The 124,881-nt window shown below is 41.5% G+C and overlaps 1 protein-coding gene across 1 annotated transcript; it reads left to right on the forward strand.

Annotated features, from left to right (window-relative positions):
* The first annotated feature begins 9,542 nt into the window (after window positions 1–9,542).
* Window positions 9,543–84,915, forward strand: CYLD (ubiquitin carboxyl-terminal hydrolase CYLD). The gene is made up of 19 exons (XM_080279685.1): window positions 9,543–9,666; window positions 14,505–14,676; window positions 18,105–18,177; window positions 18,382–18,521; window positions 24,151–24,342; window positions 36,380–36,571; window positions 38,284–38,485; window positions 39,636–39,768; window positions 41,139–41,214; window positions 57,397–57,550; window positions 60,082–60,096; window positions 60,602–60,761; window positions 67,059–67,255; window positions 73,904–74,091; window positions 77,281–77,389; window positions 77,771–77,886; window positions 78,389–78,457; window positions 80,324–80,477; window positions 84,656–84,915. The coding sequence occupies exons 3-19, from the start codon at window positions 18,135–18,137 to the stop codon at window positions 84,844–84,846; spliced, it is 2,331 nt and encodes a 776-aa protein (XP_080135811.1). The 5' UTR covers window positions 9,543–9,666; window positions 14,505–14,676; window positions 18,105–18,134; the 3' UTR covers window positions 84,847–84,915.
* Window positions 84,916–124,881: the final 39,966 nt, after the last annotated feature.

Consider the following 124,881-nt stretch of genomic DNA (forward strand, 5'->3'; position numbering starts at 1 on the left):
GAGGCAGTATGCCTATGTTGGCTCTTGGGGTTCCCCTCCAAATTCCTGAGCAATGGATTTATGTGTGCCTTGAAGCTGTCCTCTAATTCCACTGAAACCACCTTCACTGAAAGCTTCAGTAATTCTTCAATTACCGGTACTGTCTGTGAGAAGACTTATTTTCTAATGTTTTGTTGTGATCTCTGCTTATGGATTTCAAATCGGTGTCCTCTTATTGTTCCTTGTTCCTGTTCAGAATGTGAAGAAGTCCCTCAAGGTGATGCGGAATCTTGAAGACTTCAGTCACATTGCATTATAGATACTACAGGTCCAGGGTCATCAGATTAACTAGTCTTTCACAGCCTTTACCTGTATCACATTGTGTGATCCCTAGGCTTGCACATAACGTTCCAGATGTGGATGAACCATTGCTTTATAGATGTAGCTACGGGATCATGTCTGATGTTTTTATCATCAAAGATTCTTCTGATACAGATGATTACCTGGTTACTTTTTTATTTTGTTTTATTTTTAATGGCTTGGATTAAGGGATTCATGGATATTGACCTAAAAGTCCTTTTCATTATTAACTCACATTACATCAACAAGGTTGCATTTGTGTTTTACAGTACTGTATCCTAAATAAATACATTTGGAATTTGTATTTTAAATAAATTGGCCTAGTCATATGACCACAGGTACATTTTGTTCAAGTTTTGGTGCAAAACATTGCCATTGGCAGCCACTGTTGTACATTTCAGGTAGCTGCTTTTTATCTGATAACATCTTGCCATCTGTATAGTATTAGGTATATATATGAGGGAGTGGGGTGTGAGTTAGGGGGAGGGTAGTCAAATGGTGGGTAACAGAGTGACTTGGAGGCGTTTTGTCTGCAGCCATCCTTTGCGGGATTAGGGCGTCGGGCTATTTATATATATATATATATATATATATATGTAGTACCCAGCAGAAAAGTTATTCTGCATCCTTGTGGTGTGATAGAATATAACACATGGACCAGGAGTTCTGAATTATCGTACTTGTTTTTGTACTACCCCAGCCTGTCTGATCATGCAGACCCATCAACTGCAGGTGAGAAACTGCCCATGTAGGGCTGTTCACAGTGAACTGATTTTCCCACGTGGGTGACAGCGCCTCACCACAGCGAGGTGTGGGAATTACTGTGAAAGTTTGGTTCCTGGGTGGATTCCACTTTTGTCTCTTCACCTGGTTAACAGGGGTACCATAGTTGGTTCCACGTTGTTTGCCTGTATGGTTACCACCCAGCATTGTTAATGGTTTCTTGGATTATATACAGGAAACCATTATGTTTGTCACTCAGTGTAGAGCTACCATAAATGGAAAGAAGAGCAATAAACAGTGGGAGAAAGGAAGGCAGAAAATAGGATGAGAGGAGCACAGACACAAAAAGAATGAGACATGTTGGAAGAATTAGGCAACACTACATCAACTGAGTGGATGATGGGCACTGGGCACCCACGCCTTCCACCATTTTGAATTACCAACAAACCAAATGAACATGGTTTCATGTCTGTGATACCCAAGGGTGCAGAATCAATCAATCAACTCTCTCTCTCTCTCTCTCTTTTCCCTGTAGTTGAGTGGGCAATACGGTACTGTAGCAGGTGCTGGCTGTAAATATAGATGTTTAGCAAATCAAGCAGAAGGTTGTGAGTCTGGGGGAAAAATAATAGAAAATTACCTATAACCAGCAAGTAGTATCATAATTACTTATACGATACCCAGTATGTAGATACAGTTTCTTGACCTTGTCTGCATTTTCTTCACCTCAGATTCAGCTTTGGGAGTTTCATCTGTAGTAAGTATAGTGATGCAGCACAGTATGCTGCACTAAATTTAATTGACTTTTGTAATTAACACACTAATATTAGCTACTATTAGATGTGCCTGATATTTTGATGCAGACTACCACGAATGGATTTTCATAGATAACTTGGTGTTGATTCTTACAGAAACCCACTGATACCCACAGAAGATTCCTGGAAGTAGTACATTGCTGTGTATATAGGTAAACTGATTTACTTAGATATTTATACACTGTATTGTACTAGTAGTGCTGTATTTTTTTTTTTTTTTTTTTTTTTCATGCATATGGTACAAGAAATGAGGAAGGGGAAAGGAGAATTGAATTTGGGGAGGCAAAGGGACCACTGTTGCCATAATCATTGTTTGATGGCTTCAGGAAAAATATGTAGAAAAGAAATGGGGACTGTACTTTGTTTTTGTTGATTTGAAAATGGCCTTTGAAAGAGTCCCTAGAAAGTTGGTGAGGTGGGCAATGAGAAAGCTTGGGATCGAGGAGTGACTGGTTAGGGTGGTTTTGGCCATGTATGTGGGTGCTCACATCCAGGTAAGGGTAAATTGAGAATTGAATGATGAGTTTTCCATGAATGTTTGTGTGCACCAGGGGTCAGTTTGGAGCCCCTTGTTGTAGTAGTAGTAGTAGTAGTAGTAGTAGTTGTTCCCTAGGCAGTCTGGCCGAACAGCCTCGAGTCCCTTAGGAAGGCCATGGCCGAGACCGGACTTTCCCACAGAGCTCTCAAAGAGTGTATGTTGTGTTGTTGGCCTAGGTGATTGTGAGCAATGCAGTCTACGATAATGTGCTTAATAGTATGGGGGGCTGTGTTGCATCCTGGACAGGCATCAGCGACAGAGTCATCCAGCCTCTTCTGGTAGCTTAAGAGGGCTGGATGGTGCCCACATCTCAACCTGGCCAGGTGGACCTTGTCCTCACGAGGAAGATAGGATTCAGAAGGGTGGATGTCAGGAGGCCGTGCATGCAGCTGTGTGTTGTCTCTAAGTGACTGAATGGAGCGGCGAGTGATCTGAGTGTGGATATGCTTCTGGAAGCTGGTCTGAGGTGGGTGAGGGGGGAGAGATGATAGTATTTGTGTATGGTATCGTGTGCTGGGTGTTGTTTTGATGTTCCTTGGTGTGGGTGGATGTGCTGCCATGTACTGTAGTGGATGTTGTGGGTTTGTGGAGGCTGCAGCAAGAAACTGGGTGCCTCTCATGTCTAGGTGATCCTTGACCTTGAGGACTTTGGTTTCTTGATGTAGGTGGTCTGTGGGTGTAGTAGCTGTGCAGCCTGTGATTATTTTTAGGGCCTTGTTCTGTATGGTCTGTAGAGTGTTGTAGTGTGTTTTGGTCAGGTTAGAAGCCCAGGTAGGGCTTGCATAATTCATCACTGAACGTATGTAATGTTTGTATACTGTCGTGGTGGTTTCTTTGTTGTGTCCAAATGTTGTATGGGCAAGTGACCTCAAAGCATTGAGTCTTGGTGTTATTTTATTTTTAATGTTTGTGATGTGTTGTTTGAATGACATTGATGTAGTGTATGTTACACCAAGGATTTTGTGTGTGTGTGTGTGTGTGTGTGTGTGTGTGTGGTAGTGGAGTGTTGTTTTTGGTGAGGTGTGGGATGTGACTGTGTTCTGCTGTCCAGTTTGTGAGAAGAGGAACTGTAGATTTGGCTGGGACTATTTTGAGCCTGTTTGTGTTGAACCATTCGTGTAGTGTGTTGAGGTAAGGTTGAATGATGTGTGCAGCTGTGTTTGAGTTTTGGTGTGTACATGTAAGTGTTATATCATCTGCATAGGAAGCTATGTGTATCTGTGGTGTGTGGGTATGTCGTGCATGTATAAATTAAAGAGTGTAGGGGACAAAACAGATCCTTGGGGGACGTGTTTGTGAAGTTTCTGATGTTAGAAGACTAACCGGCAAATGTTACGTGTGCACATCTGCCTGCTAAGTAGTTTGCCAGCCATCTTTTTGTGTTATTGTGCATGTTTGTGTTGAGTATTTTGTTTGTGAGGTTGTGGTGGGGGATGGCATCAAAAGCTTTGCTAATGTCTAGTGTGACTAGTAGTGTTCTGTGTGGTGGCCTAGCTGAATTCATGCCATCGAAAACTCTCTGTGTAAGGTCTGTAAGAAGGGTGTTTGTGGAGTGTAGTGGCCTAAAGCCATGTTGCCATGCTTCCAGATGTTGGGCATTATGTTGTGTGAGTAGCTGTAGTTGGTGAGTGCTTGTATGCCTTGTGGTCCTAGGTGTTTAAGGTGAATGTTGCTTATGTTGTCTGGTCCACTGGCAGATGAGTGCTTGAGGTTGTTAATGATGTGCTTCGTCTGGTTGTAAGTGAAAGGTGTGTAGTCTGGGTCTGTGGGGAACTGTTTCTTACGTCTGATGATACGTCGGTCTTCCGGATGGGGGGTTAGATGGCTGACTTGTGAAAAGTGATTGATGAGAGTGTTTGCTTGTTGTTTGTTTGAGGGTATGGTGTCTGTTGTTGTGATGGCAGCATGTGATTGTGTGGTGTTGCTGTTGGAAAGTGTGATGCTGTTTAGTGTTCTGTAGAGTTTGCTGATGTTTGTTTTGTGGTCAAGTGTTTGGAGATAATTTTTCCAGTTTAGTGTTTGCTGTTCTGATATTTTACTGTTTATTTGAGTGTTGAGTTCTTGTATTTGTTGTATGGTGTCTCGTGTATGGGGTGTTGGGAGTGTCACAGTGTGTCCTGTTGTCTGATGAGGCTTTGAATTTCTGGTGTGAAGTTGGGGTTGTGTCTCTTTCTGTTGCCTCTAGGGATGTGTCTTTTGTCTGCATTTTGTATGATTGTATTGAAAATGTGCACAGCGATGTTGATGTTTGTGATGGGTGTACTGTTTAGTGTTTTGAAATGTTGTTCTGTTTCAGTTACAAAGGCCTCCCAGTTGGCTCTCTTATAATTAGTGTGTGTGTGTTTGTGGCCAGCTGGTGTGATTCTGGTTTTGGTAGTGATGATGATTGGGAGGTGATCAGAACCTAAGGTTTTGACCACTCTCCATGATGTAGTGGGAGCGAGGTTTGGGGAGCAGAAGGTTATGTCTGGAGATGATGGGAGGAAGAGGGCTTGGTGTGGGATATGGGTATGTTGGTCTAGACTGTTTAGTATGAAAAGATGATCTGTCTGGGATTGTAGTACCAGCCCTCTGTCTGTGTCAGGGTTGTTGACATGCCAGGCCGACGACTTGGCGTTGAAATCACTACCCAGGATGATGTTGGGTATGTTAGTGATGTGGTGTGTCTATCTATCTATCTATCTATTGCCAGACGCCTCTATCCCTTTTGGGGTGGCCACAAACAAATCGCCTCCAAGTCGCCCTGTCCCCCGCCATTTCACTGCCCTGCTCCCAACTCACACCCCCCTCTCTCATATACCTCTCCACCCCATCCCTCCATCTCATCCTCGGCCTCCCCCTCCCTCTTCCCCCCTCCACCTCACTCACATACACTCTCTTCGTCAGTCTTTCACCCTCCATCCTCTCCACATGGCCAAACCACCTCAGTGTGTTCCTCATAACGCTTCCTATCACATCCACATCCACACCACAACGCTCCTTTATATCCTCATTCTTCAGCCTGTCTCTCCTCTTAAATAACTCATTTCCACTGCTCTCACTCTTGACTTGTGTCCTTCCAACAACGTCCAAGCCTCACTTCCGTATGTTAGAGTTGGTATCACAACACTGTCATGTAGTAACTTTTTCACTTCCATGCTCACTTCCTTGTTTCTAATCACTGCTTTCAAAGAACCAGCAACCTTTCTTCCCTGCTGTACCCTTTCAAGCACTTCACCCTCCAAACTTCCATCCTTACTCATCACACTACCCAAGTACTTAAACGTACTCACATTTTCCAATTCCTCACCATCCAACCTCGCTGTACATTCACTGACTTCACCTCTCTCAAAGACCATCACTTTACTCTTCCCTACATTCACCTTTAGATTCCATTTCTTACACACTCTCCCAAACTCATCCACCAAGCCTTGCAGCTCTCCTTCGTCTTCACTCAACAACACAGTATATATCATATGCAAACAACAGTACAGGGAGTTTCCAAACACTATCCTCTCTCACCAGGGCCACTCCAACATCCACTACCCTACCTTGTACCTCTTTTATTACCCCATCCATGTACAGATTGAACAACCATGGAGACATGACACATCCCTGTTTCAACCCAACTTTCAAAGAGAAAAATTCACTTAGTTCACCATCCACACGCACTGCAGCCTTCGCACCATCATTCAACAACTTCCCATCTACTCCATATATTCTTAACACTTTCCACAATCCTTGTCTATCCACCCTGTTATATGCTTTCTCCAAATCCATGAAAGCCGCATACAACTTCTTTCCCTTCTCTAGAAACTTTTCCACTAAAGATCTAAGAATGAATATCTGATCTACACAACCTCTTCCCTTCCTAAAGCCTCCCTGTTCTTCTCCAACTACTTTCTCTGTTCTTTCTCTAACTCTGTCAATAAGTATCCTACCATACACTTTTCCTATTATACTAAGAAGACAAATGCCTCTATGATTACCACACACTTCTTTTTCCCCTTTTCCTTTGTACAAGGAAATAATTATACCTGACTTCCAATCCTCCGGGACTCTACCTTCCTCCCAGGCCCATCTGCACATCTTCCACATCCATTCTACTACTATCTCTCCCCCATGCTTCAGCATTTCACCACACACTCCATCAATTCCTGGGGCTTTCCCCGATTTAACTTTCTTCATTGCTTCCACAACTTCTATCCTACTGATTTCTTCCTGTCTTCTTACCTCCCTCCTTCTCCCAGCCATTCCCCAGCCACTTATACTCGCATTACTTCCATCCTCTGTGTATCTGTGGAGAGTAATTGTGTGGTACTGTGGGGGATGACTGGGGGGGAATGTATGTATTAGCGATTGTTATGTGTGATTTGTTACCAGTCCATATTTTAATTGATGGTATTTCTGTTGTGGTGTCATGTGGGAGGAGAAGTGACTTTGTGTGTGCACTGGTATCTGCAAAGTTGATGGATTTGTGTACCAGGGTGATGAGTCCACCGCCACCGCCGTCGGCCCAGTCTTGTCGAATGGTGGTGAAGTTATGAAGTGTCGGTGTTTTCTCTGCTCTGTGTAGTTTTGTTTTTTGTAAGATGGCAATGTGTATGTTCTGTTGTTTGATGAATTGTGTGAGTTCATGTATTTTGGTGTTTATGCCATCTATGTTTAACTGAAGAATGTTTATGTTGTGTGTGCGATGTGTGTTGGCTGCTGCAGCACTGAGGGAAGGTGGTGTGGGTGGAGGGGAAGGGGTAGGAGGTTTTGATGGAGGTAAGGGTTGAGGTGGATTGGGATGGGTTGGAATGGGAGGAGTTGGGGGACTGGATGGTGTGGGAAGGGTCAGTGGGTTTGGCTGTGGAGGTGTGAAGGAAGTAAGAGTAGGAATGGAAGGGGGGTTGATGGGTGGGGGGAAGGAGCATAAGGAGCAGGTCCAGGTGTTTGTGTAATGTTTCCTGGATGCAAGTGTTGTGCAGGTGTAATGGGTCTAGTTCTTGCAGGAGTTGCATTGAACTGAACCCTTTGTCTGTCAGCTCGATGTGATAGGGTTTGAGCATGTTGGACATATGTATTTGTTGGTGGGTCCTGGATTGCTCTCAATGTCCCCGGCTAGAAGAAGTCGTCGAGAATTGACAGCCAGGGAGTCATTTCTCGGTGTAGAAAAAACGGTGTTGTTGTGTGTGTTGTGTTGGGAGATGTGGTACTTGCCCGGGCGACCGAAGCCACTCCCAGGTACTCGATCCCCATGAGGGGCCAGGGGGGGGTTTGCGGTGGTTTGGCTCCCATGCTGTCCTCCTCTTCTCTTCGACAGCGTCTGGGGGGTAGACCTACGGCGAAGACGCCATCGCTCCAGGTCTGCCCCTTGTTGTTGATCATGGTACTTGAAGTCCTCTCACATGACTTCAGAAATGGACTTCCATGGAAGATGTTGTATGCTGATGATTTGGTGTTGATTGCAGAAAATGAAAGGGAGGTGGAGGAAAGAATTAGGAATTGGAGAGATGGTAGGGGGCACAAGGGCTTAAGAGGAAATACAGATAAAACAGAAGTAATGGTATCTAGGGCTGGTGATGGTACTGTCAGAGTAAAGGGAGAGAGAGGCCATGTGCAATTTGTCACAAGGGCATGGGATGTAATTCTATCTTATGCAGTGTTTGTAATAAATGGGTGCATGAGAGATGCAGTGATAGAGGTAGACTACAAGATAATGCTGATTTCATGTGTGCAGTGTGTCAGGGAGAGCAGGTGGAGCTTGTCAGGCGTGAAAGGATTGAACTTGCTGGTGAGTCTCTTGAGTGTGTGGAAGAGCTTGCTGGTGAGTCTCGTGACTATGTGGAAGAGTTTTGTTACTTGGGAGATATGTTATATGTTGGAGGTGGGTCTATGGCTAGAGTGAGGAGTGGTTGGAAGAAGTTCAGGGAACTGTTGGCTCTTCTGATATTGAGAGGGCTCTCCCTCTATTCTGAGGGATCTTTGTATGCAGCATGTGTTAGGAGTGTAATGCTGTCTGGTAGTGAGACCTGGGCAGTAAAGGAAGAGGATATTTACAGGTTCAAACGTACAGAAATAACAGTGATTAAGTGGATGTGCAGTGTGTCCCTGAGTGTGAGGCCTGGGGGGGCTAGGTTTACGATGGAAGGGTTGAGGGGTAGGATGGGACTGGAATGTATTCGTTTTCATTTTTAAAGGCTCCAACATGCTTGCATGTGTCGGCCTTGGTCACCTAATGGCGGCTCTCCATGCTGCACGATCCATTGCAGCCTCCCTGTTCAGTCCCTTACACTTATGGTGTAAAATGGTCTCTTCATTGCCTATGCACTTAAGTGAGGTGGTTAACAACACCATTGCTTCATGAAGAATGTATTGGTGTTGTGATTAGGAGAGGTAGATTGAGATGGTTTGGGCCCGTGCAGACTATGGGGGATGATAATTGTGTGCAGAAAGTAAGAAGTGTTTATGTTGTAAGTAGAGCTGCGAGAGGCTCACCAAGAAAGACATGGGATGAGGTCATTGAGTGTGACTGCTGGGATAAGAGTCTGAATAGGAAAGCTGACAGAAATCTAGCAGCTTGGAGAGCCACCATCAGGTGACCAATGCTGATGAATGCAAGCATGTTGGAGTCTTCAAAAGCAAAATGATTCCTGTAGCTGGTAATATGCAGTTTGATTAAGATGAAGCAATGGTGTTGTTAACCACCTCACTTAAGTGCATAGGCAATGAAGAGACTATTTTACACCATAAGTTAGTCAAGGAGAGAAGTGCTAAAACTTCTGTGCCAATAAAATGTTAATGGAGTAGCCCATAAAGTTTTGTGAATGCTAGAGAAGAGTGAATATGCTGCAGGTGTACCAGTGCCAATGCTGAGACCAGCCATCAACCTTACCCTTGCATATAGTGACCTCTGCATATAGTGAAGGTGGTTCTTATCAATCATCCAGATCTTAAGACCATTCCTATTGTGTACCACTGTTCATTTGGTTCTGGAGGAACCATGGTCAACCTGTATATGGACACAGGTACTGTAAAGGTCATAAAACCAATCCTAGGATGTGCTTTACTCCAGCATCTACATCTGGACATGGAGGAGTCATGGTCAGTCCAGTTTCTGTACCTAACACAACCCATTTTTCATCTCTTAGGAGGCTGTGATGCAACCACCAGAATTAAGCCTGAAGGGGTATATGACCTACTCCTCCATCTCATGGCGCTCCTTTCCAGAGCTTGAATATAGTACAGGTACTCGAAATTGGGAATGGACCTGAACTGTTCCAAGAGGTAAACAAACCTCAGCCTTATCATCCCTGCTGCATTTGCATTCACTTCTCAGTATTTAAGAAAAGAAGAAAAGCATTTTCATTAAAATTTTGCGTACATTTTGGATTTTTTTTTTCTTTGCACCTCAGTTCTTCTTACTGACTGTATTGAAATGGTTTACATATTCCCATCATGAATTTGTGTGATAATTAAAAGCAGCCAAGATGCTCATCCATAGATGTATTCATGGCATACCAAAATGAGCAACAGGGTTTTTGCTAAGGACAAACTTGTTAGCTGTTTTATTTTCATTAGCTGTCATTTTCGCAAGAGATCAGCATTCATTTTTGAAGAACCTTTTAAACTGTTGCTTTCCTGATTATAGGCATCATTTGTCACAGGCTCCTTTATTTTTTTGCAGTGGTTTAGACGGAATGATTTGACTGTTAGAGTCTTTATACATCTGAATAAATTTGTCTAGCAGTAGCCAGAAACCAGAATTTAATATTCAGGTTATACTTAAGTACAGCATCAATGGTTACAGAGTTAATTGAGATAGTTTATAAACCTGTGCCCAATAAATGTATCCATCATGTAAATGAAATTGTGTGTTAGAAAACAGAATATAATACCTACCGTAAAAACAACTTTTAAGAGTTTACTCTTTCTGTATTAAAGTGTCTCATGAGCTGCAGTTTATTTTTTGTTGTACTATATGAATTTATTTCCTTAGGAGAGAATTTAGAAGCTGGAGGGATTTGATATACTATAACTGTCATAGGCACCTACAGTACAATAGACATTCTTGGGAAAAAACAAAAAAATAAAACGGAAAAAAAAATCTTCAGATTTAACAGGTGAAAGAGTTAACAGAGATTATATTTATGGTACAAAGTGGCTTAGAAGCGTGTATCGCTCCATATCAGCCATTAATTTCCCACAGTGGATGGAGGGTGCCCATCATCCACTTACTCAGTGTAGGGTTACCTGAAGTAGCTCTACAGTAATTGACAAGCCAAATGGTTTTCCGCAAATTGCGAGAACATTTACTATGTTGGGTTGAACTGTAATTATATACCAGGCAACCAAACCTATGTATTCTTTGTGTGTCAGGTTGACAATGTGGGTTTGTGGAGGGCTAGTCTTCTCCCCTGTAAAGTAAGTAGCAAGAAATACAAACTCAGAGCCTTGGATCCATATGGACCAACAGTTGACAACCAAGAATTGAACAAGGGACATGCTTAGATTGGCAAAAATGAACTGTGAGAGGTGTGAATGATGTTGTGAAAGAAAAGATTTTGCAGGTGCTTGAGGATGCAAAAGTATATATTGTATATCCTGACTAACTGAGACCAAATGAAGAGGTGAGTGTGTGAGAAAGTGGAACCATGGACTGGGTGTAATTATGTGCGGGAGAGAATGAGAATAGAATGAAAGGGCAGTGAAGAGTGTATTCATTGTTGTGTGCAAGAGGGGGAAGGAGGACATTAGGGAGTATGAATCAGTTGGATCACAGATTGTATGGATAAGAATGAAAGTAGGAATTTAAGTATGGGTGATTGATTGTGTGTATGGATGGATGGATTGTTTGTGTGTGTATGCTCCAACAGAAGACCAAGCAACTAGAGTGAATGGCAAGTCATGAGCAAGTTTGAAAGCATGTATTGAGAAGTTTGATAGAAGTGAGAGTGTTTCTGATTGGAGATATGAATGGAAAAGTGGGAAATGCTAGAGTAGATGGGGTAGTTGGGGAGTGAGATATACTCACTGAAGTGGATGGGAATGGTAGTGCCCTAGGGGATGTATATTTGTGCAACTTAGGGCTTGGTAATAGCTGATGCCATTTTCAAGCATAAGATGAGCCATTGGTTGTTGTACTGCAACACCAATCTGTCTCATCGAGCAAACCCATCAACCGCAGGCAAGCAACTGACCCTGCAGGGCCATCCCATGCTGTGAACCAATGTTGTAGTGCAACTGACAGCACCTTACCACAGTGAGGCATGGGGATTAGAGTGGAGATTTGGTTCCTGGGTGGATGCCATATTTGCATCTCCATCCACGTATCAGGGGCAGCATAATTGGCTCCATATCACCCTTTTTTTTTTTTAACCTGTATATGGTTACCACTTGGTGTTGCAAATGGTATCCTGAGTTACAGGAAACCATTTGGCTTGTCTTTCAAAGTGGAAAGAAGAGTAATAAAGAATGACAGCAAGGATGGGAGAAATAGGAAAAGAGGAGGATGGATACAGAAAAAGAAAAATAGACATGAAGAAGAAATAGGCAGCACCATATCAAGTGAATGAATGATTGGTGTCCCCATGTACCACCATGAACCACAGGTATACTTGGTGAGTGATCAAGGGGATAGAAGGTGAGTTGGATGAATGTATGGCAGTGATTAAAAATGTATGTGTGTGTGTATGATCAAATAAGATCTGTGTTTGACATGAGATTGTATAGAGGTTTGGGGAAGTGGACTGTCTGGCCATTGCATTGTAGTACTGTAGTTAAGACCAGTGCAAAAGTGATAGGTGAACAGAGGTAGAGGAATGCAAGACATAACGGTTCCTGTACAGAGAATTAAAAGACCACAGGAGAAAGAAAAGGCAAAGTAACTACACAAGGGAAGTGGAGGAGCAACTGGGTTGCTTTGACTTGGAGCAGATGGAGAAGTGGAAGATGCATGTAGGGTAGGTGGTAGGTGGTGACAACCATCATCAACTCCTGTGATGTAGTGCTGCCCACTTCTTCCTTCACCTATGTCATTGTTTCTGTGTCTGCCCTCCTCTCTTCCTACCTCTCCTTTTCCTTCCAGTCACTTTTTATTACTTTCCTTTCCACTTCCAGTGGCTCTGCTCTGAGTGACAAGACTAAAGTTTTCTTACAACCCAAGAAACTGTTTACAATGCTGGGAGGTAACCATATAACCAGATAATGGGGTGATGTCGAGCCTGTCATGGTGCCCCTGCTAAGTGGGTGGCGAGATGCAAATGTGGCATCCATCCAGGAACTATACTTCTACACTTTTCCCGTATGCCACACCATCACAGGTCACTGTCAACCAGAAGGAAACATCAGTTCATTGCATGGGACAACTCTACAAAGGAGGTTGCTTGCCTTTGACTGTTGGGTCTACTTAGCCAGACAGACCGGGGTTGAATCATAACAACAATAACATGTAGGGTATTCTCAAAAAATCAGTGCAGCCTGTGAGGTAGTGTTTGGGGTGAAATGAAGACTTGAGGGGGTAAAAGGAACTTCATGGTGGAATGAAGAGTTGAAATGAGCTGTGGAAAGGAAATATAAAGAATGTAGTGATTTGATGGGAAGTAGAGGAATGGAAGATGCGGAGAGACAAAAGAGAGTTGTATGTTGAGAAGAGGAGAGAGGTGAAGAGACCAGTAAGAGAGGGTAAGAAATGTGAATGTAAAATGTAGGGAATGTGAGAAACTGTTTTGGAAGGAGGTCAGGAAAGTAAGACAAGGTGAAAAGGAAAGCAGTAGAGGGATGAGAGAAAGTAAATGGTAGAATGTTGGTAAAGAAAGAAAGTGAGCAGATTGTTATATAAAATTATAGAGGCACAAGTGTTTACTCTTAAACCAAGTACTGATATGTGAATATTATTTTTGTATTGCCCATGATAGTATTTACTACAAAATAATATACAAAATGCTTGTTGAAATTTGAAAATAACAGGTCACTGAAACTATTGCATTTATATCAGGATTACCAGAGTCTGAGAAAGTTCAAAAGAGTAAGTTTGTGGTATGTGTTGATTCAAACCATTCCCCCTACTCAAGCAACAGTACTTGCAATGAACCCCCCTCCCCCATTTTATTTTTAGTGCACCAGACACTACTTTTCCCCCTACTTAAATCTGCATGACTTTTAACCCTGGAGTTCTGAACCCGAGCGCCACGACGTCATGCGCATTACGTGGTGTTACAGTGGAGGCATGCAGCTGGTATCCTTAGTAGCTTCTGTCTGTCCCGAACCCTGACAGATGTAAGTCATGTCACTCTGCTCCACACCCTGGAATTTTCTATAATCATGTGATATACCCTAGTTCAGTGTTGTGGCCACCTCTCTTCCCCACAGATTGTGCATATAATCGTGAAATACCCACGTTCAGTGTTGTGGCCACCTCTCTTCCCTACAGATTGCGCATGGACTGGGTACTGGTGACCCCCTGTGAGCAAAGGCAGCATATCTGGGAAGGGTTTGGGGAAGTTTGGTTAAAATTGATGATGCTCTGTTTTTTTTTTTTTTTCCCCCAAAACCTTCTCAGATGTGTTTGATTTTTTTTATTTTTCAATTTTCTTTTTTCTAAATTCAGTACAGTACATACCTTATCTGTATGAGTTAAGAGTTAATATTAGGCCTAGTAATAGTAAGGTGCATTAACTTTAGTGTGTAATTGTTAATTTGAATAAATATGCTATCTATCTATTGCCAGACGCCATAATCCCATAAGGGGTGGCCATTTGACTTTGAGTTATTTGTTTTACAGGGAGGGGCACTAACCCTCCACCAACCCACTTGTTGACATGTAGGGAGCACGTATGGTTTGGTTATATGGTTACCACCCAGTGTTATAAATGGTTTCTTGGCTTGTAGGAAACCATTTGGCTTGTCACTCAATGTAAAGCCTGTAAAGAAAAGAAAAGCAATAAGAAGTGACAGGAAAGATGGGAGAAATAGGAAGAGAGGAGGGCAGACAGAAAAAGAATGATAAAGGCTTAGGAAGAAGTAGGCAGCACTACATCAAGTGAGTGGATGATGGTTGCCACCACCTACCTTGTTGCATCACTCTCAGTTCCCAAAAATGACACACTCTCCACTGTTTCATCCAGCTCCTGGTCAATAGATTCATCACCAAGCATCTTTGGATAGCCCTTAGGAATGATCTTGATTGGTATGGATGTGGATGGGCCAGATCCTAATGAATCATCGAGGGCCCAGTGGTGGGAGGAGACCGAGCAAGAATGTGACATCTTCACTGCCACAATGCCGGACAAAGACTGAGTGAGTCACGGGGCATGCGAATGTGATATGGTGCAGGGATGGTGGTGGGGGTTTGTTATTGTCATTCAACTCCTCCACAGAACATGGGAAGCATATTTGCTAAAAAAAATTTTTCCTATTTTCCAATGTCAGGTATAATATACTCATGTTTAGTGATTCTGTTACAAAAAAAAAAATGTTTAGTACTCCAGGGTTAATAATGTCTTGTAGTTGAATTCCTTTCATACAAAACTGCCGTCTTTTTAGGTCTAGCATTCTTGTCACTATACAGTATATGGTACAGAGGAGTCAGATGGAGTGCATACCACTTAAGATGGCTTAGTGACCATTGTATGTATAAGGAGAGAGAAATAGTGTACCAGTCATGTTCAAAACTCCTCTAAACTGTATGGTACTATTCAGTGTAGGGGTAGTTTCAGGTTGTTGTTACTTGTTTAACCCTTAAAGCACAGGGCTATAAAAAGCTGAGCCCTTCCCATATGCTGGGATATTTCCAGAAGTTGCTTGTTTTCAACCTATCATAGCTTAGTAACTACAGCACCTAGAACTCACAATTAAAGATCAGAATACTCACCAATCCTTTGGCTCTCCATTGCAAGTGCTCCAAAGTCTCCAGGTGAAGGCATCTGGAGGTAGGAGGTATTGAATGAAGGTCATTTTGGAGGTCATAGCAAGCTGCGTCTGTATGAGCTGATGAGTTGGTGGCAAGGGCGTGTTGGCCTAGTACACAGAGCTACCCCACTCGCACTCATTCACACCCCCTTTCCCTGCTAGACCTTCCTGCTCCTCTCCACCTGCCCCTGTCACTACTACTGCCCCATGAATGAATTTCACACCCTTTATGAGCAGCTCACTCATCTTACTCACTCAATTCTTCTGGCTGTTCTAAAGTGCCACTGTCATATTGTGTGTGGGAGAGGAGAATACCAAGGATTATTCATCATGGCATACAGTACCTGCTGCAAAAGATTCCTTGTACTTTCATTTGTGCACTTTTATTTTTTATATACATGCCATGAAAGATCTCTTATATTCATTTGAGCTTGTTTTTTAAACTTGTAGTTTTCCTTGTCTTCTAGCACCTTACATATAAATGGCACATATTTGGCCATGTTCATACCTCCCTACAGGAATTCCATTAAATTCTGAATAGTTTTTTGTCACAACACTTAATTTTACATAAATTGCAAGGTTGTTATCGTTATCACTCAAGCTCGTTTTGTATATTAAGGTTTATACAGTACAACACAAAACCACTGTACAGTACTTGGTCTGAAAGATCACTTCACTTTTACTCCAAGACTTGTTTCTATACCATACAGTACAAAACCACTGTACAGTACTTACCCCGAAAGACCACTATCATTTTTCTCTCCTAGTAACTACAGTACAGTACTTGTTTTCTATACCAGATGATACAAAACCACTACAGTTTTGGTCATGACGCTTATTTTCAGCACCGTAGTTTTCTTTATCCTTTGTAGCTTAAGTTTATTTTTTTGCTGCAGTCTGACTTCACCAGATGAATATCTGTCCTTACTTTTGTAAATACTTATTCTCTCATTTCATTTTTATTTAATCTATAAAGGCTTCAGTTTGCATGCATGTGTCGCCCTTGGTCGCCTAATGGTGGCTTTCCATGCTGCTCGATCTCTGGCAGCCTCCCTATTCAGTCTGTTAGCCCTGAGGTTATACTCTATGATCACGTCCGAGGTCTTTTTCAGTCTGCCTCTCGCAGCCCTACTCCCAGAGTTCACACTTGTCACTTGCTGCACCCATTTGTCATCTCCCATCCTCTCCACATGCCCAAACCATCTCATTCTATCTCTCCTCATCATAGCACCAATACACTCTAGTCCCATCCTTCCTTTTAACTTCTATTATAAAGTTAGCCCCCCAAGACCTCACACTCAAGGGCACATTGCACATCCATCTAATCATTGTCATTTCTGTATGCTTGATCATGTGAATATCCTGTTCCTCTACTGCCCAGGTCTCACTACCATACAGCATTACACTCCCATTGCATGCAACATACAAAGATCCCCTAGGGTGGAGAGACACCCTTTCAGTGTCAGAAAAGGCTACAGCTCCCTGAACCTCTTCCAACCACTCCTATCTCTAGCCACAGAGCAAGCTCCAGCTCTGTCTCAAGCACATGTCTCCCAGATAACAATATTCTTCCACACACTTGAGAAACTCGCCAGCAAGTTCAATCCTTTCACACCTGACAGTCTCTATGTGCTCTCCCATCACACCTCACACTTGAAATCAGCATTTTCTCGCAGTCTACTTCTGATACCATTACATCTCTTATACACCTACTTGTCGCAAACACTGCACAAGATGGAATTACTTCCTTTGCCTTTGTGGCAAACTGCACATGGTCACTCTCCCTCTTCTTTGACAGGACACTGAAATTTTCCTGTTTTTTATACCATTTATTTTTTCCATTTTTATGTACAAATTTACTCTTATACAGTATATGTTACACTTCCTCACACACCTGAAATAGTGAGGCTTGGGGGATGTGGTGAGAGGATGGTAACGCATCGGCACCACAAAGGCGATGCGAAGGAGGCTGGGGGTGGTAAGGGTGACCAGGGCATGTGACTACACTCTATGTAGTCACATGCCCTCTTACCACTTGAGAATGATGATACTGTCATTGCTAAAACTCTCCCAGTTGCACTATCAATCAACTTCTTCGCTGCATGAGTGGGAGGCTTAGCAGAGGTGAAGGTGGCACTGTCCAGGTGGCTGCCTGTGATGGCAAGCGAATTAGACTATGTAGAAACAGAAATCATCGTTCCTATCCCTCATGTTTCTGAAGGAAGACTGATAATGTAGCTCACCTGTTTCACAGTGAGCATCATAAAAAATGGGTAGGACTTCAAATGGTGGTGGGAAACTCACCCTGAACACCTGTTTTATGATGGCTAGTTCTGTCGTCTGAGCTTTAGTGGTTTAGGAAAATTGTCACACTTGAAGAGGGTCCATGTCAGGTCAAAAGCGTTGTACCTTTTCAGTAACACAGTATTCTTCTGTGGATATAATTCTTTCAGTTGTGATGTGCTGAGACACTCAAAATATACATCCTGTTAAATTTGTTTCAATAATGGTATTGCAGTACTGTACTACAATTATATATTGTATAAACTGCATTTAACTGTGGTAATAAACTTGTGCAGAAATTCTCTTGGCTTGTGCAGATGCAGACTCAGTAGTTGATTCAGTTTGGATTATGTACACTCAATAGTTTTCTCTGTCAGTGATTAAGAATTTAACCCAGAAATGCAGCAGTGAGAGTGCCTGTGATTTATATAATTTTGGTGATGCTGTGTCTGATGAATGACACCTGTTCAGTATTTCAGGGTCCTTTTGGAAAAAAGAGCTTTGATTTTAGAAATATGCTACCCTAATTTCAGACCTATGTAATATCAGTAAATGTGAAGAGGATGGAGGGTGGGCGACGCAAGCTTCATGCCAGCGGAGGGAAGGGTGAGTCAGACTCTATATAGCATAACAGTATGTTGATAATGTGACTATACTGCATACCATGACTATCACTTGATGTACTTTATATTGTACTATAATACTGAATCTTAACACATGCGCTTTTGCAGTGTATCTTGAAGGATGTGAAGGAGCTGGAGTGTAATGATTATCTAATAATATTGTGTGCATTTATGCATGATGGGCCAGGAGGGAGTGAAGATTGTCCAGTAACTGTTGGGGAAAGAGTGGTGTGTCTTGAGGACTACCCAGAGCTGGGTGTCGTACGCTGGACAGACAAGATGCCGGGGCTCAGTGAAGGAGGCGTATGGATGGTTGGAGTGGAATTTGTGAGTGTCTGATACTACACAGTTTCTCAGATTCATTGAACTGATGACAAATATAAGTACTGTAATACTAATGGTGCACTGGATATATGGTTTTCTTCTCTTGCCAGTGTAGGATTTGTTTAGTAATATGTATACTGCACTATACTGCATAGTGGCATAGAGTAGTGATATCTTGAAATTTCACAGGTGTTTTTGCAGTGAACCCATACTGTTGTTACAGTTGCAAAAAATTTTAAAACAAGTTGAGAACTACACTGTAATAGTACAACACTTTTTTCATTATTTTCTTGCTTTCCATTGTTTGAAGTGGCAGACTAAGTGGAACATAAGTCTTTTACAATAGTAGATAATGTCATTGTCAAAATAGATATTAATTAACAAGTTGCACCTGATGGATGCTTTCCAGGCTCCATGTTTTTTGGCAAAATTCCAGTCAGATCCCATAACACTGAGGTCCCTTCACAGGACTTCCTTCCATGTTTTCACAGGTTAGACAATAGGGACCGACTCTTCCACATTCAAGTCTTAACAGTGGTTAATCCAGTTACTCTCACATTCTGTCCATATTTTCTCCCCATCTCTGCCTACACTTACTTACCACCTCACCAGCACTCTTGGTACATAAGCATCCTTTTAAAGCTAAATATGTTGCTCCATGCCTTGCTGTGACACTGCATATCCACTTCACCATGCTCATTTCATAGTCCTTAGATATGTGAACATCTTCCTTTACTGTCCATGTTTCACTACCATTTAGCAGCATGCTACACCCAGTCTATACTATTATACTATTTATCTATTACCAGATGCCTTAATTCTGTAAGGGGTGGCCACAAACAAATCGCCTCCATGTTACCTGGTCATCCACCATTTGACCATCCTGCTCTCAGCTCTTACTTCCCTCTCCCATATACCTCTTCAATCCTTCAATCCATTGCACCCTTGGCCTCCCCCTCCCTCTCCCCCTCTCCACATCACTCACATACACTCCATGTTAGTCTCTCACTCTCCATCCTCTTCACATGGCCAAACCACCTCATCGTATTTCTCCTAATGCTTCCAATCACATCCATATCCTCACCATAATGCTTCTGCACTTTGTCATTTGTCACTGTGTCTCTCCATGTAACTCCACATGCTCCTCTCAAATATGTAACTCATTTCCACTGCTCTCACTCTTGACTTGTGTCTTTCCAACAAGGTCAAAACTTCACCTCCAGACATTAGAGTTGGTATTATCATATTGTCATGCAGCAACTTTATAACTTCCATGCATACTTCCCTGTTTCTTAATCACTGCTTTCAAAGAACCAGCAACCTTTTTCCCGTATTGTACCCTTTCAAACACTTCACCCTCCCAACTTCCATCCTCAATCATCACACCACCCAAGTACATAAATGCAGTCACATTTTCCATTTCCCCATCATCCAACCTCACTGTACATCTAGTGACTTCATTTCTCTCAAAGACCATAACTTTGTTCGTCCTTACATTCACCTTCATATTCCATTTCTTACATACAGTACTCTGTGTAGCACATAAAATTTCCCTTTCACCAGCAGACAGCATGTGAGAGTGCATGAGTAGAGAGGAAGGAGTTTACAGTCAATTTGGGTATGCATCAGGGCTCTGGTGTGACTCCCTTTTTGCTTGTCATGGAGCCTGAAGCACTGTCATGAGATATCATGTTTCAGTTGCTGTGGGAGTTGTTGAATGTGCATGATTTGGTATTGATTGCTGATAAAAAGGAGGGTAGTGTGAAGTTTAGGAAGTGAAAGAAGGTTATTCAATCTAGGGGTTAGAGATTGGGTGTGGAGAACACAATGGTTATACAATAACTTCTCAAATAACTCGAGGGTTATGTTCCTGAAGTAGTCGCGTTATCTAAAACCGCATTATTTAAACATAATTTTCCCACAAGAAACAGTGGTAATATTGGGGGTTACGTTCCTGGACCCTGGGAAAGTCTACCCATTTGGGAAGTTATGCTACTCTAAACTTAAAAGCAACACTATTAATTTGAACAAAAATCCATGTAAACAACAAAAACAGTATATTTAGGGAGAAGTAAACAACATTTGAGCCCTAGTTGTGCCGAAGCGCTGTTTACTTCTCCCAAAATATATACTGTACTGTGTTCGTTTTTTACGTGGAGTTTCTTTCAATTTTGCTTCTTTCACGGCATTGTGAAAGTTCCTCAACATTATTAATGCATTAGTTGGTCATAGAAACAAAACAGTAAAAGCAACATTTTCATTACAGTAAGTAGGTCACAAACAATAACAACACAAAGCATCACATCATCTACGCATCACTCGCCATCTGCCTCTGTCCCTCTTCACCCCACTCCCCAACCTCCAGCCCTCCCCCACCTCCCACCACTCCCCCTCTTCTCTCTGCTGTCCCTACTCACTCTGCTGTCATGATATGTATAGACTTTATTTACCATAATGAAACAGACACTATATATATATACTGTATATATATATATATATATATATATATATACAGTATATGTATATGGAGCCTTTGTGGTACAGTGGTAGAGTGTGCGTTTCGTACACGTGTGGACCAGGGTTCGCGCCCCACCATGGTAATAAACTTTGGGAGTGTTCACCCGGCCACGTACTGCATTGGCGGACACCAGGGGTGCTGTGGTTGAACCAGTGTCGCTTACTGTAAAGTATGCTTGCACCCAGTCGGCTTACGTGGGCCGATTACACTTGGTTCACAGACTACACACACATCCAAAGCCACTCCAACACTACAAATACACTTACAAGCACTTCTCACCCTACATACAATCTCTACTAGACAGCCTAAGCCACTTGGTAGAGATACATTGGCTGTATCGCCCCGACTTCGGTCGGGATAGGCCGGTCCTGCAGTGGATACTCAAACGGCTGATGATGATGATGATGATGATATATATATATATATATATATATATATATATATATATCTATCTATCTATCTATCTATTGGCAGACGCCTCAATCCCGTTTGGGGTGGCCACAAACAAATCACCTCCAAGTCGCCCTGTCCCCCTCCATTTCACTGCCCTGCTCCCAACTCACACCCCTCTCACTTATATACCTCTCCACCCCATCCCTCCATCTCATCCTCGGCCTCCCCCTCCCTCTTCCCCCCTCCACCTCACTCACATACACTCTCTTCGTCAGTCTTTCACCCTCCATCCTCTTCACATGGCCAAACCACCTCAGTGTGTTCCTCATAACGCTTCCTATCACATCCACATCAACACCACAACGCTCCTTTATATCCTCATTCGTCAGCCTGTCTCTCCATGTGACTCCACAGGCTCCTCTTAAATAACTCATTTCCACTGCTTTCACTCTTGACTTGTGTCCTTCCAACAACGTCCAAGCTTCACTTCCGTACGTTAGAGTTGGTATCACAATACTGTCATGTAGTAACTTTTTCACTTCCATGCTCACTTCCCTGTTTCCTATATATATATACAGTAAACCCTCTATAATTCGGATTAATTGGGGGTAACCCCATGTCAAATTATCCAAAAATCCGAATTATTGGAGCTCATGCTTGCCCTATCCCCAAATCATACCCACGCTCGCTAAGACATGGCTTTTACACAAAAACATTGAACAGTACAGTATTACTTTTTACCCCAAGAGTGCACAAGACAATAAATAAAATAGTGTCAAACCTTCTTGCAAAACAGTAGTAGAGTACAGTACACTTAACTGTACAGAAGGTACTGTACAGTTCTAAAAAATTACATTTATCACTACACTTATCACTACAAAAACTGTTCATGTCCACTTATCACTGGAACCCTTTTTGGACTTGTCTTGCTTAATTTGAATTACAGTATATCCAAATTAGAATTATTTGTCTGGTGGTCAAAAAAGATCCAAATTAACCGATTTCCGAATTATTCGGGTTTGAATTAGAGAGGGTTTATTGTATATATATATATATATTTTTTCAACTGAATAAATTAAACCGTCCCCAAGGCTGTCTATCAGCTCGGGACTGTCCAAGGCGCGCGCGGCTAATGTGAAAACATCACATACGTGTAAAGTCACCTTTAATCGAGAAACCCTTGTTAGTTAAACCTATCTCCATAAATATTTGCTCATGTTAAAATGAAAATGCTCTGTTTAAACTCACGTTAGTTGAGAGGTTACTGTAGTTCTATAAGTGGATAAAGGCTCATTGATGGAAAGTTGACATTTGCTTTGTGACATATGCAAGAAAGGGGAGGAAGTACCTCCATCTTGTGTGTTATTTGTTTTGGATGGGTATGTAGGGTTACAAGTAATTATGAGTCAACTTGATATAATGGAGATTATGTGATCCAGTCAATAGTAGAGGCTCTTAAGGGTGTTAATTGTATATAGGGATATGATAACTGCAGAGGTTGTTTAGAAGTTTGCTCAGCAAAGAGTCATGATTAGGTGAAAGAAGTTTAAGGAGTTTTTGCCCTCAGCAACACCCGAGGGAATCTCTGTACAGTATACGTGAATGGAAAACTGCATGCTTTGTATGTGCTTAATGTGAAGGTGTATGGCACCAAAACAATTAGTACAGTATTACAGGAGGAAAATATCATACTTGTAGAATTAAGTGTAAGGAATGGGAATGATTGGTTGATGTGTAGTGTCATCATTGAGGGGTATAGGAATGGGAGTTGTCGTGAGAGGATGTCGTGTTAGTTATTGTGTTATGGAAATGATGCTAACATTTAGGTTGATGTGGCTTGAACAAGTAAAAGAAATACTATATGTCAGAGTAATTGTGTACAAACCTGAACGTGGAAGGGACAGCTCCTAGTAAAGGCTAATCTAAGCTGGGAAAGGGAACACTGCTATAAATAACACCATATACAGGTATGTAAATGTACATATATGGCATGATAACATACCTGTCTGTCAGGATACAGTACTAGAAAACTGCATTATGCAGCCATTTGGATAATATATCTGGTGTTCCTTTAATGTTACAGTGTATCTAGTTCAGTCAAGTTGTATTTCGGTGAATAGCACAGTAAACTCAGTTCAGCCCATATCATCAGTGTTTGTATTATGTTTTAGTGTATGTGGTACTGTACAGTATTTAGATTGTTCAGCAGCCAGTACAGTACAGTAGTTGAGGGTGATTAATAGATACAGTTAGAGCTTTGTATTATATGAAGTGCTCCAAGCCAGATGGGCGACCATGCATTTTGCTTATTTTCGGTAATTAGTTGTTAAACTTTGACATGGCTAATTATACGATGGTAAAATTATATTTATATGCATTTTATTGTTTAGCTTGAAAGTGCTAGCCAAGACGATTAAAATGGTGGTAAACATGACATGTTTAAAGTATATTAGTATTTGGTAATTAGATGTCAAAGCAAATAAGCAAAATGCACGGTCGCCCCTCTGGCTCGGAGCACCTCATATTACATGAATTTTTCTATAATTTTTTACAGTGCCTAAACCAGTCAATTAAATTCTTATATTACAGGAATATGTATTAATCAAAGTAAGCATAGTACAAAACATATTTAAGTACTGCATTATGTACTTTGCTTATTATTTTTATGTTTGTGCCACAACAAAACAAGTAATTAAAATATGTACTTTTTTTTTCTTGTAGGATAATCCTGTTGGTACAGAGAATCACAAAGTTGGTGGACGACCTTTGTTTGATGCCAAGGTGAATCATGCATCATTAATGCCAGCAACCAGCCTTATGAAAGCAGAAGATTATCTTGGCAAGGAAGCACTGAACTTGGATCATAGTGGTCGCACCTCAGGTGGAAAAAGACCTGCTCATATGACCTCCAAGGTACAGTATTTGAAAATGCAGTATGTGTATCTACCATTCTATATATAAAAAATAATAATTTGGTTTTACGCCAGGTATCCCCGAAGGGCTAAGGCGTTGCCTCTGGGTAGAGGACTTTGGACTGGAGCGTGTAGCATTTTATGACTGGATGCCCTTCCTGATGTCTACCAATGACCCTTGGGTAGATTCGATCCTCCGACCCTTCGGTCAGAGCGGAGCGCTCTAACACACTGAGCCACGGCTGCTACAATATATATCTATCTGTCTCAGTCTGTCTATCTGTCTATCTATCTATCTATCTGTCTGTCTGTATATATATGTACTGTGTATATATATGTATGTATATGTATTGATGTATGTATATACAGTATATATTTACCAATATATATCATCATCATCATCATCCAGACCTCCTTTCCCACCCTAGAGCGGGATGAGGAGTAGCAACGTCCAGACAGCACATGTTTGCCCATTCCAATGGGCACTCATCATTCAAGACTCCGGAATCCTGGCTCTATCTGATACGCCAAAAACATTCACCACATCCTGTAGCTTCACATAAACATATCCAATAGAGTCAATCCAGATGCTGTCATGTTAAATAGGGGCACCAGATCCCTGATCATGCACTTCCTCTCACAACATTCATCCAGCCAGCTCTATCTCCTGTCAGTCCCCTAGCCTCACTGACTTCCATACCTCTCTTCCTCACACACTCATCCACCATATCCTTCCACCTTCTCCTTGGCCTACCTCGCCTCCTCCCTCCTTCAAATTCGCTCAGCTATACCTTTTTCACCACACTATTGTTATTCATTCTCTCCACATGCAGCTGCACAAACAAGTACTGGTAGCTCTTCAGTCCCCCAGCCAGCACAAAGAGAGGGATGCTTTCTTTGACTGGGCCAAGTCTGTGGCCCATGACTTGGAGCAGCCAGTTTGGAGACGCTGTCAGATGGAGCTTAACACCATCATGCTGAAGTACCTGGGAGGGAATGACAGTTACCAAACCCAGGCAGAGCAGCAGCAGCAGGCATCACCCCTCAGCAGCCAAGTACATCATTCAAGCATCCTGGCCAGCCATCATAGCCCTGCTCGATGATGTGACAGCCCCAACTATTGCAGTGGGCGCAACTACTGCCTACATCGCAGGTCTCAATGTGGCATTCTCAGGAGCCAACGTGGGTGGCACAGCAGTTCCCCAACCTCATCCAGTACCAACTGCCACAGCAGCAGCAGCATCACCAGCCTCAGCCATCAGCCATCACAGTCCACCTTGCAACGCTGCAGCCTGTCCGCCCATCATCAGCACCGTCGATCAGCTCCTCGATGAGGGACTGGCATGGGATGACCAGCACCCTGCTCCACCGAATACCACACGATCCTGCATCAACAAGACAGATCTCACTCAGAGCAGCACCTCCTCCTTCCACCTTAGCAACTGTGTGGACTCTAATTTCCCCTCTAATCAGGATCAGGATCAAGATCAGGATCAAGATCAGGATCATTGACTTTGAAGTGCTATTGAACTTTTTGTTTTAGACTTTGTGTTCACATGTTACATTTTTTGTAAACTTATGAATGTTTTCATATTATTAACGATTTTGGCATGAAGGGTGATGTTTGAAATATTTGTATTGCTATTAATGGTTATTTTATTGTGGAAGAATGTTTGTGATCATGATTAAAGTTTTGTTTGTGAAAGGATTAATTGTAAAACTTAATAGTTTGCACACGAAAATAAATGATATATTTTATAAAACATTTGTGATTTTTTTTTACTAAATGTAGCATAAAATAAAACTTAAAAGAAAAAATTACTGAAGTAAATTTAAGAACTTGCAAAATTAAGTATATATGAGATAAATAATGCAATTCTAATATATAATAAATATTAAAACTGGTTCTTTGAAAATGACAGCAAATTTTAACAATGAATTTAACACAAGTTACAACTCTTACACTTTTCTTCCCATTAATATATATCAAAGAGGAAACTTTGAAGATGATTAAACACAAGTTAGAACTCTTACACTTTTCTGGCCAGTAATAGATTTCAAAGATGGAACTTCATAAAATTTTTTGTCTGATGCAAATCTTATTGCAACAAATCTTAAAATTTTCTGTATTATAAAATATAAAAAACAAGGATTTAAGGTTGGTGTTTTATCTTGTAGAAATTTGCCGTAAAGACAAATTTCAAGCTTGTAATTTTTGTTTTTTTCAGAGTTGTAATCTTATCATTTTCAGTATCGGTATATTTGTTTTTGGAGTTTGATTTTGTTTCCACTTTATTTGGGTAATATTTAAATACATGAAATTACTGTTGAAAAAATGAATACATAAATACTTCTCTTTTATTAACCCGCCGCATGCCGGTTATTTTTAGCCCTATGGGTCGCCTCCGTGCCGGCCATTTTTTTAGCCCCCCCCCTTTTTTTTTTTTTTTTTTTTTCCCCTAAATTGATAGATTTTGATGTGAAGACAACGAATTTCATCATTAAAATACTCACCAAAGCCCGGAAATGGGTTTTATTGAGTCCTTCATACTCGTATACAGGTATTCCCGCTCTCTCACGCTCATCAAGTGGGTGAGGGAAAGCTGTTTTCTGTGTAAGGTAGACTCGGGTATTTATGCTGGAAAGGTATAGCAATGTTCAGTACACTTTTCTAATTACTTATTACTTCAACATCTGTCACAGTTTGCATGTCTCTCTCACTGTGAATGCAATGTCTTACACATACAGTACGTGAAGATAGGTACAACCTGACTTCACTATGTTCAGTCCTGGCATTTACAGGAAGTTATTTACAACTTGACTTTACTATGTACAGTCCTTACACCTACAAGAAAATATTTACAACTTGATTTCACTACCTTTAGTCCTTAAACTTACATGAAAATATTTACAACATGCCTTCATTTTTTACAGCACTGGGTGAGGCACACAGGCAGAGTGAGGCAGAGCAAGCTTGAGGGGGGGTAGCAAGTGGGTGTATGGCCTTGATCACCTGGGGGATGGTAGAGGAACAGTTACCATACATGCCTGCCAGTTTTTACTCACGAATATTGTGCTCCAGTCGGATTGAGCTGGTGTTTATATCCATGGGGCGGTTGGGGTCTATTGCTCACGTATTGCCACTCAGGGATGAATAAGGTTGGTCACTCGAATCTTAAATGTCAGGACCAACTGCCTAGCCCCGGGCTCCTACGCTCTTTGTGGGACAACTTAGGATTGGATGATGGATGGATGGATGGATCTTGAAAATGCAGTCATAGTGAATTTTTTAGATTTTAAGCCGTTTTAAAATGGCACTGGCACTGATCGCAGATTTTCGTCACACCGTTTTAAAACGGCACTGGCACGCAGCGGATTAATAATCTCACATCGTTACATCAAAGAACAATTTAAGCATAAATATTACAATAATAGCACATATAATGTCAAAGTACAGTCTGAGCACATTAAAAAACCATAAGATGTTCCTGCCATGGTACTAAGCCTGCTTGGCTGTTAAAATACAACTTGAGGTACTCTCTCTGTCTCTTGGCAATGACAGTGTCCCTGTTTGGCCCTGTTACTCTGTTGAGGTCGTGCATATTGGCGGTTTCCCTCCAGAGGCCTGGTATCAGGTTGTGTTGTTCATCCTCCTGGTTGAGCTGTTGGTTCTGGACTGCTGGGAACTGTAGCCTCATCAGGTTTTGAAGACAGATACAAGCTGAGACTGCCACCCTCACAATTTCAGGTCAGGCTGTTTGGTTGTCAGCTTAACTTGCCACCGTTGACCCAGAATCCCAAATGCATTCTCCACCACTCTTCTACCTCTGGAAATTCTGTAGTTAGCGATGGTCTGATCCTTCGTCAAGCCATGCTGGGAGTAGGGTTTCATGAGGTAAGGTCTCAGGCCAAAGGCATTGTCTCCTAGGATGAAGTAGGGGATGTTCCGGGAATCTCTGGGCAAGGGATCTGGGTCTGGGAATCCAATGCTGCCATCTTCTAAACATTCCTTCTGTTCACAATCGTTGAATATTTCAGCATCAGACATGCAGCCATAACCACCAATGTTGATCCACAGGAACTTATATACAGCATCTACCAAGGCCATTAACACCACTGAGCAGAACCCTTTGTAGTTGTGGTATAGGGACCCAGAGTTAGGTGGACATCTGATGGCAACGTGCTTCCAGTCCAGGGGCACCGCAGGCATGTGGCACATTTCATTTCCTGTTGAACTACTCAGCAATCGCACACCATTCTTCTGGGGTTGTTGGGCAGGATAGCACCTCATCTTTGTACTCATTGATGATGTCCTGGCACACTTCGGATGGTGTTACGGGCCACTCTGAAGGCATACTGAAGGGTGGGACACTTGTCGCCAGAAGCCAGGTACCTGATGGTGATGGCCAGCTTCATGCCTGGTTCCAGGGACTTGCAATAGTGGGTACCTTGCTTGTAACATATAGGGCCAACTCGTAGTAGCAGCTGATCGAACATCTCAGGAGGCATCCGCAGGAAGTTGAAGAAGGACTGTTGGTCTTCCATCCTCAGCACTGACAGGAGTCTGTCATAGTGCCCATACTGCAATCTTCTTTCAGCAGAAAGCCATGGTTGCACCCAGCATGAGTGTTTTCTTCTCATTCTTTTCCTTCTCATCAAAATCACGGCAGCTTGGGCATCAAGAATAGCCTGTTGAGTGATCATGTATGTAAGTTGCAGAAGAGCAGCCTGTTGTGCAGCCATCTTGGTTGCAGCATGAATGAAACCTGGTGCACTTTCCATACGTTTATATAGGGTTTCCTGGGGTCGAGATGAGAACTATTTGCCAGCGAGGTAAGGATGGGATGGTTGATTTAAGAGCGAGGTGAAGTCTTCTAGCGCGGGCTATGGTCGACCCACGAGCGTGCCAGATCAAGTTGGGTTGAAATAACAACGGGATAACTGAGTTACACGCGAGCCAGCAGCCAAGTGACAGCTACTTGAAGTCACGGATTCCCCACTTCTCACTCCTACCTGACTGCTACAGCGACTGTCCAGACCCTATCACACTCCGTTTCGTGCCTCTCTTGACCACCTCAATCGCATCTTGACTGTGTCTTGACCCTAATCCCACCACGACCACATCTTGCTTTTTTTGAGCAAGCTAAAAAATTGCCCACGACCTCCTAGAACAAGTAGACCGCAAACCGACCATGTCCAAGTGTGTTTTGCTCCCAAAATGACCATCAAGACCTCGCCACAACCACCCCAGATTTCATAGTCGGGATGCGAGCGGGCTTTGGTGTGATGCTAGCTTAACACTCCTCCATGTAAACCTCGTGCAGCTGCAACACTCAAGCCTCCATTTCTTATCAAGGCCTTCATAGCACCAGCTAGTTTCCTTCCTTGTGTCACTCTACTTTCCACTTCTTTTGCACATTTTCCTCTCTTTTCTGTCACTGTACCCAGTTATTTGAACTCTCATCAATTCCAGTCTCTCTCCATTCACTGTAACATCACACTGGGAGTCACCTTCTGTCTCAATAACCATCACTTTACTCTTTTCTACATTTACTCTCAGGGCATGACACTCACAGACATCAGCAAAACTCTGCACTAGTTTACCAAGTTCCTGTCCAGTACAGTAATTCCTGTACTATCTGGACGCCCACTTTCCAGACACCCCACTTACCGGACGTTGTGGGCCTGGACCTTCAGAACCCAAAAATGGCCAAAAAAAGAAAAAAATCCCCCCAAAATTCTAATTTTTTCCCACCCATAATTTGAAATTGCCGCGAAGCGCTGAACAGCTGTTTACACCACGGCCCCTTCACCCCTTCCTACCTCCCCCTCCCCCCTCCCCTGTCAGGGTTGCCATTTGGTATTTGTCATTACCAAATGTGGGCCAATTTGGTAATGAAAAATTGGTTTGGTAATGAATCAGAATAATGCATTACCAAACGGATTTTTCACATATGAGGATACACAGGATGGAGATGGTGGATTGTTTGCTCTCTCTGATTGATCTGCTAGCCTACATAGTGTGAAAAATAATCAACATGCTGTTAATTATAGAGAGTGATTACTACATAGCGAGAAAAATAATCAACTTGCTGTTAATTATAAGGAGAGTGATTGCTTGTATTTCCACTTGTATATATAATTAGTGAAGAATAAATGCTAGCTATACAAATTTTATGATGAAAATTGAGGAGTTGGTAATGTGGCTGTTGCGATATGGCAACTCTGTTTCCCCCTCACCAACTGTTACTGCTTAACTATGGTCATGAGTAGATGCTGATCGCAATGGATGCCACATGCACTCGTTTTTTGTGAATAAACAGTGAATAAACTGCAATACCTCGCCACTAGAGCACACGGGAATTTACAGTGTTGTGCAGTGTTAAGAAATTAGAATTTAGAGTGCAAAGGATTAACCGTGGAGTACAAATTGGCGGTTGAAACTGGCGTGGTGCAGTTAAGAACAATGTGCAGTGTTAAGCAATTATAACTTACAGTGTAGAGACTTAAGTGCAGCACAACACTGGATTACTGTACGTGCTTCAAGAGCATTTTCACCACTGCCAATGCCTTAGAGAAGGCAGCCACAGACATGCTGTAAGTGCCCTGGCTGAGTTACAGTCACTTCTAATTCCTCATTCTTTGGTCCTTTTTCATTTATTTCATGCATTATGTCAATTGTTGATGTGAATTGGGTCTTAAATAGGTTTAAATAGGTGCTATGCATGTCAGGTAGGGAGTTATTTAGGTGCCTTTCAAAGTTAGGGTCCTTAAGTACAAGTCCAGGAGGCTGGGGCCCACTATCCGGATGGGACCACTTTCCGGACATGCCGTTGACTCTATTATGTCGGATAGTAGAGAGATTACTGTATTGGCAAGTTCTGTAGTACTGCATTATTAGCATACAACAAATTTGAGGTATTCCATCCATCACCATTCATTACCAATGCCATCCCTCTCTCCATTACTCATGTTTTTACTTCTTTCATCACCCCATCCATATAAATATTGAGCAACCATGGGGATGTCACACAGTCTTGTCGCACGCCCACACCGATCGTGAACCTTTCACATAGATTCCCAATTACCCTTACATGTGCTTCACTACCATCATAAAAACTCTTGATGACACCTAGCAGCCTACCTTCTACACCGTACATGTGCAAAACCTTCCACAATCCTTCCCTGTCTACTTTGTCACGTGATTATTTCCAGATCCATGAATGCCATAACCACCTAATAGTCCTCGCAAGCCTTCTCCACTGTCTGTCTCACTGCAAATACTTGATCCACACATCCTCTGCCACTCCTAAAGCCACTCTGTTCATCACTCACCAGGACTTCTGATATCTCTCTTACTCTCTCTCCATAACAATTCTTCCATATACCTTCCCTACCGCACTCAATAAACTTATGCCACACAGTTTCACTCATCCATACCATCTTACATATCTCCAACAAGCTCTTCATTCCACTCTCTCCACTATACTTAATCATCTTTGCATCCATCTCATCAACTACCAGCTGCTGTCCCATTTTTCAGCCATTTCACAGCATTCTTCACCTGAGTGAGTGTCACATTTGCTCTCACTTCATTCCTTCTCTGCACACCCCGGAAACCAATCGTATTTACAGTGGCCGTGCTCTCTCTATTCCCATTCATCAGGCCTTCAAAATATTCTTTCCATCTGGTATATACTTACTTCATCCCCATGGGTTAATAATCTATCTTTAACATTCTTCACACTTTCACGTTTCTTTCTGCTGTCACTTATACATTTCTGCACCTCTTTGCAGAATAACTTCCTATTTTCAGAGTAATTTGCATTCATTTTTCTTTCTAGATCATCATTTACCTCCTTCTTTTTCCTCTTCACTAGTCTCTTTACGTGCTTCTTACTCTCAGTATATTCAGTTCTTGTTTCAGTTAAACCCCTTGCCCTATAACCACTCTAGCCATTTCTTCCTCTTTTCCTCCTCAGCTCTCTTAACCTTTTCATCCCACCATGCCATACCTTTCTTCTTTGTTGTTACTCTTGCCACACCACAGACCACTTTAGCATTCCTAACTAAGCAATCCGTATATGCATTCCACAGGCTGTCCAGATCCATTTCATTCCAATTCACTCATTCTAATTCCTCTCCTTCTTTGATCCTGTATTCATCTGTCATTTCTTTGATCCTCAGCTTCTCGACTTTCAGTCTTTCTCCCTGACTTCTCATCTCTCTCATGGTCCACTTCACTCCTGTCAGCTTGATCTTACATACCACAATCATATGATCAGACAGACCTCCACATCATCCTCTCACAGCCCTTGTATCAGCAACCATTCCCAGTATCGACATCTCTGTGAGCACATAATCAATCACGGTCCTTTCAACATGATCCCTATTCCCTCTGTACCCTGTATATTTATGTGCGTCTTTGTGTTTGAAATACGAGTTGCAAATGCACAACCTCCTTTCCGGACACATATCTTTCAGCTGCTTCCCATTATCATTTTCTCTTGGCACTCCATTGCAACCCATTATGTCATCCTCAGGACCAGAGCCTACTCTTCCATTCATATCGCCCATTACGATCGCTTTATAGATCCTGGGCATTTCTCCCACTGCTTCATCCAGCTCATCCCAAAACCTGTCAATCTCTTTCTCACTTCTGTCATCATATGGTGCATATGCTACAATCACACCCGCATTCACCTTGTCAAACTCAAACTTGACATGCATACATCTCGAGCTGAGACATTTGTAATCTCTCATTTCACCCTGCCGTGTCGGTACTTCATTCATCAACAAAGCAGCTCCTTCATTGCATCTTCCTCAACCATTCATCCCCGACCTCACACACTTTACACCCTCCCACTCCTTCACTTTACACCCTTTCATCTTTGTTTCATACAGTGCCATCGCAGCATTTCTCGCAGTCTTGAACACATTCACCATTTCCACCCTCTTGCCCTCCTCATTCACACCTCTCACATTCCACATGGCCATGTGAATCTGCCTATTTGGTTGGGGCCCTGGGCAGGTACAGTATTGGGCCCTCTGACGCTTTCTAAAACATTTGCCATGATTAAGTGATTTTAGATAGGGGAATCTGGGGGACACTTAAACTGGCCAAAAAAAACAGTTATATGGTTAACACCCAGTGAAGTAAATGATTTCCTGCATACAGGAAACCATTTGGCTTGTCACTTAGTTTAGAGACCATAAGGGATCCCTGCATTGAGTGAGTGGGTGATGGGTGTCCCCCCATCTATATATTTACAGTATTGTATGTATGTATATATATCCATCATCCAATCCTACATTGCTCCACGAGGAGTGTAGGAGCCTTGGGCTAGGCAAGTTGGTCCAGACATTTAAGATGAGAGTGAATGGTTCCATCCTTCTTTCCTTCCATCCTCTTCCGTCTTTCTTTCCTTCAATATCTCCTTGTCCTTCTGCCTACAGGTGACTTTACACTCTCTCTTCTGTCTTTCTTTCCTTCATTCTTTCCTTTTCCTTCTGCCTGTGGGTGACTCTACATTGAGTGACAAGCTAAATGGTTTCCTGTACACCAGGAAACCATTTACTATGCTGGATGGTAATCATATAACCAAATTTTGGCACCTGGTGGTTTACTGGGTAATTATTGCGCTCCAGTCAGATTGAGCCGGTGAAGGTTTGTATCCAAGGGATGGTTGGGGTTGATTGCTCATGTAATGCCACTCAGGGATGAGTGAGGCTGGTCGCTCTCATCTTAAATGTTGAGACCAACTGCCTAGCCCCAGGCCCCTACGCTCCCCATGGGGTAATGTAGGATTGGATGATGGTAATAATAATAATAATAATAGTAATAACAATAATAATAATAATAATAATAATAATAATATTAAAAAAAATAATGATAATAATAATAATAATAATAATAGTCTATCTATCTATCTATAGCCCGACGCCCTAATCCCGCAAAGGGTGGCCGCAGACAAAATGCCTCCAAGTCACTCTGTCACCCACCATTTGACTCCCCTCCCCCCAACTCACCCCCCCCTCCCTCATATACCTCTCAACTCCATCCCTCCACCTCATCCTCGGTCTACCCCTCCCTCTCCCTCCCTCCACCTCACCTACATACACCCTCTTAGTCAGTCTTTCATTCTCCATTCTCTCCACATGTCCAAACCACCTCAGTGAACAGTATTTCTCCTAATCTTTTCAACCACATCCACATCTACCCCACAATGTTCCTTCACTTCTTCATTCGTCAACCTGTCCCTCCACGTCACTCCACATGCTCCTCTCAAGTAACTCATTTCCACTGCTCTCACTCTTGACTTGTTCCCCTCTTGCAAGGTCCACGCCTCACTTCCATATGTCAGGGTAGGGATCACAATAATATAGTAATATTAATAATATAGTAATAATAATAATACAGTAAAAGTCCTGTAATCCGAATGGCAAGGGACCAAGGGTCTTTCAAATTATTGTTTTTTTCAGACTATTGGGAGAGACCTAAAAACATTAGAAATATGTACATGATCTTTGAATAACCACTTAAAATGATATGGGTTATAGTTTTATTCACCAGAAGTGCCTTGAAATGTAGCTGAATAGCAAGTCCAAGCCAGATAAATCCATAGATAAAGCCCAGAGAAAAAAAAAAAAAAATCCACATGATTGGCTCCCAGAATAGTGTAAATTTTCACTCAATTCACCTTCGGAGTATTGGGATTTTCAGATTATTGGTGGTCAGATTATAGGACTTTTACTGTAGTAGTAGTAGTTGTAGTAGTAATAATATGGACTTTTCTCAGAAGTGCCAGTTGTTTATTACTTTTTACCACAAGAGTAAGATTTTTCTTGTTTCCTTAGCTCTTTCACTGCCTGGTGGAGCAGTTGTTGGGTACATAGACATCATTAACCCATTTACTAATGCCAGAAACGCTGTTAAAAGTGTACACAAAAAAGAAAAAGAAATGAATGATGGTGCTGCCCATAAGAGTAATAATATATAATGATATACTGTACAGGTATGTAGTATATGTTCTTTCTGGTGAGTCTTGAGTGTGCTGAAGAGTTTTGTTATTTGGAGGACATGTTATGTGCTGGAGGTGGGGCTGGAGTTAGCTCTGTGGCTAGGGTAAGGAGTGGTTGGAGGAAGTTCAATAAGCTGCTGCCATGCCTAACTTTGAGAGGGCTCTCCATCTGTGCTAAAGGATCAATGTATATGGCATGTGTTAGGAGTGAAATGCTTTATGGTAGTGAGACCTAGGCATGATAGGAGGAGGATGTCTTTAGGCTCAAACATATAGAAATGACAATGATTAGATGGATATGTAATGCATCATTGAATGAGAGGCCTGGGGGGGCCAGGATTGCAATTGAAAAGTTAAGAAGAAAGATGGGACTGGAAGGTTGTGATGAGGAGGGGTAGATTGAGATGATTTGTGCATGTTGAGAGGATTGAGGATGACAGTTGGGTGCGGAAGATTAGAGGTGTGAATATCTGGGGTAGGGTTGTGAGAGGCAAACCGAAGAAGATAAGGTCGTAGAGTGTGACCTCAAGGATAAGGGACTGAATAGGGAAGCTGCTAGAAATTGAGCAGCATGGAGAGCCGTCATTAGGTGACCAAGGCTGACACATACAAGCATGTTGACATCTTTATAAATGATACGACAATACAGTTTGATTTGTAGTAAAAGTACTGTACAGTACACACATTTTGCAGTACAAAGCATATTTTCACTTGCTGCTCAATTTATCATGTACTGCAAGGATATACTATAGTTTCCTTTATTATTCATTTTTTGTACAGTTATCCCTCACCTAAAATGCAGGATTTATGCAAGCAAAATGCTGCTTGTAAATGAAAGAACATCAAGTAAGGTCTTTTGATTTATGATTGAGAGGTTAGTGGTACAAACGAAACAGTAATTTCTATCTTCAAATCTGTGTAATGAATCACTAAGAACTTTAAATGGAGTGTAGATGTTAATTTATGAACAACTTGATAATTTAACAACTTTAAACAAGGACCAACTGTCATTTGCAGGGCGATAATCAACTAGGGAGTGACATGAACAGCATGACTCCATTCCACATGCTGGCCTATGAGCAGTTGTCTACACCTAGCCAGCAACATCCCTCAGCCCCACCACATCCACCATCTTACTCTGAGCAGGAGTGGGAAATATTGCCTCATATGACGTACACCTCACAAAAGAATGCATCAGCCAGTATCAAGGTAATAACTATTATCATTCAAATGGTGGCAGTGTTTGTAGTTCAGTCAAATAACGCGTGATCATATAGCGCAAAATTGACATATCACAGGAGGCAAATTTTACATCCAAATTTAGTCACAACATGAAAATGATAGACATTATGTGGGTGGAGGAAGCTGCCCCTTTTTTTTGAACACCATACTACATGGTTACGATAGACATGACGCAGCCAGAGGCCCCAAATTATGATTCAGATATTCATAAAGCAGCAAACCAGGGTCATAAGGCAGTGGAAACAGACACAATGTGGCCAGTGATAGTCATAGTGGGAGTTGCTTCAGCCTATGTTGTATTGCTATCACATGTCTGCACCGGATATTGTCATGGTTGACTGAGCATTCCTTCCCCGGTTGAGCCTACCCTCTCCCCATGCTCTGGCTGCACACATGCTCTGTGTAATCTTTGCCCTTTTGGGGGGTCACAGAACCCCACTCCACCTCCCCAAGCAAGCCCACAACCTCATTCATTCGAGGTGAGGAATCCTCCAGTGTTTGTATGTGATGAAAAGTCTTTATTAGGTAGGTAAATATACTGGGAAAAAAAAAAAAAAATGAAAACTGCCCAAAAAAGTAACCTTGAGGCTGGCTTGGGTACTATGAAATCCTTTAACATGTAAACATATGGCCCCGTAATGTGGAATTCTCATAAAGCAGGAACTTCTGGGTACAATATTCGTGCTTTATGTGAACATTCACTGTACACTACACCATGCATAAAGAGCATTGATTCTAAGAGCATGGCAGTAAGACAGTTAATTTATATTACTCTTGTGGACCCAGATTCAGCTGCACTTGAGTTCAGTATAATATTGATGCACCAGTAGTAATAATATCAGAAATATCATCATATCCTTTTAGTTACTGTATTTGCACTGCAGTAAGAATATGGCTTATGTATCTTATAGCACTGAAACAAAGTTACCATATAGAAAGACTAAACAGTACTCTCAGTTGGATATCAGAGATGAAGAAGGATATTGTATAGTTTTTATGAATACAGTAAGATCTTGATATAACGCACTACAATTGACCGGAATTTGCTTTTATCGGAATCGAGAAGCTACTGGACTAAATTCCTATACTGCATATCGAAAAAAGTCCAATAAAGCCAGAAGCAGTCTGGACTCCCTGACCACTTCAGTTATGCTCACCACAATAAGGTAAATAAAAGACATGTTTATCAGTGTACGGTACAGTACTGTTATATATATTATACCATTTGATCAATTTAGTGAAGTTATAACACAGTACAGTACCGCAATTGTGGTCAAAACAGTTTAAAAACTGTTCGTACGATCCGGACTGATGTCTGATATATCCGAAAAAGTCCGGGTAATCGGGGAAGTTCGGATGTAGCTTTTATCAGAATTTTGCATTTTTCGGAATGGTTTGGGCCGCTATTAGTTCGTTATTGTGAAGTCTTACTGTACTGGAGGGGGGGAGAGGGAGGGGGAAGTCAAGGATGAGATGGAGGGATGGAGTGGAGAGGTATATGAGAGAGGGGTGTGTGAGCTGGAAGCAGGGTAATGAAATGGCGGGGGGCAGGGTGACATGGAGGCGATCTGTTTGTGTCCACCCTTTATTGGATTAAGGTGTCTGGCAATACATAGGTAGATTACTGTAGTGTTATTTCATTTAAGATGTAAAAAGCTAATCACCATCATATTGAACAGGAGACACTTCACGATCATAAAGCTCGTCAACGAGACAAGAGCAAGATTTTGAACCGGAATGTAGACAAGAAGAATAACAAGTGGAAGGCTCCTGCTGTCCGGCTACCCCACATCAATAATGAACTTGACTCCACACCTCCAGTTACCAGCTTTGGGGATTCTGAACTGCCTATCAACCCACTCTATCATCTTTCCTTGCATGGTAACTTTTCTTTTTGCAGTATAGTAACTGGTGTGGTAAATCTGAGGTGTGCCGTTGCACAGAGCTCGGCCAACTTTTTGCAGTTTATTAGTGGGAAGAGTTACTAAATTAGTAACTAACAATACCCATATTCATAAAAGGTAGGGTAGCCCATCTCCCACCTTCACATGTTGCTTACCTTTAGTACACTTTGTGTTTATGCAAGTGACCCAATGAGGAGGGTACTGCTTACCATCTAGCAGTTTTTTTATCATTATTTTTTTCTTGTTTCTTGGCAGTGGCGTACCTGAGGGGGGAGAAACTGCCTTCTGGGCCCCCAATTGAGGGGGGGCCCCTAAAAGTCCTAAAAATTTATAAGCTAGTTTATTCTTATATATATATATATATATATATATATATATATATATATATATTTATCATCCCAACAATCCCAGCTGAGATGTTAGATAAGTTTTGAGAATGAGGGAGGCTAGGTCCTTTTCGGGGGCCCCCCTCCTGGAGGGGGGGGCCCCCGCAAAGAACCTAGCCCCCCTGGGGCCCCCGCAAAGAACCTAGCCCCCCTGGGGCCCCCGCAAAGAACCTAGCCCCCCTGGGGCCCCCGCAAAGAACTTAGCCCCCCTGGGGGCCCCCGCAAAGAACCTAGCCCCCCTGGGGGCCCCCGCAAAGAACCTAGCCTCCCGGGCCCCCAAATCTCTAGGTACGCCCCTGTTTCATGGTCAGCTGTGTTCTTTCTTTTTGTTGTTTGCTAATGTTAGTATTAGTGATGCCTTAGTTTTCCTAGGCATCTCATTAGCTGAGATATGAAAGGGAAGGAGACTCTGTAGTGAGGGTATGTGTCATTTGTAGTGGTATGAACTGGCATGGTGTACATACTGTACAGGCATTCACATAAATGACTACTGAGGCTGAGTTATTAACCCAGACTCATGGTACACACAGATTGTGAGGCAACTGCATTGCCTTTTTAGCTATAGTACCCAATAAAGCATTACTTTGTATTTCCTGCCAGCAGTTTAGTTAACATGAGAAATGTGGGCATGCATCACTATAATCAAAGATGTATCCCAGAAGGTTTATATGAGTGTTGATATCAGTAATTTTGTAAAAAGTGAGAGTGAAATTGTTCACAGTTAGTGATGTATGTTTGCAGGAATCGACCAGCTGGAAGTGGTGTCAGATGGTGATGGCAGTGTGTATGAAACTCCTGAGGGCAGCGTTGATGGTGCAGATGATGACCTTGACATAGGCTCTATGGTTGAGGTTGTTATCAAGGAAGTTCCAAGGCAGGTTATCCCAAGTACTTTTACCTTTTTCATATGAGGATGTATTTTTCATATTAGTTGCTATTTTCAGACAATATACTATGACTTAGGTGAGATTTTTAAAATCAAAGATTGAACTAGGGTTCTTCTCATGGCAAGGTGCTATATAGTTATTGCTAATAGTGAATAGGAGCAATATAGACTGGTGCAGAGTTTGTGGATGTCTATGAGCACCATGCTTAGAAAGTAAATACTGTATAGATTGAAGTGATAGTTTTTTGTGAGAGAAGGTGACTTTCTGTGTGTCGTGCTGGTGAATAGAGAGACCGAGTGGTGAGCGAATTTAAGTACATAGGTGCAGTAGTAAAAATGATGAAGAGGAAGTGGAATGTAGAGTGGCTTATGGATGCTATGAAGGCCTTCATGTTAAACAGAGGTCTGGTTGTGAAGGCTACAAGAGGATTGTGTGAGGGTGTGTTTGCACTCTGCATTAACATATGGGTGTGAGACTTTGGTGTGGCATGAGAATTTGAAGTCAAGCTAGAGCACAGAAAGTTGAACAATTTAGGAATGTGTGTGGAGTACATAGAGTAGATAGGATAAGAAGTAATGTGACTCCTGAAAGATATGCAGTTAGGAAGTTTCTGGACAACAGGGATGAATGGAGTGTGCTTAGAAGGTATATTCATATGGGAAGACTGGATGAAAATGATAAGGTAAAAAGGATATACTGTATCTGGGTGAGTTTGAAGGTGGGAGGAGACAGGGTTGGCCAAGAAGAAGGTGGGCGGATATGGTAACTGAGTGTAAAAGAAAGGGAGGTATGGTAGTTGATGAAGCTGGGGAATTGACAAGGGATTGAGGTAGCTGAATTTAGTCATTTGGTATTACTAATTTCAAAACATATAATGAAATACCAGTATAGGCCATTAGTACAGTACCTTCACATTTTCACTTTCATGTTGTTTGCATTATTGTCGTGACACCATGATTTTAGCTCCTGTAATTTTCTCATGCCAGGGTTGCCATACTGGTAATGCATTTTCTACCTTTTTTTTTTTTCCCACTATTAAATAGTATTACTTAACATGGAAAATATTGTTTGTGCCAGTGAGGTTAAATGTAGCCATTATTTACTCATCCATTACAAGACGACTCTTTGCAAGCTGAATGATATCAGTTATGGTACAGATAGCTAGAATAAAATTTAAAATGCATCATTGAACTGAAGGGGTAAATTATGCAGGTGTTGCCTCCTCTGACATTACCCTGATAAATATATGTTAAAGAACTGTATTGTTTATGGAACAGTACTGTGGTGGATCATGATGAAGTTTTGTAGATTTTGTTCTGTAAGAGTTGTGAAATAATGTGGCTTTTGCTTTATATAGGTTTGGTGTCATTCGTTGGATTGGGACAGTGCCAGGGGACAAGAAGGAAGGACGCAAGGTGGCTGGAGTGGAGATGGTGAGGAAAGATTTGGGATTGAGAGACTTGACCATACAGATAAGAGTGAAAGGGATGAGCAGAGTGTATATGGAAGATACTGTACTACACTTAGCTGTCATTCCAGGTCACTTTTACTACGTTTCATTTCGTTTCGTTTCGTTTTGAAAGGCTCCAACATGCTTGCATGTGTCGGCCTTGGTCACCTAATGGCGGCTCTCCACGCTGCACGATCCATTGCAGCCTCCCTGTTCAGTCCCTTAACCTTAAGGTCACACTTAATGACCTCGTCCCATGTCTTTCTCGGTCTACCCCTCATAACCCCACCCCCAATATTAACACTTCTCATCTTCCTCACCCAATTATCATCCCCCATCCTCTCCACATGTCCAAACCACCTCAATCTACCTCTCCTCATCACAACACCAATACACTCCAGTCCCTTCCTACCTCTCAACTCTTCCATTGTAAACCCAGCCCCTCCAGGCCTTGGACGCAGGGACGCACTGCACATCCACCTAATCATTGTCATTTCTGTACTTTTGAGCCGGCGAATGTCTTCCTCCTTCACTGCCCAGGTCTCACTGCCATACAGCATTACACTCCTAACACGTGCTGCATACAAAGACCTTAGCACGTAGGGAGAGCCCTCTCAATGTCAGGAGAGGCAAGAGCTCCCTGAACTTCTTCCAACCACTTCTCACCCTAGCCACAGAGCTAGCTCCAGCCCCACCTCCAGCACACAACATGTCTCCCAAATAACAAAACTCTTCCACACACTCAAGAGATTCACCAGCAAGTTCAATCCTTTCACGTCTGACGATCTCCACCTGCTCACCCCGGCACGCCGTACACATAAAATCAGCATTATCTCGCAGTCTACCTCTGATACCACTACATCTCTTATGCACCCATTTATCACACACACCGCACAAGATGGAATTACTTCCCATGCCCTTGTGGCAAACTGCACATGGCCACTCTCCCTCATCTTTGACAGTACCGCCACCAACCCTAGATATCATCACTTTTGTTTTATCTGCATTTACCCTTAAACCCTTTTGCCCCATACCATCTCTCCACTTCCTAAACCTTTCCTCCGCCTCCCTTTCATGCTCTGCAATCAACACCAAATCATCAGCATACAACAACTCCCACGGGAGTCCGTTTCTAAAGTCACGTGAAAGGGCTTCAAGTACCATGATAAACAACATGGGACTCAAGACTGACCCCTGATGCACACCAACATTCACGGAAAACTCATCACTCAAATCTCCATTCACTCTCACCTGGGTGTGAGCACCCACATACATGGCCATAACCACCCTAACCAGCCACTCCTCCAAGCCAAGCTTTCTCATTGCGCACTTCACCACCTGTCTAGGGACTCTGTCAAAGGCCTTTTCCAATTCAACAAAAACAAAATAAAGATCCCTTCTCCTACCAATATATTTTTCCTGAAGCTGTCGAACAGTGAATATGGCATCAGTGGTCCCCCTACCTGGCATAAACCCAAACTGCATCTCATCAATATTCACTCTTTCTCTAATCATACCTTCTAAAACTCTCTCCATTACCTTCATTATCTGATCTAAAAGCTTTATACCTCTATAATTTCCTCTTTCCAGGGCATCACCCTTCCCTTTATATACCCTTCCCTTTATACACATTCCCTTTATACTACATTCTTTTTTATCCATAAAGTCAGTTGTAACTTACAGAAAATTGAATAGTTAAGTTCCATTGACACCTGTAATGATGATTTACCAGTTTCCCACAGTAAAACAATATCAGATGTATGGAAAAAGTTATGATATTTTGTTACACATCATTGGCTGGTATTACATGGACCTTCTGTACATTAATGATGTACCAGCACCACAGTGTTTCAAAGGTCTTAAGTACTGGCACTTATTTAAAGCAAGTACTGTTTTGAACAAAAGAGTTGATACAGTCTTGATGAAGGATGGAAGATCCTTTCCATCCTAACTGGATGACAAATAATTGTCTTATCGTGTAACAGTTGAGCTGTGGTACTTCAATTTTTCATATAAACTGGGAAGTTGTCATTGTTTTCTAAAGTGAATTATCAGACTGTTGACCCAGTCATATTTTACATTATTTAGGAGAGGAGCACAGATCATAAAGAAATATTCATAGTGTTCGTTACATTACTGAGGCCCCGTATGACAAGGCGTATCTTGATGGTCAGGGGTTGTGATGATTTGTTCAGCCTGATAGGGGCACACACCATCCACTCACTCAGTGTAGTGCTGTTCTCGGGTGGTTGCCCTTTCCTCTCTCTCTTCCTTCTTTCCTTCCTTCCTCTTATGTTATTCCCTTCTTTCTTTCCTCTTCTTCTTTTCTTCCTCTTCCTTCTGTCTGTGGGTGACTCTACACTAAGTGACAAGCCAAATGGTATTCTGTACACCAGGAAACCATTTACTCTGCTGGGTGGTAACCATATAACCAAATTGTGGCACCTGGTGGTTTAGTGGGTAATTAAGGCACCCCAGTTGGATTGAGACAGTACAAGTTTATATCAAAGGGCTGGTTGGGGTTTATTGCTCATGTGATGCCTCTCAGGGGTGAGTGAGGCAAGTCACTGTTATCTTAAATGTCAGGACTAGCTTGCCTAGCCCTGGGCTTCTACTCTCCTCATGGGGCAACACTGGATCAGATGATGATGATGATAATGATTCACTCAGATGGTATATTTCCCTACAGTGGTAGGTACGTGATTAAGCATGGATTAATGGAATAATATGGTGTTCAAGATGTCTGTGTAACCTTTCATAGTACTGTAATGTCCTCACAGGGTCTACTGCATGTAACATTAGTTTTTTCTCAACAGTCATGGTGTAGTTAACAGCATGATGGGAGTGAATCTGATACATAAGCTACCAGATTTATTTATAGAGTGGCCACAATGTCCTGTTACATGTTGAGAAATGATTCATTTCATTTGACAAAATCCATCTATCTATCTGTTGCCAGACATCTTAATCCTGTAAGGGGTGGCCACAAACAAATTGTCTCCATGTCGCCCAGTCGCTCGTCATTTCACTGCCCTGCTCCCAGCTTTTTTTTTTTTTTTTTAGATAGAGGGGGGAAATAAGGAGGGGAGGGGTAAGGAAATAGTGAGAAAAACAGAAGGAAAGTCCGAGAATAACAGTTGGTGGGCTGACCACCTTGCTATCTTTTGTGTTTTTGTTCATTGTCTCTATGTTTTGTTTGATTATGAATTTGTGTTTATTTATTTATTTATTTATTTATATTTTTGTGTAATTTGTTTGTTTATTTATTTATTTATTATTATTTTTGTTTTTGTTTGGTTTATTTATTTATTTTTATTCTTTTCATTTTATTTTTATTGATTATTATTATTATTATTTTATTTATTTATTTATTTTATTTCATTTATTTTGTTTTATTTATTTATTTATTATTTTGGTGTGTGTTGTGTTGGAAGCTAGCTAGCTAAGTGTAAATGGGTTGCGGCTCTAGGTGTAGTTGGCTTAGGCTACTGGGAAAGTTTCTGTTAATGTTTATAGTGTTTGCAAGCTGTTGTTGCAGTTTATTAAAAGTTTCTCTGTCTCTGTCCTCTATTTTTCGCCAGATTTTCTTGGCTTGTTTGTGGAGGCGTACGTTTATCGGTTCTATGTTGGTCATTTCATGTAGCTCTTGAGTATTGTGTGTGTAGGGATATCTAGTGTTTGTAGCAAATCTTATGGCTTTATTTTGTACTCTTTGAAGTTGTAGTATTTGTGTTTTACTCAGTGTATGAGTAGGGATTGGAGGGTAGTCTAATACTGGGAGAACAAGCGCTTTTATCAGGTGTATTTTTGTTCTTATTGGTAACTCCCTAAATCTAAAAAGTTTAGATAGGGCGTGGATGGCCTTGCCCTTTCTGTCTTTGATGTTGTCTGTGTATCCATTCTTGGTGATTTTCAGTCCCAACATTTTCCCTGAGTATTTGAATTCTATGGGTTCGTTATTGATGCTGATTGGGATGTTTAGTCTTGAACCTAATGCTATCACCGTGAATTTATTCGTGTTCGTTTTTATTTTCCATTTTTCTTCGAAGTTATTAATTAGTTCTATTTCTCTCTTAGTTTGCCTGCTGATCATATTTTTTGATTTGCCCCTATAGGGGATGATTTGTGTTATATCATCAGCATAGCTTATGTTCAGTCCTTTGTCTGGGGGGGGAATATCATTTGTGTATAAAGTAAAGAGTGTTGGGGATAGGACACTGCCCTGAGGGACTCCACAGCTGAGACTGAATCTGTCACCCAAGAAAGAACCGACCCTCACACTTGCACCCCTGTCATCTAGGATATTGCAGAGCATCTTCTCCAGTACGACAGGGAGCCCCAAGTGCAAGATTCTGTACTTCATTCCCGGGTGCCAGACCTTGTCAAAAGCTTTGGTTATGTCTCTTAGTACTACATGGCATTGTCCTCCGTCTGCTTTGTTGATGGCAATTTGTTCATTCATGATTGCCAGGGCTTGTGTTGTGCTCCTACCGATACGGAAACCGTATTGATAGGGATTGTTTATGTCTTCTGTTTCTATGTGTATTCTTAATCTGTTGTTGATTACTCTCTCTAAGATTTTTCCAGGCACTTCTAGGAGAGATATTGGTCTGTGATTTTGTGGGTGGCGAGGATCTTTATCGGCTTTGGGGATTAATTTCAGTGTAGAGTGTTTAAATTTGGTAGGGAAATATCCTGCTGAAAGTGTTGCATTTAGTATGTGGGTTACCAGGTGAATGGCTGAATCTGGGAGGTTTTTTAAGATAGTTTTATTGAGCCCACTTTCGCCTGGGCATGTCTTCTTCATTTTGCTGATGATGTTTGTGATTTCTGTGTTTGTGATTGGGCGTGTAAGGAATGAGGTTTGATTTAGACGTGTTGGGTCTGCTGTGTTGTATGGTGTGGTTCTGTCCTTGTGTACTGTGAGGTACTGGTTTACTGTATGCTCTGTCTGGGGGAGGGGGCCTCTCCTAGGTTGTTCCTCTGTAAATATCTCTTCCCAGATGTCTTTTAGTAGGGCTTCTTTGCTGGGGTTAGAGTATACTTTTTCATTTTGGGAGTTGAACATGTAAGGGGGTTCGTTGTTGTTATTTCCAGATAGAGACCTAATTTTCCTCCAAAAAATTTCTGGCTTCTTGTATATGTGTGAGAGGTTTTGCATTATGTTTGCCCATGTCTCTGTGTGTTCTGTATGTAATGTCCTGTGTAGTTGGAGCTGCAGTGCTTTGTATGTTGTGTAGTGTTGTCTGGTCCATCCGTTTGTTTGTGCGTGTTGTCTGAGTGCATTGAATTGTGCTATGATGTTTTGTGTTTCTTGGCTAGGTGTGTATCCTGCTAATGGTTTATTTCGTGTTATTGGGATGTGTAGTGTTATGGCTTGCTTGATGACGGTGTACCATGAGTGTATTATGTTGTCCAGCTCAGTGGGTGTAGCGTATTGTAGGTGTGTTATGTCCGGGAGGTGTGTATCTATGTGTCTTTGAAAATTTTCCCAGTCAGCAGCAGTGAAGTTAGGTCTTGGCCTGCAAGGCGAATAGAGTGGATAGGTTGAGATGTCTGCGATTATGGGAATATGATCGCTAGTTGTTAGGGGTCCTTGTTTGATGTGTATGTTGTGGTAGGTGTTATAGTTAGATAATATTATGTCTGGTGTTGTGGCGGAGTTGGGTGAGAGGAATGTGGGGAAGTGTGGTCCTATGTGTTGTATTGTTCTGTCAAGAATTAGTTGGTGTAACTGAGATCCTACTACATTTGTGTCTCTGTATCCAAATGTTCTGTGATGTGCGTTTAGATCCCCAAAGAGATAGACTGGTGTGTTTCTTCTAAAGAGTGTGATATAGTCTGGCGTGGGAATGAAAGGTCTGCTAGGTGGGATGTAATCTGTGGCAAGCAAGATGATTCCTGTTTGCGTTTGTATTTCTACTGCAAGTGTGTTGGTGAGGAAGTCGTCAAGTATTCTGTGTTGTATGTTGTGCTTGACTGCGATTGCTGTCCCATCCGTGATTCTTTCGTGTCTGTTTGATTTGTATACTCTATACCCTGGAATTTTTAGCTGTTCGTCAGATTTAACCCCATGGCTGTTGAGAAGGATTATGTGGGGGTCTATGTGTGTGTAGGTGTTGTTTAGGGTGTGTTTCCTTCCCCTCCAGTTGAGGACATTATGTTGTATTATTCTTAGTGTTTGGGCCGTTTTGTTCAGGGTTGAGAGAGGTGTTTATTTTTGGTTGCTCCCAGCTCGCACCCTCCCTCTCTCATATACCTCTCTACTCCATCTCTCCATCTTATCCTTGGCCTCCCCCTCCCTCTCCTTCCCTTCACCTTCTCAGAATTCTTTACCATTTTGCTGAAAAGCCAGAAAGTGCCAGATGGGAATAAGAGATGAGTTATCTTGAAAAACCCCAAAAGTGCCAGATTGAATACCAATGCTGTATTATCTCAGAAACTAGAGAAAGTCACTAAAGCCAGTCTCATTGTTTGAGCAAGCAAGCAAAAACACTGTACAGTATGTACAGTAGTTGGGTGGTAAAGGACAGCACCAAAATTGAGTTATCTCAGAAGGTAATAAAGCTTCAGCAGATCTGTTTTCATCATCATGAAAAAACATTTGAAAAAATGGTGTTGCTTGAGTGACTTTTCCAAAATATTTACTGTCAGATTGCTCAAGAAAGCCATATACTGACAGATTGAGCTCCAGAGCTGGGTTACCTTGGAAATTGTGAAAGCAATAGGAGACCCACTCACATCAATGGGAGGCATATGAAAAAGTTAGTTGTTACATAGGTGTCTTTGCTCAAAATTAGCTCCATACTGCTGAAAATTAAAAAAGAGAGCTCCAAAACTGGACTATCTCAGAAACTATTAAAGCTATAGCAGACTTGCAAACATTATTGGAAAGATTTTGGAAAAGTACTAGGTGTTACTCAAGTGGCTGTTCTCAGAGTTTACCACCATACTACTGAAAGAAGACAAAAAGTGTAGACATGAGAAACAAAACTGTGTTAGCTCTGATATTATTAAAGCTACAGCTGTGCCATATACATCATTGGAAAGTTTATGGAAAAATAGTAGGTGTTACTGAAATGACATTTCTCAAAGTTTCAAAATGTGAATTAATATCAGGGAAGTGGGAGGACAAAGTTCCCCTTCTGTTAGCTACAGTAGTGACATTAACAAGCTTGCTTGTTCAGACTTATTCTACATATTCAGGATTGGATGCCTGTAACACAATGCAGTATCTGTAACGGTAAACAACTTTCAATCAGCATCTGTTACAAGACATCCTTGTAATCACTTGATTATTATGGTCAGTGATTCTGGTATTTGAGTTAGGCTGATGGTCATGATAATACAGGTTTTTACATGGCCAAAATCCCATTTTGCTGTAGTACCAAGAGTGATTGAGACATGCTCAAAATGAAGCAGTATCCTTTTGACCATTGCTGGCATTTATGAACCAGAAGAGAAAAATCTCAGACTAAGGAGGCTGAGGCAAATGTGTGAACAGCTCCCATGAATACCATAAAAGACAATCTCCATTTTTGTGATTTTTCTTTAGACCCAGTTTGCTCTAGTCGAAGATTTCAGGACCTCCAAGGTGCTCACAAGAATGACATGAGACCAGCAGCATCTTAAATGTTGCTCATATTGGCAGGAACCTTGTTGGCTCTTGAGCAATGAAGTTACATAATTTATGCCAACAGAAGGAAAGGATGGAAGTACAGTATTGGAAGTAATGAAGAAAGTCAAAATGGGGAAAGCCCAAGGAATTCATGGCATGTATGGTGCAATGCTGAAGCACTGGGGAGAAATAGTTGTAAAATAGATATGGAAGATGTACAGATTGGCCTGGGAAGGAGGTAGTCTCAGAGGATTGGAAGTCAGATATAATTCCCCTGTACAAAGGAAAAAGGGAAAATGATGTGTGTGGTGTCCTTAGTGTAATAGAAAAAGTGTGTGGTAGGATACTTATGGACAGAGTTAGGGAAATAACAGAGGAATTAGTTGGCGAAGAACAGGGACATTTTAGGAAGGAAAGAGATTGTGTAGATCAGATATTCATTCTTAGGTCTTTAGTGGATAAGTTTCTAGAGAAGGGAAAGAAGTTGTATGCAGCCTTCAAGGATTTGTTGAAAGCATATGACATGGTGGTTAGACAAGGAATGTGGAAAGTATTAAGAATATATGGAGTACAGTACATGGGAAGGTGATGAGTGCTGTGAAGAGTATGTATGAGGGTGCTTAGGCTGCAGTGCATGTGGATAGTTAACTGAGTGAATTTTTCTATTTGAATGTTGGATTGAAACAGGGATGTGTCATGTCCCCATGGTTGTTCAATCTGTAAATGGATGTGGTTATAAAAGAGGTACAAAGTAGGGCAGTGGATGTTGGAGCGACCCTATTGAGAGTGGCAGTGTTTGGAAACTCCCTGTACTGTTGTGTGCAGATGATACTGTATTGTTAAGTGAAGACAAATGGGAACTACAAGGCATGATGAATAGGTTTTGGGGAGTGTGTAAGAAATGGATTCTAAAGGTGGATGTAGGGAAGAGTAAAGTTATGGTCTTCAAGAGAAATGAAGCCACTGAATGTGCAGTGAGGCTGGATGAAGAGGAAATGGAAACTGTGAGTGCATTTAAATACTTGGGTAGTGTGATGAGTAAGGATGGAAGTTTAGAGGGTGTGTGAGTGCATTTAAATACTTGGGTAGTGTGATGAGTAAGGATGGAAGTTTAGAGGGTGAAATGCTTGAAAAGGTACAACAGGAATAAAAGGTTGCTCTTTCTTTGAAAGCAGTGATAAGGAACAGAGAAGTGAGCATGGAAGCAAAAAAGTCACTAGCATGATAGTATTGTGATACCAACCATAATGTATGGAAGTAAAGCTTGGACCTTGTTGGATGGACACAAGTCAAAAGTGAGAGCAGTGGAAATGAGTTATTTGAGAGGAGCATGTGGAGTTAGGTGGAGAAACAGACTGACAAATGAGGAAGTGAAGGAGCATTGTGGTGTGGATGTGGATGTATTAGCAAGCATTAGGAGAAATTCATTGAGGTGGTTTGGCCTTGTGGATAGGATGGAGAGTGAGAGACTAATGAGGAGAGTGTATGCAAGTGAAGTGGAGGGGGGGAGAGGGAGGGGAAGGCCAAGGATGAGATGGAGAGCTGGAGTGGAGGGGTATATGAGAGACGGTCCTGTGAGCTGGGAGCAGGGCAGTGAAATGACGTGGGACAGGGCAACGTGGAGGCAATTTGTTTTTGGCCACCCCTTATGGGATTGAGACATCTGGCAGTAGATAGACAGATAGAAGGAATGGGATGATAATAATCAATTTAGTGTTAAAATCAGTGTTAATAGTGTATACAGTTGCTGCTTCTTTGTCACAAAAATGAAAATATGTATTAATTTGGCTGTCTGTTCATCATATTCATAAAAATGAGGTTTTCAATATGTCTTTAAATTTAAATAAGTGAGAAGCACACCCTGTTAGTGAAAACAGAAGTACAATTACCAAAGGCAAAGTTTACAGTACTCATCCTGATAGTAGGTGGTGGCAGCCTCATCTGTCCACTTGATGTTGTGCTGCTTACTTCTTCCTTCAGCTTTATTATTTCCTTTCTGTGCCTGTCCTCCTCGCTTCCAATTTCTCCTATCCTTTGTTTGTTCATTTGTTTGTACTGTTTATTAAGGCTCCAACGTGCATGCAAGCGTTGGTCTTGGTCACATGAGACCTCCCCATGCTGCTCGATCTCTGGCACCCTCCCTATTCAGTCGCCTTTCCCTGAGGTCACACTGTGTGATCACATCCTAGGTCTTCTTCGGTTTGCCTCTTGCAGCCCAACCCCCGACATTCACACTTCTCACTCTCTGCACCCAGTTGCCATCTTGCATCCTGTCCACACACACAGACTATCTCAATATGCCCCTCCTCATCACAGCACCAATATATTTCTGTCCCATCCTTCCTCACAACTCCAGTCGTAATCCTAGTCCTCACCCCAGGCCTTGCATTCAAGGACACACTACAAATCCATCTGATTATTGTCATTTCTATCTGTTTGAGCCTATGAATATCCTCTGCCTTTACTCCCCAGGCCACCATCTCTTAACTGTTATTACCAGACTACATGCACATTACACACTACATGTCCTTTTCAATATTTAAACAAAAATATAAATGCCATCTCATTACAAGGCCTTGGAGTCCCCAGGGGTTGGGGGTGGGGGAGACCATCAAAAGCCCCACCATCTGCCCCTCTTCCAATAACAACCAAGCGAGATGCCGGGAACCACTGTCTGACTCGCTTCTTCTTCATTTCTGCAACATTCGTAACCTTTCCTCTAACTTTCTCACTGTTGAACCTCACCTCTCCTCCTCTAAACCTCACCTTCTCTTCCTCACTGAGACGGAACCATCTGAGGCGTCTGATAGCAAACCTTTTCCTGTATCCTTGTGCTCTCTGTATGCTCATTTCAAAGTGAAAGGTGGCTGTAGTGTATATGTACGCAACAGCATATCTTGCTCTTGTGTTCCTGAACTTGAATCATCTGAATTCTCTACTCTCTGGCTTCAGCTCTCCTGTCATTATCTGACTAAATATATCTCTGCTGTTTACTTATCCCCTAGTTTTACTGACTGTGAAAAATTCTTTGACTCTCTTACTTCTACGATGGAACACCTCTTATCAGTTTCTTCTTTCTCTGAAACCTCCATTCTAGGATATTTCAATGTTCATCACCACCTTTGGCTCTCGTCTCCTTTCACTGAGCCACCTAGTGAGCAGGCCTACATCTTTTCTGTCCATAATGACCAAGAGTAGCTTGTACAGCACCCTACCCATATCTCTGACTGCCTTGGAGAAAGTTCCAACATACATGACCTCTTCATTACAACTAATCCTTTTGCTTACACTGTTAATTTTTTCTCTCTCTTGAGTTCCTCTGACCACAGCTTTATCACCTTCACCTGTTCTATCACTCCAGTAAGGCCTGTGGACCCTCCCAAGAAGCGGTGACTAGTACGGTTTGGATCTGCTGATTGGGAGGCCCTCAGGCAGTACTTCTTTGGTTTTCCCTGGAATGATTATTGCTTCCATAGCTGAGAGTCATCTGAGTGTGCCTTTCACGTTACGAAGGTTATTGTCTTGGGCATAGAAGCATACATTCCATTCTCATATCCTGTGACTAATGCAAAAAAAACTTGATTTAATCACTCTTGTTCTAATGCTGTCCACAACAAGGAACCAACCCATCTCTGAATCTGCCCAGACTGGTGCTAAGACTCTTCTTTGCTCTACTAAAAATCATTCATACTAAGTGCTCTGATCTCTCCAACTCAAATTCTTCCTGCTCCTTCTGGCAGCCTGCCAAATAACCTTTCTAAAAATATTACCTTATCATCCTTCCCCCCTTTTTTCCACTCTGATGGCTATTTCTGTTACTGATAAAGCAGAACTCTTCGCACAGACTTTCTCCTCCAGTTCTACCTTAGACGATTATATAGGAAAGAAAAGGGGACTGTACTCTGCTTTTGTTGATTTGGAGAAGGCCTTTGACAGAGTCCCTAGAGAGGTGGTGAAGTAGGCAATGAGAAAACTTGGGATCCAGGAGTGGTTGGTTAGGGTGGTTATGGCCATGGATGTGGGTTTTCACACCCAGGTAAAGGTGAATTAAGATTTGAGTGATGGGTTTTCTGTGAATGTTGGTGTGCACTAAGAGTCAGTTTTGAGCCCCTTGTTGGTTATCATGGTACAGTAAAAGCTCAATAGATCGACCTTGCAGAAGGCGGAATTCCCGGTAAGTCAAACTCTGACAGAGGTGTGACTTAGTGTTTATTCAAAGGGTTAAATTTTAGTTTCTTATATTCCAAGTGCTACATTTTAGTTGATTATATTCGAAGTGTCACATTTTAGTTTAATTTATTGTAAAGTGAAGTATTTAAGTGCAGAACTTCTTGTAATTAAGTGACTGTTACACCACTCCACTTATGCAACCTCCTATCTTAGTCTTGCCTATGACATGCACCAAATTGTTTTTATTGTTTATTTTTATTGCTTTATAAATTCCTCTTTAGTGTTAATAAACAAGTAATCACATATACTTTGCAGCCAATGGGGAGGTAATATAGTTTTTTTTTATTATTATTATTATTACTGATTGGAAAATTCCATAAGTCGAACTACCGTAGAGCCCCATATAGTTCGACTTATGAAGCTTTTACTGTACTTGAAAACCCTCTCACATGACTTCGGAAATGAACTCCCATGGAAGATTTAGTATGCTGATGATTTGGTGTTGATTGCAAGGAATGAAAGGGAGGCAGGGGAAAGATTTAGGGAGTGGAGAGATGATATGGGGCACAAGGGCATTAGAGTAAATGCAGGTAAAACAAAAGTGATGGTATCGAGGGCTGGTAGCAGTATTGTCAGAGAAGAGGGAGAGAGGCCATGTGCGATTTGCAACAAGGGCACGGGAAATAATTCTATCTTGTGCAGTGTCTGTGATAAGTGTGTGCATAAGAGATGTAGTGGTATTAAAGGGAGACTGCGGGATAATGCAGATTTCATGTGTGCGGTGTGTTGGGGAGAGCAGGTGGAGGTTATCAAATGTGAAAGCTTTGAATTTGCTGGTGAGTCTCTTGAGTGAATGGAAGAGTTTTGTTATTTGGGAGACATGTTATGTGCTGGAGGTGGGGCTAGAGTGAGGAGTGATTGGAAGAAATTTGGGGAGCTGTTGCCTCTCCTGACATTGAGAGGGCTCTCCCTCCTTGCTAAGGGATCTTTGTATGTGACATGTGTTAGGAGTGTAAAGCTGTATGGCAGTGAGACTTGAACAGGAAAGGAAGAGGATATTCACAGACTCAGACGTACAGAAATGACAATGGTTAGGCACATGTTAAGTGCATTCCTGCCTGGGGGGGCTAGGTTTACAATGGAAGAGTAGTGGGGTAGTTTGGGACTGGAGTGTATTGGTGTTGTGGTGAGAAGAGGTAGATTGAGATGGTTTGGGCATGTGGAGAGGATGGGGAATGATAATTGGGTGCAGAAAGTGAGAAGTGTTAATGTTAGCGGTAGCATTGCGAGAGGTAGACCGAAAAAGACCTGGGATGAGGTCATTGAGTGTGACCTCAGGGATAAGGGACTGAATAGGGAAGCTACCAGAGATCGAGCAGCATGGATATCCGCCATTAGGGGACCAAGGCCGATGCATACAAGCATGTTGGAGCCTTCAAAAATGGACAAACAAACGATTCCAGTGCTGTTCCTCCAACACTCCCCCCCCACCCCTCGGACTTCCTCATGGGTGACATTAAAATTTTGTCAATTTTTGGATTTTCTGCTATCACTGGCCCCAGTACTAACAAGGCATATGGGCCTGATTGGGTCCTTTTTGTTGTTCTCAAGAACTGTGCTTCCGTTTCTCCACCTTGCCTAAGTAAACTCTTTTGCCATTGTCTGTTAACTTGTACCTTTCCTTCTTGCAGGAAGTTTGCTCTCATTCAGCCTATCCCAGAGAAAGGTGACCATTCCCATCCCTCTAACTGTCGCCCAATAACTTTGATATCCTGTGTTTCAAAAGTTTTTGAGTCTGTTCTTAACAAAAAAAATTTAAAAGCATCTTTCTTATCACAACCTTCTTTCTGATTGTCAGTATGGGTTCTGCCTGGGATGGTCCACGAGTGATCTTCTCACCTACCTTTCAGACACCTGGTCATCCTCCTTTCAGGACTTTGGCAAAAGCTTTGCCATTCCACTTGGCATCTCAAAGGCTTTCTATCGAGTCTGGCAAAAATCTTTAATTTCCAAACTTCCCATCTACCATCCATCCATCATCCAATCCTACATTGCCCCATGAGGAGCGTAGGAGCCCTTGGCTAGGCAGTTGGTCCCGACATTTAAGATGAGAGTAACCGGCCTCACTAATCCATGAGTGGCATTACATGAGCAATCAACCCCAACCATCCCTTGGATATAAACCTTCACCGGCTCAGTCCGATTGGAGCACAATAATTACCCACTAAACCACCAGGCACCAAAATTTGGTTATATGGTTACCACGGCGTAGTAAATGGTTTCCTGGTATACAGGAAACCATTTGGCTTGTCACTCAGTGTTGAGTCACCCACAGGCAGAAGGAAGAGGAAAGAATGAAGGAAAGAAAGTCAGAAGAAAGAGTGTAATGTTACCCGTAGTCAGAAGGACAAGGAAAGAATGAAGGAAAGGAAGACAGAAGAGGATGGAAGGAAAGAAGGATGGAGGAGAGAAAAGGGCAGACACCTAACAGCAATGCTACATCGAGTAAGTGGATGGTGAGCGCTCCCACCTACCACAAAAATCTGTGTCTTCATCTCTGGCTTCCTATCTGATTGTTATATAGCAGCTGTTTTAGATGGCCACCGTTCTTCTCCAAGAGCTATCTATAGTGGTGTTCCTCAGGGCGCTGTCCTATCACCAACTCTCTTCCCTGTATTCATCAGTGACCTTCTAAGCTTTACATCTAACACTATCCACTCATACTCTGATGACTCCACCTTTTACCTTCTTATTCACTTCCTGCAGTGTCCATCTCAGCAGTTACTTCAGCAAACAAGGACAGAGACTATGGCACACCCAGTGTCTGACTTAGCTCATATCTCTGGTTGTGGTAAACGTAATCTTATTGTTTTTAATGCATCAAAATTTCAATTCTTACATCTATCAACCTGACAAAATCTTCCGTAGGAATATCCTCTAATTTTTAACAATATTCGGCTCAATCCTGCATCATCTTTAAATGTACTTGGGGTTTCATGCTCTCAGGATTTATCTTGGAAAGATCATATTACCTGTGTTGTAAAATCTACTTCCAAAAAATTAGGTGTGCCAAGTCGACTCCCTGCCTTCTATACCCCTGCACAGTTGTTGACTTTATACATGAGTTTTATTCGCCCCTGTGTAGAGTACAACTCTCATGTGTGGGGAGGCTCCCCACATACCTCTCTTCTCAACAAGGTCGGGTCAGAGGCTTTTCGTCTCATTAACTTTCCTCCTACTGGCTCCCTTCAACCTCTGTCTCTTTTCCACACTGTTACATCTTCATGTCATTTCAATCACAATTTCAGTGGTCTCTGCTCCTCTGAACTGTCTGCTTGCATCTCTCCACCACCACGACAGTTGTGTACCACCCGTCTAGCAACAAACTCTCATCCCTTTTCTGTCCAGTTCTCCAATGCAAGAGTTAACCAGTACTCCCAGTCCTTCATGTATGCAACAGGTCATTTCTGGAACTGTCTCCCTCTGTCTGTATTTCCTACTCACTGTGATCTCTGGTCTTTCAAACGCAGTGTGTCCGACATCTTGAAGTGAACGGAATTTGGCTCGCTGTTATTTTGTTTTTGTTCTTCCTTCTATGGAACAATTTGTGGGCTCCTGGCCTTTGGTTTGTTCTTCCTTGCATTAAAAAAAAAAAAAAAAAAAAAAAAAAAAAAACACTGTGACAGTGCTAACACATGCCACATACAAAGATCCCTTAGAATGGAGGGCAGTTTCACCACAGAAAGATTTCAGTGCACTATTTACACTCCCTTTTCTGTCTCGCTTTCCTTCATTCTCTCCTCTGTCTGTAGGTGACTCTACACTGAGTGACAAGCCAAATGGGCTCCTGTACGCCAGGAAACCAATTACTACACTGGGTGGTAACCATATAACCAAATTATGGCACCTGGTGGTGTACTGGGTAAGTAAGGTGCTCCAGCTGGATTGAGCCTGTGCAGGTTTATATCCATGGGATTGTTGGGGTTTATTGCTCACTTAATGCCACTCGAGGATGAGTGAGGCTGGGCACTTTCATCTTAAATGTCAGGAGCAACTTGTCTTCCCATGAGTTCCTACGCTTCTCATGGAGCGACATAGGATTGGATGATGGATGGATAGATGTATTGTTCTTCAGCAAGTTATTGATTATAAACTACCTTTTTATGCATTTTTGCCATCAAACCATAATAAATTACATGAATATTGCTTACTAAAGTTCTCTTATTACCTGTAAAGCTGATTTGCCAGCTTTTTCTAATGCTGTACCCATACTTTGTTCCAGTTGTTTGGAGAAAATTGTAATAAGTGGATCACATCCCTGACTTAAAAAAAGCAACTGCTTTATAACTAATGCAGGTTATTGGTATGAATCTACAGGAGGATACAGAAGATGGACTGTCAGATGGCACATTCAGTGGGAAGCGTTACTTCACCTGTGCAGTAGGCAAGGCACTTTTTGTCCCTCTACGCATGTGTCACCGGGACAGCCGATTCCTTGAGTCCATTTCGTCAAACCCAAGAGCAAGCTTAGGTGAGACAAGTTTCTTTTTTTTTTCCCTGAGAGTTTATGCTGTATACTGGACACTGTTTACTGCATAATACCATTGTGAGGGTAACAGAAGAAATAGTAAATGAATAAGATTTCAAGGCAGTCCTGCTGAGAGAATGGGTATTGTACATTGTAGATAATTCACTGTATTGTTGTGTCATCATCATTATCCTAATCCTATTTCTATTATTTCATTATTTCATCCCACTTTCCCACTGATATATGGGATGAGAGGTTTCTGAAAAAGTCATAAGGATTGGGAAAGTAGAAATGGAGAAAAAGTATCAAATGGAACATCTCATAAATCGGCCACAATTCATTTTACTTACAGTTCATGCTTTCAGAGTTCCTGGCCCCACCTCACAGCTCAGGTGATCCCCACAAAATGGTGCTTCATTGCATCTGTGAATAAAGTGGGGTGCTTGATAAGTTCGTGGTGTAAGGTACAAAGACTTAATTTTAGACAAGTTAACACAGTCATTTTTCAACATAGTCTCTTCGTAAATTTACACATGTAGTCTAGCGGTCATGGAGCATATGGATTCCTTCTTTGCAGAAGTTAGTATCTTGGGCCTCCAAATGGTGATCTACAGCATCAGTGACATCATTAACATTTGCAAAATGGCAACTGCTGAGCTCCTTTTTCATCTTGGGGAACAGGTAGTAGTCTGAGGGTGCCAAATTAGGTAAATAGAATGGATGTTCAACAGGTTGGAATCCACATTCACGGGTAGCAGCAATGGCCACTGGGGACTTGTGAGCCAGAGCGTTGTCTTGGTGGAAGATCGCCCCTCTTGTCAGCTTCCCATGCAGATTCTTAATTTTCTCTTGTAGCAGCCTCAAGAGATCAGTGTAGTAGGCCCTGGTGACAGTATGTCCCTTTTCAAGGTAATTCACCAGCAGCACCCCTTTTGCATCCCGAAAAATGGAGGCCATCACCTTCCCTATAGACATAACCGACTTGGCCTACTTGGGAGTCAAAGATCCTGCACTGTTTCAACTGTTCTTTCATCTCTGATTGGAAGTGGTGCATCCAGGTCTCATTCATGGTCACAAATCACCAGGGAACTCTCTCGAGATCTGCGTCAAAAATAGCAAGATTGTCCTCTGACGTGTTATGTCAAATCCACTTCTTATCAGGTCCAAGAAACTTTGGGGCCCAGCAAGCTGAAATCTTGGTGATATGGAGTTCATTGTGAATCACTGCATGGATGCATTCCTGGGAGATACCCAGCTCTAAGGCAATTTCACGCTCTGTTATTCATTGATCTGCCAAGACCATGTCATGGATTTTGTCAATGGCTTCCTGTGTGGTGACAGTGACGGCCTTCCTGAATGAGGGTCATCTTCCAGGCTCTCCCCGCCTCGTTTAAATTCAGCAGCCCACTTCTTAACCATGCTGTAGAAAGGGGCATCCTCCTTTAGTGTCGCCACCATGTTCTTGTGGATGTCCATGGCTGATAAGCCCTTGATACTGAGGTAGCGGATGGCTACCTGATGGGGTGATATTTTCCATTTTCTCCAAAATTGCTGACTCCTGAATTTATTTACCTGGTAAAGAAAAAATACAACAGTTATGAATTTCATACTTCTTGTGTAATCATTCAAAGAGCTGAACAGTATGTAGTTTTAGTAAGGACTGTATAGCTCATCTCCTTTCACCTTAGGCCACAGACTTATCAATCACCCCTCGTAACTTTAGTCTGGTGACTGCTGTGGTAAAAAGGGCTGCCACCCTTGTTATGCATATTTCCATACATACAGATACTTCATCCATTCATCGTTTTCACATTGTAGTTGATTTTTTTCTTAACATATAATTTTATTTTGTAACATTTAAAGCAAAAATATTAGTCATCATCATCATCATATAATCCTGTGTTACCTCATGAGGAGTGTAGGAACCTAGGGCTTGGCAAGTTGGTCCTGACATTTAAGATGAGAGTGACCAGCCTCACACATCCCTGAGTGACATTATGTGAACAGTAAGCCCCAACCACCCCGTGGATATAAACCTGCGCCAGCTTAATCCGATTGGAGCACCTTAATTACCCACTAAACCACCAGGCTTCATCATTTGGTTATATGGTTACCACCCAGCATAGTAAATGGTTTCTTGGTGTACAGGAAACCATTTGGCTTGTTACTCAGTGTAGAGTCACCCATAGACAGACAGAGGAAGAAAGAATGAAGGAAAGAAAGACAGAAGAGGAAGAAGGAAGAGAAGGAAGGAACAGAGGAAAGGGCAGTCACCTGAGAGCATAACTACATCGAGTGAGTGGATGATGGGTGCCCCTACCTGCCACAAAAAAATATTAGTTGAGGCATTTATACAATGACTACTGGTAAAACATTCACTGACTTTAAGTATGTTCTCAAAATATGTAAGCTGATGTTATGATGACCTGAAATTGTGCTAAGAAACTTTACTTTTGTGCCTTAAATGTTCAGAGTGAAAAAAAAAGTTTCATTTGATTTTTTTTTATTATTGTTTATTTATTTTACTTTTCCAGGAAGGCCCTCACAAGGTGTACAGATTCTGCTTCTAATCAGTTACTCCAGTGTTTACGAGTTGGCATGAGTTTGATTGACATTATTGATTTCAAAAGTTTTCTTGGCACATCCTTGCAAACGTGTCTTGTGCATTGGTAAAAGTAAACATATTTTGTTACCAGATAGTATTTACACACGTAAAAAGGTTGTGTTTACTGCTTGTAACCTCTACTGACTACTGCATGTCCATTGCTAACACTAAACTGTACATTACTGTTCTGCAACCTTTCCTTAGAGATTCATTTGTTTGAAAGTCCTAATATTTTGTCTTTTTGTGGGTGGTGATATCTTGTGCATACATGTTCAGACCCTTACAAGAAATCAATGCAATAAGTGTCCAATGCAGATAGCTTTTATCATGTTCCATTAGAGGTTTGTTTCTTTTTAAATGTCCTGTGATTACGCAACATTTTCTGTAACACTAGAAAAAACTTTAAACTGTAACTATTATATTCCTCTGACTTTCATTTCTTTCTGTAGCTTTTGGAAGTATGGACTGTCAACCAGTTGGTGGTAGTGTGGCCCCACTTTCTGCCCCAGATGACGTACGTGCAATGTTTGGCAAGAACCGAGGCATCCAGGGACACCAGAACTCCTGCTACCTAGATGCAACTCTTTTTAGTATGTTTGCTTTCACCAGGTAAGGCATAGGAAATTATAATAATTGAGTCCTCTTGCAAGGGAATTATATATTAGGATGCCTTTGCAATATTTGTGGTATGGGGCACAAGGCCCTGAGAGTAAATGCAGATAAAACAAAAGTGATAGTATGTAGGGTTTGTGATGGTACTCTCAAAGAAGAGGGAATGTGGCTATGGGTGGTTTGCCACAAGGGCATGGAAAGTAATTCCATCATGTACAGTGTTTATGATAGGTGGGTGCATATGAGATGTAGTGGTATTAGAGCTGGACTATGAGATAATGTTGATTTCATGTTGCAGTGTGTCAGTGGGAGCCTGTGGAGATTGTCAAGCATGAAAAGATTGATCTTGCTGGTGAGTCTCTTGAGTATGTGGAAAAGTTTTGTTACTTGGGAGACACGTTATGTGCTGGAGGTGGAGCTGGAGCTAGTTCTGTGGCTTAGAGTGAGGTGTGGTTGGAAGAAGCTTTGGGAGCTGTTGTCTCTCCTGGCATTGAGAGGGGTTCTCCCTCCATGCTAAGGGATCTTTGTGTACAGCATGTGTTAGGAGTGTAATGCTGCATGGAAGTGAGACCTGGGCAGTAAAGGAAGAGGATATTCATAGACTCAGATGTACAGAAATGACAGTTATTAGGTGGATGTGTGGAGTGTCCATGAATGCGAGGCCTGGGGGTGTTAGGCTTAGCTTATGATGGAAGAATTAAGAAGAAGGATGGGATTGGTGTGTATTAGTGTTATGATGAGGAGGGGTAGATTGAGATGGTTTGGGCATGTGGAGGGGAAGGGAGATGACAGCTGGGTGCAGAAAGTGAAAACTGTTAATGTTGGGGGTAGGTTTGCGAGAGGCAGACTGAAAAAGACCTGGAACGAGATCATAGAGTGTGACCTCAGGGAAAAGGGACTGAATAGGGAGGCTGCCAGAGATTGAACAGCATAGAGAGCTGCCATTAGGTGACCAAGGCTGATGCATGCAAGCATGTTAGAGCCTTTATAAACAAAACAAAATGATACACTATTGTAGAGTAGGGGTTCCCAACTTGGGATAAAATATCACCTATGGGATAATGGGAAGACAGCAGGTGCTGATGATGTAAATACTGAGATTAGTAAGATCAGTGAAGAGACTGAAATTAAATGTTTGTTAGAGATAGGTAAGATAGCTTGGATGAAACTCTACCAGTACTGTAGAGTGGAAAAAACTGTGATTGTACCCCTGGATATGAAAAAAAGATGGCCCAAGTGAGTGCAAGAATTATCATGGCATAAGTGTACTGACTGTTGTAGGAAAGGTATATAGTAGAATTATCATAGAAGAAGTTCAAAAAGTATCCAGATTGGTACCACTACATGATTTTTTTTTTTTTTTTTTTTTTTTTTCTCCCCTGAGTGGGGGTTTCCAACCTGGGGCAGTCACTTGTGGTAGGTGGGGGTGTGCATCGTCCACTCACTCGGTGTAGTGTACCATATGATCTCTACACTGAGTGACAAGCCATATGGTTTCCTGTATCCAGGAAATCATTTACTACTCTGGGTGGTAACCATTTAACTGGGGCTGTTGGTCGGGTTAAGTCTCCCCCAGATCCCCTCTCTAAAATCACTAAATCACACCAGACGTTTCATAGAGCCTCGTAGGGCCCAATACCTGCCAAGGGCCCCAGCCAAATGAGCAGGCTCAATGACCATGTTGAATGTGAGAGGTATGAAAGAGGACTCGAGAAGAGCAAGCAAGTGGAAGTAATGAATGTGTTGAAGAGTGTGAGATATACTGTGATGGCACTGTGTGAAACAAAAATGAAAGGATGTGAAGTGGAGAAGTGAGAGAGTATGAAATGTGTAAGGTCGGGCATGAATGGGCAAGGAAGATGCAAAGAAGGAGTTGCTTTGTTGATGAATGAAGTGTGGCAGAGTGGAATGAGAGACTACAAATGTGTCAGCTATGTCAAGTACGAGACGATGAAAGTGGCAGTGATTGTAGTATATACACTGTGAGATGACAGGAGTGAGAGAGAGAAAGACAGGTTTTGGGATGAGCTTGATAACGTAGTAGGAGAAATGCGTAGGGGTTATAAAGTGTTTGTAATGGGTGATATGAATAGGAGAGTAGGCAGTGTTCCTACGAATGATATCCAATAATTGGTAGTAATGGAGTACCAGGAGAAAATGATACAGTAATGGAAGGTGACTGAAGGACATGTGTCAGGAAAGGAGGTTGTTCATTTGTAAGTCTTACTTCAAATATGAAGATGAACATACATACACATGGTACAGTGGGCATGAAGATCGTGTTAAAAGGAGCCTGATGCATCACGTGTTCGTAGAGAAATCGATGCTGGGAAGTGTTGCTGATACGAGAGCAGTTAGAGGACAATGTGGAGGTTTGTCAGATCGTATGATTGTGGTATGCAAGATCAAGCCGAGAGGAATGAGATGCAGAAGTCAAGGTGAGAGACTGAAAGTCAAGAAGATGAGGATTAAAGAAACGGTAGATGAATTCAGGGCTAAAGAAGGCAAGGAGCTGGAATCAGTGAATTGGAATTAAATGGATCTGGACAGCCTGTGGCATGCATACAGGGATTGATTAGTTATGAATGCGTAAGCAGTGTGTCTGGTGTGGCATGACTAACAACGAAGAAGATAGGTATGGCATGGCAGGATGAAGAGGTCAAGAGATCAGTGAAGGAAAAGAGGAAGTGGCTAGAGTGGATGCAGGACAGGGGTTCAGTTGAAATAAGAACTGATTATATATTGAGAGCAAGAAGCACTAATGAATAGGAAAAAGAAGGAGGTAAACGATGATCTGGGAAGAAAAATTAATGCAAATTGCTCAGAAAATAGGAAGTTATTCTGGAAAGAGGCGCAGAAATGTAGAAGTGACAGTCAAAAGAAATGTGAAAGTGTGACGGATGTAAGTGGTAGATTGTTAACCCATGGAGATGAAGTAAGGACCAGATGGAAAGAATATTTTGAAAATTTGATGAATGGGAATGGAGAGAACAGAGCAGCAGTAAACGTGATTGGTTGATAAATGGGAATGGAGAGAGCAGAGTGGCTGTAAACATGATTGGTTTTGGGGGTGTTCAGAGAAGGAATGCAGTGCCAGGAAACAAGACATTCGCAGAAGTGAAGAACGCTGTGAAACAGCTGAAAATGGGAAAGCACCTGGTGTTGATGAGGCTTATACAGAGATGATTAAGTTTAGTGGAGAAAGTGGCATGAAGTGCTTGTTTGAGAAAAGTAAAAAGGCATGGATGAGTGAAACTGTGCCAGTAGAGTGGAAAAAGGCTGTGATTGTACCCCTGCACAAAAATAAAGGTGAGCGAAGGGAGTGCAAGAATTATTGTGGCATAAGTCTATTGAGTATTGTAGGGAAAGTATATGGAAGATATATTATAGAGAAAGTAAGAGAGATCTCAGAAGACCTAGTGAGTGACAAACAGGGTGGCTTTAGGAGTGGCAGATGATGTGTGGATCAAATATTTACAGGGAGACAGGCAGTGAAGTCTTGTGGGACGGACTATAAGGTTTTTATGGCATTTATGGACCTGGAAGAAGCATACAACAAAGTAGACAGAGATGGACTGTGGAAGTTTTTGCACAGTTACGGTGTAGATGGTAAGCTGCTAGGTGCTGTTCAGAGTTTTTCTGATGGTACTGAGGCATGTGTAAGAGTAAATGGGCATCTAAGTGAATGATTCAAGATCAGTGTGGGCATATAACAAGGTTGTGTGATGTCCCCATGGTTGTTCAATATATATATGGATGGGGTGATGAGAGAAGCAAAAACATGAGTAATGTAGTGAGAGATTGCAATGGTAATGACTGGTGATGGATGGAATATCTCAAATTTAATGTGTGCTGATGATGCAGTACTACTTGCAAGTACCAGACAAGAGCATGGTAGAATAGTGCAGTTTTGTAGATGTCTGTGAGCATTGTGTCTTCTGAGTAAATGTAGAAAACAGTGAACTGATGTTTATTGAGAGAGAAGGTGACTCCCATTGTCATGTTACACTGAATGGAGAGAGACTGAAATTGGTGGGAGAGTTCTAATACCTGGGTACAGAGATAGAAAAGAGAGGAATATGTGCAAAAGAAGTGGAAAGTAGAGTGACACAAGGAAGGAAAGTAGCTGGTGCTATGAAGGCCTTGATAAGAAACAGAGGCTTGAGTGTTGCAGCTGCACAAGCTTACATGAAGGTGTGCTAGTGCCAGCTTTAACATACGGGTGTGAGACTATGGTGTGGCATGAAAATGAAAAGTCAAGAATAAGAGCAGTGGAGATGGGACTGTTGAGGAATGTATGGGGAGAACAGAGAGTGGACAGGATACGTAATAATGTGATTCATGAAAGATGCAGAGTGAGGAAGTCTGTGGACACCAGAATTGCAGAGTGTACTGAGATGGTATGGTCATATGGAGAGAATGGATGACAATGAGTGGTGAAAAAGATATATCTGGGTAAATTTGAAGGAGGGAGGAGACAAGGTAGGCCAAGAAGAAGGTGGAGAGATATGGTGGATGAGTGTGTGAAGAAGAGAGGTATGGAAATTGGTGAGGCTAAGGGACTGACAGGAGATCAAGCTGGCTGAATCAGTTTGTCTGGAGAAGCACATGACGGGGATTTGGCATCTCTTTTTAATGTGACAGCATTCGGACTGACTCTGATCGGATAGGTATATGTGAAGCTACAGTACGTGGTGAAACCTTTTGGCGAATCAGATAGAACCAGGATTTCGTGGGCTTGAATGATGAACGAATTGAAACGTTGCCCATTGAACTGGGCAGACTTTGGCTGTCTGGACACTGCTACTTCGAACCATGCCCTAGGGTGAGAAATGAAGTCTGGATGATGATATTTTTATTTTATTTTATTTTTCCTTTTTTAAGCCACCTTCAAAGTACTGTAGTTCCCTCCTGCAGCTATACACTTCACCCATTGTTGTTGCCACTGTTGGAAACAGTTTGTGAAGTACTCTCTGGTTATCCAAGGGTGTCCTTCTCAAATTGCATTTATTGGTCTGTGGGTTGTTTGAACATTCTTGTGATGATGAACAGTTAAAGAATTTGGATTTCCTTCTGAGAGATATCACTTAATTTACCAGAAGCTGGTAGGTGAAAATGATGATGATGATGATTGAGTTGCGAGAGGCAGAGCAAAAGAGACCTGGAACGAGGTCATAAAGTATAACGTCAGGAATAAGGGACAGAATAAAGAGGCTGCTAGAGATTGGGAAGCTTGGAAAGCCACCATTAAGTGATCAAGGCTGATGTATGCAAGCTTGTTGGAGCCTTTATAAATGAACAAAGGTGTGCTAGCAATAATACGAAATATTCTTTTGGGGAGAAAGAGGATTTTTTTTTAATTCTTCTCAGACTATCTCTCTCTGTCTATATATCTATCTATCTATCTATCTATCTATCTATCTAGATACCTCTGTCCTGTAAGGGGTGCCCACAAACAAATCGCCTCCATGTTGCGTGGTCCCCTGCCATTTCACTGCCCTGCTCCCAGCTTACACCCCCCTCTCTCATATACCTCTCCACTCCATCCCTCCATCTCATCCTTGGCCTTCCCTCCCTCCCCCTCTCCACTTCACTCACATGCACTCTCCTCATTAGTCTCTCGCACTCCGTGAACTCCACATGGCCAAACCACCTTAGTGTGTTTCTCCTAATGCATTCAGTCACATCTACATCCACATCACAACTCTCCTTCACTTTCTTATATGTCAGTCTGTCTCTCCATGTAACTCCACTTGTTTCTCAGACCGGTGTCCCAAAATAATCAAAGAGACTTTCTTATAGTTATCACAACCTTATTCAGTCACTGGAAGGAAGGTTAGGACTTGTATGTTAGAATATTTCAGCTTCAGGAGTTGCAGCAAAATACATCTAAAATATTAAGTATCTTTAGATAAAGACAATGAAATTTGAGATACTGTACATGTATTCTCCCCAGGAGTAACTGGTACTTTACTGGAGGTTGTTTCACTGTTAACTTCTTGGTATGTTAGCATTCATCTTTGCATTTCAGTTGCCAGAAATTCAATACAAATTTGCTGTGTAATCAGAAAAGAGTTTTTTAAGTATGAGCCAGAAGCCTGTGTGTATTTATCATGTACAGTTGTTTTTACATAGAATGGCATTTTCCCAGCACTCAGCCTAGGTGCTGAGCGCATACCCATTATGAGTCTGAAGACATTGGATGTATGGATAACAAGAACCCTTTCAGTTCAGTATATACTGAAGATACTGATGATAGTAAATGTTATAAAGACATGTCTCTTTCCTGGTCAGTGTGTTTGACAGCCTGCTGTTCCGACCACCCACCAGTCATGACATCAAGGAATACCATGAAGTGCAGCGTGTTCTCAGGGAGGAGATTGTCAACCCTCTTCGTGCCAACCTCTTTGTTCGTGCTGACCGCATCATGAAGCTACGCACTATGTTAGACCATCTTTCGTCTGTGCGTGGTCTTACCACAGAAGAGAAAGGTGAGAATTTCATGGTTGCAGGGTTGGCATTGATTAAATCAGATTGATTTAATCATGTGATTAAATCATTGATTTTTTTGCTGAAAAAAAATCATTATTATTATTATTATTATTTATTTTATTTTATTTTATTTTTTTGTTTAATCTAAAGTTAACAGAAATAAAATCTGAAGGTTGCTGTTTGCTGATGATACAGTATTGATGAGTGAAAATGAATGGGAGTTGCAAGGTTTGGTGAATGAATTTGGGACAGTGTGTAGGAAGAGGAATCTGAAAGTTAAGGTAAACAAGAGTAAAGTTATGGTGTTTGAGAGGAGTGAAGTCACAGAATGCACAGTGAGGTTGGATGGTGAGGATATGGAGAATGTGAGTGCATTCAAGTGCTTGGGTAGTGTGATGAGTAAGGATGGAACTTTTGGGGATGAAGTGCATGAAAGGGTACAGCAGGGAAGGATGATTGTTGGTTCACTGAAAGCAGTGATGAGAAATTGGGAGGTGAGTATGGAAGTTAAGAAGTCACTGCATGATAGTACTGTGATCCCTACTCTGACGTATGGAAGCGAGGCATGGACCTTGCTAGAGGTGAACAAATCAAGAGTGAGAGCAGTGGAAATGAGTCACTTGAGAGGAGCATGTGGAGTGGCATGGAGGGACAGGTTGACAAATGAAGAAGTGAAGGAACATTGTGGGGTGGATGTAGATATGGTTGAGAAAATTAGGAGAAATACACTGAGGAGGTTTGGACATGTGGAGAGAATGGAGAATGAAAGACTGACTAAGAGGGCGTGTGTAGATGAAGTGGAGGGAGGGAGAGAGAGACGAAGACCGAGGATGAGGCGGAGGGATGGAGTTGAGAGGTATATGAGGGAGGGGGGAGTGAGTTGGGGGGAGAGCAGTCAAATGATGGGTGACGGAGCGACTTGGAGGCGTTTTGTCTTCGGCCACCCTTTGCGGGATTAGGGCGTCGGGCTATAGATAGATAGATAGTGTATAACTTTGTGTTGGCATTCACTTATTCAGATACTTAAGCATTAAGTTGGCAGATATTGCAAAATGGTACCATTAGAAATTGCTACATTGTATGATAGAAAAAATATTTTTACATTTGTGTAACTAAGTATTGAAGTTATTTGTACATCTGAAATAATGAGCTATAAATAAAAAACAAAGCCACAAGACTAGGTAAGCTATGCTTGGTCACTTAAGGCCATGTCATATTAATATCAGCTTAAGATTTTTCTGTGTGGTAATATAATCAGCTTTGGAATATGCTGTCTTTATTACCACTGGCAACTCAGCCTTAACCAGTGGTGTACAGACAGGACTTGAACAGGTATGTATCTGGATTCTGGGCTGTGGCTTTCAGCCTGAACCATCAGTAAATAGACAGGACATGAAGTTAACAGTATTCAGTATACTGCTTTTGAAATATTAGCTATATAATAAACAGAAAAATCAAGTAAAAAAAAAAAAATCAAGTAATTCAAATAAAATCAGTTTTTTATTTTTTTTTATTTTTTGAAATAAAAAAAATCCCAAACCCTGCATGGTTGTAAGCTCTGTCTAACTGATGCTAGGTGCCATGCTCTATGAATGTTAGCTTCAGACAGGGAAACTTTAAGTATTATAAGCTTTATTTGGCACTGATCCCTTCTCTCTTGACACAGTGCCATCCTTGTTACATCCTCCTCCCATCTCTCTCTCTCTGCTTTATTTTGGTCTGCCTCTCCTTCTTCCAACCATTCTTCCCTTTTGCTCTTCCTTAGTCAGTCTGCATTTGCTTCTTCTGCTGTCCAGTCCATCTCTGCTTTTTTTTTTTGTTTTTTCTTCCCCTCCAGATTAGCACCACATTCTTCATTAACATGTTCATTTAATTGTCTGTCTAGATTTAGTACCTGCAAAGCAATATACACCCTACCATGTTTTGATTAGGCTTCTTTATCACCTAGTTGCTCCATTGGGAAAAAATAACACATTGATAATTTGCAAAGACGAGAGGAAGGAGTAGTTGCAAGGAGAGTGGAAAGGTTACAAGAGGATGAGAAAAAGGCAGAGTATAAGAGAGAAGTGGAGGAACGATTGGGCAAATATGAATTGGAGCAGATGGGAGACGTGGAAGGTGTGAGTAAGATATTTACAGAAGAAATATGTGCAGCATGTGATGTGGTGTGTGGAAGGAAGAGAAGACGGAGGGGGGTGCAAGGAACAGCGTGGTGGACTGAAGAGGTGGAACAGGCTGTGGCACAAAAGAAGAAAGCATGCAATGAATGGATGAGAAATAGGGGCGTGGAAGAAGTTGAGAGGTGGAAGAGAGAGTTATATGTGGAAAGAAAGAGAGAGGTGAAAAGATTAGTAAGAGAGAGTAAGAAGAGAGTGGATGAGGAATTTGGAAGGAATTTGAGTGTAAAGTGGAGGGATTGTAAGAAAATGTTCTGGAGAGAAGTGAAAAGAGTAAGACAGGATGGAAGTGAAGTTAGCAGGGGAGTGAAAGATAAAAATGGTAGATTACTAGTGGAGAAGGGAGAAAAAGTGAGCAGATGGAGAGAACACTTTAAGGAATTGTTGAACGTAGAGGATGGAAGTAATGCGAGTATAAGTGGCTGGGGAATGGCTGGGAGAAGGAGAGAGGTGAGAAGACAGGAAGAAATCAGTAGGATAGAAGTTGTGGAAGCAATGAAGAAAGTTAAATCGGGGAAAGCCCCAGGAATTGATGGAGTGTGTGGTGAAATGCTGAATCATGGGGGAAAGATAGTAGTAGAATGGATGTGGAAGATGTGCAGATTGGCCTGGGAGGAAGGTAGAGTCCCGGAGGATTGGAAGTCAGGTATAATTATTCCCTTGTACAAAGGAAAAGGCGAAAAAGAAGTGTGTGGTAATCATAGGGGCATTTGTCTTCTTAGTATAATAGGAAAAGTGTATGGTAGGATACTTATAGACAGAGTTAGAGAAAGAACAGAGAAATTAGTTGGAGAAGAACAGGGAGGCTTTAGGAAGGGAAGAGGTTGTGTAGATCAGATATTCATTCTTAGATCTTTAGTGGAAAAGTTTCTAGAGAAGGGAAAGAAGTTGTATGCGGCTTTCATGGATTTGGAGAAAGCATATGACAGGGTGGATAGACAAGGATTGTGGAAAATGTTAAGAATATATGGAGTAGATGGGAAGTTGTTGAATGCTGTGAAGAGTATGTACGATGGTGCGAAGGCTGCAGTGCGTGTGGATGGTGAACTAAGTGAATTTTTCTCTTTGAAAGTTGGTTTGAAACAGGGATGTGTCATGTCTCCATGGTTGTTCAATCTGTACATGGATGGGGTAATAAAAGAGGTACAAGGTAGGGTAGTGGATGTTGGAGTGGCCCTGGTGAGAGAGGATAGTGTTTGGAAACTCCCTGTACTGTTGTTTGCAGATGATACTGTGTTGTTGAGTGAAGACGAAGGAGAGCTGCAAGGCTTGGTGGATGAGTTTGAGAGAGTGTGTAAGAAACGGAATCTAAAGGTGAATGTAGGGAAGAGTAAAGTGATGGTCTTTGAGAGAGGTGAAGTTAGTGAATGTACAGCGAGGTTGGATGGTGAGGAATTGGAAAATGTGAGTACGTTTAAGTACTTGGGTAGTGTGATGAGTAAGGATGGAAGTTTGGAGGGTGAAGTGCTTGATAGGGTACAGCAGGGAAGAAAGGTTGCTGGTTCTTTGAAAGCAGTGATAAGAAACAGGGAAGTGAGCATGGAAGTGAAAAAGTTACTACATGACAGTATTGTGATACCAACTCTAACGTACGGAAGTGAAGCTTGGACATTGTTGGAAGGACACAAGTCAAGAGTGAGAGCAGTGGAAATGAGTTATTTAAGAGGAGCCTGTGGAGTCACGTGGAGAGACAGGCTGACGAATGAGGATATAAAGGAGCGTTGTGGTGTGGATGTGGATGTGATAGGAAGCGTTATGAGGAACACACTGAGGTGGTTTGGCCATGTGGAGAGGATGGAGGGTGAAAGACTGACGAAGAGAGTGTATGTGAGTGAGGTGGAGGGGGGAAGAGGGAGGGGGAGGCCGAGGATGAGATGGAGGGATGGGGTGGAGAGGTATATGAGAGAGGGGTGTGTGAGTTGGGAGCAGGGCAGTGAAATGGCGGGGGACAGGGCGACTTGGAGGCGATCTGTTTGTGGCCACCCCAAACGGGATTGAGGCGTCTGGCAATAGATAGATAGATAGATAGATAATTTGCATCATCAACCAGGCACAACCTCTGGTGTGAATATCCTCACACACAATAGCATCCCCTGTAATTGAGGCTTTTATGCACAGCTGTTGCATCTGTTCTGGCGCCATTCTTCCAGAGTATGCTGCCTTCTTGCACAGCCTTGCATGCTTTATTTTATTTTATTTTATGTTATTTTATTGGTGAGAGTTTATATACCTAGGTACAATGACAGAAAAGAGAGGAAAATGTCCAAAAGAAGTGGAAAGTAAAGTGACACAAGGAAAGAAAGTACCTGGTGCTATGAAGGCCTTGATAAGAAACAGAGGCTTGAGTGTTGCAGCTGCACAATGCTTACATGAAGGAGTGTTAGTGCCAACTTTAACATATGGATGTGAGACTATTGTGTGGCATGAAAACGAAAAGTCAAGAGTGAAAGCAGTGGAAATGGGACTGCTGAGGAATGTACGTGGAGTACAGTGAGTGGATAGGATATGCAATAGTGTGATTCGTGAAAGATGCGGAGTGAGGAAGTCTGAGGACACCAGAACTGAAGAGAGTGTACTGAGATGGTATGGTCATGTGGAGAGAATGGATAACAATAGAGTGGTGAAAAAGGTATATCTGAGCGAATTTGAAGGTGGGAGGAGGTGAGGTAGGTCAAGGTCAAGAAGAAGGTGGAGGGATATGGTGGATGAGTGTATGAGGAAGAGAGGTTTGGAAGTCAGTGAGGATAGGGGATTGACAAGAGATAGAGCTGGCTGGATGAATATTGTGAGGAGAAGTGCATGAGCAGAGATTTGGCACCCCTTTTAACTTGACAGCGTCTGGATTATTCTATCGGATACTTCTATGTGAAGCTACTGTAGGTGGTGAATGTTTTTGGCATATCAGACAGAGCCAGAAGTTCAGGGCCTTGAATGATGAGTGAATGGAAGCGTGGCCCATTGGATTGGACAAATTTGGGCTGTCTGGACGTTGCTACTCCTCACCCTGCCCTAGAGTGGGAAAAAGAGATCCTGATGCTGATGAGTATTTTATTTTATTTCATTTTCTCCTATTGCAGATGCCACCCTCTATTCCTTCAGGAACCCTCCTGAGAACCCCCCCAGCAAAGGGGTTCCCAGAAGAGGGTAAGGAATCAGAGATGATGGTGATATGAACCACCACATTTTTAGTCACCTCTGTGCAGTGCAGTGAATATGTGGGCATTATGTTTCTTCCCCAACTCCAGATATATTTGCCATGTACAAGAATAAAGAGAAGAAACCTATGAAAATCTGTAAGACTGAGAATCTCAACTTGGACTTTGATTCTTCTGTCTGTCTATTGTCAGTCACCTTAATTCTGTAAAGTATTTTAAATCTGTTTCTTCCCACTTTCTTGACCCTCATTCCCCCCCTCTATTTTCTTTTATGTTCATGTTTCACTGCACTGCATCTTAGTGTTTCTGCTCTCTGCTTCACTTTTGAGTATCCTCACATCAGTTTCTTCCCATGCCTCTCCCAGTTTTACCTTTCTGCATCCTGCAGTATGATACAGACAGTCTTCTGCAGCATCCTTTTTCAGTGTATCACTAACACACCAATGCATCCTTCTCTAGGTTCACCTCCAGACCCAAACATCTTTTTCTGTACTGGTTCATAATCAGTCAGGTTTCTTATTTCACTCATTCTAGTGTTATGTATCATTCATTCATCCATCCATTCATCCATCATCCAATCCTATGTTGCCCCATGAGGAGCATAGGAGCCTGAGGCTAGGCAAGTTGGTCCTGACATTTAAGATGAGAATGAGCAGCCTCACTCATCTCTGAGTGGCATGACATGAGCAGTAAACCCCAACCACTCATTGGATATAAACCTACACAGACTTAATCTGATTTGAGTGCCTTAATCACCCTCTGAACCACCAGGCACCATAATTTGGCTATATGGCTACCACCCAGGGTAGTAAATGGTTTCTTGGTGTACAGGAAACCATTTGGCTTGTCACTCAGTGTAAAGTCACCCATAGGCAGAAGGAAGAGGAAAGAATGAAGGAAAGAAAGACAGAAGAGGAAGGAAAGAAGAGACGAACGGACAGGCACCCGAGAGCAGCACTACATCGAGTGAGTGGATGGCGAGCGCCCCCACCTCCCACTGTCTAGTGTTATTATATAAATATTTACCTGTCCATGTATATATTTTTAAATTTGAATTAATTCCAGGTACAGTTTCTTATCAACAACCTTATTGTTTCCCTTAGTACACCAGAGCAACACATTACATCCTTCACAGGATGCGTACCAACTCTTCCATTTTATGAGACGCATTTTTGACATCAGGTTTTATGATAATAGTACAGTATGCGGATTATAACATCTTAGTGTTCAGGTACTTTTTTTTACAGTACTTAGTTCTGATAGAAAGGTGAATCAAAAGCATCAGGAGTAACATATATTTTATTGAAATTTGCAGATCCTGAAGAATTCCTTCATTCTTTACTGGCCCAGATACTGCAGGCTGAACCCCTGCTGCAGTTGTCATCTGGACAAGAGGCTTATCATTACCAGCTGTTTGTTGACAAGGATGAGAAGCTCAATTTACCAAGTGTTCAGACTTTATTTGATCAGAGTTTTCTTACCTCAGATATCAAGCTGAAACAAGTAAGTAATATTGTTGGTAGATTTTTAGCAAGTAGCTTTATAAATATTACACAGAACTTGGTTTTATAATAAAGTGAACAAAATCAGTGATGCCACATCTGTGTATAGGAATACAGTGATGAAAAGCATATAATTTATATTTGCACACATTAGTGTGTTTATGTGTGTGTGAGTGCGCATGCATGCTGCATGTGTGCATACGTGTGTGCGTGCTTGTGTGTGTTTGTGCATGCTTGTGTGCATGCATCTGTATGTGTGTGTGTGTGTGTGTGTGTGTGTGTGTGAGATAGACAGACAGACAAACAGAAAGATTTAGTAGGCTTAATTAAAACTGTAAATTAAGGATCCCCTATATGATTTTGAGTTACAACTTTGGAGTGGAAAGAGTTTGTACATTACCAGTACCTCCTAGGATCGATGGCAGCAGTCTGTGTACTACCTAGACGGATGTATATGAAGTGAGTCATATCATTTATAAAGGCTCCAGCATGCTAGCATGCGTTGGTCTTTGTCACCTAATGATGGCTGTCCATGCTGCTTGATCTCTGGCAGTCTCCCTGTTCAGTGGAAGAAGCCCTATTCAAGTATTAGAAGAGTTATATGCCATTTGTAATGTACAGATGTGAGATTGCCAAAGCATGGGTGTGAAGTTATGGTAAGAGCTAGTGGAAGTTGGACTTTTAAGGAATGTACGTGTGTTGAGTAAGATGAGTAGGTAAGAAGTATATGCTAAATGGTTCATGAAAAATATGGTGCAAGAAAGTTCATTGAAGAAAGGGTAAGCATGGGTGTGCTGAACCCCTTGTGTTCGTGGATGTATTTTCATTTTTAGTTTATTCTCACTGATTCCTGACAGTTTTATTAAATCTTGGAAGTCCCTTTCATATTGAAATGGTTAATGAATGCCATATTCAACCTTACCCATTTGAAAGGTTTACCATTAGCTGAATAAAATCATCTGGAGATAGCAAGGTTTAGATAGAAAAAGGAATATGTTTGGGCAAAAGTGGTTTAATTTTACGGTTATATCAAGATAATGAATATGAATAAAGTGCTGGAAAAGGTATAGTATACTGTAGCTAAGTTAATTTGAGGGTGGAAGGAGTTGTGGAATGTCAAGGAAAAGATGAATGGATATTGTACTAGAATGTTTAATACTGAGAAGTTTGGAATTTTTGGCACATGGTGGTGTAGTGGTTCAAACACCCCAGTTGGAGTGACGGCCTGCATAGGTTCAGGCTTCAAGGGGTGTAGGCTGCTCATCCACCCCTAAATGTACAGGACTGTGCAGATAAGCTGCAGGCCCCTACCTCTTGAATGGGATAAAATAGGATTGACTTTTACCATTCAGATGAAGTCTGTATTGAGACCCACTTTGCAAGTTTGCAGATATCTTTGTTTTTTAACCTGTCTCTAGTAAGTAAGAAAGATACCATAAGTCCTAGTAAGTGACAAACAGGGTGGTTTTTAGGAGTGGCAGAGAAGGTGTGGATCAAATATTTGCAGTGAGACAGATACTAGAGAAGGCATGTGAGAAGGACAATAAAATGTTTATGGCATTTATGGATCTGGAAAAAGCATACAACAAAGTAGACAGAGAAGGATTGTGGAAGCTTTTGCACATGTACAGTGTGGATGGTAAGCCGCTAGGTGCCTTCAAAGGTTTTTATGATGGAAGTGAGGCATGTGTAAGGGTAAATGGGCATTTAAGTGAATGGTTCACAGTCATTGTATGCATGCAACAAGGTTATGTGATTCCCCCATGGTTGTTCAATATATATTTATATATGGATGGATGGGGTGATAAGAGAAGTAAAAACACAAGTAATGGAGAGAGGGATGATGTTGGTAATGAATGGTGATGGATGGAATATCTCAAATTTGTGATGATGCAGTACTAATTGCAAATAGCGGACATGGACTTGGTAGACTAGTGCAGAGTTTTGCTGATGTCTGTGAGTGTCGTTCCTTGAGAGTAAATGTGGAAAAGAGTAAAGTGATGGTTATTGAGAGAGAAAGTGACTCCCAGTGTGATGTTACAGTGAATGAAGAGAGACTGGAATTGGTGAGAGAGTTCAAATACCTGGGTACATTGACAGAAAAGAGAGGAAAATGTACAAAAGAAATGGAAAGTAGAGTGACACAAGGAAGGAAAGTACCAGGTGCTATGAAGGCCTTGATAAGAAACAGAGGCTTGAGTGTTGCAGCTGCACGACACTTACATGAAGGAGTGTTAGTGCCAACTTTAACATATGGATGTGAGACTATTGTGTGGCATGAAAATGAAAAGTCAAGAATGAGACCAGTGGAAATGGGACTGCTGAGGAATGTGTTTTGGAGTACAGAGGGTGGATAGGATACGAAATGTGATTCGTGAAAGATGCGGAGTGAGGAAGTCTGTGGACACCAGAACTGAAAAGCGTGTACAGAGATGGTCATGTGGAGAGATAGATGACAATAGCGTGGTGAAAAAGGTATATCTGAGCGTATTTGAATGAGAGAGGAGGTGAGGTAGGTCAAGAAGGTGGAAGGATATGGTGGATGAGTGTGTGAGGAAGAGAGGTATGGAAGTTGGTGAGGCTAAGGAACTGACAAGAGACCGATGTGGCTGGATGAATATTGTGTGAAGAGCATAACCAGATATTTGGCACCTCATTTTAACGTGACAGCTTTTGGATTTTCCCTATCAGATAGGTATATGTAAAGCTGCAGAACGTGGTAAAAAAATTTTTGGCCTGTCTGATGGAGCCAGGATTTCGAAGGCTTGAATGATGAGTGAATTGAAGCGTTATCCATTGAATTAGGCAAACTTTGGCTGTCTGGACATTGCTACTCCTCCCTGCCTTAGGATGGGAAAGGTGATCTGGATGATGGTGGTGACTTTAGTAAGAATGGTTTCTATTTTGGCATGCCTATTTGGTGATGTTTCATAAGCTTGGTTATTGAGTGAATGGTTGCATGGTCCATTTTATTGGAGACTGGTGACGTTCTCATCATGTTATGCTTTCCTATTCCAGTGTCCTAATCCACTTTACCCCATAAATTTGCGTGAAATGGACTTATTGTAATTGATGACATCCTGAGTGTTTTTTGGTGTTGTAGAAGGAATTAGTATCACATTAGCACAGCTGTTGTGGTTGAGTTAAGTCTTTGTCATTGTTCTTCAGTGAAGAAATTTATGTTTTTCAGGTACCATCTTGCTTGATCATCCAGATGCCGAGGTTTGGGAAAGACTACAAGATGTACCCAAGGATCCTACCCTCTATGGTGCTTGACGTCACTGATGTCATTGAGGACTGTGAGTTGTGGCACTGACTTAATTTTTGTTAGTTGATTTTATGCCTGTTGCAGGACAGTACTAGTTTATAAGGTTGCCAGTGAAATGTCTTAAAGCTTTAAAAAAACATTCTAAATGTGGTAAAGTTCTTGATCCCACCTCACCCCATCCTTAGGTGGGAGAAAAGGTCAGGGTGATGATGGTGATGATGATGAATCAGTCTCAAAATTGAATTTCTTAAGTCACAGCCTACATTCAACATATCTTTCTTCCAAACCAAATTTTTCATACAAAACTCAGTTACTTACATGATTTGTTTTTCTAATGATATAATAATTTAAATCCTTACACTATATACACAAAATATGTCAGATATAAATATGTACCTCTTTTGTATTGCAGCTCCCCGGCAGTGCATCATCTGTGGGAAGTTGGCAGAATACGAGTGCCGAGAATGTTTTGGCCAATGTGGCTCTGGTCTCGAGAGCATTGCTTTCTGTTCAAAGTGCATGGATAAAGTATGTGATATTGGCTTTGACCCCAGTGTATGCAGTATTACAAAAACCTGTGGTTACTTCTTAGTTTGCCTAGTTTCCAAGTATGCATTATAGGTAATTCTTAAATATATACTGTAGTGTAGCCTTTTCATAAATGATTAACCTGATACTGTACCTGTCCAGTATAATGTATGCCTTCAAGTTTTGCAGTAATTAAGGTCCCCAAAACCCACAGGTATGTACATCATCATCATCATCATCTGTTGATTACCAGATGCCTGTGGGTTAGAAATATTTAATCAGATAGGAATGGCTTTCCTTGTACTGTAGTATATATTCAACTTGTCACTTCTTTTTTTATTCAGTTTTGTATATTTTCACTAAACACTGCAGGAAGATGTAGTGCATATTTTGGTGAAAAAGTGATAAAGGTTGCATATGTAATAAACTCATCTAAGTCTTTTAAATATGAAATCTTTACAGAAGCTGGTGTACATCATAGCAGTATCATTTTTATCTTCAGGTTCACAGTCACAAGAAAAGAGGCTGCCATTCATCAACTCGCAAGTTGAAAGTGCCTCCAGATTTTCAGGTATTGTTTGCATAGTTTAATTTGTTGTTCAGGGCCTTACTGAGGGTTTCATTGCCCTTTGCACCTTGGGTTGATGTATTTATCATTGACTACTATCCTTTCTTTGATGAAAGGGTTACTGTAAAAATACTGTACAAACAACAAATTTGAAAACTACATTTTTTTTGTTTAGAAATAGACACCAAGAATACCCAGTGAATTTTGGGCACTGAAATGATCTGAGTGGGCCTAACTGGACTCGATGTACTTAATTAGTTGTGTATGATCCTGAGGAAATGTTAATGACCTGAACCTGAATGTTCCCAGTTGAACGTAAGTGTATCTAATCGCTCCTGAATTGACCCAGTTGGATGAAAATGACCATAACCTATGTAAGCTGAGATGATAGAACCTGAATGGGTATCAGTGCCCTGAATGGGTGTAAATGACTGTGTACTGATGTAAGCTGAAATGATAGAGCCTGGCTGGATGTGAATGTTCTGAATGGATGTAATTGGTCTGAATGGGCACATTATAGGCCTTTTCAGTACCTGTTCTGCTGATAATAATGCCAGTTGAAGGTTATGCCTGCATGATGCAGGTTTTTATGCAGTCAAAGAACTCACTTGTTTGAGGCAGGTATCTGTACAGTTTTATGACTTGTCAGTGAGTTTGGAATCTGGATCTCAATAGAATAAAGGCACTGCAAGTTGATATTTTGTTCCAGTCATTGAAAGCTTTGTAACATTCCTCTCAGGTGCCTGTTTAAGTTATCAGTTGATATTACAGTACCAGAAAACATAGGAGAAGTCTGTCTGCAGGAAGTAAATATTGTATGTTACAGTATCTCCATTAGCCCTTTAAAGTGAATGATTCATATCTTGCATATTGTCTACAACATCATCATCATCATCATCCGGACCTCCTTTCCTACCCTAGGGCAGAGTGAGGAGTAGCAGTGTCCAGACAGTCCAAATTTGCCCAGTCCAATAGGCAAGGCCTTCCATTCACTCATCATTCAAGCCCCCGGAATCCTGGCTCTATCGGATACGCCAAAAACATTCTCCACGTTCTGTAGCTTCACATAAACGTATCCGATTGAGTCAATCCGGACGCTGCCACGTTAAAAGGGGTGCCAAATCCCTGATCATGCACTTCTTCTCACAACACTCATCCAGCTAGCTCAATCTCGTCAGTTCCCTAGCCTTACCGACTTCCAAACCTCTCTTCCTCACACACTCATCCACAATATCTCTCCACCTTCTCCTTGGCCTACCTCTCCTCCTCCCTCCTTGGAGTTTGCCCAGATATACCTTTTTCACCACTCTGTTGTTATCCATTCTTTCCACATGACCAAACCATCTCAGTACACTCTCTTCGATTCTGGTGTCCACTGACTTCCTCACTCCACATCTTACGTGAATCACATTATTGTGTATCTTATCCACACTCTATACTCCGCGTACATTCCTCAGCAGTCCCATCTCCATTGCTCTTACTCTTGACTTTTCACTTTCATGCCACACCATAGCCTCACATTCAAATGTTAAAGTTGGCTCTAACACAACTTCATGTAAGCCTCATGCAGCTGCAACACTCATGCCTCTTTCTACAACATGATTATTTATTCAGCATAGAAAGACTGCTTCATCAAGCAGCAATGATATGCTTTCACCTAGAACTTTAGGCATGATGTATATAAATGACCTCTTACTTTTTTTTTTTGTGGATAAAGGGATATACAGTATTTTTTATTTGTATGATTACCTGAAAATGTACTTTATGTATTAAAGAGCTATCTGGACCTTATCCCACCCAGTCTTTAGATGGTAAAAGAGGTTGGGATGATGATGATGATGATTGATGTCTGTTATGTTTTTTGTACAGATGCTAGCAGACCATTGTGGTTCAATCCCTCGGGTGTACATGGAACTGTTCGCAGTGGTGTGCATTGAAACATCTCACTATGTGGCCTTCACTCGCTGTGGCTCAGGCGCTGATGCCACATGGTGCTTCTTTGATTCTATGGCTGATCGCAAAGGTAAGTCTACTGATAATATCTGTGATTGCAAGGAATAGTACCCTTGAACTTAAGTCTTTTTTCATCAGTTTTAGGGCTGATCAGCCATTTTAAGTGCACCCTCATTAATTCTGTTTTTTCATACAGTACCCTCTCTTTGAGATTTCTTGAGGATTGGGCTTTCATACATCTTACAGTGCACTTAGCTGTTTTAAATGGTGATGGTAGGAATTGTCCCAGGTTCAGAGAGTTAAGGCTCTTCTCAAAAGCTGTCAATATCTTGTCCACCCATTCAGAGTTAGTGCTGTATGATACACATTCCATACTTCCTCCCCACAGTGCGACTGTCCCATCTCTTACAGTTGTGCTTTTCCATTCCCCATCTGTTTCTAATTTCTAGGGTTTTCTTTTTATAATGCATGTATCCCTTTATACAGTGGCACTGATATAATCGGAGCTTATTATTCAAACATCCCTCAGCTCACTTTTTGTCCCCCAGAAGGAAGATGATGGACTGCAAGACACGAGCACTTTCACTTTCAGCCTGCACTCCATAGAGTTTAGGTTCAGATGGTCCTAGGGTTACAACAGCAGCAGCAACAGCAGCTTTCTCCTTTAGGAGGCAGCTTTGAACTGCCTACACCTTGCAGGCATTAAAAGTGGTGACAAGGAATCATCCCTGATTCAGAGAGCTGAGGAGTGATTGCATTACTCCTTGTCTTAAATTATAGCTAATGCCTCACAAGACCTTTACCTGAAATTGTCCATATCTCATCCACTATTAAAAAGAGTACCTGTTTTCAGGTTCTTGCACTTTGGGATATAGGCTGATTGTCAGTATCATTTACTCTATAAAAAGAGTACCTCTTTACTGGTTCTTGCACTTTGGGATGTAGTCTGGCAGGATGCTGATGATTTGCTATTCTCTTTCAGGGAGCTTTTTCCACTGCACTGTTCCTGTTTTTCCTCATTTAGCTATTTCTTAATACAGTATGTGCCTGTATCTGTAGTTGATGATAGGACTGTCCAGTTGCTAATGTGTGTGTAGAACATTTTATGTCAGTTTGGCATTTTTATATGTATTTGTTTTATTTTATCTATCTGTCTATCTATCTGTCAATCACCCAATCCTACATTGCCCCATGAGGAGAGTAGGAGCCTGGGGCTAGGTAAGTTGATCTTGACAAATAAGATGAGAGGGACCAGCTTCGCTCATCCCTGAGTGGCATTACATGAGCAATAACCCTAACCACCCCTTGGATATAAACCTTCACTGTCTCAATCCAATTGGAGCACTGCAATTACCCACGAATCCACCAGAAGCCATAATTTGGCTATATGGTTAACCATTCGGCTTGCACTCAGTGTAGAGTCACCCACAGGCAGAAGGAACAGGAAAGAATGAAGGAAAGAAAGACAAAAAAAGGAGAAAGGGAAAAGGGAGGAGAGGAAGAGCAGCACTACGTCGAGTGAATATTGGGTCTAGGTGGTATAGATGCATCATAGACATGCTTCTCTGTTCACCATTTTTTCACTGCCCATATTGTATTTGTACATTTGCAGTGTATTCTTGATATGATTGTAGTTAGCCATTTATTTAGCCATCATCGTACACACTTTGATGGTGGCAGTGATTTAACCAGAAGCATATTTGCCAGGTAAGCAGGGTCACAGGTTTGTAAACTGAGTCAAAGCTGGGCTTTTAGTAAGGATCTCCTTTGTTCCAGTCTGGTGAAATGTATTGTAGGGGAAGAAACTACAGACTTCTATCACACACACATGCACACAAGCATACAGCACTATCTGATCTTACCTCATTTCTTCCAAACACACCTCTTCCCTGTTCAACACAAGCAGTTGTGGTAAGGTTTCTTGACTGTAACCCACTGTAATGGAGAGGCCCATCCCAGCAGTGGAATATAAAGAACTGCATATTCATAAACATTTTGTCCCTTTGATGCATGTAGGTTCTGGAATTATTACTCCAGTTACTATAACTTATATGGATTTGATTGTGGCTCCTTTGTCTCATGTTTATGCTCATATTTGCCCATCTATGTGATTGGACTGTCATATAATTTTGCTGTACTGTAGGTATTGTTTGGCAGCTAAGTATGTTTAGTGCTGAAGAACACAGGTAATGAGCTATCCAGACAATTTTGTCAAGTTTTTAATTGAGCTATACCACATTTGTAATTATTTAGAATGTTTTGTAATATTCTTGTTGGGTGCAGTAAATACAGCCCTTAGTATATTCATACTCTTGTTTCCTAGTTGGGGTGTCTCAGGCTGACAGTACTGCTAGAGGGAACATAGGTAGACTTTTTAAGGCTTGTAGGATGGTAAGAGTGAAGATGAATGGGAGTTGCAAGGTTTGGTGAATGAAATTGGGACAGTGTGTAGGAGGAGGAAGCTGAAAGTTACGAGTAATGTAAACAAAAGTAAAGTTATGGTGTTTGAGAGGAATGAAGTCACAGAGTGTGCAGTGAGGTTGGATGGTGAGGATATGGAGAATGTGAGTGCTTTCATGTACTTGGGTTGTGTGATGAGTAAGGATGGAACTTTGGGGGATGAAGTACGTGAAAGGGTACAGCAGGGAAGGAGGGTTGTTGGTACACTGAAAGCAGTGATGAGAAATAGGGAGGTGAGTATGGAAGTTAAGAAGTCACTGCATGATGGTATCGTGATCCCTACCCTGACATATGGAAGCAAGGCGTGGACCTTGCAAGAAGGGAACAAGTCAAGAGTGAGAGCAGTGGAAATGAGTTACTTGAGAGGAGCATGTGGAGTGACATGGAGGGACAGGTTGACGAATGAGGAAGTGAAGGAACGTTGTGGGGTAGATGTGGATGTGGTTGAGAAGATTAGGAGAAATACACTGAGGTGGTTTGGACATGTGGAGAGAATGGAGAATGAAAGACTGACTTAGAGGGTGTGTGCAGGTGAGGTGGAGGGAGGGAGAGGGAGGGGTAGACCGAGGATGAGGTGGAGGGATGGAGTTGAGAGGTATATGAGGGAGGGGGGGTTGAGTTGGGGGGAGGGTAGTCAAATGGTGGGTGACAGAGTGACTTGGAGGCGTTTTGTCTGCGGCCACCCTTTGCGGGATTAGGGCGTCGGGCTACAGATAGATAGATAGAAGATGGTAACTGGATTGAACTGGTCCTCTTGTGCCTACTGTAAAATGAGGATTTGCAACCATTCTTAATCACTTTGAGACCTTTTGTTTATGGTCCTTTCTTGGTTTGGTCCCTGAGTAGCTAAATACCGTATTTCAGATGTGGCCTAGAGTAGGCATCTGTATTACCTAATCACTCTGGCAGGAATCATCACATCATTATTGTCCAGGCACTCAGAAAACACTTTGACGACCTCCTCCTCCCCAAAATTTTAAAATATTTCTACCCTCAGACTTTTTTATTCACTTGTGCACAACTCATTAGCATTTTGTACTTCTTTTTCTTTTAAGCTGGCTCTTACATAAAGACAAGACTATCAGTTGGATTAAGAATATTTAATAACAACAAAGTGCATTGTACATGTTGCAAAGTGTTAAACTGTGGGAGCTTTTTATGTTGTCAGTATTATTATTAGGAGAGTATGTATTGTTTGTGGTAGGTGGGGGCTCTCACCATCCACTCACTCGATGTCGTGCTGCTGTCGGGTGCCTGCCCTTTCCTCTCCTCCATCCTTCTTTCCTTCCATCTTCTTCTGTCTTCCTTTCCTTCATTCTTTCCTTGTCCTTCTGCTTATGGGTAACTTTACACTCTCTCTTCTGTCTTTCTTTCCTTCATTCTTTTCTCTTCCTTCTGCCTGTGGGTGACTCTACACTGAGTGACAAGCAAAATGGTTTCCTGTACACCAGGAAACCATTTACCACGCTGGGTGGTAACCATATAACCAAATTTTGGCGCCTGGTGGTTTAGTGGGTAATTATTACGCTCCAATTATATTGAGCCAGTGAAGGTTTATATCCAAGGGGTGGTTGGGGTTGATTGCTTATGTAATGCCACTCAGGGATGAGTGAGGCTGGTCAACCCTCATCTTAAATGTCGGGACCAACTGCCTAGCCCCAGGCTCCTACACTCCTGATGGGGCAATGTAGGATTGGATGATGGATGGATGGATAGAATATGTATTGTATTACATGATAATGTGAGGTGAATGTGATACTGTCAGCTGAATTCATTTATCATTGCCAGGGGAGCAACATGGGTACAACATTCCAACAGTGGTGGAGTGTGGGGACCTGATGCAGTGGGTGGGTGAGGAGGGCAGCCAGATGCTTCATGCTGTCACTGATAATAAAGCTCTTCCTGACTTACCTCGTCGTCTTCTGTGTGATGCATACATGTGTTTCTACCAAAGTCCAAAGGTTATGATGTACAGGTAGACTGGATCTTTGCTGTTAGTACATGGTGCATAAATATGCATTTGCTTTTATTGGGTTTAAATCATACTCTGCAAGGATATTGGTGTTCAGTAATCTTATTTTGTTTGTAGTCCAAGACTTGTTTATATGACTGGTTTCTGTTTTGGACTTTTGCAAAGACAGTGACTTTGTAATGGTCTTCAGAAATTTTCAAGTTTTAACTGTAAGATTAAACAAAGGAACAGTTCAGCAGTACTAAACACACCTTCAGTCTTGTTCAGGTCTCTGAATGCAGTGCTTCAAATTACAGTATGTCCTACATGTGAAGTTGCTTCTGTAATATTTATTCGGTATTGAATAGTAGAATTTCAGTTAGCCAAAAAGCAGAGTACCAGTTAAAAAGTGCATCATGTAAATTAGTTTTCCTGCTCTCTGGGGAACCATAAGATTCTTCCTCTCATATACTTTTTATTTATTTATGAGATTTTTAAAAACAACTTTTTGCCTTTTTTCACCTTGTCTGCGTGTACCACAATCACCTTCTCAGGTCTTCAGAATATCATTGCACATGTAGCTATCTTTTTTAAAAAACAGAGCATTCAAGGTTACAAGAGGATGGAAAAAAGAATATAAGAGGGAAATGGAGGAGTGATTGGGTAAAAATGGATTGGAGCAGATGAGGGACATGGAAGGTGTGTACAAGATATTCACAGAAGAAATCTGTGCAGCATGTGAGGTGGTGTGTGGGGTGAAGATAAGACAAAAGGGGATGCAGGGAACAGCATGGTGGAATGAAGAGGTGAGAGAGGCTGTGGCACAAAAGAAGGAAGCATATAATGATTGGATGAGAAACAGGGGCATGGAAGAAGTTGAGAGACGGAAGAGAGAGTTGTATGTAGAGAGGAAGAGAGAGGTGAAAAGATTAGTAAGAGAGAGTAAGAAGAGAGTGGATGAGGAATTTGGAAGGAATTTGAGTGTAAAGTGTAGGGATTGTAAGGAAATGTTCTGGGAAGAGGTAAAGAGAGTTTGACAGGGTGCCAGAGTAGTTAGTTGGGGAGTGAAATATAAAAATGGTAGATTACTAGTGGAGAAGAGAGACAAAGTGAGTGGATGGTGAGAACACTTTAACGAATTGTTGAACATACAGAATGAAAGTAATGCAAGGATAAGTGGCTGAGGAATGGCTGGGAGAAGGAGGGATGTGAGAAGAGAGGAAGCAATCAGGAGGATGGAAGTTGTGGAAGCAATGAAGAAAGTTAAAATGGGGAAAGCCCCAGGAATTGATGAAGTGTTGTGAAATGCTGAAGCATTGGGGGGAGATAGTAGTGGAATGGATGTGGAAGATGTGCAGATTGGCCTGGGAGGAAGGTAGAGTCCCGGATGATTGGAAGTTAGGTATAGTTATTCCCCTGTACAAAGAAAAGGGGGAAAAAGAAGTATGTGGTAATCATAGGGGCATTTTGTCTTCTTAGTGTAATAGGAAAAGTATATGGTAGGATACTTATTGACAGAGTTAGGGAAATAACAGAGTAATTAGTTGGAGAAGAACAGGGAGGTTTTAGGAAGGGACAAGGTTGTGTACATCAGATATTCATTCTTAGATCTATGGTGGAAAAGTTTCTAGAGAAGGGAAAGAAGTTGTATGTGGCCTTCATGGACTTGGAGAAAGCATATGACATGTGGATAGACAAAGACTGTGGAAAGTATTAATTATATATGGAGTAGATGGGAAGTTGTTGAATGCTGTGAAGAGTATGTATGAGGGTGCTAAGGCTGCAGTGCGTGTGGATAGTGAACTGAGTTAATTTTTCTGTTTGAATGTTGGATTGAAACAGGGATGTGTCATGTCTCGATGGTTGTTCATTCTGTATATGGATGGGGTTATAAAAGAGATACAAGGTAGGGCAGTGGATGTTGGAGCTGCCCTAGTGAGAGAGGGCAGTGTTTGGAAACTCCTTGTGCTGTTGTTTGCAGATCTACTGTGTTGTTAAGTGAAGACGAAGGGGAGCTGCAAAGCTTGGTGGATGAGTTTGGGAGAGTATGTAAGAAATGGAATCTAAAGGTGAATGTAGGGGAGAGTGAAGTCAGTGAATGTACAATGAGGTTGGATGAGGTGGAAATGGAAACTGAGTGCATTTAAGTACTTGGGTAGTGTGATGAGTAAGGATGGAAGTTTAGAGGATGAAGTGCTTGAAAGGGTACAGCAGGGAAGAATGGTTGCTGGTTCCATGATAGCAGAGATAAGAAACAGGGAAGTGAGCATGGAAGTGAAAAAGTTATTACATGACAGTATTGTTATACTAACTCTGACATGTGGAAGTGAAGCTTGGACCTTGTTGGAGGGACAGAAGTCAAGAGTGAGAGCTGTGGAAATTAGTTATTTGAGAGGAGCATGTGGAGTCACATGGAGAGACAGATTGACAAATGAGGAAGTGAAGGATTGTTGTGGTGTGAATTTGGATGTGATAGGAAGCGTTAAGAGAAACACATTGAGGTGGTTTGGCCATGTGGAGAGGATGGAGAGTGAGAGACTAATGAGGAGAGTGTATGTAAGTGAGTTGGAGGGGGGGGGGAGAGGGAGGGAGAGGCCAAGGATGAGATGGGGGTATGGAGTGGAGAGGTATATGAAAAAGGGGGAGTGTGAGCTGGGAGCAGGGCAGTGAAATGGCGGAGGACAAGGCGACATGGAGGCGATTTGTTTGTGGCCACCCCTTATGGGATTAAGGTGTCTGGCAATAGATTGATAGACAGCAATCATTTAAATCTCTTTCTTCAGTAATGCCCCTGTGATGGTTGTTAGTACAGTAAAACTTCACTGTATTGAACTAATTTAGGGGAAGACCTTGTCACATAAGAGCAAAAGCTTGATATACATGAGCTCTTACTATATAGGAAGGCCCAAACATACAACTGAGGTATCTGCCAATTTGTCAGTGTTAAGCAGACTGTTACCCCATGGATCAGTTTTTCACTTACTGTATTTGATAATCATCATCACCATCGGGACCTCCTTTCCCAACCTAGGGCAAGGTGAGGAGTAGCATTGCCAGACAGCCCAAGTATGCCCAATGCAGTGGGCCGCGCTTCAATTCACTCATCATCCAAGCCTCTGAAATCCTGGTTCTACCCGATATGCCAAAAAATTTTTACCACATTCTGTATCTTCCCATAAACGTATCCGAAAGAGTCAGTGCAAATGCTGTCACGTTAAAAAGGGATGACAAATCCCTGATCATGCACATCTTCTCACATCATATAATTGATTTATCTATATCTATATACCTAGGCTGCTTCCCCCAAAGAAAGGGGGGTACCCGAGACAGGACAACACATTCCCAGTTTACTCATTCACACACACACATTCATTCTTATTGATGCCAAAAAAAAAGTAAATAAAATAAGGAAAAAAACACAAACACAAATAATAATATGGATCAACAGCATTCACCACATGTGCATGTGAGTACTGTATACATATAGTGACTTTTTTTTTTTTTTTTTTTTTTTTTTTATGTTCGACTCTGGGCATAGGCTTCACAGCCTGCTTTCAAGGCCCAGTAGTCCTCCTAGGTACCGTACACCTCTACATGTCACTACTTCGGCGGTAACACCCACCATCCATACTGAATACATGCTAGGGCTGTCTCGTACAGGATTGGTGTATTGGTATTAGTGGGGGTATTTTTACGACATGTCGGCGGGTCTTCTGGTAGATCAGTAAAGTCTGATTTCTATGAAATTCAAATCCTTAAACTGTTTCCTGCCACACTGGGATTTGAACCTGGGTCAGTTAGGACTGCAGGCCACCTCTCTACCGATTGAGCCACTGCCTCCCCCTGTCAGCAAGGGCTTCATTTATAGGCTGTAGTGACAGATATCCCTTAGTTCAAGCAAAGAGGCACCTCCCAGATCCCACAACCCTTTCTAGTCATTGATTACTGATACTTAGTAATGCTACCCAGTTTCTAATGTATTATAGTACTAGTATCATGCATTTCCTTTTCATGTAAGCTCTTAATTTTTGACAAATTTAACAGTCAGTATGTGGTGCAAGTACAGTAACTCCTCAGTCAACACTTCACACATACCCTTTTGCCACCAGTCTCTGTCCACATTTTACAAGAAATTATCATTCATCATTGAGGGAAAAAAATATGCTCATGTTTTAAAAGTCTTAATTCATAGAGGAAAGAATACATAAATATAATACACATACATATAATAAAATCATTAAGTGTATCACAAATGACTGAAATGAACTCAGCACAAACATCACACATCATTGCATGTCTTCCAGTTTGCACTCTACACACTCTGAAGTTGAATTTGAAGCTCTTATGCCAGCCACAAGTTGAGATACAAAATAAGATTTACAGTCTTCTCCTTATCAGAATGAAAATTTGTTTTTGGAGGAAAAATAAAAGACATGGGGAGATCCCGCTCTCTCCTGTGTTTCAGCCCCCAACCACATTCCTCCATATCCCCATAGTATCCAGTATTACTTTCCCTATTATACCCATTGCTTTCCTCCTGTAGCCTAAATGCTGCCCAGACTCACTGAGAAAGCTAGTCTGTATATGCTAGGAGTTTGAAACTTCTGGAGTTGTAGTGTTTACCACACCACTGATACCACCACATCATTACTTTCTAACACTATAACTGTGGCACAACAGATTGTTGAAAAATGTACCTTCTTGTAAATGTTTTCATCATGAATTTAGTGCCTTTTGATAATCAGAAACTATGTACAGTAAATGGTTTATTGCTCTATATTCGTTTATTAACCCGCAGATTGTGCAATTACCTTTTTTTTTTTTTTTATCCCACCCCATGGTGTGCAAAAAATGAAAAAAAAAAAGTTTCTGTTTATTATAAACTTGAAGATAAACATCCAGGTCATCAACAGGTGGGAAAAAAAAAAAAAAATCTTTCTCTCTTTGCCTTTGAGTAGGGCCATGCATAAGTTTGTGTTGGGGAGTAGTGAAAAAAAAAAAAAAGTTTTTGTTTATTATAAACTTAAAGATAAACATCCAAGGCATCATCTGGTGGGGAAAAAAAAAAAAAAAAAAAAAATCTCTCTCTCCAACTTTGCATAGTGCCATGCATAAGTTTGCATAGGGGTGGTGCTTAGCAGTGATGCATGGCCAGCACAGCCTGAGCTGTGGCTCGCATCGTGATGCTGCCCAGCCTGAGCTGTCTCGCAATCCACGGGTTAAGTTACTGTTGATAACATGCTGTGTAGATGATAATTCACATAGTTCAGATTCATGTAGATAGCAAATTCATTGTATCTGGAAAATGTCTGGTGCAGCCATATGAATTGAAAACCCTAGAATCTAAATTATGCCTACTAATATAATTTTGGATATACTGTAGTAATACATTACATAATTCAGAAACAGTGGGTAGGGTTGTTATTGAAGCTTAATGAAAGTGTAAAGGTTTAGTAAAAATTGTGTAGCATTGGTTAATCCACACTATCTTCATTTACAGGAAGAAAGTGTGGGAGATTTAAAAGTGCCCAGTATTGTGAGAGTTTATGGTAATATCCGAATTATGTAATATCCAGAGTATTCTAATATGGTAACTGAAATGTGCATGGAGAGTGGGAGATATGGTGTTCATAATAGTGAAAACAGGGTATGTTTGAATAATTATACTGTGTGTGGTAGATAGGATGGAACAAAGGACTAAATTTGTGTCACCATGTAGCTTTGTGAAAATCCTTCTGTGTCAGCCTCCCATTTAAGATATACAGCAATATCAAGACAGTGAGATGGAGAATGGCGATAATATTCAGGTGAAGGGATTGTGAATTATCCCAGACATGTGGAGTTGCTTTTGTGATAGACTCTCAGTGTCTGACTGGGTGCATTATTTTCTGGAATCTAATGTGTGTGTGCCAAAAATCATTTATAACATGTATGAAAGTTTGAGTGTGAATATTTATTATATAATGTTAATGTATGAATATCATACAGTACTTACATTGATATTAATATATTGTGTTGACTATAACGAAATGCTGTATTAAAGCTGAGATACTATAAAGTTGTATAAAATGCCATTACTGGTATAGTGTTAACCAGGTTGTAATGAAAACTAGCTGTGATAAATACAAGTCTACATGTTTCATATTAGCATACAGGACATAACCAAATATTTCTTGCAAATATTTGCTGGAAGTCTCTTTTTAAATACACACTGACCACCTAAACAAGGAAGAATCATCCCTGTAGTATTATAAGTCTGTGACAGTCTCATAAAGTGTAGATTGGAACAAAAATGTCAGAATTAAGTACTGTATTGCAATCATGCCAACTGAGTTTTTTTTTTTTTTGGTAGGTTGTCAAAGTTGAAGGATATATTCATTGTCAGAGGTGCCTTTTTGTGGTAATATTAACACTATTAGGGGAAATGGCTTCCACAAAGTATGTGAAAGAAATCCATCACTGTTCCCCCATCCCATCAGTTAGAGATGATTGGTTTGCTAAAACTTAAAGGCATTTCTAGTGATGTACAAGATATGATAACTGTTCATGCTCGAGTTCACTAACTTTGCTGTAATTTGCATTTAAAGTTAGGACAGCAGCCCATGAATGGATTTAATCAATATTTTGGGGGTTAATTTAATTGCCAAATCAACCTTTCTTACTGGAACTCTACAGCAAGGATGGTCATGACAGAAAAGTGATCAGGCCGCTTTGTGTTACACACAACTGTATCATCCTTTTCTCTTTTATTAGTAAATCGTAGTTTTCTTTTCCCATATAGCTTGAGTACTTCCTTTTTCATAACTATTTAGAGCTCAGTTAGCCCTCCTCATTCATGACTTCAGTATTTGTGGTTTCAGTTATATACAGTATAATAAAACCATCTCAGATTACACTGTTGAAAGTGTGTTTTGGGATAATGAATAATCTTATAATAAACTTGAAGCAAGTAGATTCCAGTTAATGATAGTGTTTGTGAGCATTGCAGAGGGTTTTAGGCAATCATAGTTACAATATGACTGGAGGGGCCATTGTTTGGGTGCATCAGTTACTTGATAATTTTGCCATTCATAAAGATGTACGATAGGTAACCCCCATAAATACAATAAGACTACTGTAGTCTTTTCAGCATACACTATCTTCTTGCTGCATGTTTGTACCATCTCTTAATTTCTCTTCGCCCATTTCACCATGCCACCTTGTATATGCTTTGCTCTCTCTTTTGCACCAGAGTCTGCATAATCACCTCTGATACTTGCTCTACATTTTATTTGTACCATTCACTGTTATAAATAAACTTAATTTCTACAGTCTTTACCTTCGAAACTTCTCCCTCTCTGTATGTCTGTAACAACCTTTGAGTGACTGCTTTCTCTCAGGTAGTTTTGCACTTTTTTATTTTATTTATTTAATTATTTATTCATTTTTTATCTTTTACCTTGTAGGATATTGTTATTATCTGGTCTTGAGGTAGAGCCAGGATTCCAGCAGCTTGAAAATGTATGAATGATTGCATGATCCATTTCAGAGTATAAAGTTGTTGTTCCTCCCACTTCCCCCCCCCCCCCTTACCTCACCCCATTTTACAGTGGGTAAAAGGATCAGGATGATGATGATGATATTCTTAACTGCAGAATGCACAGTGAGGTTGGATGGTGAGGATATGGATAATGTGAGTGCACTCAGGTACTTGGGCAGTGTGTTAAATAAGGATGGAACTTTTGGGGTTGAAGTGCTTGAAAGGGTACAGCAGGGAAGGAAGGTTCTGGGTTCACTGAAAGAAGTGATAAGAAATAGGGAGGTGCGTATGGAAGTTAAGAGGTCACTTCATGATAGTATTGTGATCCCTACCCTGACATACGGAAGCGAGGCATGGACTTTGCTAGAGGGGAACAAGTATAGACTGAGAGCAGTGGAAATGAGTTACTTGAGAGGAGCATGTGGAGTAACATGGAGGGACAGGTTGACAAATGAAGAAGTGAAGGAACATTGTGGGGTGGATGTGGATGTGGTTGAGAAAATTAGGAGAAATGCACTGAGGTGGTTTGGACATGTGGAGAGAATGAAGAATGAAAGACTGACTAAGAGGGTATATGTGGGTGAAGTAGAGGGAGGGAGAGGAGGAGGAAGACCAAGGGTGAGACGGAGGGATGGAATTGAGAGAGATATGAAGGAAGGGGGAGTGAGCTGGGGGGAGGGCAGTCAATTGGTGGGTGACAGAGCGACTTGAAGGCGTTTTGTCTGCGACCACCCTTTGCGGAATTAGGACGTCGTGCTATAGATAGATAGATAGTTTTATGGTTACTAACTCCTTCCATATTACAGGTATCTTTACTATGACAGGCAGCACAGGAACCTCTTTACTGGATGCTGGTGTAAATAATTGACTTTAGATGGGGGCACTCACCATCCATTCACTTGATGTAGTGCTGCTCTTGGGTGACTGCCCTTTCCTCTCTTCCATCCTTCCTCTTGTGCCTTTCTTTCATTCTATCCTCTTTCTTCTCTCTATGGGTGATTCTACACTGAGTGACACGCCAAATGGTTCCCTGTACACCGGGAAACCATTTACTACGCTCGATGGTAACCATATAACCAAATTATGGCGCCTGGTGGCATAGTGGGTAATTAAGGCGCTCCAATGAGATTGAGCTGGTGCAGGTTTCTATCCAAGGGGTGGTTGGGATTTATTGCTCACGTAATGCCACTCAGGGATGAGTGAGGGTGGTCATTCATCTTAAATGTCAGGACCAACTTGCCTAGCCCTGGGCTCCTAGCTCCTCATGAGGCAACACAGGATTGGATGATGATGATCATGATTTTAATTAACCTTTCAGGACACTTTGGACTTAGCTGTTATAATGCATTCATAGATCCATTACTCATATAGCCAAATGCAGTTACATTTCTTCTTTTCAGTACATGAAAAACTCTTGACTTCCCCACCTTTGCCTTAATACCGTATTGGCTTTTCTACAAAGCTCATCTTCCAGCATATACTACTTGCATGTCTCACCACCCACCACCATTTCATATCACACTGCCCACTCTTTTCCCTATACTTCACTTTGTCTGCTCTGATATGTAGAATATCATAGCAGTTACTGCCTTGATTGCCTGTATCAGCTAAATTTCAGTACCCTTATTCATAGAGTATACCTCTCCCAATTATGCCCTACCACCTACCATCATCCCAGCCCATCTCAACCACCTATGTATTCCAATCCTACTCAGTCCTGAAATACTTATATCAACATGTCTGAAAAACCACAGCACCAGAAAGGCTAACTATGGGAACATGCATTCATAGGCATGACCTTAATCTGTTTGACTGACCTATAGTAGGACTCGCCTAAATTTGCGGCTGTGGTGTGGCCCGCACCTGTGTACAATGGTGCCACGTTTCCCCAACTTGCGATGTGAAACGGAAGCTATTTATGTACAAGGCAACACAAATACGATAAAGTCAGATGAATAAAACTTACACTTGTGTATTTTGATGGATGAATCAACAGTAATCTTATTATGCATAAAATATTTTTACAGTAACAGAAACATGGCACACATATTGTACAGTGTTACTAAAAGAAATTGTAGTCACTTTTAATGTTTTTTTTAGCGTAATTTTAGGGTGGGTAATAATATTACAGTTATGGATATAAGAGAATGAGCCTGAAAAAAGAAGAAATATGCCAATATCCAAAGTAAAAGAAATAATTCATATAATTCTTGTGAGTGGCAACACTGACACACCCAGTCTGGCCTAAGGTAAAATACGTACCCCTCCGTAGACCCAAGCATAGCTTGTACAGGTGTTGCTAGGGAAAAATGCTCACATTTACTGGCTTTTACCGTAATTTTAAGGGCGAGGAATAATCACATTTATAATCATAAGCTAATATGTAGGACAAAATAGTAGGCATATGCCAGTACTGAAGTAAAAAAAAAAACATTATTCACCCGCGAGCAGCAACACTTCCACACCCAGTCGGTGGCCTTGATCTCAGGGGTGGTGTGGAAATGATGTCAAATTTACAATATATACAATATTATGTAAAAGAAAATGTCCAAAATGTTTCTTGCAATAAAAGAGAGAGAGAGAGAGAGAGAGAGGCAGGAGAGGGGCAAGGTTGAATGTATTGTCGGCATGACGCGGTGGTGGTGGTGGAGACACTGTCAGGCTGAGAGAGAGATGGAGGAAGGGGAAAGAGAATGAATGAATGAAAATCAATCGTGGTACTGCAATAACGGGTCATCTGTCGCCGTATACAAAAAATGATAAATATCACTAAATATAACAAAACCAAATTAACAAATGAAAGCACAATTATAAACAACTTATAAAAGAATCAAAAGTACTCAGGTGGCTCACATCTCCCGCCAGGAGAGAGAGAGAGAGAGAGATCGGTATAGAAAACGTGGCAACACTGTACACAGGTGCGGGCCACACCACGGCCGCAAACTTAGGCGAGTCCTACTTTAAATGAATCTGAAAAGCCTTAAAAATTCCTGACAGTTTACTTTATTCTAAACAAAACAGAACTGAACTTGAATAAATAAAATATATCCAGAGGCATGGACATTTTTGATGTGATGAATAGCTGCTGGCATGAGATTATTGTCAGTCCACCTTCATGTGAGTGCCTGCCAAATTTGTGTATGAGGTGTTACCCCAAAATTCCTGAAATTCGAAAGCAGGGCGGAAACCACTTGTCATACGGTGTGTGTATGCCAGGTGTCAGTGTACGCACCCTTTGTTTGTTCATGAGGTGAGTGGCGTTGTGCAGGATGGATGCGTTCGCTGCATGTGTGTGTTTTTTTGCTGTTGTTTCTGGATTAGTTTGTGAATTTTGTGACCTCAAAAACAGAGAATGTGAAAGAGCAGTATGTGTGTATCTAGCTTTGTGTGAAACTCAGGAAGTGTGCGGCAGAAACTCACAAAATCTTAAAGTAAGCATTTAGTGACAATGCTTTGTGGATTACACAAACCTATGACTGGTTTAAGCATTTCAAAAATGGACAAATATCAACAGATGATGCACGTTCTGGTCGCCCTTCCACCAGAACAACTGACAATGTGGCCAAAATTCATGCAGCCATCCTAAAAGATGGCAGCGGAAAATCTATGATGTTTTTTACATTGTTAGCCTATCATATGGAACTCGCCAATGCATTTTTTCTGGCGACATAAGGCAAAATCGTCCAGACAAGTGGCGTATTAACAATGGATGCTTCACCATGACAGTGCACCCGCACACACAGCCCTTGTTGTCCAGCAGTTTTGGGCATAAAAAAACATGATTGTCATCCCCTGCCCCCCGTGTTCACTGATTTGGTCCCCTGTGCTTTTTCCTTTTTCCAAAAATGAAAATCTGTCTGAAAGGACTAAAGTTTGACATCATTGAGGAGATCCAGGAGAGAGTCACAGAAGGTCCTGAACAAGCTAATGCTCAAGGACTTCCAGAACGCATTCTGATCATGGGAGAAGTGCTGGGATCAATGTCTGCATGCCCGAAGAGACTACAGTACTTTGAAGGGGATGATGGTGATTAGGACTTGATGTAAGTTTTTTTTTACTTCTTTTGTCAAATTTCGGGAACTTTTGGGTAGCACCTCATAGACTCTGTAGCATGTGTTGACAGACTTGGAGACAGGTGGTCAAAATGTAAAGCATTTCTAGTTAATTAGGAAATAGGAATACTGTACTATATAATGACATAAATGGGACAAATAATGTAAGCCACTGGGAACTGAAGAAAAGTGCTGCTATGTAGAGACAGATCTAGGCTACACATCTTGTTCAGTCCAGCTCCTTCAGAGAAATTGTATTTGCCATTGCCACATTACTCCCTTTGAGGTGTAGAAGCCTGTGGCTAGGCTATCATAAGCCAGTTAAGGGTAGATAACCAGCCTACTTTACTAGATGTCATTACATGACGTTGCTTATATGTAAAATAATGGTTAGTATGAAATCACAGATGGTAGGTTGGATACTGCAGAGGAGCAGTTCACAATTCCAGCCACACCAGGTAACTGCAGAGTACTTTAGTACAATTATCAAGGTTTTCAGTGGTGCCTGGAGGAGTTCCATTTGTGGACTAAGAGGAGAGTCACTTTCTGAGGTCAACTCATAAAGGCAGTGTGAACAAGGAGAGGTCTGGATTGCTCTTGTGAGTGTATGGATAGGGTTGAAAATCATGGATGGTGTGGTTGCATGTGTGGACTGGTAATGTGAAATACAGCTGAACCCACTACTTTCTTCAGGGGGGGGGGGGGGAATATGTGTTTCCAGGAATGAGCAGAAGCTATCAGTGGGTATTCATCACAACCAAAACTGCTGCTCCAAGCAACAGCATCTTAAGATTACTCAGCAATGAAAGGACTTTAGCTGCAACTTCTGAGACACTGTTGCTGATTAAATAAATTAATTAAAAATTGGTGTGGCCCTAGTAGCTGTTGTAGGATGTATTGCACACTGAAGGCAGGAACTGTACAACACTTAAGGTGGATGCAGATAGCACACGTATGATGGCCTACATCTTAATGCATGTATGGTGATCCTCCAGAGGCAGTCAGTAATGGGATAAAAAAGGGAATATGACAGGATATGACAGTGATCCCAAAATGCTCTACAAGTGACAAGTGAAGGGGTTGGATGGAGGTTGTGCAACTTCATTTGGTGTATAGAATACTGTTTATAGACTGCTATATGAACTACGTATACTAAGCAACAAATGGTATCATACGTAATCTTGGAATGCTCGTCATTAACACATTAGAGGTTGATTTAAATGGCTTGTGGTGACTACTCCCTTGCTGTTTTTTATGTGTTAATATGGATTATGCTTAGCAACATGAACCCATACATTGCTCCCATATTAGGATGAGAGCTTCCTGCAAGAGCAATGAATAAATTACCTCACAAAAGATAAAAAAGAAAAATTCTGTTAATATGGTATTCCACCTTCCACATTCATTACTGTGACTAACAAATAGTATCAGAGATTAACATAATGCTAAATTCTAAAGCAGAAACAGAATACAATAACTTTGAATTGAGTTTACATAAGCATAATCCTCCAGGTTGTATGACAAAAAGTATTTGCAGCCAAGTGATGGGTTTGGTCCAGGAGTTCAGCAATAAGGCATGCCATTTGCTGGGAGGAAGTCAACGTGTTCCAGCTGCCATCCCGTGTCCCAGTTCACTTGCTCTTTTTATTGTAGGAAATAAGCTAAACTGGACTAAGGTGATGATGCTAATGATATTAACGCTCTCAATTACTTAAGTAAGTGATAAATATGGCATTTAATTTACATAGTTAAGGTTGCTGCAATTGATATAATAGATCATGTTGAAAATTAAAGTAATTGGAGGAATATTTGATATATCAATATTTCAGTAATGTATAATATGACAGATTACTGTCACACCCAACAGGAAGGCCAAATATAGTGCCTGTCCTGTGTTACTTTCTCCCCATACTGAGTTACTGTACCTCTTTGAAAAATAGGATCAAGCCCTATGGGAAGAGTGTCAGGAAACTTAAATTTTCAGGCAGGCTGGGACCCACGAGTGCCATCCCCTACAGGGGGGGCAGACCTCCATATGCCCCACCCAAAACCATTAGACATAGCCAGAGTTTTACCTAGGAACACAAATTTTTGCTCAATGGTAGGAGCTTCGTTCACTGCAGGTTATAAGCACGGTGTAAGCCTTGAGGGCTGCCCCCACCGAGGGGGGGCGGGGAATCCACGGTGATCTATGACAAAATAGTTATGCTCAGCCAAACTTATTAATTGTGGAACATGAATTTTTGCATATTGTTAGATATTCACCTTGGCTACGTTTGGGAAGTGGTTTAACCATTTGAGGATTGCCCCTCATGGAGGAGGGAATGGCCTTAGGGGTCTTGACAAAGCCATTATGCAGGGCCATAGATTTTAACCTAGGAACACGAAATTTTGCAGATTGGTTGGCGTTTATCCCAGCCACATTTTATGCAGGATAGGACTCCCAAACAGCCCCCGAGGAGAGGGGGAACAACCCATGGGGGAATGTCATCGTGTTTTACCTGAGAACATGAAATTTATACAGTGGTATATCTTTAATTTGGCCCCATTTTAAGGCTGGATGAGACATCAAAGGCTACCTCCCAAAAGTGGGGTGTCCCCTGGTGTCCTGGTCAAAACCCTTTTTGTGTGGTCATGATTTTAAACCTAGGAACATGAAATTATGCATCCAGGTAGACGTCCCACTCAGCCACGTTTTGGGCAGGGTGAGACTCCCGATGGCCACTCTCCGCAGGGGAGGACTAACCCCTAGTGGGGACGACGCCAGTTTTTACATGGGCACATGAAATTTTACACAATAGTAGACCTCCACTCAGTTCAAGTTCATATAGAGTGGGGCCTCAGGGTTCACTCCTCCGCCTACTCCCCCCTCCCCCCGGTCCCCTGTATATAGTTTTTTCCTTCCCCTTACAATACTGTATGTCAAGGGCGAGTCTGGCTATGAAAAATGTATTTTTTTTTTTTCACTGTCATAGGCATAACAACTACGCACCAAGATAGTTTGCTCACGCGAGGTTTTAGATTCCAGGGATAAGGATGGAATCATGTGTCCTTACTCGTGTCTGAGAATAAAAAATAGTGTCTTACTTTCACCAACTGTACAACACCCTATCATGCACAGACTCAACTTTGTGCAGTGTGGTACGATAGTGTTTATGGAGGGGGGGTGGGTGCATAAGCGTTTTATGTAGTCTAGCAGTGATTATGGGATGGATGATAGGAGAAATCGCCTCCACCCCCATGCCTATCATTTATCGCAACTGCGGGAGGTGGGAAGTACGGTACTTTCATATCACGTGTGTATGTGTGTGTGTGTGTGTGTTCTTACCTTCCATACCTAATTGTATCTTTACAGGAATGAGTCAAGCTCGTACTGTCCCGTGTATTAAACCATTTTTATCATACACATCCTTAAATTTATGAATTTTTTGGCACACACTGTTTCATTCGGTAGTGCATTCCACTGATCAATTGCCCTATTTGGGAAACTAAATTTCCTTGCGTCTTTATCGCCTCTCTTTTTAAAAAATGCTGTTTTCGCAGTGTTCTCTTGCTGATGCTTCCCGGTAGGTTATATACTCATTTATGTCCAGTTTCTCCTTCCCTGATATGCATTTATATAGCATAATCATGTCTTCTCTTTTCCTTCTCTCCTGTAGTGTTGGCAAATTCAGTTTTTTTAGTCTTTCTTCGTAGCTTAGATCCCTTAAGCTTGGTAGGGGACAGCGGTGAGGTTTCGGACGGAGGAGGATCCGGACAGTACTAGTCCTGAAAAACGTATGGGTCCCTCAGTTGTGAGAAACCGCGTGAAATTGCGCGACTTTTGTGTAGTTTCGTCACGTGGATTTTCGTCAAGGGCTGCCGCTTCTTTTGAAATGTAGGTTACATTTTGTGGTTTTTCGTATTTCCTATGTAATTTTTCGACTTAATATCGTAAGCTGTGGTACTATGAATATACTGAGGAAGTGAGTATTCAATACTAGAGGTGAAACTGCATCGTATACCCGAGATATTGCAGCTATTGTCGACTTGAAAGCTGCCAATAATTTTGAGCTGAGGCCATTAAAAAAATATTTGTATATGTGGGATGGTTCGGACACTATGGGAGGGTGAGGATTCGGACGTGTCCGAATCCTCCCACCAATTTAATTGATTATAATCACATAAATAAGAGGCGTTAACAAGCAATCATTAAGTAATTTAGTATAACTATATTATGTCTAATATACTATATACTATCGTAGGCTATATAATATAATTATATACTACCGGTAAGTATATATTTATATAGGCTACTGTGTAGCCTACTGTAATATAATTATATTTTGTACTAAGCAATATTCTTGATGAATTATTCAGCTTTGACTGTGGACACCCTTGAGTTTGTGTGATTCTATATTTTGAAGACGAAGAGGTTAATTTTGTTGATAAAGTGCCAGAAGAAGGCGATTTCGTCCTTGTTGGCATAGATCCCTTAAAAGGTAGCAGGGTTTTTTATGTAGGAAAATTAATCAGTGACTTAGATGATGATGATGAATATCAGGTTTCCTATTTAAGAAAGTCAGTGAAAGGTAGGCTTAAAGCTAGCTGTTTCAAATTCCCCGATAACGAGGATGAAGCAAGCATTGGGAAATCATCAGTAATTGGGGTGCTTCCAAAACCAGTTGCACAGAGTGTAAAAAGGAGGCAGGGATATTACAATTTTGCATTTAGCTTTGCAGGATATAATATTCGATAGAATATTGATTTATTTATTTCATAAGCTTATCAAAGAAAAATGAGCCTAATCAGTTTATATAGGCCTATATGCCTACCCTAATTATTAGGAATTTTACCAATTTATTTTGTGAGGAATTAAAGCTTTTCAATTCAAGAATGGTTCACATTTTGACTTATTCTTTTTTTATTGAAGGCAAAAATATCTTAGTTATGGTCTCATTTTGCATATGAATATAACGAATTAAATAAAAGGATGTTCCACAAAGTATTTACTTTTTATTCATTATCTAACATCCCTAGATAAGTTGCCGACCAAAAGTAAAAAGTACCATCTGCATTATACATTAGAAAAATATTTCATTACACGTCCAGATCCTCCCACCCTCATGTCTGTATCCTCACCACAAGTGGGGAGGATTCGGACATTTTGGAAACTTTCATTTGACGAGCTATAGCTTCAAATGTATTAGAGGTTTCTTCTTGGCCTATTAACCCCAGGTACATCAATGATGTGGCTACATGTTGAGCTGCAAAAGAAAATCCTACTGCATCAACTCTTGGCTCAATACAGTAAAAAGTAAAAAATGTCCGAATCCTCACCGCTCTCCCCTACCCATCTTGTAGCGGCCCTTTGAACTTTTCAGTCTTATCTATGTGTTTCTTGAGATGGATTCCAGAATACTGATGCATACTCCAGGGTTGGTCTGATGAATGATGTTATTATCTTTCTCAGCATGTCTTCATTATGTATGTGAATTCAGTTCTCCTATCTGCAAGCAGTGTATACATGTTCCGTACCTTCTCACTGATGTGGTCAGCCGGAGATAGTCTGTTACTGATAATCACACCTAGGTCCTTCTCTCTTTCTGATACGTGTAGGGTTTTACTTCCTAACTTATAATCCCAATCTGGTCTTTTTTCACTTTTACCAAACTTAATTACATGACATTTGTCCACATTAAATTTCATTTGCCATGAATTACTCCATTCATGAAGTTTATTTAATTCTTGTAGTTCTAGAGTCTGTTAGTACTTTTCTTCTGTATTTTTGCATCATCAGCAAACATATTTAGATAGCTTTCATTTCCAGTGTTACTATCTATGTCATTTATATACACTAAAAACATAACTGGTGCCAGCACTTTCGAGCCCTGTGGAACTCCGCTAATCCCTTCCCTCCATGATGCGTAATTTCCCCTTAGCACTGTTCTTATTTCCCTTTTTCTGAGAAAATCTGTGTGTGTGTGTGTGTGTGTGTGTGTGTGTGTGTGTTATGAGAACGAGGGTATGAGGAGTGCACTGTAACTTCCCTTTCATCTCTGTCTTCCTCCTATTTGGACGAAAGAGGAGGGCACAGTGTAGAGCTAGCCTACACTGTGGAGGAATGGTAAGAGGCTAACCCTGTCCTTCTTGGCCCTTACACCTACCCTACCCCACCCGCCAGTGTAAGGTCAGCGAGGCAGAGGGGAATGCGGGGCTTTGGTACCGTCATCACCAAGGTTGCGAGTGTGATCATTGCTACCTATGGTCACGGTCTCATCGCGTTGTCACATTAGTCTTGGTCATTAATACAGCATAACATGACAGAATGCTTAATGCTCATTTATGGTATAGTATAGCTGTTGATTACTGTGCAAGGTAATTTTAAACTTAGCATTTTTGAACTGGTATTGAGCTCTGACTTGAATACTCAGGCTACTCCATCAAAAAGAATCATTATGTAAAAAATGAGATGAGTTCGAAACTGTGCCGTTGATTAGCTGTCGGTGTCAAATTGTGGTTGTAAAGGAAATGTAATTTCATTTAAATGAAGCGCGAAAGGAGGTGGAGGTTGCAAAACTTCTTTCATAAACCCACAAGCATTTATGAGCTTCGCTAGAGTGAAGCACCTTGCGTGTGAAAATTCAGTAGGTGTGACTGTGTGACTGATTCGACCACCCCTAGAAATATTCCCGCTGCTACGGATATTTAGGAGGAAGTAGTCTGATGGGTGAATTGATGTTTGCATGTTTTTCAGAGAAGAGGGGCAGTTGGGAGAACTTGAAGTTTTGGGTCTAGTTTTCTAGCGTCTATAGTTCCGTAATTCTAAAGGTAGAGAAAGTCATGTGGCTTATTTGTGGCTGTACGATAAGCGATGACGATCATTCTGGTGTTTTTATGAGTTTCTCCTTGACCTAGATTTTCGTCCCCTTGCAGCATATTTCGCGTAGCTCAGTAGCGGAAGTGACAATATTACCGTTCGTATCAGTTTCTTGTCACTTCTTTGACATTAACCAGCTCAGCGAATTCTGATATATTAAGACGATAATGCAGTGATGAACAGGGAAACAGTGGCAGGGTAATAAGTAGCTGCCATGGAGAGAAGTATGTTGGGAGAAGGACAAGGAGGAAGGTGCTGCACATGAAAAGGAAGGAAGGTAGGCTATGTTGGTGAGGAAAGTGTGGGAAGAGGGAGTGAGGCACAACGGAATATATTGTAAGTAAAATATACCGTATACCCTGTAATACCAATTTCGTTTCAACAGAAAACGATCTTCCACAAGACCCATCTACGTCATAATTATAAGCACCTCACTGCTACCATTACACCATTTCTGAATGAGGCAGTCTTAGTATGTATAGGCTATTCAGTTTGGAAGTTGGGCAGTAACGCCTTTAAATTATATGTGAAAATGTGTGGCAGGAAGGTGGACTACTGGACCTCAGAGAACGGTCTCGAGGTGAAAGTGAAAGATGCGATAAGAATGAAAAATCGAAGAAAAAGTTTTGTGAGAAAACGAGGGAAGGCGAGATGAGTGAAAGGTAGCTAGTGCTGATTAGGAGGGAGGGAGAGATGATAGCGAATTTTTCTTATGTGGGACAGCGCCTAGGGGTAGCTGGGGTAAAGAAGGAAGAAGACAGTAAAACAACGAGGGAGAGAGAGTGAACGGTACGTTTTCCATTCTCTGTCTGAATGTAGATTAATAAACAAATGTATGGTCACCTCACTGTCGTAACTATGAATTTTACTTCTGTTTATTCACTTATTTATTTTTTTTTTTATTCATTTGTTTTGCGGGAAAACAAAAGACACGGGAAAATTCTAAACTCTCTTTTCCTTCTTACTACAACATACTATAGTTTTTCACCGTAACTTGGCCAAGCTTTTCGTCCATTTGCAGCTTAGTTCAAGTAGTTAAACAGCAGAAAAAGATAATATTACGGCTTTATATTCTTACCAATCATATCACTTCTTTGAGACTAGCATCGTATCTAATGTTAATCTACTGATAGCAATGAAGACGAAGAGAAGTCAATTTTTGTCCAAGTAAGCGTAAAAAATGTAATAAAGCGTACGCTAATTTTCCTTTTGTAATAAGGATTTTATTTATAAGAGGAACGAGAAACACAGGAAGATAAGCTCCTATTTCTTGTCCTTCCTCTAGAATAACATTACAGTGCGAAAGTGAAATAATAGTAGGCAAATCTGTTAAATATTGCCCCTGCTCCTACATTCCCCATTCTTCTCCCATATTCTTTCTTGTTTCTTCCTTCCCCTTCCTTTTGCTGTCCTCTTTCCACGTTTCATATCCTCCTTACCTCCTTTCCCTCTCCTCTCAGATTCTCTCCTTACCTCCTTTCTCACCTCCCCCTCTTTTAGTATTCTCTCTTTCTCTCTCTCTCTCTCTCTCTCTCTCTCTCTCTCTCTCTCTCTCTCTCTCAATGTAATTAGATAGATGGATGATGGATAGATACATGGACATAGATAGATTATTAGACAGATACATCATACACCTTGCCCATAACAGTACTCTATAATTCGCCGTATTACCTCTACTCCAAGACTGTTACCATGTCATATTCGCTCTTTCAATATAGTTTATGTTTTCATCTTTTTCCCCATGTCATTTTTAATTGCTATGCCCGGGATAAGCCTTGATTCTCATTGAAGCTTTCTTCCCACAACTTTTCGAGCGATTTAGGCCTACTCTCGTGAGATACACATTTCAGGGTAGTCTTTAACTCTCGTTCCAATCCCTTCAGTTAAAGAAATCTGTATTAGGCTGAATAAAGTCGTCCGACCGTAGCCAGAATGGAAAAAAAAAAAACTCCAAGGCTTTAAGAATTTTGATATATTCTAAGATCTATTATGGAAACCCCAGTCGGCCCCTTCAAGATATGCGAGATATTATGACTGCAGATGCTAGTGGAGACTTTCTAAAAACTGTCTCGTTAACTAGCTGTTTCACTCGTTTTGTCGTACTTAGCTAGTTTATGCTGGCCAGCGCCAACTGACTTTAGTCGGTGATGGGAAATCCCTATCAGCCATACGAGATGAAGGAGAAGCATGGGACGCGGACGCTGTGATCCAGTGGGGTTAGGTGGGACGTTACGTTGTCGGATCCTCTCACGTCGGGAGTGAGGATTGAGTGCCGGTGAGGGTGGGGGAGGGTTAAGGCAGAGAACAGGAATGTACTGGGCGTCTTGGTGGCTTGGTCGGTTCTGCATATTTTGACGGACGCTTCGTCGTCAGTTCAGTTCCCCTGACAACCATACAGTTTGTGAGATGGACGCTCACAAACGAATGCCTGTTTACAACAATCGAATTAGGTCAAATGTGCACAGCCAGCACAGCGACATGGCGCCCAAACAATAACCTTGGCTCTTGAACTTTACCTTTGAACTCTTCATATCTCCACGCAACCTGTATTTTTTTTTTTAATCAGACATTATTGATATACTTTAACATAGCCTACGTAGGAACGGGCTCAGTCATAACAGAAGCGTCACGTTTGATCAAACTGGTATCGGACCACTGTCTACTACCACTTTCCTATCTTTCACCGCCTCTGTCTTTTATCTATCATAGCCTCTTCCTTGTTCTTACAGGAGTGTGCAGGGGGTGGAAGGAGACAGTGGATGGATAGCAGAAATGCATTAATGAAGACCAGTGGTTCGAAAGGTAGACTTACAGGCATGAGCAGAAGTTCGCCGGCATTTCTCTTCTGGCTGTGGCAATGGGAGGTGTAACATGAATTATTTTTATGAGATAATATGAAGCACACAGAGTCTGGGAAAGATAGATATACTACCTGTCGTTTGGGGAAGACTGAGAAATATAGGAGGTAGGACACAATGCTAGCAGAGGATTGTCGGCAAAATTTTGTTCATGGCCGATCAGGTACACCTTGGTGGAATATTAGTGGGTATAAGAACGAACTGGAAGTTAGTGGAAAGGATGGAGGAAGAAGCATGGAGGGAAAACGTGAAAGATATAATAGGCAGAAGGCTTGAGAAGTTGACACGTGTGGAAATTTCACGTAAAATGGACTACGGGAGATGGAGGGGAGGGGAACGAGGGGGATAAAAAGGTCAAACACAGGGTTCCTATTTATCGTGGATCTTATCAGCTCGGAACCTAAACAGTTCTTCTTAGCTATTTACTATTATCAGGGATCGTCTTACATCATCTTTTCACTCTTTATATTTAGTCTAGGTTGGTTGTGAAGTGTTTGATAGTATGAGTGAACACAAATAAAGATGAATAAAGACGCAGTGCTATGCTCGACTCAAGCCAAAGAAATTTCGTAAACACTATCCTAAGCTGACGATGCAAGAGAGATGAGGATGAAGAATTTAGAGTGCGAGAGCCAAGGAGATTTGATAAGTGACATGTAACTTGCATGTTCATTATTAGATTGCCATGTTCTCGACTGATGTAACTGCATTTCAAGTAAGTTAATGCTTTCTGGTTCCTATAACTCACTCTCAACTGGATAAAATCGTATGGCGTGCGCAGGAATAGACTATGATATCGTTGGCATGTTGATAAAAAAGTTGCATGAGACATGTTGATCATAATTTTGTTCGCAAATCTCTGCCCCGTTTTCTTTTTCACAAACTTACTTGAGGGTAAGTCGCTTAAAAGTGCGAAATCGCGCAAAAGTAAAAAAGTCGCGCAAGAGTCCTTGTCTGTATCGGAAGCCCTCGTTATACGTTGCGTTTTAAGTTCTTTATTGAAATAAAACAGGTAAAATATGAAACGATTGCTTAAGAAAGTTCCATTGTTGTCTATACACCTGATATGACAGGTTTCTCCCGGTTCTGGAGAGGGACGCCTTCATGTGATGGCATCGATATAACCAGGCTGTTCAATTGCCTGGTTATACAAACGTCTATCATCTACTATCCTATCTCATGAAAGGTGGATGGTGGACTCCTGGAAGGGGACAACTGAAACCTGCAGTCCCCGGGCTCACATTTCAGATGAGTCTGGAACCACAAGAAAAACAACAGACAGTTTCCCTCAATTTACAGCACCAGTTGCAGAAAAAAAAAAAAAAAGTGGGAAAGTTTTGCTTGACTTCTGGACATTTAACAAAACCTTCTCGTACCTTGGTCTTCACTCAGTACAGCAGCCATACAGAAGCTAACACTTAACATCCGAATTAGACTGAATATAGAGATGAAATATGAACAAAACTATTTCTCATAACAGTAATAAATTGCAGCAGCCATGTTCATCCCATAAACTCGTGAACTCTTTCCTGGGCATGAACACACTTGGGTACTTTATTCAGGCTAATTCAGATTGTTTCGTTGAGACAAGTTTGAGTGCTTCATAGGTTAATCGAGACAGCTCTGAACCCTCTGACAACTAGACGTTCCCTCGGTGATTTAGTGATTCAGTGGTTGATTGTGACAGTGGAACGGCGTCGCTCAATTCAGATGTTAATTCACCCTTTGTGGGTTGGTAAGTAAAATGATTACCAACCGTAACACCTAGAGAGGGTAATTGTACTGTAGTAGTCCAGGTTATGTAATGGCTTTGTATCCACTGGCTCAGAGATTTAAGTTAGGGAGATGAGCTCCGTGGTTCACGTTACATGGCGTTGTCCCATCATCTCTTGACTTATTATGGTCCGTATTCTCGAGAGCTTGGAGTTTGCATTTCGAAAGATTACTGTAGGTCTCGTATTCTAGAAAGCTTGGGATCTATATTCTCGTTGGCGAGGAGGCTCCTAAGCATTTATTTTTCCTTAGCAGTTTTCTTTTTTATTTTCATTCAGTATGGAACTAATACTCTTACTGTGTGATATTTCTACAATTCACGTCAATAGTAAAACAATATACATAATGAACAGTGAGAATAAATCTCCAAGGAAGGAGAACTGGTATTAGAAAACCGCCAAAATTAAATGAGAGTCCGGGCCCACAAGACTTTCTATCACATTACCAGTATCTATACTATAAAAGCTGCCCTTACCTCCTCCCTCCCCCTTTCTCTTTCTTTCTGTGGAATCTGCAAGTCATCTGGTGGAGGCTGGTGGGTGAATGAGTGCTGTGGGCAGGATGAGTGGTGTGGGATAGAGGAGTGGGGTGGGCAGCTATTTCTGCATAGAGGGCGTCATTATTCACTGCTATGATATCTATGCAATCTATGTCGATACTGTAAAACGTGAAGAACGTACTGTAGAATTTATGTGCTTGCCTATTCGGATCCCCTGTGTGTATCCGAGATTTTACAATTAATTCTCTTGCTGAATCTTCCCAATATTCAAATAATGGCAGGTGTTTGTAACACCGTGGTCGATGAGCGTGAGCAAGTGTGTGTGTGTGAGTGTGTGTGTGTGTGTGTGTGTGTGTGCGGGGGGGGGGGTTCAGCTCTTAAGCGAGATAACTCTTTACATCCTATTTTAACCAGATTTATTGGAGGGGTTGAGGGACAGCCAACAAGTAAGCATATATATATATATATATATATATATATATATATATATATATATATATATATATATATATATATATGAGTCCCGTAGGCACGGACTCTCATTTAATTTTGGAAGTTTTCTAATACTCATTCCTTGAGATTTTGAAAGCAATCAATTAGAGATCAAGATCACAGGGTAGGGTAAAATTTTGATCTTGTTTGAATTAAATTTTTTGGAGGGGTTAATGATCACCCAAGAGGTTGATCTAGTATTTTTTAACACAATATATTTTAACACAATAGATCAAGGGCCCAAGGTTAACGTGAACAGTTTTTGTACGATTTAGACCAGAGACGTCAAACTAATGGCCCGCGGGCCACATGTGGCCTTCGAAGAGGAAAAGAATGGCTCGCAATGACTTAAGAAAAAATGAGAAATAACAAACGGAAATTCCCATAAAATTTGTCATATAATCAAGAGAACAAATATTACAGCACTGTTAAGAAATACTCATTGATAATTTGATTGATAAAAACACCATTTGAACAATTGATTGGAGAACAGATATATCACGAAACTTTTATTAATAATTTGAAGCAGAAGCCAATGCCACTGAAAGGTTCAGAAGCCGTGCCGAACTTCTCCGAACGTTTGAATAGGCTGCTGCATTGCCGTGTGATATACTTTCACGGTATTAATTCCATTCGACAAGTTTCCAATCTATATTGCAAATATAACATTCTCATGCACTTTAAAGTAATAATGTACAGTACAGTGTGCAAATACAGTTCACTAATCTGATCGAAAAATGTAAACAGAATGTCCTATTTGACAAATTCGAACCAAGTGCAAAAAGTAAACAACACGCTCATCTAGGGAAACACGTTCCTTGCTTAACCGGTATTATCCTATTGTTTCTACATTTATTTGAGGTCAGTGGTTATTGTAGCTTATAGTCCTATGCTAATTTCGATAAGGTTATGTAGACTTTGCTCTCAGACAATCAACAGAACTGAAGTGTGGCCCTTGAAAAGGATTGAGTTTGGTACCACTGATTTAGACCAGACTTTGTGGAAGGGTACAAGGTACGCGATAGATAATAGGATGCGATTTTACGAACAGTCAGCAAAAGTCAAGGCCACAGGGCAAAGTTAAAGGTCTACCCTTGTATCTGCTTGAAAAAAAGACTAAATGAGTTTTAATCTGATATGAACCAAACGTAGTGGAAGGGTTGAGGATCACCCAAAGAGTTTACCTGTCCACAGTAAGGCATCTGGGTTACTACTCAGTGTTGTCACCTAAAGGTCGGCCTGTATGGAGCGAGTGGATCAAGACATCACTGTAATTATGCCGTCCGTCTCTATAGTCTCCTCTACCCTGGGTGGTCCCGGCGCAGACCACCCTGTAGGCAGAATCAGCCTCACAAAACCTGATCAGGTGACAACACACCCGAGTTTCAGCTCACAGGCCGTGTGTGTCGCAGGCTTCTATTCTGTGACGTTGTTTCTATATTTGGCTGAATAGTGACTATCCCCAGAAATATCCAAGTTTCGGGAAAAGTTACTTATACCATGTGAATTAGTATTCCTCTTAAAACTGCCGGTAAATCTACTGCAGACCTAATGCAGAAAATTTTGAGCTCATTTTGGTATGGATTTTCACAAAATTTAAACACACACACACACACACACACACACACACACACACACACGCATATCTATATCTATCTATCTATCTATCTATCTATCTATCGAGAGAGAGAGAGAGAGAGAGATGCTGTCTGAGATATAATGCAGGACGTGTTTTAAGGGTTCTGTGCTACGTCAGATATTTTTCAGTTAGACCGAAACCAAATGCTGTATAGTCAATGGTCATTACAATTTTTTCACTCTGCACACTACATGAAAACTAGCCTATACTTCGTATTTAAGGGAACTTATCAAGACTGAGAAAATCTGAGTGTCTTGTATCGTACTAGCTACAAAATCCTGTAAATTTGGTTGGTCTCTTTTAAGCATCTTGAGACAAGAACAGGACTCGTATGCTTAGTGGAGTCGTTTGGGTAATTCTTACCAAACGGGCACGGCGATTCCATCTATATTTTAACAAACTCACGATCTCAGGGTAAGTAATTGTGGCCGTGTTGTTTGCCAACCATCGCTCCGACTGGACACACCAGTGTATCCCTTGTCAATGCAATGGGAAACTTAATAATTTAACCAAACCTAACCAAACCAAGCGAAACTTAATTCAACCTAACCTCACTCGAGTTTGACAGCCAGCTTTCAAAGCTAAGAATGCTCATTAAATATGGCCGGCTACTGGCATACGTCTGTCGAATATTTACTTATTCAAAATCCTCATTTATAGCTTTCAGAGGTAAGTTAAAAAAAAAAAATCCCCAGTAGTTGCGGTAATCCAGGAATAATTACAAGTAACCTGTGAAAGACTCATTTCAATAGAAGATATAGAATGGCCGTGCCCGTTTGGTAAAGGATTAAAATTGTTTGTAAATGCTCCAAGTTCAAAAATAAAGTAAGAGCACTTTTCACATCCTGAATCACACCACCATGAGGTGCCTCATCACATCAATAAAATAATCATCCGTCATTTTGTATACAGCACAGTAGTACACGTGTCAGTTAACACTTCTAAACTAATTGCCTTTATTTTCACGATTGATCGTCATACTTTACCAACCAAACCTAGCTTAGTTTGTTATAATGCGTAATAATACTGTACCCTTATTTAGTAGCTGTTTGAAAGAAAAAAAACAATCCTCGTTAAGTATTCAGGGTGTAGGATATTCTGCTTTGCCTGCACAGCAAGGGAAAGCCAAAGAAATACCCCTTAGGCCCGGGAAACTACTCGGTGATATAGATTTAAAGAAAAAGAAAACTACAGTTGTCATAACTAACATAACTAACTAATCCAAGAATCCTCCAAAGCTGTCACAGAGCAGGCCTTTTTTAAAGCAGCAAATGAGTAATATTTCATTAAAATCGATGAAAAATTGCGTTTTATTCAATCCTTGGAGGTTGTGGAATATTAATAATTCCAAAGTACTGTTAATATTCCTGTCTAGCGGCCCTGACTCAATCAACTCGAAGACAGATTTTAAAGATTCTACACTAGCTAACACCAGACGATATCAGTAAGCACAGGAAACATGTCCTTGAGTTGAATGGGTTACTTACAGAGACTTCAGCGTGACTGTCTTCAAAACACGTATCTTCCCCTGCACATACCCGGTATAGGCCTAGAATGGTAATCTTTACCTTTTAAAAAGTACTGGGTATGTCAAGAATACAGAACATGCTTTGGTGTGTTTGGGAGGGGGCAGTGGAATGCAAGCCTCGACAATAATGAAGAGAATGATTGATGCCTTGTTTTCGTATTTACCAAGCACACTGTGTTTACTGTTAGCTGAATTTGTAAACATATTTGTGATAAAATAAAACAAGCTATAAATACACGAATAGCTGCGTATCCATTAGTAAATCATCTTTACCTCAGTGGACAAGGTGTTGTATAGTTCGTGGTGAAGCCCTGTGGTTCTAACTCCATTATTAGCGACGGCCGAGACGTTTTTTTTTTTTTTTTTTTTTTTTTTATCGTCTGTTACTATATATCTGTGTTAAAACATCCCATGAATATATGATTCAGAATGGATCAGAATTGATGCATCAACGTGTGTGTGTGTGTGTAAATTACTAGGTTTTGGTATAGACCGATCAAACTTCAGGGTCACGGACGGGATCAATGTCAAATTCTGGATATGGCGTAATCTGACGAAATCCTGATTCGATTGAGAACAAACTTGTCAATCACATCACGGATGGGGATACAAAGAAGTAATTCGATTTTGGTGCAGATAGATCAGAGGTCAAGATCAAAGTTTGATCGTGGCGCCATTATGCTTTCTGAGCACTGTTGATTTAATACCACACGTGAGTCGACTCTTTAAATTTCTTTGTAACTTGGGTGGGACGCCTGAGGATGAACGTCAGCGTAGATGTTGTGGATGGAGTCTGGGTAGAATCCATATAGTACATCCAGCCATTGCAGTCTCCTATTCTGAATTTATTTTACATGAATGGCGCATATATGAATGCATGATTGTCTGCGTGGAGGCATGGAGCATGTCAAAGGGTAAGGCAGGAAGCACATCCTGCTCTAGAAACAGCTAACTACCGGTAGGTGATGTGCTAGTACGTGAGTGACTGATATACTGTAGTGTAGCTGATGAAAAAGGATGCGTGATGAAGGAAATCCTGGAAGGGGAACAGAGGTTAATGTAACTCCCCCTCCTGTTTGCATTCATTCATTCTTCATCTTCATTCGCCAGACTCCTTTATATTCTCCCCCATCCCCCTTTCCACCATGTTCTCACTTCTTTTCAGTTCAGCTGTCATACTTCATTTTCCCAGTCCTGCTCTCTGCTACTCCCCTTTTGTCCTCCTCTTCCCTTTATTTCCCTTCCTTCTACACTCCTCTCTCGTTTCCCTTCTCTCCTGTCCTTCCCTAAGGTCCCCCTTCCTTTTATTTATTTATTTATTTATTTTTTTCTTGTCTGCCTCCTTACCTTTCCTGAACTCAGTCTCCCCTCTCACACCCTTTTGGCATCACTTTCTCTTCTCCCCACTCTCCTATACCTTTCCCTTCACTTCCCCTCCTTCCTGCCTCTCTCTGTTTCCCTTATCCGAAACTTTCCTTCACTCTCTCCCTCCAAGTTTTTCCTGTCCTATTTGACTCTCTACTCCCTTTCTTTTCCCCTCCCTCCTTTTCTCCCCCTTTCCTTTTCCTTTCCCTCCTTTTCCCCCCCTTTCCTTTCCCTCCTTTTCTCCCCCTTTCCGTTTCCTTTCCCTCCTTTTCTTCCACCATCACTTTACCCTTCCTCCTCTTCTACCTCCTTCCTTCCTCTCCCTCCCTTTATCTCCCTTTTCCCCTCCCTCGCTTTCTACCCCATTCCCTCTCTCCAACTTCCTCTTCTTCCCCCTTCTCCTCCCCTCTTCCCTCTTCCCTCCTGTCCCTGGCAGCTTTTGGTAAGTTTATTGAGTATATTTTCGTTCGACCATCACGGAAGGACGTAGTTCCATTTTATGCTATCGCTCGTCCATAACTTACCTCCCCACCCCCTCCTAGAACGCTCCACTCGCCTTTTTATGAGGAAAAGGTACGGTAGTTTTTAAATTAGACTCTAGTGATGTGTAGTCGCCTAGCATTAGTGCTGCAAGCTACATTGTAATTTGTACGGTGCACGAGGATGTTGGGAGATCATAACTGGGACCTCCTGCTTTGATTTAGCATTGAAAAGTTTTTCAAGTTTCATGGGTTGGGATTGAAGACCATCACACTCATATACACGTGGGAAGTTGGATTCTGATTACAGTATTGTGATTTACACATATACAGTAGACAATCAGAGCAGCAGCAAAAACAATAACAACACCACAACATTAAGAAAAACAGCAACACTTCAACGATCACAGCAATGACAACAATAGCATTTCCATCACCACCAACACAACCACGACGACCACCACCACCACCAATAACAACAACAACAGTAACGACAATATCATCATCATCATCATCATCATCAGCCGTTTGAGTATCCACTGCAGGACCGGCCTATCCCGACCGAAGTCGGGACGATACAGCCACTGTATCTCTACCAAGTGGCTTAGGCTGTCTGGTAGAGATTGTATGTAGGGTGAGAAGTGCTTGTAAGTGTAATTGTAGTGTTGGAGTGGCTTTAGATGTGTGTGTAGTCTGTGAACCAAGTGTAATCGGCCCGCGCAAGCGACTGGGTGCAAGCATACTTTATAGTAAGCGACACTGGTTCAACCACAGCACCCCTTGTGTCTGCCAATGCAGTTCGTGGCTGGGTGAACACTCCCAAAGTTTATTACCCTGGCCGGGCGCGAACCCTGGCTCACCCGTGTACGAAAACGCACACTGTACCACTGTACCACAGAGGCTCCAACGACAATATATAATGTGTGTGTGTGTGTGTTAGGTGTTGAAAAAAAGTAAAAAAAAAAAAATCAGTTAATGGAGAGAGCAGATGCGTGAAGGAACCAGCAAGAAACTCTACCCGGCCCTCACCTTTATCGCTACACCCAGTCATCACTCTGATCGTTGCACCTAGTCCTCACCCTTAACCTTACACCCAGCCATCACCTTTATCACTACCCCCAGACCTCACCCTTACCACGACACTCAGCCCCCACACATAACTCTGCACCCCTGCCTTTATCAGTACATCCAGTTCTTACCCTAATTACGTCTTATTAACTCTCCTCCTTTTATTGGCTCCCTTCAACCTCTGTCTCTTCGCCGCACTGTTGCATCCATATCTCTTTTCTGTCGCTACATCAGTGGTCACTGCTTCTCTGAATTGTCTGCTTGCATCCCTCCACCACTACGGCGGCCACGCAGCAAACGTCTAGCATCAAATTCTCATCCCTTTTCTGTCCAACTCTCTAATGCAAGAATTAACCGCTGCTCCCAGTCCTTCATATATGCAACAGGTCAGCTTTGGAACTGTCTCCCTCTGTTTTTCGTACTGCCTACGATCAACATTCTTTCAAACTCAGTGCGTCCAGGTATCTCGAAATAGATGGATCTTGAATTTGGCTGTTATCTTTTTTTTTTTTTTTTTCCCTGGAGGGAGCAATTTGCAGGTCTCTGGCCTTTGGTTCCTTCTTCCTTGCATAAAAAAAAAAAAAACTCTGCCTTCAACCTCATCAGTACACTCAGCTCTCACCCCCATTACTACACCCAGCTCTCACCCTTACCACTACACCCATATCCTTATTATTATACTCGCTCTTCACCCTTATCCTCCCTACACGCCTACACTTTCATCCTTCACCCTACCCTCTGCTCCTCCTGCCATCGTCCTCTCACCCATTCATTTACTCATCCTCACCACTTTTCCCATTCTGCGTTTCTCTTCGCCGACTCCACATACTTCACCCATTTCCCACCCACCAACCCTACCCATCCTACCCGGCTCCAGTCATTTTCACTTTATCATCCACCTACCCTGACTGTCCACTCCCTCACCCTTACACATCACACCTCCACATTCTAGGTCTTTCCTTACCTCTTAACCAAAATCATGCCATCATCATCATTATCATCATCAAATTCACTATTCTCCTTTTAATTATTTTATCTTCATTATCTACTGGCTCCCATTTCCACCACATCCAGCCTCCATCCTTCCCCTCCTCCTGTCACCACTGTCACCCACAGTTATCATCCACCCTCTTCACCACCACCACCATCATTACGACCAGCAATGGTGCAGCCGAGGGGGTCGGAGTGGTCAGTTGACCCCACTCCCCCTTCCCTTTAGCTAAAGCAAGATCCCTTTAATTTCAATATACATCATTTGCAACAAAGAAATTAATTATATTTTAGCGTTTGTCATGACCATTTTGGGTTGGCAGAACATACATGTTTACAGTTAGATTCGATCATTAAAAGGCTTCTGGCATTTAAAGATGATTATAGCATCAGTAAGCAATAACGAGCACTCATAGACTGCAACACTGGCGCCCACGTTTTGCTTCAAGGACCGAATATTCGAACTTGTCCCGCAACCTTGATTTGATTTTGAGAAATGGTCGAATGTCAAGGTCCCAGGGCAAGATCAGTTCTAACAGTTCTGATTCGATTTGAACCAGACGTAATGGAAGAGCTGAGGGTCAGGCAAAATTCGATCGAAGGTCAAGATCACAGGGCAGAGTCATATATTAGGATCTTACACCTTTTGTTGAGCGCAAGTGTTGTACTGTGGTTGCTCATTCTCTCTTGAAATTGAAGTTATTTACCTACAAAGGTCATCCGTGTGTGTGTGTGTCAGAGAGAGAGAGAGAGAATATTCATGTTAGCACTGACGACACTGAGAGAGGAAACTTTTTAATATGGTAGCCTATAATGAGTTTTTTACCTGCCGTTCCATTTACCGTATTTAATGTTTAAGGGAAACATACTACTACATTAACATCATAAGGGTCATGTGATAATATGCAGAATAAAGCACAAGTCAATAGGAATCATGTCGTACTTGTAAGCTGTATATATGTATTTTTTTCTTTGCAAGTCGGTGTTATTCATATCAAGCAGTTTGTACCAATTGAATTATAAGGGAGTGGGATAGAGCACTTCGTAATGACCGTGGGATATAATGAAGTACCATTTTTCTCAATCCTTAAAATGTCTCTGAAACTAGTAAAATTTCTGGATTTCTCAGGGAATTACAACGTCCTTCTCCTCCCAACGCTCCCTCAGCTGATCCTAAAGCTCGTTGTGCTCGACAGAGATTTTTGCGGATGACCTTGCTAACCCCTTTCCCCTCCTTTATATGAATCCTGGGTTAGCCACTGCTCTTCCCTCTATCTTTTTCAACAGTCAGTTTCCTTCTCCCCTCTGTTCCACATGCAATCTTTTCACACCCTCCCTCTAACCATTAGGGTACCTTCATTTTCCTCTTCCCGCTGACAACTCGTATTTCCTCTCCCTAACCTTATATGGATTTTAGTGTTAGATGGCATTTTATTGGCTTTACTTATTGTACTGTTGTGTATATATGTATTTATGTATATGTTTTATCCTTGTCCTGCTCTTACTCTTGTGGTGCTGTGACAATGACTGTTGTTACGCTGCCATGTACTTTTTAATGTAATCAGTCAATCCGTGCTTTCTTCCCATAGCCTTTAGACCCCCTACCCGCTTCGTCCTCACCCACCTTTCCCCCACCCCCACCATTCCCATTCCTGTTCCCCAGCTTCACATTCTTCATCCTCTTCCCAGTCTCACTCCTTTTCCCCCACATTCTTCGTTCCTACTCCTCCCCTTCAACATTCTCAGCATTCCTCTTCCTCTATCCCCTCCCCTACATTTCTCCTCATTCCCTCCTCTTTTCTTTCTACATTCCTCCTCCCCTCCACTCTTATTCCCCCTTCTGCCCACTTCCACTTCCCCTGCTTCCATATTCATTATCCTCACATCTAGAATTTGTACTCTTTTGTACCTTTATACTTTGTGCTCGCCCCCTACCTGTCCCTTCCAACATTTTCCTCCTCATCTTCCTTCCCCGAATTCTTTTCCTCAATTCTTTGTTATCCATTCTAATTTCCTTTATTCTCAGTCCTTCCTCTTCCTCATTCTTCCTCCCTCCCTCCCTCCCTCCTCCCCCTCTCCCTTCCTCTCCCCCCCACCCTTCCCTTCCATTTCCCTCGTTCCCTCCCGTCATTCTTCCTCTCTTGCTCACCCTCTCCTACCCCCTTCCCCCTCCCTTCTTCCCTACCCTTTCCTGTCTCTCTCCCTTCCCTTCCCCTTTTCATGCACTCCCCCACAAAATATTTAAGAGGTGCGTGATGTGGGCTAGAGGGAATAGTGATTACTCTGTCTGTATGTCCCTGATTGAATTACTTGATTTTATATCAGCTGTTTTTTCACCCTTAATTTGACTACATTTTTCTCTTCCTGTCTGTCTGTTTGTTTCTGTTTCTGTCTGTCTGTCTGTCTGTCTGTCTCTGTCTCTGTCTGTCTGTCTGTCTCTCTCTCTCTCTCTCTCTCTCTCTCTCGGCTAGCAGTCCTGAGCTTAGAGAGGGTTTGTACGATATATTTCTCTGGTTATATATGATTGTTGATGTTTTTTTCTTTTTTTAATACATGATGTGTAAGGAAGGAAAGTGACAGAGATGCCCTAAGTGTGAAGCAGACTTATTGGTTAGACTTAATGTTACAGTAGGCAAGCTTTTGTTCGTGAGTGTAGAGTACTGTACACGTGAACTGTGAGTGAAGGTAGTGTTTTTGTGGGTGGGTGAACTCAGCTTGAAGTATGAGGTGTGTTTTTCTGTTTTACTAGTGTTGTGTGTGTGTGTGTGTGTGTGTGTGTGTGTGTGTGTGTGTGTGTGTGTGTGTGTGTGTGTACTGAATTTAGCTTATTAAAGTTTGTGTGTATATTGATTTCTTATTATAAACGTCTGTATATATGTTAATCTCATATTATAAAAACGTTTGTGTGCATTATCGTCGTGTTATTAAAGTCTGTGTATGTTGAACGTGGACTGTAAGAATTTACATGTATATATTTAGCTGATAATATAATGTTCCGTTTATGTATTCATCTTGTATTATGGTTGTTAAATATACAAATGATACACGTTGAAGACTTCTGTGTATATGTATGTATGTATGTATGTGTGTATGTATGTGTATATACGAGTATGTATGTATGTATATATGTTACTGGTTGTGTATATTCCAGGGTGTATGAGGGAAGCAACAATACACACTTTCCCCCTATGACAGCAAATTGGTGTAATAAAAAGTGATTGAAATGGGCCAAACTCCCCCATTCCTTGTACTGGTGTCGAGCTGTATTGACCTTACGAGAGAGAGAGAGAGAGGGAGAGAGAGAGAGAGAGAGAGAGAGAGAGAGAGAGAGAGAATTATTTACCTTCGTGTGTGTGTGTGTGTGTGTGTGTATCTTAAGAGTTGTAAAGCTATGTATGTGTGTTTCAGCCAGCATAGCAGTTTCAAGACACTAAGACGAGTTTACCTCACCTCTGCTGCTAAGACCTTCCGGGCCAAGCCTTACTAGTGAGAGGCGAAGGTGTACAGGAACTCTTAAACCATGCTTGTGTGTGTGTGTGTGTGTGTGTGTGTGTGTGTGTGTGTGTGTGTGTGTGTGTGTGTGTGTGTGTGTGTGTGTGTTTTAGTTACCTATTTTTGTTTGTGGATATGTTCGTGTGAGAATTGTGGCGTTAGAACTGTTTTGAGAGAGAGAGAGGGAGAGAGATGGGGGAGGTGGTATTCACGTGCTAAGCCTGAGTATGTGTGTGTTACGTTGCTGATCTGAGTGGCTGTGTGCGTGTAAGTTAGGTGGTGTGTGTGTGTGTGTGTGTGTGTGTGTGTGTGTGTGTGTGTGTGTGTAAAATATGTCAGTGTGCTCCTCTGTACTGAAATACTCTTCTTGCCTTCTTAAAGAATGTGTTAAGTCCCTTTAGTGTTGTAGATTATGTTCTTATGCTTGGCCTTGGGTAGGACGTTTTGTTGTTGTCCCGTGGTTGTGTGTTGATGGTGGTGGCGCAGTTACTTTTTTGCACACACACACACACACACACACACACACACACACACACACACACACACACACACACACACACACACACACACACACACACACACACACACACACACACACACACACACACACACACACACACACACACACACACACTACCCCTCATAGCACCTAATCACAGCGTTATCAATACAGGAACAAGAAATAGGTACATGTACTGCCTCATGACAAATTATTCCCACAAAAACGACTGCTATTTCTGAACCCCGTAATTTTCTTTTCATTTCTTTTCCTCTCCTTTTCTTTTTTTTTCCTTCTTCCAGACTATTTCATTCAATTTATGGGAGTCGTTTTATAGTAAAGGGGTTGATTTAGTCACTATCGTACCCATCCAGTTCAAAGTCACTCCAAAGCTGAATAGAGTGTCTTTAGGTACCACTGTAGCGAAGGGGTTAAGTTTCATATGTACTGTGCAAACAATATTACGAAATTACTTTGAAATGTGAGGATGGGTTAATGAGTGAACTGATGTATAAGTATGTCTCATTTGACGGTTCCTTATGTGAATGGTTGCTCTAGCTTTTGCTTTTCTTTTCATACATTCTTTCTGAATACTGCACGACCCATTTTCTTCAGTTGAGAAATAGGTTAGTATGATGGGGGTTTAGTGATAATGATAATGATGATTTGTATGAAACGTGTAGCAAATTTAAGGGTACTGTAGGCCGTGTGAGTATTTTGTATTTGTAATGTATGTTTTACTATCACTTCCAGCAGTAAGCGGGCGGTGCAGAATTCACCATCACAACCTCCTCATCTGACATAAGGTATGGTGTTTTATAGATGGAAGTGAGGTTGCCAGATTGCACAAAAAGAGCACATGGAGTTTGGAGACTGACTGCTCTTTCATGGAGGACTAGAGTATACCGTACACCAGGAAGTGTGTCTGGTTGCTGATTTTTTTTTTCCCTCCCTCTAGAACGAGAGACATACTTAATATCGCCAGCACTTGAAGCAGTACAAATGAGGGAGCACTGGTCTCATGCCAACTGTTAACGTTAATGCTAAGACTGTTAATGTTAAGCACTGCGTAATAAGTTATGTATTAGCATTTACCATCTAAGTGAGGAGCGGGTACCTCAGTTTGACTTATGACAAATGTGAGCCTAGGTTAATCAAACGACATATAAAACACATACAGAGTGTAAATATTCAGATTCAGATGAGACGGAACTGTTGATAACATATAATAAACCAACAAAAGTGTTAGTTAAACATCGATAAGTTAGCTGGTAATGTAGTGGGCATTTACAGCGACACTCCTCCATGAATAACGCATTTGTTGTTGTTGTTGACATTACAGCAACTTAGGTGAAAGTGGATGCGAGATCAGGGAGGGACACTGACCAGCCTACTTATATGCCGGATCACTGGCTCATTATACAGCTAATCGCATTGATATACAGAATACGTGCTGAGAACGTCCACTCTGACGTATGGCGGAGAAGGAAATTGAGAAAAACCATCGTTTGCACCAGTTAACACACACACACACACACACACACACACACACACACACACACACACACACACACACACACACACACACACTTATACCAGCTTGAGTATTCAGCTATCACTCTCATGTGTTCATGGAGCACAAAGTTACTATTGTTGATAATATTTATAATCAACGTTTTTATACATATCCTTCCTATGTTATAACGTCACTTGGTTGTGTGTCCATGAATCCTATTGAATATGTCCTAGTTTTCAAGCAGATATATTGCAAAAACAGACTGGAATGTAAAGAATGAAGAGTTAGCATTTATTAGTTACCATCTCAGCACATGTGAGCTCTAGTGTAATGTCATGGTAGTCAGCAACAAAACTCCCCAGTACCTCCCATCTTATTGGACCAGTTCCTCGCACGGCCATCAACACTGTCGTCTCTTGTGGCACCGTATTTTCGATTATTACAAAACACAAACTACCCATCTCATCGTTGATTCAGTTACCCTCACTCGTACTGCAGCCAAACACGTCACAGCCAGATAGGTATGAGTACTGAAGAAATACGAAGTACAGTAAAGCAGTTTCTGATAATGGTGTCCACAAAGAAAACTGGTCTTCTTGGGAGCCGATTAAGATGCTTGATGAATACAAACATTATTTTTTCTTGCCATTGCTAACCCCATCTATTTAAAGAATCTTATGTAAGCTGCACAAAGTCGTTTGGTGACAGAAAAAAGCAGATGGATAAAGAATAAAATAAAGAATACAATAGGGCACAGTTATAAAGTAGGAGTTAGCAATTTCCTCAAGCTTTCCCTTACTCGCTTTCACGTGATATGAATAAAATCGTCGAATGGTAGCACGAAAATGTGGACGTACTGTATGTTAACCCCTTCACTGTGAGGCTGTCTGTATTGAATAAAATCGTCTGGTAGCAAGAACAATGTATGTGTGTGTGTGTGTGTGTGTGTGTGTGTGTGTGTGTGTGTGTGTGTGTGTGTGTGTGTGTGTGTGTGTGTGTGTGTGTGTGTGTGTGTGTGTGTGTGTGTGTGTGGTTGATAATGAGTGAGTGTAAGCCTTTTATTTGTTACCTTTTTTTTTTCAATTCAGTTGTTGATCGATACTAATAGGGAGTACAAAGCATACTCCCTGCCTCCCGTCGTTACTATGGCTTTATGACCCTCAGGCGCCAAACTGGAGGCAAAGTTTAATTTACAAGGTCGTGCTTACACTGAGGATCATAATGTCCTTGATAACTCTGTCTGTCTATCTATCTCTGTCTATCTATCTATCTATCTGTCTATCTATATATGTGTGTGTGTGTGTGTGTGTGTGGAGAAAAGTGCAGATTATAAGTAAATGTAAATTAATGAAAGTATGAAATAGTAATGCATATGTAAGATTTCCGTGAGAGTAAGATATAGAAAATAGTAATAATAAATATGTAAGAAGCTGATAAGAGTAAAGAAACCAGTCATGCATATATAGAGAAGAAATTTGTGAGAGTAAGAAATATGATGTGGTGGTGGGAGGGGGAGACGGAGTATGGTGGGGTGGATGAGGTCAGTGGAGGAGTTGACCTGTTGCTTGGAGGGAAGGGGAAGGGAGGGGGGGGAGGGAGTGGAGTGGAGGGGAGGGAAGGGAAGAGGAGGGGAGGGAATAGGCCTGAGGAGGAGAGGGGAAGGCAGGGAGGACAGCGGAAGAAAGAGGAGGGAAGGGGAAGGAAGAGGCAGCGTGTCGGTACATACACTTTAACTGAGGGCACCACAGCTACAGGACGTAGGGTTATACGGGGTGAGAGATAGAGAAACAGAGACAGTAGATAGATAGATATATAGATAAATAGAGAGATAGATAGACTGCTGGGTAGACAGAGAGTTACATACACAGTCTATGAGCACCACAGTCATACCACAGAGGGTTGCACGGGGTAATAGACAGACTGACAGATCGGCAGACAGAAAGAGAGAGAGAGAGAGAGAAAGAGAGAGAGAGAGAGAGAGAGAGAGAGAAACTAGACTCTAAACTGCACCAGTCATCACACAACGTTGATAAATAGAAATATATAATACCTTTTATTCTCTTATCCGGTTCATGTGTATGTTCGGGGGATTCAAGCGGTTATTTCAAACCCACAGCCTCAAGGAGTAATGCTTCAAATACTCAGATCAATCTTCACTCGAGGACCAGTGCGTCTTCCAGGGTTGAGGCCAAGAGCTTTTCATTACGTAACTCATTTTGCTGGTCAGGATGGGTTTTGTTATATTTTATCCTCTTTTTTTTTTAGTTTTAATTGTAGTGTGTTATATGTGTTTATAGTCTAGTAACATATGAGATAGATAGATAGATAAACAGATAGATAGATAGACAGACATAAACAAGTAAGTACAGTGAGAGAATGTGTGTGTGTGTGTGTGTGTGTGTGTGTGTGTGTGTGTGTGTGTGTGTGTGTGTGTGTGTGTGTGTGTGTGTGTACCTGTATGTAGGCCAGTACAGTACCCCAGGCTTGACATTATGGCTTACTCTTCCTATGAAAGTTTACAGTAAATATTTAATTTAAAAAAAAAAATGCTCAGGTGACTTGCAGGAAATGAAACTTTTACTCCACGTGTCTCAGCTTTGTTTTGCGTGGAAAGTTACTATATTTCCCACGTACTACTGTATAGTTTGGATGACGAGGTTTTGAGGCGCCACATGTCCAGGAAAGTTTTGTAAACGAACGTTTAAGATTACGTGAATAATTGTGCCAAAACTGGAGAGACAAACAATTACATAATAACGTAAGCGACTTGTGGAGCTTGACTGTTTTTCACGATGACATGAGAGAGAGAGAGAGAGAGAGAGAGAGAGAGAGAGAGAGAGAGAGAGAGAGAGAGAGAGAGAGAGAGAGAGAGAGAGAGGCGGGGGGGAGAGAGAGAGAATTAGAATGGCCGTGATATCCTAGGTTTAACGGTGAATATAATTTTGAGACTGTAGTTAATGGTGTTGACTGGAACTGTAGCAACCACGACAGGTAGAGTTTCTTAGGAAGTGGTAGCCGGTAGGTTCTACTACTAGGCATCATTTATCTTAGATATTGACAAGATATATAGTTATGAGGAGTACGTGAGAGAATGTAAGGAATATTGCGGTAACATCAAATGACACAATTAACTCGGGGTGTTAATGTCTAATGTATTGCAGTGAGTGGTTGTTATCACGATGATCATCATGATCATCATCATCTGTAATGTGAATAAATGCATGACTTTAATTTGTATGATGACTTATATGCCTAGATGTATAGCTATTGTATGATACAGTTGCTGAGAGAGTTCTTGCTGTGAATGGCAGCGTCGTTTCTGAGTGAATACCCGTTGTGCAGAGATCAGAGCATTTGCAGCTCATCGTAACCTGTCTGTCACCTGCTACATGTGATCCACCCTTGGTTCTCTCCAAGCGACTTAGTAACAGTTAG

Source organism: Coenobita brevimanus, chromosome 80 (genome assembly GCF_032717465.1).
Source record: "Coenobita brevimanus isolate Jiangsu-jjx chromosome 80, ASM3271746v2, whole genome shotgun sequence".
NCBI lineage: Eukaryota > Metazoa > Arthropoda > Malacostraca > Decapoda > Coenobitidae > Coenobita > Coenobita brevimanus.

What these genes read in the sequence shown, in the direction of transcription:
- CYLD (XM_080279685.1), top strand. Translation starts at nt 18,135, where the DNA reads ATGGAGGGTGGGCGACGCAAGCTTCATGCCAGCGGAGGGAAGG. An exon ending in TCTTACCACAGAAGAGAAAG is followed by an intron (nt 67,256 to 73,903) that starts GTGAGAATTTCA and finishes TGAAATTTGCAG; the next exon opens with ATCCTGAAGAATTCCTTCAT. An exon ending in TTCTATGGCTGATCGCAAAG is followed by an intron (nt 80,478 to 84,655) that starts GTAAGTCTACTG and finishes TATCATTGCCAG; the next exon opens with GGGAGCAACATGGGTACAAC.